This window comes from Plecotus auritus (assembly GCF_963455305.1).
Source record: "Plecotus auritus genome assembly, chromosome: 1".
Lineage (NCBI taxonomy): Eukaryota > Metazoa > Chordata > Mammalia > Chiroptera > Vespertilionidae > Plecotus > Plecotus auritus.
The window spans coordinates 245,755,611-245,865,624 of record NC_137770.1 but is presented as its reverse complement, the minus strand read 5'-3'; the positions used below and the strand labels follow the sequence as shown (position 1 = coordinate 245,865,624).

The window sequence follows — 110,014 nt, the reverse complement described above, 5'->3', positions numbered from 1 at the left end:
TCTGCTCCAGCTGGGAGGAGGGCTGGGCCAGCTGGGTGCCTGTGCCGCTGCCCGTGCTCCCGGCCTGCACCACCCCAGGCCGGGACTGAGCCCTCCAGGGACCTGAGCCCACAATCCAGCGCCATCCTGGCTCCTCTGCAGGAGTCTGAGGGTGGAGGGAAGGAGCTGTGGCAGGGCCTTGGCCCAGCTCACCGCCGGGGGGCGGGCATTCCCGCACGAGCCCTGAGACTGGCCAAGCGGCCTCTCCAATGGACACCCCGATGGCTGGCAGGACCCGAGGCGGTGGGCATGTGGTGTGTACGCTCTGGCCAGGCACCATTATCATAGCAGGAGCTCCTGGTGGGGTGGCGGGCATGTCCCAGCCTGGTGGACCTGCCCCAGGATGCAGGGATGCGTGGGGGCAGGGCAAGCGTGTGCAGAGGGAGAGGAACCGGGGTGGGGACGAGGGGGGCACGGTGAACTCGGGAGCTCGTCCTCACACCAGGTGAGATGAAATCTTTACCTGCCGGGCACGCACCCATGGCCTGGCCCTGCGCGGGAGGGAGCAGGCGGTGTGCCCATTCCTGTCGGGTCTCAGCTGGCTTTCACTTCTGAAAGGGGCAAGAAGGCTGCAGGCGTGCCCTGGCTCCGGGCAGGCCTGCCACCAGCTCCCAGCACGCACGGAGAGCAATGAGGGCCAGCGCTCCGTGGAGCCCTGTCTGGAAGGGGGCACGGGGGGCACCGTCCTCACCTGACTGTAGGCTGGGGTTCAGGGAAGCCAGGGCCTGCGTGGGGAGCAGGCCAGAGGGTGGGGCTTCTTCATCCTTCCAAACAGGCCTCCCCAGCCCCAGGGCCCCCGGGTGATCCCCGGGACCGTGACATGAAGTGCTCAGGCCGTGTCTGAGCTGCAGCAGCCCCCAGCCTGCCCCTTCCCCACAGGGCCAGGGACCTCACGCCACAGGGTTCTGCCGCTACCCCCGGCCTCTGCCCTCGGGCCTGGCCAGCACAGGAGGGATGGTGACCTCACTTCAAGGTGAAAGGGGAGGACCGAGCCAGCCACATGAGGACCACATGACTGTGGTCAGCACCCGTGGCGCAGGCCTCTGCCGGACCTGGCCCCCAGGCCAGGGCCTCTGCTACCACCAGGAGGAGGAGGGGAGAGGACGTGAGGGCGGCTGCAGACGTGATTTTCTGGCGAGTTAGTGACTGGGGTGTGGCAACTTCTCCTTCGCGTTTCCGCCTTCGCTTTCCCCCCGTCCAGGAACCACAGGGAGGCGGGTCTCGGAGGACAGGCCCACATCCTGGGTTTGCACGCTGGTGTCTGCATGGCTGCACCGTTTCGTCTGTACAGCCAAGCCTATGAGAGGGAGGGCCGGTCAGGATCTCCGTTATGCCCGAGGGCACAGGCATGGGCTGAGCGGCCTGGCCCAGGAGCGCAGGGCCAGGGTGGCGGAAGCAGACGGTGATGCCCAGGCACGTGGCTCGGCGGGACTCCTGCAGACGCCGCCCTTACAGCTCACGACGAGAGACGGCTTGGCAGCAGTGACCAACCCTGCACACACCTTTCTGGTTAGTGGGTTTGGGCACGATGGAGGTTCGGGCATTGTCCAATGGGCTCGGTAGCTACGATGCCAGTTCAAATCCTGGCTCACCCGTCACCAAGTGGGAGCACGTGCTTAACGTCTCAGGGCCTCAGCGGTCCCATCTGTGAAATGGGGTGCCCGCACCTACCTCATCGTTTGCTGGTTAACGGCTAACGCGTGGCAATGGCGAGCCTGTTAGCATGACTATTCCTAGCACAGACACCACCGACACCATCCACGTCAGATGCTGGCGGCACTACGTCAGTGCTAGTTCGATAAAGGGAGGCAACGCCCGGAAGTGTCCCCAGCCACCCACCCCCGTGACGCAAGGCCACGGCAGGCTGCGAGCAGAGGCGCATTTCCTGGTCTGCGCTCGCAACAGTGCCCAGCGTGATGCCATCTGCTCGGCTGCTTTCCAGAGAAACCGGGGCTGGCCCTCCTTCCCGTTCCTGGACTGCTGTGCAGACACGGGCCTCTGGGCGCCGGCGGGCCACCTGGCCCATGTGCCCAGAGCCGCCGGGGTGGCAGCAGCCGTGACCCTGGGCTGTTCAGAAAGCACTTGGCTGTGACATAGGAATGCCTGGGGACGGGTCGGCGGGGCTGTCGGGGAGGGCAGGTGTGCCGAGCACGCGCCCTGCTCCCGAGCTGTGGCACTTGTGAGCGGCGATGCTGACAGATCTTAAAGGGCCAGAGCACAGGGGAGCCCACGTCAGCGAGGCCACAGGCACACCCCCAAGGCGTGAGGCAGACCACAGCAGAGGAACCGCCTCGGGTGACCCATCGCACAGGGGCCGCCCTGCGGAGAATCGCCCGCCAGTCCTGCCACAGGTGCCTCTAGGAAGGCAGCGTCTGTGCCACCTCCCACCCAACCGGGCACAGTGGCCATCCGGAGTGGGGATGACTTAGTTCACACCAAGACACACCCGGAATGATGCCCACCGACTGTCAGCTCACGCAGAGGGCTGAAGGCACGAGGTGCCGCTTTAAACCCTACACTCGCTGTAACTTACTCAAGGTCACAAGGTCAGCGAGCGGCCGGGCCGGGGCTCCAGCGGCAGGAGCCGATACGGCTGGCACTACAAGTCGGGGGGTGAGGACTTTATAAAGACAGTGCTGGTAATACTCACCTGGCAGGGGAGTCGCCACGCTCATGAAGGTGGTTTTCTCAGCGAGGCTTATCCATTGCACTCCGTATGTGCTGACCCCTGCGATTTCCCCAAGTGTGGGAAACCCGGCTGCATGATTTGTGGTGGTGGGGGACTGCGTGCGTGCTCGCCCCACAAAAAAAAAAAAAAAAAAAAGATAGTGCTGGTGAATGGCCAGCGAGCTGGGGAAAAGTGAGGCTGAATCCTTAGGCCTCACTTCTTGCATACAACACATATGCTTCAAAGATTAACCCACCTGACATAAAGCACCTGGGTTCTAGAAAAACATGGGAGAATAGTCGTTTTTAAATATATTCCTATTGATTTCAAAGAGGAAGAGAGAGATAGAAACATCAATGATGAGAGAAGCATTGATTGGCTGCCTCCTGCATGCCCCCTCCTGGGGACTGAGCCAGTAACCCTGGCATGTGTCCTAAGTGGGAACTGAATTGTGAACTCCTGGTTCATAGGTTGACGCTCAATTACTGGGCGACACTAGCTGGGCCATGGGAAAATATTTTTATCCTCCTAAAGATGGAGAAAACATTGGAAAACATGCCTACACATTCCAGAAACCACACATTAAAAGATGGATAGACCAGCCAGTGGTTGAGCATCAACCCAGGAACCAAGTCGTCAGGGCATATGCCCCGTTTTTGGGCTCGATCCCTAGCAGGCAGCCGGTCAAGGATGTTCCTCTCTCATTGATTCTTCTCTCCCTCTCCTCTCTAAAAAATTCAATTAGAAAAACGATTAAAAAAGAAACAGAATACAATCTAAATCCTTCTGTATGGAGTCCACCTCTCTCTGCCCAGATGAAAAGCAAACACTAACTGGAAAGAAGTACTTGACTCAAGTCAGCAAAGGCATCCGCTTTTGGACGTCCAGCTTCAAACAAGGCCCGGGGCCTCCCGCTCTGCAGGACGTGGGCAGCACTGGCACGTGCAGCAGCGGGCACTCCCAAGGCTGGCATTTCCCCAGGAGCGGTCACACAGGGAGGCCACCGGCATGCCGCTCAGAGCGTTGAAGACAGCGCTCCGCAACGGAAAACTTGAGTCTAGATAACGGAGTAACAACTTGAAAAGTTAAGGAGGTCGAGAATTACCAACAAGAAGACACCGGATAAAGCCCTATTTCTGACCTTACAGAAGAGCCGTTGTGGCTCAGCCTTTAACGTTAATTTCTCCATGCACATACGGTCACGGATACATTCGGCTGTCAAGGCGTGTGTTGCACAAATGGCAGAAGCTAACATCTCAGAGTGATGAAGTACAGATGCGTCTTCCTTCGTGTCTTTAAAAATACACTGTGTGGCCTGGCCAGGTGGCTCACTTAGAGTGTTGTCCTGCTACGCCAAGGTGTTGGGTTCAATCCCCGGTCAGGGCACATACAAGACCAAGCAATGAACGCATGAATATGTAGAACAACAACAACAAATCAATGTCTCTCTCTCTCTCCTTCTGCCTCTAAAGCCAATCAATAAAAAAAAGTTTTTTCTTTTTTACAGTTTCTTTTTTTACAATGAATATTGTCATGTTAATATAGAAAATACACACTTTTTTCAGAACAGAAAAACTAAGCTGTCTGCCACCGAGGGACACAAATGCCTTGTCCTTTGCAAGATCAAGGCGGCTGGGGGGGGAGGGCGGGCTGTGGGCTCCTTTCTCAGCAGGCCCCACCCCTTTCTCCTCCAGCAAAGCAGCAGGCTGCGTTTTCAGTCAGGCCTGTCAGAAGGTATAACCCTCATTTGGAATGATGCGCATAATTATCATAATTACTATGACAAATAAAGATGACCAGCCTGTTTTTTTAATTTTTTATTTTGGTGTTAACTCCACAAGAAAACAAAAACTCAGTTACTCTGGTGTACGTGAAATCAGAACAATACAACCGCGGGAAACCTCGGCCCGGGACGGACACGGACACTCAGTGCTTCGGATGTGCAATGCGCTTCATACCACAGTGCGTCTCAGCGTTTTGCCAACTTTTTAAAAATGCTTTATCTTTGTGATCATCCATTCACAAAACTAAAAACCACACTTGCAACTCTGTAGCTGAAAGCCTCTGGCTTCAGCCACTTAGCTATGAAAACAAATAAATACATAACCTATTAACCCCTGGCCCACTGGTCATCCACCCCACCCCGTGGAAGGCGCAGCCAGCTTCCCGCGTGGGCGTGGGGCGAGGCTGCCCTCCACCACCTGGAGCTGTCTCTGATCAGAAGCAGCTGTACATCAACTGAGCTAAAGGTGGTGTCTGAAATAGTTATTTGTCTCTGCTACATAAGCAATGATTTCTAGGACAATTATCACTGTAATTTTAGGAATTTATAACATCCAATTCTTTTTTGCCTTTGCTGTTAAATTATATTTCAGTGCAGGTGCTAGTGAATTTTTAGGAAGCTCCGGAAGAAAGAAAAATACGTAAAACCTTATAAAATCTGTAAATAAATAACAGCAACGTAAAACCTTCCACATGCACGCGCGCGCGCACACACACACACACACACACACACACACGCACGCACACACACATGCACACACAAACCCACTTTAAAGTGTCAGAGCCGCTGCAACAGCCGGGCCCTCAGGGAGCTGCAGAGCCTGGGAGGATGCCACAGCCGCAGAGGGAGTTTTCTGTGTCATCAACTAAGGAAAAGGCAGCAGAACCCCATGCTCAGAGCAAGTCCCACATTTCTCAGCAGCCCCGCGCCCCCTGGGGAACCACTACGCTCACTGCTCACCCAAGTCCGTGGTGAAGCCGCCTCGTCCACGTCAGGCTTTCCTGCCTGAGGCTACACATGCTGAACTGATTTCACACGTTAGGTGTTTTTTTTAAATGAGTTGTTTAAAAAAGAAAAGCAATTTTGAATGTTTAGGTTTTGAGACATTCCTCCTAACTTCCGCCCGTGGCAGAGCCGCGTGAAGCGTGAGGAGGTGAAAGGGACGCACTGACCCTGGTCCCCGCGGAGAAGGGGAGGCGTCCGAAGGCAGTGACAGGTACGGGAGAAACCGATCCTCCACCTGCCCCCACCCACCCCACGGCATTGCCCGAGCATTCTCTCACACACAAAAGGAGATCTAAGCTACATAAAGCACAGCCACAGGAGTGGCAGCTGCAGCGGCCAAGGTTTCCTCGGGGTGATGGGGTGGCCTTTAATGCACTCAGATGTTTACGATTTTGAGTTCTAGGGCTTTCGGTTCAATGTAGATTCTGAGGAAATCATAATTTGCAACTAAAATCCTCACCCGGTATTATTAGACTTGCCCCACAGAACCCCGAAGGGTGTTCTGGTGTCAGTCCATTCAGCACAGCACAGGCCGGGGCCCACACGCCACGTGCCTCACGCACTACCCCACCCCGAATCCTTGGCTTCTTCAGTTAGCAAGAAAGTCCCAAACCATAGCATCTTCCACGGTACTCCAGCGGGACATCCTAAGGGAGAAAACAGCATCTTGTAAGTCTCTGAAAGCACGCCCTGTGGTTGCTACTTCCGACGTGCACGCGATCTCACTGGGAAGACCGCTCGGGTCACCCAGCGCCGCTCGGGTCAACCGGCGCCGATCCACTGCGGGAGGTGACTGCGGGGACGTCTCTATCCTGGTTCTCAGAGGATAAAGCCTAGCGTTCCGAGCTCGAGTCTCCGGAGGGCGGAAGTGGTCGCAGCCACTGTGGGGCTACGATGGGGACCGCGACGGACCACAGTCCGAGGGGAGTGACCGCGGGGAGATGCCAGGAGCAGTGGCATTTCTGAGACAAGCACATGCACACCCATTCTTGATTTGACAACACAATCTAGTCTATTTCAAAGAGCCAAGAATTTAACAGCTTGGAAAAAAATCTTCAACAGGATAGCTGTCCTCAACTCTAAAATAAGCAAGAAGAGAAAGAGAATTACTGATCGGACTCAGTTATTGAGAAGAAAGCTAAGTTGTTTAGATTAACAGGCCTCACAAAGGGCCATTCCCCATCACATTTCCTTTTTAACGGTAACGGGCGCTACTCTGCGGTCAGAGATGCGTTCGAGAGAAGAGCTCCTCCTCGCCGGGGTCGGCCCACTCGCCCGCGCCCTCCGAGCCCGTGTCCTCCGAGGCCGAGCTGGCGCTGGAGCAGCGCTTCCTGTGGGCGCCCCGAGGTGCTGCTCCGGGCGTCCTCTCCACCGTGCACCTCGCTTCACAGACAGAAGACACCTAGGGAAGGAACGTGTTCCACAGGTCAGACAGGCTGTTCCCAAGGCCACGTGGCCCAATACAAACACCGGTGAGTTCCTGTGGAGAGTGACACGCGTGAAGAGTCTGAGTGTCTCCCCTGATCCCGGTGGGTGTGGGCTGGGCATGGGGACGCCACGCACAGCCACGCCCTCCCGCGGCTCCCATTCCAAGAGGGAGACCACCGTGCCAACCAACAAAGCCCCCTCTGCAGGAGTGGGGGGCTGACCGGCGACGCATGGGGGCACTCAGACAGGAGTGCTGGGGGAGGCAGGTCTCTGAGAGGCATCCTCGCCTGAGGGCTGAGAAGCAGGCGGAGCCACAGTCACAGCCAAAGCTCCCCGGGGACTGGGGCTGGGCCTCGGACTAGGGCTCCAGCACCATCTGGTACTTTTTAGGAGGACTCTGCTGTGTGGGGCTGTCTCCCACACTAGAGGGTCAGTATCTCTGCCCCAGGACACCACATGTAAGTGGTGACCCCTCCCTAGTCATAGTAACCAGCATACTCCCCCCTCCCTTCATAGTAAACTAACAATACTACCCCCCGTAGTAACCAGTAACGCTTCCCTCATCCCCCAAAGTGATAGCAACCCCCCAGTCACAGTAACTAGCACCCCCACTCATAATAACTAAGTTCCCCCATCACAGTAACGAGCAACACCTGCCCACCTGTCACAGCAGCTAGGGCACCTGGGGACACAACACACAGGGCCTCGGGGGCACGGCAAGGGTTTGGGTTTCATCTAGGAAGGCAGAGGACCCTGGCTAGGAGTGTGGATCCTCACCGGCTCCAGTGCCCTCAGCGCGCAGCTGCATGAGCTGAGACACACGGTTCTGGAGTTTTGTGTGCCTCGGTGCCCTCTCCTGCACACAGTGTGACAGCACCTACCTCGCGGGCTTGTTGAGGACCACAGGGGGCAGGTCAGACCGGGGCGGTCATGTGCCTTGCTGTGGAGGAGGCTGAAGAGGGGCACAGCGGAAGAGGAAGACAGGGAAGGCCGAAGCTGACCAGGAGGGCGTGGTGTGGAGGGAGCCATGGCGGCGGGAAGTGCGGGAGGGTTTGGAATGGCTGAGGTGGGGGGGTCAGGACTGGTATACAGACTGCGTGGAAGGTGAGAAAGGGATGGACGCCCAAGGTTGGGCGAGAAGCTGTGGGAGGGAGGGACTGCGGGGCCATGGCAGCGAGCATGGACGCGGGAGAAGCCGCTAGACGACAGGGCGCTTGGGGAGAACATTCTCACAGCACTTGACACTGACAGGCACACTGGGAAGAAAAAGAAGCTTCCTGCAACTCACTCGCCTGCCGCCCTCTGGAGCCCCAGGCCTGCGGGGGAGCAGACACGCAGACAGGCCATGGCTGCTGCGCCGGACCCGGTACCGGAGGCACAGACGGGCCCCCGGGCTGTGCTGGGAAAGGTGGGAAGCGTACCCGCTGTGTGAGTGTGGGGAGGACAGGCTCAGGTGTGGATTCAGGGAGGCCACAGGCGCTGTGGACCAAGCGAAGGGCCGCCGAGGAGAAAGGTCGCAGCCCTGAGCTCAGTGCCAGGAGGGGAGGGCGAGGGTCAGCTCACAGACGCCCAGGTCTCAGCTTCGTGACGAGGGGCAGGGCTGCCGCTTGTGAGCCAGCAGGAGCAGGACAGTCCACTTACCCTATTAAAATCTAACGGGCGCTCTTCGTTACCCGGCCTTTCTTTAGCATCTGGATGCTCTTCTCTACCATTCTCTCCCTTGGCATTTGTATAACAGTCTGACTCATTTTGAGTGGAGAAGGGAAAAAAGGGAAAGGGGGAAATTCCATTAAGACACAGATATGACACATACATCCTTGTTTCATTTTCTGCTGAAAGTCAGAGCAGTTAGGCCAGTGGTCGGCAAACTGCGGCTCGCGAGCCACATGCGGCTTGCGAGCCGCGGTTTGCCGCTCTGTTGACTAATGAGTTTGCCAACCACTGAGTTAGGCTACCAACCCGGGGCGGGGGAGGGGGGGTCCCGTGTCACTAAGCAGCCAGCCAGGGCAAACACCAGGCAACTGAACCTTCTTTTCACAGACTGGGTCTTTACACCAGGCCAGCACCACCCTGCACTCCTGCTGCCTACCAGGACACATCCACTCAACCACGCCAACAGCCACGCCTCACCTCACTGCGCTTCACAGATTTACTTTAAAAAAACAACAAAACAACAAATGGAAGGCAAGACCCTCCGCCAGCAAAACGATTCCCACTCGCTTTCCTGTGAGCTCTTCGCACGGTGACGGGCACGGACCCGCAGAACCTCCGAGGTGTGCCTGTATCACGCCATAGCCGTGGGCCCAGGGACACAGGGTAAAGACACAAGGTCCAAGCTCCAAAGAGTGCGCATGGCATGGAGGGAGACCACGGGCCCCACGTATGCTTGTCTGACAGATGAACAAAGGGGTCAAACAGGAGGGACTGCGATGAGAAATCAAAGCAGGGACGTCCTTGCTTGCTCTTCAGCAACTCAACACAGACTAACCACATTCCCCTCATCTGTGCAGGGAGGAGAACGGGGCAGGTGGCTGGGTAGCGGCCCCCTGGGGGGGGGGGTGCGAGGAGCCGGAAGCTGAAGTCAGAGGAAGCAGGGCGTGTGTCCCAGGGCCCTGGAGCCCACACTCCGGACGGCAGGAGGCCCAGCCTACGGACATTCTGACTCAGCTGGTTGGGGAGGGTCTGGGGATTAGCATTTCCAGCACAGCTCCCAGGGGATCCTTTTCTCCAGTATTTTACGTCTGTAGATACTTTTATGGACTTTTATAATTCTGCAGTCAGAGTTGACTCTTCCCCCAGGGAGGGCTGACGCGCAGCCAGGCGGGGACCCTCCCCACGACTGGAACAGGCTGGAGGAGGTGCAGTGAGCGGGCCCTCGGCAGGCCTGGGTTCGGGCCGTTTTGAAGTCACTGTGTGTAGGTCCTTTGACACCCCAAGCATCCGCCCCTGGGTGTTCAACAAGATGGCTGCCTCTCCACAGAAGCAGAGGACAGGGCCGGCGGGGGCCTGGCTGAAAGGAAGGCTGCCGCGCTGGCCACACTGCCCGCCCATAGCCTGCTCCAGGCCCTCGCAGTTAGGAGTGTAGGTTGTGAAAGCAACCAGGCTCCAGGACAGACGACCCAGCTGGTTCCTGGTTGGCCACGTGTGAGGCAGAGGGGAGGCGGCTGGGCCTCTCTGAGCCGCCCCTCGTCACTAACACAGGAGCACACGGCCCTTCATGTTTCCGGGTGGCGGGCCCTGTGCAGCGTTGGCATGCCCAGTAACCTCTCTCCCGAGGGCGCGACCCAGCCCTGGGCTCGGGGATTGGCTGCCTCGGGACAGCTGGGAGGTCACCTTGCACTCTGATGAGGCAGGGACACCCGTCACCTGCCCTAGGAGGCCACCTTTTCCTGGGCGGCCTGACCAAGTCCCATCTCCCAGGCCCACCCCCGGGTCAGCACTGGTACCAGGTGAGGTGAGTGGCAGGGACTGGGACACACCTAGAGGAGACGAGGGTCCATGCCGCCTGACCCCTCGCTTTCTCCTCGGGCCTTAGGCATCCTCTATGGACGAAAGGGGGTTGTGACGCCACAGGAAAGGACGTGTCATCGCTGCCAGTGTTTCCACGACCCTCACGTTGGCGCTGCTGTGTCCAGGCCGTGACTGTGCCGGGCCTGTTCTAGACTCTTCTCTTCACAGCTACCCTGTCAGGGAGGCTTGGCTTCCACCTCTTTTTACAAACACGGGCCATGGAGGCACAGAGGGCGGGTCACTGCCAAGGTCCAGGAGCTGGTAGTAGGCACTCGCTTCCAACTCAGCTTTGTCTCCTGAGCCCTTAGCTGTTATCTCACTGGCTCCTCCAGGGCTCCCTCTAGGCTAAAATAACACATACGCTGCCAATGAGTTGAGTCAAGTGTGTGAGCTCTGGGGTCGCAGCCAGGACAGACCCGTCGGCAAGGCTCTGGGGTCTGAGTCCCGCATGGGCCCCCTTGCCAGGCACGCTGGGGCACGGCCATGCACTTCTGCTCCAGCCGGGCCTCTGCCTGGCACCTGTCCCTGCAGCAGATCCAGCTGTCACAGGGCTTGCCTCCTTATTCCCTCGGGTCCCTGCTCCAATGTCAGCTCCTCAGGAGGTCAGGGATTCGGTCTGTGGCCTCTGGACCCTCAGTGCCTAGACCAGTGCCCGGCACAGGTAGGCATGCAAGAAATTATTTGCTGAATGGATACGAATGCCCAGCAAGGCCGGCAGGTGGCAGAGCGCACGCCAGCCAGGCTCCCACGCTGCTCTGGGCGCCTGGACCAGCCGCCTCACTGTGACCCAGGAGGCTGAGTGCTCCCAGGTCAGCCCCTGAAGGAGCAGCATGAACTTGTCAGTCATCATTAGCAGCCTGAGAGGCAATGGGCAGGGCACGCTAACAAAGCAGGACTCCGTGTGTCGGAATCACTCTCAGCCTCACAGGTACTGGGCTTCCTCGACTCCCAGCCTGCCTGCGGCCCAACCCTCGTTCCGCCCTGGCCGCTCCAAGAGGTCCCTGCTGCACTGCTCAGGGGCACTCGGCCGTCCTACTGCATCTCTGTGACGTAACCCGCACCCAGGGAACCAGACTAGACACGAGTCAAGGCAGGTTTGTGCTCCTATCGCCCAAGCGTCTCCCTGACACCAAGCGCAGACCCCGGCTGCGGACAGCAAGGCCCTGGAACGGCGGGGAGACGGCTGGCCTCAAGCCGGAGCTTAGCGCTAGTGCAGGATTCCGGGCAAGTTATGAAAGCTGAGCATTAGCTTCCCCGGCTGAAAACTGGGGGTGACACTGCACAAGGCTTCTGTGGGAGCTATATAACAGCAAAGATATTGAGAGCACCTTGTAAATATTAAAGGGCAACCCAGACATTAGCTACTGGTAAAGCAGCAGGCCTTTACCAAATGCTGTCAAATAAAATAGACGCTAAAAATGAAGCCCCGCTCTGGGCTCCCCTTTTGACTCAGCAAACCTTTGGGAAGGAGGAAGGCGGGGTTCGGGAAGCCGTTTCTGTCCTCACAGACAGGACAAGCAAACACTCCGGCCGAGGCCAGGCTGAAGGGCCAGTGCAGGCCCTGAGCACCCAGGGGTGCGGCATCTGGGCAGTGAGGGACAGACGGCGCTGCGTCCACACTACAAACAGCTGGGAGACGAGACGTGAACATGCACACGCTAGCAAATGAGTTACGTGGCCTCAGGGCTGATGGGAGAGACTGTGAAACCAGCGCTGACGCCGTGAGACGCGGCAACGGGACCAGCTCAGCCTCTTGCGCTGATCCATTTAGGTTGCCTCCTTCCTGCCCGCCTCTCCCAGAATCTCAGACCGAGGTCTGTATAGCTTCTGGGTGGGTCTACCTAGGAGGCTCATAAATAAAAACCACCTTCCCCAAACCTCCTGGACCCATCTCTCCTCCCCCAGGTCTCCCCAAGAGCCCCCTTGCTGTTCACTCCTCACAACAAGTCACTCAACAAACTCTGGCACCCTCTGCAAACCTCCAGAAGCCGTTCTCTCCCTGCTGCCCGCTGGTGCCACACTGGGAGGGCCTAGGAACCCCGGGCCCTCGGCCTCTCTATTCCATCTGCACCTGCTGCTAGGACGGCTGTAAACCCAGACCCAGCACCCCGGTGAGCTCCTGAGGGTGGCCTTCCTCCCTGCACTGTCAGCTGCGCCTGACCCAGCGGGGCTCCCACACCTGGCACGCTCCTCCGTCTGCCTTTCTGGCCTCAGCTGCAGCCCTGCTGGGCCCGGAGCTCCGGGCCCTGGACTGGCCACAGAGCCTTCGGCTTCTGTGCAGCCGCTCTTTTCAGGCACTGGCCTCCCAGCTTTGCCACCTGGGCCTTCCTGCAGGCCTCGAGGGCGACTTCCTCCCGCAGCTCCCTGGGGGCTGGCACAGCCTCAGCAAAGGCCGGGGCTGCGGGTGCGTTTCCATGCCTTCCCCACGTCAGGCTGTGGCCGAGTGTAAGAGCAGGGACCGGCTCTCCTCCATTCGTGTCCCTAGCGCCTTTCATGCCAGCCACAGTGACACCTCATTTGTTTTGGACTGACGTTCAGAGCAAAAGAACGTACTGCTCTTAACGGAGGAGAAACGTGAAGGGAAGACCTAACAGCGTCTCCTTACCTTCGCACTCTGACGCAGGGAAAAGGGGCGAGTACAGGGCTTTCTCCCACCAGGTCTGCTTCTCTTGACTTCTGTTTATTCCTTGTACATCAGTGCTCAACACGGGAAACTAGAGTCAACCACATACAGAAAAAGTTTACAAGCTTTTGGGATAAAGGAAGCATTCAAGCATTAACTATGGACCACAAACCCAGTATTTTTAAATTGGTGAGTGTTTTGTTTTTTTCTGTTCTAGACCATGTGGATTTAAAAAAGCCAAAGTGATCACAGCATGTAAAGTGTGTTTTTCTTAAGAAGCACGTATACTGAAAGTGGAATGAAAATCTTTAACATGCACACACTAAAATTCTTACAAGGCAGAAACATATTACAGCAAATACCCCCAAGTAAGGCAAGTTTCTAGACTTTGGGAGTGCAGACAGATGGTCTGGTGTCTCTGCTGGTGTAGGTGCTCTAGAGAAAATGGGGGGACCCTCCTCTTCACACACCAGGCTTGAGGGAGTCAAGGAAGAAGAAATGGGACAGAAGGAAATTTTATAGCCAGTTTTTGGCCCAAATGTGTTTAAAACAGGATTACTTGCTTCAGTGAGAACCAGAAGGAAGTTGAGACTAAAAACCCAGTAATAATGCTGAAAGTAATTCCGATTCAAACCAGGACATGGCCTTGGAAATGGGGGGGGGGGGGGGGGGGGGGCGGGAGGAGGGGGGAACTCTGAGGCAGGAAACCCGTACACTCTGCATCTCCCTGGCCCTGCACAGTGGCCCCGGGCCCCGAGGGGACCAAGTCTGAATCCAGGCTCCGTCCCTGACTAGTGAGGCTCTCAGGCCCCAGCCAGATCCCGCCCACCTGCCTGGGCAGTGTGGCCAGTGGTCAGGGCAGCAGGCGTCCGTGGGTGGTAATCAGACGTCTGTGGCAGCTGCAGTGCCCACATGCATCCTGGCTGCTGGTGGCCAGGGCAACCCTCCGCCATGCTCCTCCTTCCCTGGGCCGGACAACAGGCTCTCCCTGGGGAAGGCCTGGTCTTGGTGTCTTCACCTCCCACAGCCCCCGACCCTCTCCACAGATGTCTGCTCAGGGCACAGGCCTGTGGACACTGCACACATCTTTACCGTTTTAGGAGACAGTTATTAGTGTTCAAGTTTAAAATCTGTTTTAGCAACTAATACTCACCCATTCTCTAACAGGACTGTTACTCTCTTAAAGTACTTTGTGGACCTACAACTTTCTGATTTAGCAACGGGGTGTTTTTTATTATTTAACTAAATGGGAAACGCACTTCAAACTTTCACTTTTGCTTAACGTAACTTCCCAGAAATGTGCCTAGATCTGAAATGGAGGGAGTTATGCTGTCACCCAGGGTCAGCTGGCCGTCACTGTCCCCTCCGGCAGCAGCTTCCTCTAACAATGACCCTTAGCGCTGCAATTAGAGCAACAGGAACGAGGCGAGAGGGACTCCCAGGCGAGGCTTAATGCAAACGAGGCCACAGAACGCCAGCTGTGCAGGCTGAGGGGGTCCAGGCACCACCCAGGAGCTGGGTCGGCAGGAGCGAGGCGGAGGCGTGGCACGAGTGAGCCGGACTGTGCACTTAAGGGCAGGACCAGGTCTTATTTACCCCTGCGCCAGGTAGGGGACCTGGCACACGCAGGTACTGGCGTCTGTGGACCCGCAGAAGACCCCTGCCTAAAGCTGCTGATTAGCAAGCACGTTCTCTCCCGCTCATGCTGAAACACTGTGAAGATTGTGCCAGTTTCTGCCTCAGTTTGAAGACCCTTTTCTGCATCCTCCATTAGAGTGGCAATCCCAATGGCAGGGACTTTCTGTCCTGTTTACGCTACACTGAACACATAATCAATGTGCATGCGTTATTTTTTATGCTGCCTTGTCTCCTGATCTGTTTTTTGATTAATATCGTTATTAAGCTCTGGCCAGGTCCTGTGCGCCAAATGAATGCCAGTTCAATACCCAGTCAGGCCACGAGCCTGGGTTTCGGGCTGGATTCCCGATAGGGAGTGTGCAGGAGAGGGTGTGACTGATGTCTCTCTCACACTGATGTTTCTCTCTCTCTCTCTCTCTCTCTCTCTCTCTCTCTCCCTTTCTCTAAAATCAGTAAAAACATATTTAAATATATAGTTAATACACAATATTATATTTGTCTCAGATGCACAACATAGTTATTCAACATGGATAGACCCAAGGACGTGATCGCCACGCCACGGTAAGTCTCGTGACCATCTGACACACATGACCTTTGCCAAACGAGTGTGCGTTATTCTATGACATCTTTCCACTTAGCTGTTTGAGCGTCTAGGCTGCACAGTAGAGATGACCATGCTGTTTAATGAAGTCTGTTTAATGTATTAACTCGACTTCCGTTTTGTTTGCGAGTGAGACGGAGAGAGGAGGAGGATGGGAGACCACCACCCGGACGAGCTGGTGCACTGCCCGACCTCCACGCCTCAGACAGCTCCTCAGCTCGCGTCCTCCCTGCAGGCCTCTCCTGAAACTGCCCTGCCCCGGGCGCCTGCCGGCCACCAGATTTATGACGGACACTCCTCCTCCTGCCACCAAACCTTACCCAGCCCTCCCCCTGCCCACAGCACCGGCCGCAGTCACTGAGCACAGCGCCACAAACGCGCGGTCGCTGTTCCTTGTGCCAGCACCGAGCAGCACCCGGCATGACAGGCTCTTCACAAGGACGAGAGAGAAGGTCAACGGAACCCAGAGAGCCAGACCGCACGGCCAGCTATGGGCAGCGCTCGGGAATGCTCAGCAGGTGGAAGGGGCAGAGGCTCCATTAAACTCGCTGCATGTTCCTGGTTCTGGTGAAGAGCAAGGACGGGGGTTCCTCTGTGAGTCACGCTCTGGACTGACTGCCACAGTCGGTTCTCAGTTATGGGGGTCACGGAAGGAAAAGAAAGCCTCCCATAAGCCTTGTTCCTTAGAAGAAGGAAATGTAAATGAAGGGATGCAGAGAGCGACAGGGACCAACGAGGGACTTGAGTCTGAGAGACTTGACAGACCCGACACTGGCTGTCGGAAGTTTCCCCTCACTGACAGGAAGTGCACACCAGAGCGAGAACTCGGCTCTGTCCCTCAGACGGGGTCTGGGACAGGTGCTTACCCCCTGGACCTAGTGTCCTTGGCAGCCACAGGGGACCTGCTGCAGGTCTCTGCGGGCATGCGGTCACAGCAGTGGGGATGGTCACATGGCTGCCGGCACCTGTGGGGCGGCCTGGGCGCCACCCCCATCAGCCTCTGGCCCCCGGCACACTGCCTGCCCCACGGCCTCCTCTCCAGAACTGCAAGCTCCTGCAGGCTGCACGACACAGTTATTCAACATGGAAAGGCCCAAGGACGTGGTCGCCACGATAAGTCTAGTGACCATCTGACATGTATGACCTTTGCCAAACGAGTATGTGTTATTCTATGACCGAGGCCTCCGACTCGGTTCTGTGCCTCGAAGTGCAGGGCACCAAGTCGGCAATCAAACAGGTGACAGGTGTCCTGCGACACACTCTGCTGGCCCTCAGGAGCCAGGAGCTACTGCAGGCAGGGCCTGCACACGCTGAGGAGTTCATTTCAAGCCTCCTGACCTTCGCCCATGCCGTTCCTCCTGCCCGTGTGCCGGCCTCCTTTCTGCCTGAGCCCGCAGGTTGTTAGGACGCCTCCCTGATTCTCGGGGTGAGGGCGCGCCTTGGGCTCCCAGGCGTCCTGTGCTCCCGGCGCCTTGCCCCCGACCGTGCAGCCTAAAATTCCCTGAAGATAAGGGACCCGCAAATCATGGACATCCACACAATGGAATAGTGTGCAGAAAATAAAGGAAGGGGGATTGGAATAAAGTGCCACTTCGGTAAAAAGAACCAATAGGAGGACATCGATGTGACCACATATTTGCGTATACATGTGGAGAACACACTCAAAGACCCCAGAACCCCTCGTGGCTGTGGCTGGGGAGGGACCCTCACTGTTGCGCTCCCTCTTTAAGGTTGGATCTTGAACCAATGAATGAATGACCTGCTTCAACCACAATAAGTGATCTGTTTACAATGTGGTCTTGGACTAGACTGGACTCCTCGGGGCAGGGACAGCGCCTTGTCAGGTATGTGATAAATGTTTGCTGATTGGAACTTCGGAAAAGAACAGTGATTCATGCTCCTGGGCACCCATTCTACTAGAAATCCTGCATGTGTAGTCCATGTGCTCGGACATGGTGGGGTGCCCAGACTGCCCTCTGGGGCCTGTCCTCACCCAGGGAAGGGCAGGCCCTGCAGCAGCTCTGAGGCTGACCAGGCGGAGAGAGAGGAAGGCACGGGCTCTGGTCCCAGCCCGACCCCATGCGGTCCCTCAGGCCCCTCTCCACCCCTCACGGATCTATGAAGTGACTCAGACAGCTCTGACCTGTGGTGCCGCTGCCGAGAGACAAGGGCTGATGGTACCAACAACACCTACACTAGCAGGCGACCGCAATGTCCTCTGAGGACTGTACTGGTGCTAGAACCTTCCAGACAACCCAGAATGCCGATAACACGTAAATACGTCAACATACTAGCAAGCGAGGAATATGGTAGTGTAGTGGCTGATGTGGAATCGCTTCTTCCCTCCTTTTCTTTCTTCCCAATCTGGAGCCAGGTGAGATACAAAGTACATACAGGAATGTTTAAGGATGAGAAGTGGGCAGTAAACAAAGGCGAGCAACATTGTTTCTGTCCTCAGCAAGTTAAGAATTCTGTGTTTCAGTTCAGTCTCTCTAAGGACATCCGGCAAGCTATTAGGGCAGCATTCCTGTCACCTGGGGCTTCCTGCCATCACATGCACCCAGGCCCGCACCCAGGCCTGATGGACAAATGAGGAAGGCACCCGGTCTGTATGCAAAGGGGCTTCCAGTCTAATGAGAGGAAGTACATCAGTGCCTCGTGAAGAATGGAAAACGCAATAAAAGAAGAGGCATGCGATGCAGGGGAAATGAAGAGGAAACTGCTGCTGATGGGGCGGGGGAGTGCAGTGGGAGAGGCGACAGGAGCTCGGGAATGTGCCAAGGAAGGAGGAGGGTCTGAGGGCGCCGGCACGGGGAGGATTCAGATGTGCCAAAGGTGGTGGAGTGCGCAGGACACATGGGAGGAAGGCGACTCGCGGCTGCTCCCGGGCGCCGGTGCCATGGCTGAGCAGCTGCTCCCGCGGGCCAGGTGCTGCTCTACCGAATAATGGCCGGAAGTGGGCAGACCACTGCGCTCTTGTGAAGCGGGGGGTGCTTTAAGCGGTATTTCTTGGACAATTTAAGCTCAAACACTCCTAGGAGCACAGAGGGGACAGTGACTCCCATTAACTGACTCCTGCTCTCACCCGTCAGGTTACGGACAACCCATCAGCCTCGGGAACGTGCGCTGGGATGAGCCGAGGCACCTGGCAGAGGTCCCGTGGAAGCTGTCGGGTTGCACGTGAGCGGCGGGCTCGTTTTACATGCACCGGATGTATGCAGGGAACGCTACACAGGCCCCACTGACTGCAATGCTGAGGCAGTTAGAGGGACTCGCTGCTGCTTCTGCAGAGCAGTGTGGAGGGCAGTTAGACGTGGGCAGAGCGAGGACAGGGCCAGCCACAGAAGGTCACCAGGGCGGAAAGCCCCGGGTGCTTGGCAACAATTGTAGGGTGGGACCTCCTCCCCAGGGTGAGCTTTCCTCCCCTAGCATACGCTGCTCATGCGGTTTGGACCCCTGACCTTTGATGCCTCTGGTCATCCGGTTTGGACCCCTGACCTTTCCTCCTTAGGCTAACATAGGCCTTAGTTGTATTTTAGCTTCAGGCCCAGAAAAGCAGCAAAACCAGACAACCGCATGGCTGACCTCAGGACCGGCTGCGTTAGATAATGACCCCCTGCCTTGGCGCCAATCCATCCGTGGAAACCCTGACCCTGAAGGACACACCTGGAAAACCGCTGAATATTCTACTGAGATCTTCCCCTGGGGCCTCCCCTACAATCTCCACCCTTAAACCCTCAGGAGGAGGACCCAGCACCTTCCCCCCCAGGGAGCACGGCTGTGCCTCCCCCCCACCCCGCCCCCAGCATGGCACCTTCACCTTCCTCACCTGTAAGCTCCAAGGGCCCTTTCTTTCCCTCCAGAACTTGTTTCCTAAGCACATGTCTTCTACACGTTACTCCTCCCTCTGTGGTTTTCTAAGCAAATGCTCTCTGATAGTCTGCGTCTTGGCTCTGAATTCTTCCTCAGCCAGAACTCGAGTACCGAGGTGGTCTGACCCCCGTTCTAGCACCTGGTGCCGCTCCCACAGTTGCCCACAAAACAACCTTCTGAAGAGTGAGGAGCCACCCTGTCTCTGCTTCATCCGCTTTGAAAGCTGTAACGCTTATATATTAGGTTTTGCTTTAAGCATACTACATGCAAGTTAAGACAACACATGAGACTCTTAGACCCACTGATTTGTTTTTAAATGTCTTTTCTCTGCATAAAATGTCTAAGTTTATAAACATCAAGTCCATTTTAAGTCCTTACGTAAAATCCTAAGGATGATCCATTTTAAGGTAGTTACGCTCATTCCCCAATAATTTACCGCTATCCCTCCTTGCCTGCTCTTGGAGTCAAGTCTGTCAAACCCCTTTATCGGACACCCACACGCGAACACATACCTCCGCCAGCTGTCCGGAAGGAGCCGGGTCATCTTCACAGGCAGGGAACTGACAGCCTGCTTTGCAACTGCAGAAATGATGAACTTCTTCCTCACACGGCGCCATTACTTTACTATTTGCTTCTGAGCTCTCCACACTGGTTTCGGAGGGCTCGTTCCTGCTGCACTCCAGGCACTGGGCCTGCTTCCCTGCCGACAGGCCCGCCGGCTCCTCCTGCGAGTCCAGGGACGTCTGCGCACTCTTCTCCATCCCCGACTTCTTCAGCCTGGGCAGGAACTTCCCCGACTCCAGTTCCGACTTTCCGTAGTAATGGCCTTCTTTCTGCGCATCTTCTTCCAGGGGTTTGAGATCTGCCTGTGGGTCTTCGAACGCATCAACCTGAGGAGGAACGGGAATACTGGCTTCGTCTTTCTCAGACTCGAACTCGGACTCGCTCCCCCCTCCAGGGGACAGTTCAGACGCGGAAATGGGGCGGAAGTGAGTCCTGGGCGAGATCCGGATGGCCCTGTACTGGGTTCTGTCGACGCCACATATCCTGGGGTGGAACGCGTCACTGTCGGAATCGGAGCAGAGGATGGATTTCGGTTTAAAACTAGGGCTGAAAGACGCAATCCCTTCGGGTTCAAAGGAACATTCTACGTGAAGAACTTGCGAAAACGGATTGTTTAAGTCGAAGGAAGAGAATGAATATTCGAGTCCCGGATCTTCAACTTGGAAGTTGCCACAGGCTCCCAGGAAGTCTTCATGGAAGACAAAGGAAAACCCCTTATTCAGCCCGCCCTCCCCAGTCCTCGGCGGGTCGCTCTGCTCCAGTGACACGAAGGGCTTCCACAGCTGCCTGTGGCCGGGCGCGAAGCTGTTCCCCGGCGTCATGAAGACGTCCGTGCCGGCGATGGTCACCACGTCGGAGGCCGCGCACTGCAGCAGGCTTCCCTTGGCGTGGCCCGGCGGCACCACCGCCCACTCCCCGTCGCTGCTGAAGGTCTTCAGCTCTCCGTACACGCCCCCGAGGATGAACGCGTTCTCCTTCTCCTGGGCCGCGTCCCAAGGCTTGGAGGGCGTGGTGTAGTCACCGCCGTCCACCTTGGACAGCTCGCCCGAAACGAAGGCTCGTTTCTCCAGGTTCTCCTTCTGCCCCTCCCACAGGTGGTACTCGGACCTCTGCACGGCCTTGCTGGGCTCCCGGAGCGGCTCCGCCTCGGCTTCGGCGTCCAGACAGCAGCAGTAGTTATTCACGTCTGCGGAGAACAGCTCGTCAGCAGCTCCTTCGACTTCCGCCAGCGCCGCGGAGCTCCTTCCCGCCAGCTGTGTCCAGATGTCTTTCATGACCCCTGGGCTGTAGCCGTCTCCCCCCGGGCTGCTTCCACGACGCCCGTGCGCCGTTTCAAAGGTTTTGTTCTCTGGTTTTTGTTCTAGCTGAATACCACAGACGGATTCTAGTTTCGATTTTTTTTTAAAAACTAAAGTAGGAATTTCTCCTAAAGTTCTACTGTTTTGTTGGCAAGTTTCATCTTGCAAGAAATCTAGAAGTTCTTCATCTACGTAATTTGACGAGACTCTAGGAACTACATAATTAATATCTTCTGCATTGAACTGTGTGGATTCTTCAAACTGGAGACTTAACGTCTCATTGTCCGAACGAGTTTCTTCTGAATGGGACCATGGACTACAGGTTCTCGTGGAAAGATTAGAACAGTGTTCATTTTCTTCAAAGGCACTATTTCTGGTCCATATTAGCAATCTGGACTGTGTTTTCTCAAGCGTGTTCGCACTAGAATCTGTATTTTCATCCCCCAAGTTGAGTGTTTCAAAAGAAAATGGTAAAACAGAATTACTGCATTGCACTTCAAACACTGAAAAACAAGAGTTTATACCAGATCCTTCATTACTATCCGAGAAGAGCTCTTGATTGCCGGCAAGCAAATGCGGCTTGAGGGCCGCGCCGTCGAAGATGGGAGAGAGCCTGATGGGAGACTCCCCCTCGAAGCTCTCGCCGTCAGCGTCCACGGAGCTGGACGAGCAGCACTCCCAAAACTGCGCCAGGTTGCCCAGGCCCTGCAGGAACTGGCCCTCGGCAGCCGCGGAGCTGGTGGAATCTGTCCATATTGCACTTTCCCCTTGCAACTCCATCCCATCTAACACTATGCAACATTCTGCCTCAAAATCGCTTCTCTCTTTGCTTTTTTGTCGAATCATATTCAAAATCCGACTTTCTCCTTGCATTGTTTCTGAGGCACCAGGATCCAACATGGATTGATCAATATCCACTTCATAGAAGTGCGTTAACTCTGATAGATGAATATCATCCAAGTAGCTGTTGTCCTCCGGGAGAGGACAGAATGAGGTCCCAGGGAGGTCAATCTCCTCATTTATAACCGCAGGCATTTCTACAAAGTGACCATCGATGAAAGTACCCGCTGCGAGGTATGCTTTATGAATATTACTGTTGCCGATACAAAGACCGTGCACTGAGTCAGACAATTCTCCCACCACCTCTGCTGTCGGATCCCGCGCATCCTGTCGGTTTCGGTACGTGGTCTCCAGTTTACTTTTCCTGCTCACCGGAACGAAGTATTCTGCAATGGGTTCGGTGTACCACAGTGGCTCTTCTTTGTATTCCTTGTCATTTCTGCTGTCCAGGTGCAGGTCTCTGTCCTCCGTGCCGTCCGCATCCCTCCTGCCCACCTCTTTCAATGGTCTCTTCGCCCGCCTGCACAGCTGTCTGCCAGAGCCGCCGCCGCTGCTGCTGCCGCCGCCGCCCACGTGGGTGTTCCTTTCGGCCCTCTCGCCATGCTTCAGCGAGAGCCTGCTTTGCCCACTCCGCCCTTTCCTGTTGCGGAGGTCCCGCGCCTTGTGTCTCACTTTCACGCACCTCACGGATGCTTTTAGCTCTCCCTGATTGCCGCTCGAGCTGGAGCCTGCCTCGCTGGAGCCGGAAGACCAGGAGCGAGGGCGAACCTTGCCTTCGGGTTTGTGTCGGATTTGTTTTTTGTACAACGCAGGCTTCTCTTCAATTGTGCCGTTCCCAAATTTGTTCTCCTTCTCGTTTTTACTTCTGCTCAGGGTTTTCGCGTGCACGGCGGCGGGCACCGCCTCGCCTCGGTCCCTGCTGGCCTCACCCTCACTGTTGCAGTCCTTGGGGGACGCCGTGTCTGTGCTGGCTGGGGGCGCGGTGGACGATGACGAGGAGCTGGAGGAAGAGCAGACTTTAGACTTGTTCCACACGGTCAGGATCTCTTGCAGGCACACCGGCTTCTCCGAAAGTGGGGGAAACGCTTCGTAGTACCTGCAAGACAGCGCAAAGAGTTGGGCAGGGCACTGAGACGTATCAGCCCTAGGAAGCAACATGGCCAAACGGAAGACTGGGATATTCGTTTTAACAGTCAATGGTTACACTAGCCATGGATCATTAACTTTTAAATAACTACTAACACAGTCAAATAGCCTTTACAGGTAGTCCAGTGTACCAAGTACCGAGATAAGCATTATAAGAAAATTAAAATATATAAAATGGGAGTTTTATCTTCAGTCTGAATTTTAACTAAGAAGCTGTAAGTGAAAGATATGATATTGTGGGAAAACGTAATCTTTTGATCAGAGATGCCTGATGTCATTCTCAGCTCAGGACCCGCTACGCCGCGGCTTTAAGCTACTTGTTTATGCCGCGGCCGCATTTCCTCCGCTGTGGAGTGGTGGTGACATGCTTCCCCCACAGGCTGTGTGAGGCTGGGAGTGGACGTAGCTGAAAAGCTGTATGGCCAAGCAGGTGAGAGCATGAACTCTGAAGCCACACTTCCCGAATTCAAATCCTGGCTGTCCGTTTCTAGCTGTGTGACCCCAAGCACGTCACTCTAACAACAGTATCTACTGCACCGAGTGGTGCGGAGTAGAGGAATCAGCATGAGAAATGAGTGCTGACAGCACCTTCTTGAGTGACTGTGGTCATCACTGCTTTCTCGGGAGACAGTCACCACGCCGGCACTGGGAGACACTCAGAATCGCAGGGTTAGGGTGCTGGCGAGGCCTGGGACAATCAGAGACGGTGGACCACAGGGCGCCTTCACGGTCCAGAGAGGTAACAGTGCCGTGAGGACACCTGTGAGGCGCAGGGCCCTGGGGACACATGTGCCCGGACTGGAGCTGCCTAGACAGCGACCCTGCGGTGCGGATGGGACCTCGGGAGGAGGGCTTTACAGGCCGGAAAAGCGGGAGAAGAGCTTTCCGTTTGCTAGGAAACTGGAAGCCCTGGAGAGTTCACAGCGGGACAGAATGCAAAGGAAGACTCGGGGCAGGCTGGCTACCGAGGGGACTGTCGCTCTGGGTGCAACAGTCAAGGTCACACGTGAAGCAACCAAAGGCCGCGCTCACGAAAGGCCCGTGCGGCGTCTTCCAGCTCAGTCCACAGCAGAGCTAGAGAAACATACTGTGTGCCTCGGACGTATTTTTAATGTTCTAGGAGTCGCATTAAAAGTATAAGAAACAGGTGAAATTCATTTCAATAATATATTTTACTTAACCAAATATAACCATGATATAGAACATCATTTCAACATGTAATTGGTATTAAAAGATATTAACAGAACAGTTTACTTTCTTTTTTACACAAGTCCCTGAAATCTGCTGGAATTTATAGTCACAGAACATCTCGTTTTGAAGTGGCCACATTTCAAGGGCTCAACAGCGCTTAGGCCACCGTGGTGGACAGCGCAGGTTTACACAAACCAACCCAATGCTACTCTTCCCTTAAGTCTTACCGGCTCAGGAGATTCAAATAAAATGTATCATAAAGAAGTCTGCTGATAATGCAGCTGACTTTAATACTGACCATTACAAAGAAAGAACTAAAAGTGCCCTCAGCAAACAAGTCTGGCAAGGCCCATGACTGGAGCCAGCCGTGGGCACCTAGCTTCCTGTGTGTGCAACAAGGGTAAGCACAGCTCCTTTCCGCGGCCGCAGAGGATGGTGGGAGCTTCCATGGTCACGGGACATGATAGGACCAGAAATAATGACCTTGTTTCCTTCAGTCACTGCACAAACATTGATTCAACATGTATGTTAGGATAGAATCTTATTCGCCTTTGAATTCTGTGTCAAATATGCAAGTAAGTGCTCAATGTTCCCTGAGTTATAAAATATGAAACTACATACAAGACGATGAACAAGACTGTAAGCCATGCAGCCATTCTTACTCTGGCTTTAACAAATGTGCACTCTACGACTAAACGAGTCGTACATACATTTCCACTTGATCCTTCGCTGTCGGGGACAGTTCTGCCTCTGGAGAGGGAGAGCCTTCTAACTTTTTGTGAATCTTCTCTTCTGTTGTGAAACAAAAATTGAGAAAGATCTGTCATGTTTTCAAACATTTCTCGAACTTCAATAGGAATTACTAGGCTTCTGTGGCAGTTTATCTTTGTAATAACAACCTATTTCTGCAGTGTGCTGGGGGAAGTCTCTGGCCACACCCCGTGAAGACGGCTGAGGTGAGACTTGTTCGTCCCATCACCGAGCCAGTGCTTCTGGAGGCACCTGATTGAGAAACTGAAATCTCCTGGATGCTTGTTAATTACACCAGAAAGAGAGAACCTCTGTTTAGATTCCAAAAACATTTTCTCACAAAATTCTGCACTCACGGACTTTCTATACCCACTCACCTAGACTAATGCTAATCTGAACAGAAAGTTCTTAATCACAATTCGCAATCCGTCACTTAGCATCTAGACGGCCAAGGGCTGTTTCCACTAAAACAGAATCGAAGGGCAGTCCCTTAGCTCAGCTCCAGATCCCGCCAGGAATTAACACAAACCAACCCACCACGCCCTGAGTAGGAAGGTCAAGGCTTGGTGGGCAGCAGAATGAGCACGAAGAGGACAAGGAAAAGGAAGGTGCTTAACCTCAGTGCGGCTTACAGAAAGGCTGGGAAAGACGTGGTGAGGGTTCATGAGTCCAAATGGCTTACTGAGGCTGTCAAGCCTGCCTTCCCCGCAAAGTTCAAGGGTCAAGGTCGTTCTTCCGAAGCTGCGGTACTTAGTGTTGGCCCTAACGAAGAAGGCCTCGATGTCAGCAGGCAGGTGTGAGCAGGGCACAAGGACGGGACGAGAAGTGCTGCTCCTCTCTCCGAGGGCACCTGCGGGCCAGTGCCCTCAGCAGCAGGGGTCTCCCTTCGGGTGACAGCGGAGGGCCGCCCCACGCGGCCTGGAGACACACTGAACACAGACTCTCCACCACAGTGGTTCCTGCTGGCTCCATCCCAAGGCCCCCACCCCCGTCCTGGTGACCACTGCGCCCGCGCAGCCAGGCCTGGAGGCAGCACTCACCTTGCTTGCTCTGCAGGTCCTTCAGGCGGGAGCAGAGCTCCTCCACTAACGTCTCGATCCCAGAGCTCTGTGTGGGAACAAAAGCTCACGTTCATTTGCTGCCGGGTACGTAGAAACTAGGTATTTGTATTCTTTTGCTTTAATATGAAGGTTTTATAAAGAAATTAATCTTCCAAGTTCCAAAAGAAATACATTATCGATGTTTAAATGAACACAAAAGTTTAAAAATTATACATCTGTAGATCCACTTTAATATTCATATTTACTGGTTAAGTATATGCAATGGCACTTACTGAAAAAAACCACTGTCTTCCCAGGGGCACAGCACCTTGCTGATGGGCAGCCTAAGGACCTACGTGCCCTCCGTACAGCTGGAAGCCACCATCCTGTTCGCTGCCTACGTCACAAGGTCTGGTGCCACATTCATATAAAGAAAAACCGCAGCCCTGGCCGCTGGCTCCCCCCACATACCCGAGGGTTTGGTGTCCGGTCAGGGCACATACCCGGGTTGTGGGTTTCATCCCCGATTGGGGTGTGTGAGGGAGCAACCAAGTGATGTTTCTCTCCCCCTTCCTCTCTCTAAAATCAACTTAAAAAGAAAAAGAGCCGAAACCGGTTTGGCTCAGTGGATAGAGCGTCGGCCTGCGGACTGAAGGGTCCCGGGTTCGATTCCGGTCAAGGGCATGTACCTTGGTTGCGGGCACATCCCCAGTGGGAGGTGTGCAGGAGGCAGCTGGTCGATGTTTCTCTCTCATCTATGTTTCTAGCTCTCTCTCCCTCTCCCTTCCTCTCTGTAAAATATCAATAAAATATATTTAAAAAAAGAAAAAAAGAAAAAGAAAACACGTCAGTGAGAAATCACAACAAGTTCATCTGAGTCCTTGAGGCGCTCATGGTCTGAAGAAAACAAGGTGATTTTTCTTTCCCAAACGGGCCCCATGACTGCCCGAGGAGCAGCAGAGAGCAGGCCGCACGGGCCCTGTTCTCCTTTAAGGGTCACGGGCAGGATGCTAGTCGCTGAGCAGACACAGGGTAAAATGGGAGGAGGGAGGAGGGAGGGCAAGAGTAAGAGCCAGCTTTAAAGAAAAACGAATGTTGCAAACAGGCACAAGCAAACAACCTTTTGCTTATGTAAACTTTTAAACTTTAAAAATTCTCTATTTCTCATAGAGGAAAGAAACTCTTTCACCATATACAAGAAAAGTGAGTGTATTTTGTAGCAACCTTGTACTTATTCCGTGGCCGAAGTATTGAGACGGGAACTGAGTCTGCCTAGGTGGGCAGCACCGAACAGGTGCACGGGACTGCTCCCCCTTCGCCCTCCTGGGCCTGCAGGGGCTAAAAATAGAACTTCGCCCCACTGACTTCACTCAAAATGACTCAGCACAAGTTTTACAGACATCCTAAGCAAGAAACACGGGCGTTACACAGTGTGAGCAATTTAAGCAGCAAGATTACATGAAAACAGCTAATTGTAACGATGATAAGTACATTCTATCCACATCAGTTCACAGCTTTCTCTAGGGAGACAGGACGGAGGGAGGCTGGGAGATGGGCCAAAAGAGAATTATTCTTTCCTTAAAAACACTCTCACAGCCCATGGCAGCTATTAGTCATAAACACGCTCCTCCTACACAATGCCATTGGAAAGACTGCTTACCATAATGTTCCAGGTGGGATGAGGATGGCCGTTTTATTCCACTTCCTCCAGATCATGAACCTAACCCCAGCGTCAGCTGACACGCGCGCTGCTGCACGCTGCTCTGTACACAGGCCTATGTCACTGTGTTTCTGAAGCCAGTGCCAGTCCCAGGGCAGAGCACCGAGCCTCAGGCGTCGCCTCCGCCTCTGCCTTCAGCACCACGGCTGCGGGCTGTTTAACAGTCTGCACGCTACAACCTTCACACAACTAGGGACTAGACATTCTTTCTCATGCTTGTCTCCTCCACACACCTGTATTTAGTTGTCCTGGATAGTAATACAACATAGAAGTATATATACTTGCTCTCATTGTTTATGGCAAAGAAACAATGAACTTACTGCTTAACTCTGTGCCTAAAAACAAGCTCTAGCCCTAGCTGGTGTGGCTCACTGGATAGAACATCAGCCTACAGACTGAAGGGTCCTGGGTTCAATTCCAGTCAAGGGTACAGGCCTGGGTTGCGGGCTCGATCCCCAGTGAGGCATATGCAGGAAGCAGCCGATCAATGATTCTCTCTCATCATTGATATTTCTCTCTCTCTCTCCCCTCTCCCTAACTCTCTGAAACCAATGAAAATACATTTAAAAAAAGAAAAAGCAAGCTTGACCCACCAGGCGTCTGTTTCCTGTCCTTGACCATCACAGCATCCTACGTGTGTGTGCATGTTAATCATTCGACCCCTGGGCTATCGTAACAGCCAGTGAGAAGCAAAAAGGGCATCGTCCCCTCCCATCCTGGCAGGTGCTCCAAACTGTTCACTTGGAGCTGCCAATGAGAAATTTTATTTGCTTTCCCAATTACAATATAAACTATTACATAGTCTTTAAAATTACATTTTAATAGTATACCACATCCACAGGGCATTCAAGAATGCGAGAGAGTGACATCAGAGGAATGGCGGCGTGAGAGAGCCCTTGGCCTCTCCTACTGAAATGTCAACAAGTTAACCAACTATAATTCCACAGAGAAATCCCTGCTCAACACAGAAGCACGCCGAGGAGACCCGTGCACTGGAACACCTAAAGGTGGGCAACGGGGCGTAAAGCAGGAGATGGAAGCGCAGGCGGCCCGAAGACAGACACAGCCCTGCAGCCTGGAGCTCGCGGCCGGGAGGAAGAGCGCGCTGCACAGGGCAGCCGGGCAGGGAGCTGCAAGGGCGCGAACCGTGTCTGGGTCCGCAGACGCCTGACAGAGCACAGGGCTCTGCCGTGTGGCTCTCCCTGTCAGGCAGGGCGGCGGGGTCTCAAACAAAAACGGCCACAGAGCCCCGCCACTGCTTCAACTCCCAAACCTCGCCTCCCGCTGTCCTTGGAGTTGCGTCCCGGAGCGTGTTATCTGAAGCCAGGAGCTGTTGCAGGAGGACTGCAGTTTGCCTCTGTGACTGATGCCCAGGAGGGGTGCCTGGGGCACCATGGAGGCCAGGGGTCGCCGTCACAGGGAAGGTAGAACAAACCCACCAAGCAGAGTGTCTTAGGGAGGCTGTGGAGGTTAAGACTAGGAGGTCACAGAGGAGCAAACCTTGCGAGTCAGCGCCATCTACTGGGAAGCAGCAGAAAGACCTCGTCAGTAACAGACAGAAAAGCAAAGACCCAAGCAAAGCAGAACCAAATACCAGGAATAACACAGCAACAGGATGATCAGAAAGAAAATGAAAACTGCCCAGAAAGCAAGCTGGAACACATGGAAATGTGTGATACACATGACAGAGATTTCAAGATGGCAGTTCCGAAAATACGCAACAATGCGAGAAAATACAGGCAGGCAATTCAATGCACTCAGAAAGCAGATCAATGAACAAAAGGAGTGCTTTGCTAAAGAGATTAAAACTTAACAAGAACCAATCAGAAATCTCAGAAATGAAGCATGCAATTAGAGGTTAAGAGTGAACTACTGAGACTAGAAAACAGAGCCAACCAGATGGAGGAAAGAATTAGTGATGTTGAAGACGGTAATTAGAAATGCCGCAGAGGGAAGAAGAGAGAGAGGCCTGGACATAAAGAAAATGAAAGAGCTCTACAAGAACTATCTGACTCCATCAGAAAAAGCAACATTAGAATTATAGGAATGCTGGAGGAGGAAGAGAGGGAGCATGGAATGGAGAGTCTATTCAAACAATAGTGGGTGAGAACTTCCCAAACCTATGGAAAGAATTAAAGCCTCGAATCCAAGAAGCAAACAGAACACCTAGTTACCTCAATCCAAAGAGGCTCTCTCCAAGGCACTTGGTATTAGAGCTGCCAAAAATTAATGACAAAGAAAGAATTCTCAAAGCAGCCAGGGAAAAGAAGGAAGTGATCTACAAAGTAAAACCTATCAGAATTTCATCCGACTTCTCAGCAGAAACCCTACAAGCCAGAAGAGAGTGGAACCAAATATTCAAACATCAGAAAGAGAGAAATTACCAGCCACGAATAATATATCCAGCAAGATTATCCTTTAAATGTGGACAAATAAAGACATTCTCAGACATAGACATACAGAAGCTGAGGGATTTTATCACCAGAAAACCTCCATTACAGGAAATATTCAAGGGAGTTATTCTACCTAAAATAAAGAATATAAGATCACAACACTATGAATAACATCACCAAAAAAACTTACAGAATAACAGGAATAATTTGTGGCAACAAAAACATAAAAGGGGAGGGGATAAAAATCTGAACTGGCAAAGGCGGATGAAGAGCAGATGCACTCAAAAGAGGGGTCCCAGGTTCGATTCCGGCCAAGGGCACATGCCCAGGTTGTGAGCTCAATCCCCAGTAGGGGGCGTGCAGGAGGCAGGGATCAATGATTCTCTCTCATCATTGATGTTTCTATCTCTCTCTCCCTCTCCCTTCCTCTCTGAAATCAGTAAAGAAATATATTTTAAAAAATAAAAATAAAAATAAATAAATTACTTTGTTATTTCAGAATGTTGAAGGACATGAGAAGTATTTTATATGAAACAAGTGGCCCGGTGCACGAAATTCGTGCACATTAAAAGGGAATTAATTAGAGGAAGTATTTTAATATTGCTATTTGCCCTTTCTCTATAATAGAAGTGTCAGAGATTAAAGAAAATTGGTAAAATGTATATGAAAATCTTCCTTCGGTCAGAGTCTGGGGCGCACCGTGGGACCCAGAGTCAAGTCCCTGCCCACCCGCATGCACCTCGAAATCGCGCGAGACCCAGACCCTGCCAGTCCCACCCCCATTGGGCGAGATCCAGAATCAGCCGGCCCCACCCCCATCAAGCCCCGCTGGACGGGGGCGTGCAGCCTCAGGTCCCCTGCCAAGCCCCGCTGGGCGGGGGGTGCAGCCTCAGGTCCCCCGGCACACGCTGGGCAGGGGGGCGGGCCTTGAGGTCCCCTGTCAAGCCCCACCAGTGGGGGGTGTGGCCTCAGGTCCCCTGCCCCAGCCCGACGCCATGCAGCCTCAGGTCCCTGCTGATCGCTCGTTATGGGAACCCTGCCTCTGCTGTGGGCACAGCCATCTTGTGATGGCATGAGCATTAATTTGCATATTACATCTTTATTATATAGAACGTTAAAAGATTAATAAAATAATCATAATATTTTCTAATATACAAACAAAAATTTATAAATCAGAAGCAAATACAGTGTTTTTAAAATGTTAGAGAACTGTTATTCCGCTTCTAGAAATACATACAAAAGAAATGATATAGCCCTGGCTGGGTGGCTCAGTTGGTTAGAGCATCATCTCGTGCACTAAAACGTTGTTGGATCAATCCCTAGTCAGGGCACATATGGGAGACAACTGATCAATGTTTCTCTCTCACCTATATGTTTCTTTCGCTTTCTCTTATAAGCAAAAAAACATATCCTCGCCCTAGCTGGTCTGGCTCAGTGGATAGAGCGTCAGCCTGTGGACTGAAGGGTCCTAGGTTTGATTCTGGTCAAGGGCACATGCCTGGGTTGTGGGCTCGATCCCCAGTGGGGGACAGCAGGAGGCAGCCAATCAATGATTCTCTCTCATCACTGATGTTTCTATCTCTCCTCTCCCTTCCTCTCTGAAATTAATAAAAATATATTAAAAAAAAAACAAACACCCCAAAAACATATCCTCACCTAGCCAGTGTGAATCAGTGGTTGAGCATTGACCTATGAACCAAGAGGTCACTGGTTCAAATCCAGGTCAGGGCACATGCCCAGGCTGTGGGTTTGATCTCCAGCAGGGGGCGTGCAGGAGGCAGCTGATTAAAGATGGTTCTTAAGGATGTTTCTATCTATCCCTCTCCCCTCCTCTCTCTCTAAAAATCAGTAATATATCCCAGCTAGGACTGAAGGGTCGCGGGTTCGATTCTGGTCAAGGGCATATGCCTGGGTTGTGGGCTCAATCCCCAATGGGGGCGTGCAGGAGGCAGCCAATCAATGATTCTTTCTCATCATTAATGTTTCTATCTCTTTCTCCCTCTCCCTTTCTCTCTGAAATCAACAAAAATATATTAGAAAAAAAAATATATATATATATACATACATACATATACATACTAGAGGCCCGGTGCACAAAATTTGTGCACTTGTGGGGGATCCCTCAGCCCAGCCTGTGCCTTCTCGCAGTCTGGGAGCGGGCCTAAGCCGGCAGTCAGACATCCTTATCGCTGCTGCAAAGGCGGGAAAGGCTCCCGCCACTGCTGCTGTGCTCGCCAGCCATAAGCCCAACTCAGGGCTTCTGGCTGAGTGGCACCCCCATGTGGGAGTGCACTGACCACCAGGGGTCAGTTCCTGCAGTGAGCATCTGCCCCCTGGTGGTCAGTGTGCACCATAGCGACTGGTTGTTCCACTGTTTGGTTGATTTGCATATTAGCCTTTTATTATATAGGATATCCTTGGATAAAAAATTTTTTTAAAAAGAAATAATATAAACTAAGGAAAAAGTCACACATGAAAATATCCTGGAGAGCATAACAACAACAAAATCAAGAGTAAGCTAAACATCCAGCAATAAGAAGTGTATTATATTGCTGTTAGAATACTATTTCATGAAATATAACTTAGACACTAAAAAGAATAAAGATATATATTAACAAGATGTCTATATGTCAAATGGAGAAAAGGATATAAAATTTTTGTGTATACTCTAATTACAATGATACATATAAAAGAATATATTATATAAATACCATAAAGAAAAAAGTAATAATGTTTATGTTTCATGGTAAGATAACAAGTAGATAATTTTTCTAAGGTTTGTTTGAGTCAAGATGTTATACTTGTAAACTTTTAAACACCCCTTTTCTCTTAAGTATCAGAAATAAAATATAAACTTACTTCATCAGATGCAGATCGAAGACACTGGACAGCAGCCTGTTTTTTCATCTCTTCCAGAGTTAGATCTGAGCACTTCTTCTTACTCTTTCCCCATTTCTTGTAAGCTCCTTTCTCCCAGCCCAGGAAGATGTCATTCTCCTAAAGTCAGATTGGACCAGTTTCAATGACCAAGCATAAATAACAAGTTCCATACACTATTTCGCACATACTTACACATACATCGCCTACTAAACATATTAATTCATAAACTGGTACACACTAACCAAGTGACCACAGAACACTATCAATCAGAACACTTCAGGATGACCCACTGGTTTGGTATCGACTCCTGAGATGACTGATTACTTATGACTTATTATTTATGATCTTACTAAATCTGACCCACATATTCATAACAAATGCTAACAAACAACTCAGACATCCTATATCATGAAAGGCTAATATGCAAATTGTCCCCTCAACCAGGAGTTCGACCACGGGCAGGGCCAGCCTGCCAACCACCCACGACCCCCCACCCCGGCCGACCCCGCCCTCAATCACCCCCGCCCCCATCGGGGCGGGCTGGCCAGATCCCACCCGTGCACAAATTCGTGCACCGGGCCTCTAGTTTGTATATAAATTCAAGTATTACTTAAATTTTAGTATGAGCCCAAAACTATATACACAATTAAGTGTCCTGTCTTCTATAGTTCCCACTCTTCAATAGTGAATGCTCAGGATTTAACAGTTAAACGGTTAAATCCCTCCCTCCATGCCTTGTAGTCTAAAACAAAAGGGGCAGGTGTACTCAGGGATCAGAGCATCGCTGAGGACTGAAAGGTCTCAGGTTTGATTCCTGGTCGAAGCATGTGCTTGAGTTGCGGGTCTGATGCCTGGTCAGGTTGTGTGCAGGAGGCAACCATGTGAAGTGTCTTTCTCATATTGATGTTCTTTTCTCTTCCCCTCCCTCCCTCCCTTTCACTCTCTCTACAAATCAATGGGAAAAAATATATCCTCCGGTGAGGATTAACAACAAAAAACAGATACAAAATATTTTGTTAGTATTTAAAGTTTATTTTTCCCTCTATTTTTATGCCCATTATAAGAAGCTGAAGAAGATCTGAAAAGTAGGAAGAAAGCAGGCAAATCACCCATGACCTACCGCCAGTGAACACTACAACAATCTGGTCTGCTTCACCTGGTCTTTTTCTTATGCTTTAAAACACATAGTTGAATTCACACTATTTGTATAATTTTACATTTGATTTAACTTATTATAGTGTGAACATTACTCCCATGTTACTACAAATTCTTTGGGGCTACATAATATTCCAAGATGTTGGGTTTTCTTAGCTATTTCCTTAGACTGGGACTGTCAAAATTTAATATTTTTAATTGATTTGCTTTGTTTTGTCTTTTGTTGTTGATGTTAATCCTCACCTGAGGATATTTTTCCACAGATTTTTAGAGAGAGTGTTAGGGGTAAGGGAGGGAATGGAGGAGGCGGAGGGAGGGAGGGGGGGGAGAGAGGTGGGAGAACAGACATCAATGTGAAAGAGACACATAGATTGGCTGCCTCCCCCATGCGCCCAACGAGGACGGGGGATCGAACCAGCACCCAGGTACGTGCCCTTGACCAGGATTCAAATTCTCAACCCTCTGGTTCTCAGGCCAATGCTCTAACCACTTACCAACAGCCAGGGCTGTTCTTTCTTTTTAAAAGCCTTTATTTGATAAATTTTGAGTAAAACCAGTCGGGAGACAAGGGAAAAAAAGATAAGAGAGACACACAATGTCAAAATTAAGAATATTATCTAGAAGAGTACTTGGCCTCCAGTGGGCCCTGAGGAAATAGATATAAATGAATGAGATGGAATAAAGAAAAGCATAACAATTCATTCAAAAGATCTTTTAACATCAAACAATATACCATCACCTGTCTAACCAGTTTTACTTTACACAATACAATCTACTTTTATGCCACCAAGAAAAGAGTGCAAGAAGGTCCATCCTTCCTCCACACTCATCAGAATTAGCATCCTTTTACTTAATTTCTTAGGCATGTTTGCAGATTTAATGACCTGAAAAACATCTTTTCTGGCTGAGTGGTGTCTATTCCATTTTCCAAGGGAAAATGTGTGTGATGGCCAAGGAAGAACTATCAGTATATTTCCACTATCTGACGTGTTTGGCGGGGCTACACCTGAAACCTGTGATTCTTATCAATGATATCTTCTGGAGATAGGGCTTGGCCTTCGACAGGAACTGAGGACCGAACTGTAACAATGGAGATTCCACGCTTCTGAAGGCAGGGGAACTGTTATCGTTTTCTCTCTTGTTCACAGTGCATAAAACATGGTAGAGAAGTTATTTGTGTAATTATTGAAAGCAGGAATCCTTTCTGTTTGAGCTCTGAGACTGGCTTTCTCTTTACTGAGCCTTATAACCATACTAGAGGCTCAATGCACGAAATTCGTCCAAGAGTAGGCCTTCCCTCCCCCGGTTGCCGGCACAGGCTTCCCTCTGGTACCCGAGACCTGGCCTTCCCTCCAGCACCTGGGACCTGGGCTTCCCTCGCAGTCCCGGCTTCGTCTGGAAGGTTGTCTGGTCTAATTAGCATATTATGCTTTTATTATTATAGATTTCTCTACTGAAGCTATATTATAGCCCAGCAGAGGTAGCACACATTCAAAGGTCCTAATAGTTTTTTAAAAAACATTTTCATTGATTTCAGGAGGAAGGGAGAGGGAGAGAGAAACATCAACGATGAGAATCATTGATCAGCTGCCTCCTGCACGCCTCCCCCGCCCCCAAAATTCACATGGACATGCAGTCAGTTCTTCTGGCGGGCAGCCTGACCATACAGACCAAACATCTTAAACATGTATTTTTTTAAATCTTTATTGCTGAGAGTATTACAGATGTTCCCCTCCCCGCTCCCCATTACTCCTCTACACCCGGTTCTCGCCCCATCCCAAGCCTTCCCCACCCTATTGTCTGTGTCCACAGGTAATGCATAAATGCACGTAAGATCTTTGGTTAATCTTTTCCAACCCCTCGACCCCCTTCCCTCTGAGATTTGTTAGTCTGTTCCATGTCCCCATGCCTCTGATTCTATTTTATTATTCATTTTATTTTGTTCATTAGATTTCTTGTTAGTTTATTTTGATTTTTAGATTCAACTGTTGATAGATATTGTTTATTGCAACTTTATTGTTCATATTTTTTATCTATTTTTTTTCTTCTCCTCCATCTCCTTCCTCTTCCTCTTTTTTTTTTTTTTTAAATATATTTTATTGATATTTTACAGAGAGGAAGGGAGAGGGATAGAGAGCTAGAAACATCGATGAGAGAGAAACATCGATCAGCTGCCTCCTGCACACCTCCCACTGGGGATGTGCCCGCAACCAAGGTACATGCCCTTGACCGGAATCGAACCTGGGACCCTTCAGTCCGCGGGCTGATGCTCTATCCACTGAGCCAAACCGGTTTCGGCTTCCTCTTCCTCTTCTTAAAGAATACCCATCAACATTTCATGTAATCCTGGTTTGGTGGTGATGAACTCCTTTAGTCTGTGAAGCTCTTTATCTGACCCTCAATTCTAAAGGAGAGCTTTGCTGGGTAGAGTAATCTTGGTTTCAGGTCCTTGCTATTCATCACTGTGAGTATTTCTTGCCACTCCCTCCTGTGGCACCAGGGATTACAAGAATGCACACAAGCTAGTCCCTGCCTGCCAGAGCCCCAGGGTCCCGTGTGGAATAAAGACCTGGGAGCAAACAACGACGCATGGCTGCTGCTGTTGGAAAGGTTGTGGAAAGCACTTCGAAAACAAAAGAGGCACACCGTTCCTTGGCTTGGTTTAAGCAAGGCTTCCTGCAGAAGGAAGGGTCACGGAAGCGGTGTCTCAAAGAGAGGAGTTGGGACTGGAAGGAGGGGAGTAACAGGCAGAAGCGATGAGCTGAAGCCAGGGCTAGCACACTTTTTCTCCAAAGGCAAAATAGTAAATACGTTAAACTTCATGGGTCAAGAGGATAAATCAAGGGGGATAATGAGGTACTTTTGCCAAAAAGAGAGAGAAATTAAATGTTCACATTTACTGATAGAATTCAAAATATAATTCAGTACCTTTTTTGTAACACTGGTCTGCTAATGAGAAAAACAGAATTCTTTTTGGGGTAAATAACAGTTGCTTAATCAGGGCTCCAAGTCAGTGTTCTCTATCATCAAAATCAATTACAAATGTTCACCTGTTAATGCTCATTTTTTAAATAACAGCTTTTCTGACATATACTTTATATACTATCAAATTTACTCTTTTAAGTATATTTATTCAGTGGTTGTTGGAATAATGCACAGGGTCATGCAACAATCACCACCATCTCAGTTTAGAACACTTTCACCGTCCCACAAGGAAACCCTGCACCCACTAGCAGTCACTTCCCATTACTCTCCGGAGTCGCCGGTAGCTATTAATCTGCTGTCTCTATGGACTGTCTATTCTGGACATGGCATGTAAATGGATCATACGATATATGTCCTTCTTTGTCTGGCTTCTTTCACTTAGTGTGATGTTTTGAAGACTCATCCATGTTGTGGCATATGTCAGTACTTCATTTCCTTTTATGACTGAACTAGAGGCCCGGTGCATGAAATTCTTGCACGCGTAGGGTCCCTAGGCCTGGCCGGCGATCAGGGCCGATCTGTGGGGTGACCAGTGGGGCGATGGGGGGGGGGGGGGCCCTGCTGGCACCCACCATGGCCAGCCTGGCTCTGGCCCCGCCCTCACCCCCCGCTGCCACCTCCGGTCACCTTTCTCTGCGGGGTGACCGGCGGGGCCCCCACTGGCACCTGCCTTGGCTGGCCTGGGGCCTGCAGGCTGGGGGCAGCTCCTGTGTTGAGTGTCTGCCCCCTGGTGGTCAGTGCGCATCATAGCGACCGATTGTCCCACCAGCTGTTCCACCGTTCGGTTGATTTGCATATTAGGCTTTTATTATCTTTCCTAATAGAGAAATATGTAAATTGACCGTACCTCCGCTACGCCCACAGCCAATCAGAGTGAGTATGCAAATTAACCAATAAAGATGGCGGAGGCTGAACGCTTGGGAAGAGGCCGAGCCTGCCATCAGAGGGGCAGGGGGCGGGTGCTTGCTTCCCAAGCCTACAGCCTGGGGTGGAGGCTGTAGGCTTGGGAAGTGGCCAATCTGGAATCGGAGGGAAGGGGAAAAAAAAAATCAATGGAAACATATCCTCAGGTGAGGATAAAACGAAAAATAAAGAAATGTCATATATGCCGAAACCGGTTTGGCTCAGTGGATAGAGCGTCGGCCTGCGGACTGAAAGGTCCCGGGTTCGATTCCGGTCAAGGGCATGTACCTTGGTTGCGGGCACATCCTCAGTGGGAGGTGTGCAGGAGGCAGCTGATCGATGTTTCTCTCTCATCGATGTTTCTAGCTCTCTATCCCTCTCCCTTCCTTTCTGTGAAATATCAATAAAATATATTTAAAAAAAAAAAAAAAAAAAAAAAAAAAAAAAAAAAAAAGAAATGTCATATCTTATGAAAGGCACATCTGAAAATGCCTAAAGAAAGTTGTCATTTTTTCATGGTGAAGGGACTGGAGTCCATGTTAATGAAAACACCTTGGTGGCTGCGGTGACTGGCAGTGGCTGCAGCAGCGGGGTGATGGGGCTGGTGCCTTCCCCTGATCAGCCCTGTCGCCTCCCGCAAAGGGAGGCCAGACTGCTCCAACAGGGAGCGGGCCTAAGCCATCAGTAGGATATCCCCTGAGGGCTCCCAGTGAGAAGGGGCAGGCTGGGCTGAGGGACCCCGCCCCAGTGCACAAATTTCGTGCACCGGGCCCCTAGTATAGGATAATATTCCATTGCATGGATGTACCACATTTTGTTTATCCACTCATCCACTAATAGACATTTGGGTTGTTTCCTCTTGGATATCATGAATAATACTGCTATAAACGTTCATATACAAGTTTTTGTATGGACATCTACTTTCAATTCTCTAACTGCTGGGTCACATGGTAACTATGCTCAACCTTTTGAAGAACTGCCAGGCTACTTTCCAAAGCAGCTACACTATTTTACAACTTACATACCTGTAAGGTCTGAGGGTTCCAATTTCTCTACATCCCACCAACATTTGTTAGTGGGTGTGAAATGGTATCTCATCATGGATTTGATTTCCCCAAGAACTAATGATGTTAAGCACCTTTTCATAACTTTGTTGGCCCTTTAGACACATAGCTATTCAAATCTTCTCCTTATTTCAGAATTGTCTGTTCTGAATAACATCTCTCATCAACTCTGTGACTTGCAAATAGTCTCCAACTCAACGGCTGTCTTTCACTTTCTTGCTGGTGTCCCAGGAAACTCACGAGTTTCTCGTTGTGATAAAACCTGAAGTATCGCCGTCTTCCTTGGCTGCTTGTGCTTTGGGCCATATCTAAGAGACCACTGCTTCATCTAAGTCATGAAGATTTACTCTTATGTTTTCTCCTTAGGTTTACAGTTTTAGCTCTTACACTTCCGTCTATCGTCCACTATGGGCTAATATTTGTATGCAGTATGGGGCAGGAATCCCACTTCATTCTTTTGCATGTGGCTACCCTGCTGTCCCAGCACCTTGTGTTGAAAAGACTGTTTTTTCCCCATTGAACGGTCTTGCTGGGAACCAGCTAACCATAAATACAAAGATTTCTAGATTCTCTGTATCAAACTGCCTTGATTACTGGAGCTTTGTAGTAAGTTTTGAAATTGGGAAGTGTGAGTCCTCCAACTTTGTTCTTTTTCAAGATTTTTTAGGCCATTCTGGATCCCTTGCATTTCCATATGAATTTTAGGATCAGTTTGCCAATTTCTACAACAAAGGCAGCTGAAATTATGATAGACTGTGTGGAATCTGCAGGTCAGTTGGTAGAGTATTGCTATCTGAATACTATTACACCTTCTGATCATGAACGTGGGGTATTTTTCAACTTGTTAGGTCTTCTTTGATTTCTTTCAATGACATTTTATATTTTTAATGTGCAAGTCTTACAAATTTTTTGTTAAATTTATTCCCAAGTATTTTAATTTTTTTTACACTATTGTGAATAAAATTTTCTTAGCGTCATTCCTTAGGGTTTTCTATATATAAGACCATGTCATCCTATATAATAAAAGCCTAATATGCAAACAGACCAAATGGCGGAACGGCTGGTTGCTATGATGCGCACTGACCACCAGGGGGCAGATGCTCAATGCAGGAGCTGCCCCCAACCCGCAGGCCCTAGGCCAGCCAAGGCCAGTGCCAGCTAGGGCCCCCAAATTGCCCTGCCAGTTGTCCCGCAGAGGGAGGCGACTGGCAGCAGCAGCGGGGGGCAGGGCCGGCAAGAGGGCAGTGCCAGGCTGGCCAAGGCAGGTGCCAGCAGGGGCCCCCGGTCGCCCCACCAGTCGTCCCTCAGATCAGCCCTGATCGCCAGCCAGGCCTAGGGACCCTACCCGTGCACGAATTTCGTGCACCAGGCATCTAGTATGTCAATAAGAGATATTTTTAGTTCTTCCTTACTTAACTGCCTGTTAATGCTGATTTATAATAAGATTTTATGTATTTCATCTTTGAAAATGTCTTCACACAAATATATTGCCAAATTACTAATATTAATCCCCAGACATGAGTTTAACTGAACACAGTAATTCTTAGAAGGCTTTTATAAAACTCTGTTGGGTTCTTCTCTTGATAGTTGCCTTTTAGCATGTCATTATATTGCAGATGCATCATTCCCAAGCTAAAGTGAGGGGGAAGCATCTCAACTGAAGTTCAATGGTTCTGAGACGCGGACGCTGCCTTTGCACTGTGCCAAGGTGTGAACATGAGACTGGAACTGCAGTTTGAGCTTGAACAACACACCGCTCCCGGTCTGTGTGGGAATGCGGGCTCTGCCTCTTGTTTTAACTTTTTTTTTTAACTTTTGACATAAAATGTATAATGCCACTTATTTGTGATTCAAACAATGCTATCTGTTAGAATTACTTTACTACATTATGAATTTTGTATATAAGTGCTATTTTGCCTTATAATTTTAGGTTGGTTCATTAAGATACATCAAGTTTATAGCAAAATCTACACAAAAAATAGATATACTTTCTGCATTATGCTCTTTCCACTTCCTATATTTGAGAGCTCCTTCACCGTTCTTTTTTCTGGCTTCATGTACTGTGTGAATGTATTATCATTTATTTAATCAAGAGCACTGAACAAACAGATCTTAAACAGAACACAGTATTTTTTAAAAAGGGTCCATGTGTTTCTATTTTACTGTTTTCAGTCTCTGTCTCTTGTCCTGTACTTATTAAAACATAAACATAAAATTAGACATGTGCCAAATGTTTAGCCAGTAAAATCAAGTATGACTTTTCAAAGTCATAATCTTAAAGACAGAGCACAATTGGTAAGTACCAAAACTTGGAAGTTACGGCTGAAGAACTTCTCAACAGGGGGATCTGCCGGTACTTGTTCAGACACTACTGCAAGGTAACATAAGGCTACAGTCTTGACTGACTTTCCCTGCTGTCTTCTATCAAAAAGGAAACGGAACTGGAGGAAGAAAAAGAACACGACATTCTGGAATACAGCTGGTACAGTGACGTCTGCTGTTTGCCACTTAGCATCCACCCCCGCCTCCCACACCTTCCTGTTACCAGCATCCTGAAAAACCAAAACCATGATGTGTCTGAATGGGACTAATGCCACTCCATCTTTGGGTCCCAACGGGCTTAATACAAATCAGTGTGTTTCATCCCTTTAATTCAAGATTGGTACAGAGAGAGGCATGTGACCAATCAGAAATAAGCACACAATAAATTTAAAAGTTTTATTGCTGGGAATGTAGGGGACACATCCTTCAGACAGTGTGTGGGGGGAAATATGTTGTACTCACTGTCATTTTGTCCTCTATCCCCAGGGAGCTGGTTGCAAAACCCACTGACAGAGGGAGGCAGACAGAGGTAGGGCACAAGCCCCAGATGGCACCATGAAGCTCAGACTAGAACCAGCTGGGGCCAGCCCTACTTCAGAACTTTTAGTTATGAGACTTCTTTCCCCAACATAAGCCAGTTTACTGTATCCAGCAAAGCTATCATTTAGAACCAGAGAACATATAAAGAGCTTCCCAAACAAGAAAAAGCTAAAGGAGTTCATTACCACTAAGCCAGTATTACATAAAATGTTGAAGAGTGTTCTTTAAGGAGAGGAAGAGAAAGAAGAAGGGGGAAGAAATAAAAAAAATACGAAAAACAAAATGGCAATAAATACATATCTATGAACAAATGAATCTAAAAACCAAAATAGAAGAAAAAGCAGAACAGAAACAGACTTATAGATACAGAGGGCAGACTAATGGTTGCCACAAGGGAGGAGAGTTGGGGAACGGGTGAAAAAGGTGGAGGGATTAAGAAGGACAAATTGGTAGTTACAGAATAGTCATGGGAATGTAAAGTACAGCATAGGGAATACAGGCAATAATACTGTAATAACGATGTGTGGTGTCGATGGGAACTAGGGTTATTGGAATGACCAGTTAGTAAGTTACTAGTATATGTGGCTAATCACTGGGGTATACACCTGAAAATAATACAATATTGTATGTCAAGTGTAATTGAAAAAGAATTTTAAAAAGAGGAAACTATAAATAGTGATAAGAAAATCCACAAAATGTGAGAAAGTATCTGCATATTATATCTGATAATGGGTTAATATCCAGAATATATAGAGAACTCCTAAAACTCAACAACAGAAAAACAACAACCAGATTTAAAAAATGGGCAAAGACTTAAAAAGACAGTTTTCCAAAGAAGATATACAAAGGCCAATAAACACACGAAAAGATGCTCAGTATCACTAATCATTAGGAAAAATGAAAATCAAAGCTATAAAGAGACACCACTTCACACCAATCAGAATAACAAGTACTGGCAAGGATATGGAGAAACTGGAACCCCATGCACCATCGGTAAAAATATACAATGGAGCAGTGCTGGCAGTTTCTCAAAAAGTTAAAAATGGAATCCTCCTATATAATAAAAGAGTAATATGCAAATTAACCATCACTCCACTACACCCACAAGCCACGCCCATCAGCCAATCAGGAGCGAATATGCAAATAAATCCAACTAAGATGGCTACAGCCAGAGAGAGCAGGAGGGAGGCTTGGGTTTCCCTGGCAATGGAGGAAGCCAAGCTTTCTGCCTGCCCTTGCCGGCCAAGGCCTCCACTCAAGGCTACAAAGTTTCAATGATAGAAGATACATAAACCCAAACAGAAATGGCGGCAGCCATGGAGCTGGAAAGAGCAGGAGGCTAGGGTTGCCCCCGGTGATGGAGGAAGCCAAGCTTTCCGCACACCCTGGCCAGCACAGGCCTCCACTTAAGGCTACAAAGTTTCAATTATAGAAGATACATAAATCCCAACAGAAATGGCTGCCGCCACAGAGCAAGCAGAAGGCTTGGCTCCGCTCCAGGCTACAAAGTTTCAATTGTAGAAGATAAATAAACCCCAGATACCAGGGCCTCCGCTTGGGTTGCCAGGGGGCGTGGCCGGCCTGCAAACCACCACAGGCCCCTCACCCAGGCCGCCTCACGCCCCAAGGGAACCCCCACCCTGATCCAGGACACCCTTCAGGGCAAACCAGCTGACCCCCACCCATGCATCAGGCCTCTATCCTATCTAATAAAAGAGTAATATGCAGATTGACCATCACTCCAACACACAAGATGGCTGCCCCCATGTGGCCAAAGATCCTGCCCCCATGTGGACACAAGATGGCCACCACAAGATGGCCAGCAAGGGAGGGCAGTTGGGAGGGACCAGGCCTGCAAGGGAGGGCAGTTGGGAGGAACCAGGCCTGCAAGGGAGGGCAGTTGGGGGCGATTAAGCCTGCAGGGGAGGGCAGTTAGGGGTGACCAAGCCAGCAGAGGAGGGAAGTTGGGGGCGACCAGGCCTGCAGGGAAAGGCAGTTGGGAGGGACCCAGGCCTGCAGGGGAGAGCAGTTGGGGGGGACCAGGCCTGCAGGAGAGGGCAGTTAGGGGTGACCAGGCCTGCAGGGGAGGGCAGTTAGGGGTGACCAGGCCTGCAGGGGAGGGCAGTTAGAAGAAAACAGTCTGGCAGGGGAGCAGTTAGGCATCAATCAGGCTGGCAGGGGAGTGGTTAGGGGGTGATCAGGCTGGCAGTCAGAAGCGGTTAGGGGCAATCAGGAAGGCAGGCAGGCGAGCAGTTGGGAGCCAGCAGTCCTGGATTGTGTGAGGGATGTCCGACTGCCCGTTTAGGCCCGATCCTACCGGGATCGGGCCTAAACGGGCAGTCGGACATCCCTCGAGGGGTCCCAGATTGGAGAGGGTGCAGGCTGGGCTGACGGACACCCCCATCCCCTGTGCACGAATTTCGTGCACCGGGCCTCTAGTTACCATATAATCTAGCAATTCTACTACCGGGTATATACCCCCCAAAATTGAAAACAGGGTCTCAGAATTTGTACACCAAGCATGTCAAACTCAAAGGCTAACAGGGGCCAAATAAACAAGGTTTAAGTGTATATGGGCTGCAAAAAAAACAAAAGCTTCAATTTTCATAGAAACGTAGGTTTATTTTGAATACAAAGAGTTCAAATAAATGAGTTGTCATTCACATAAAATAACAGAACATCTTAATAAAAATTAATATTTTTTTCTTGAACATTAACTTACCAGACACTGAATAACTGCACAAATTAGTAAGTATCACGCAAATAAACTTATTTTTCTTGTTCTCTGAAAGTGGAATATTTCTTGTTGCGCACACCAAATAAGTCAGTACAAGACTAATGACGTGGCCATCGGCTGCTAGACTATTCACTGCTGGTATTAGTGGAGGGAAATGGTGCGCCTGCGCATAAGGCACGTGAGGGAAATGAATGCAACTCGATGATAGTAATCAGTCATGTTATTAATAATTATGTATAACAGGATATTGTAAAAATTAAGTTATGAAATTTTTATTAAAATGTTTCTTACATACCATTATATTGGCTGGGCTGCAAAAATATTTGTTGTGGGCCACATGTGGCCCGCACGCTGCACGTTTGATGTGCTTGTACACTATGTTCACAGCAGCATCATTCACAAAAGAATAGCTAAAACGAAGAAGAAACCCCAGTGTCCATTGATGGATGAATGGATAAGCAAAATGTGGCAAATCCATACAATGGAATGAAATTCAGCCTTAAAAAGAAAAGAAATTGTGACACATGCTACAATATGGATGAACCTTACCACTCAGTGAAATAAGCCAGCCACAAAAAGACAAATACTAGATCATTCCACTGATACGAGGAATGAAGAGTGGTCAGATCATTAGGACAGAAAGTATAACAGTGGTGGTCAGAGCAGGGGAAGAAGAGAGTAGGAAATTGTTTAATGGGGACAGTTTTCTATATTTACAAGATGAAAAGAGTTATGGGATGGATGGTGGTGATGCTTTCACAACATTTATGAATGTATTTAATGCCACTATACTGCACATTTAAAAATGGTTAAGATGGCACGGCTGGTGTGGCTCAGTGGTTAAGCATTGACCTATAAACCAGGAGGTCACAGTTCGATGCCTGGCCAGGGCACATGTGTAAGGTCTGGGGCTGGGAAAGCAGGAACTTTACACCAATTTCTAAAAAATAACTTTGCTTTCTAGCCTGCTGTAGCCTGCTTGAATAATGAGGAAGACAAACTTAAGCTGTCTGACCTTGTAGGCCAGAGACTAGATATGCCCATAATTTCAATGCCATGCCAGGTGCATTTTTAATTGGATAGAACTGTGTTGTTTTCAAGGCCAGCAGCGAGATAACCACTAAGCGCACATAGGGCTGGCTCTTTAATAAAAAGGGAAGTTCTGCTTGTAGCCTTGCTTAGAATTTGAATTCATTTTCTCTAAGCCCACCGGTGAACCCACCGGTGAATAAAGTGTGACTCCCCCGGCCTGTGCTCTCGGACCGCGGGACCTCACCCGAGAGCTTTCAATAAACGCGATTTTTCGCTTTTAACCTGCTTGTCTTGGTCAACTTATTGGCTTCGGTCAGATTAAGTCTTAATCTCTGATTAAACCTTACAACATGCCCGGGTTGTGGGCTCGATCCCCAGTGTGGGGCGTGCAGGAGGCAGCCAATCAAGGATTCTCTCTCATCATTGATGTTTCTATCTCTCTCTCCCCCTCTCACTTCCTCTCTGAAATCAATAAAAATGTATTTACAAAAATAACTGGTGGACAATTCATCAAAGAAAAAATGAGTACGTTTTAACTTCATTAAAATACAAACTGCTGCCCTGACCGGTTTGGCTCAGTGAATAGAGCGTCGGCCTGCGGACTGAAGGGTCCCGGGTTCGATTCCAGTCAAAGGCATGTACCTTGGTTGCGGGCACATCCCCAGTGGGGGGTGTGCAGGAGGCAGCTGATCGATGTTTCTCTCTCATCGATGTTTCTAACTCCCTATTCCTCTCCCTTCCTCTCTGTAAAAAATCAATAAAATATATTTTTAAAAAAATACAAACTGCTCTTGTGGATTAGAAGAAAAGCCACAGGGTGGGAAAAAACATTTGCAAGAGACACATCTGATAAAAGACTTTTATCCAAAATATACCAAAAAAAAATCTTAAACACTCAGCAGTAAGAAAACAACCTGACTCTGACCTCACCAGACACTTCGGCGAAGCAGATCCAGAGATGCCCTGAGCCGGGGAGAGCTGCGCATGTCATCAGGGACCTGCACGTGAGAGTGCCCCCCCACTGCACACCGCTCAGAATGGCCAGAGGCTGGGACACTGACAGAACCAGGCGCCGGGAGGACGTGGAGCAGCAGGGAGGCTCTCCCGCGTGGGAGTCTGGGCTGCAGCAGGGCGTGGAGCGGGGCAGCTTCAGGAGAAGGCAGCTTCCAATGGGCACTGCTGTGAGGGAAGGCCCCAGATCAGAGGCCACTGAACCAGCTTTACCCCCTTGAAAAGTGCAGATATTTACACCAACAAATGCGCCAAAAGTTACTGTGTGACCCTGTGCAGGTGACTTAACCACTATCTGTAAGCACCTCCGCCTAGGAACTGGGGATGACGGTGAGGGCTGAGTCCCTGCACATGGGAAGTGAGCACAGATTCCTGGCTGGCACATAGCACGTGACACGCACACCACACGTGACACGCACACAGCACGTGACACAAACAAGGTCGTTTTACTATTCCCCCCGTTTCAGCCGGACGGGACCGAGCCACAGGGTCTATCATAATCACAGGCTCCTGATGCGTGAAGACTTCCCGATGCTGAGAACACTACCATATAAAGACTAAAAAAATCTTATATAATAAAGAGGTAATATGCAAATTGACCCTCAAGCCCTCGCATCACAAGATGGCCGCCCCACATCATCACAAGATGGCCGTCCCCACATTGTCGCAAGATGGCCGGCAGGGGAGGGCAGTTGGGGGAGACCAGGCCTGCAGGGGAGGGCAGTTGGGGGGAACCAGGCCTGCAGAAGAGGGCAGTTGGGGGCGACCAGGCGTGCAGGGGAGGGCAGTTGAGGGGGACCAGGCCCGCAGGGGAGGGCAGTTGGGGGCGACCAGGCCCGCACGGGAGGGCAGTTGGGGGTGATCGAGCTGGTAGGGGAGCAGTTAGGTGTCAATCATGCTGGCAGGGGAGTGGTTAGGTGTCAATCAGGCCAGCAGGGGAGTGGTTAGGGGGCTATCAGGCTGGCAGGCAGAGTGGTTAGGGGCAATCAGGCAGCCAGGCAGGCGAGTGGTTAGGAGCCAGCAGTCCCAGATTGTGAGAGGATGTCCGACTGCCCCCGAGGGGTCCCAGATTGGAGAGGGTGCAGGCTGGGCTGAGGGACACCCCACCCGCAGTGCACAAATTTCGTGCACCAGGCCTCTAGTATTTTAATAAACTCTCAGATGATGGTCTCAGTCAGGGAAAAAGGAAAACTAAGACTCTGGGTTACAAGAAGGAGAGTGAGAGGAGCCCTCTTGCTCTCGGGACAGAGGATGGGATGGGCGGGACCCTCAGCCCAACACAGCCTCCCACAGGGAAGCTGACATCCAGCCTCAGGGTTTCACTAGCTTCCCTTTTAGCCATCCTATATAATCCTATATAATAAAGAACTAATATGCTAATTAGACCGGACGGCGGAATGACCTTCTGGAACAACCTTCCTGAACGTCCAGGGTTGGTAGACGGGGCCATGAGGCAGCCAGGGCTGCAAGGGCTGAGTCCCTTCCATGAACTGCATGCATCAGGCCTCCAGTATTTAAGCAAGTCTACACAATGTTTGCAAACAAGGGAACACAAGTCTGTTTTAAGAGTACAGAGCCAGACTCACGGGCCAGCCCCCGGTAAGGTAGCTGCTGCATCATTCACGTGTGCTCTGTGGGGCTCCACTCGTAATTCACCTGTGAGCTGAGAGGACACAGGAGCTTCCCACCTCTAACCACCACACCCTTCCCAAACGTGCCTTCTCAAGTGTTTGTAGGTCCTCCATCAACAATTATCTACACTAATAAAAGAGAAAGATGCAAATTCACTGTACCTTCACAACGCCCACCAGCCAATCAGGAGTATACAAACTAACCCAACAAAGATGGTGGGTTAATTTGCATACGCAGGCCCAAGCGGCCAGGGGCGGGGCAGGATGCAGGCGTTCCGCACTGCCCCAGCTGTTCTGGGCCTCTGGGCAGTGTGGGAAGGCGGAAAGGCGGCTCCGGGCCGGAGCAAAAAGGCAGCTCTGGCCAGAGCAAAGGTGGTGCCGGCAGCCAGGGGAAGAAAGACCCATTCTTGCACGAATCTTGGTGCATCGGGCCTCTAGTTTGTTATATATGAGAACAAACAAGAACAAAAGTCTTTCGTATAAACGTGGGCACGTGATGTGGGTGTGCCTCCGACAGATGAGCCTCTCATGGGCATTCCCACGGGAGTGAGCGAGGAAAGCAGCGCCTGCCTTCACGGTGGAGGACACAGCACATGAGCGCCAGCGTGGGGGGGGGGGGGCGCGCTGGCGGTCCCTATGTGATGGCACCTGGTTTAAAAAGATGAAGGCCTGGCAGGGGAGTGCCAACCACTGCATGTGGTGGGAGAGCTGTTAGAAAACCCACCGTTTTGCAACCACAAAGCAACCACCGAGGGAGGTGGGATCCCCAATGGAGGGTGAAACTCAGTCAGCCTCTCCGCACGGCCGCCTGTAGTCCCAGGGCCACTGGGGGGAGGCGGGCCTGCAAGGAGGGAAGCGGCTGCAGAGCACGCTCCAGACTCAGCAATGCTCCTGCGTGAGCTGTAAGCTGACTGCAAACGGGGAACCAAAGTAAGGGATGCTCCACAAAACGTCAGTCACCAGAGACAAAGGGACGAGGAGGAACCACTCCGGTTAAAGGAGGTTGAGGAGAGGTGCCACCGAGGCCGTGTCGTCTCAAGCTGGACCCTAGATGAGGGGAAAATGACAACGAAGGACACTGCTGGTGTGCGAATAAACAAGTAATCTTTTCTGTGAAAGAAGGGAGTGTAGGCCGCCATGTTGGCTCACGTGACTTCGCAGCCACCCTGGGGGCTGCCATTTTGAAAAGGCAAAGGTCAACCTTTTAAATTAGCCCATCACGCAAGCCTGGGAGCTAAGCTCCACTCAAGAGTGAGGGGCAGATCACATGGCCAGGAACTGAAGCCCGTGCCTGCGCTCAGTGATGTTGGCGCACACCTGCTGCTCGAGTAAGGGTACTGCCTGCTGCCTGGCTCCCAGAATGCTCTGTTCTACCGGGACCCCTGATTTGGGGAACTCGCCTTATTTCTAACACTGGGACAGCTGATAAACACTGAACATTGACAGTATATTAGACAACAATGCGGTATGTTAATTTTCTTGTATTTTATCACTGTACTATGGCTAAGAGAAAGTCCAATTGTAAGAAAAGCATGCTTATTTAGGATAAGTGGGCATCGAGGAAAGGAGAGAAAGACAGCAAAAGCAGAGAACGTTAGCTGACTGAGTGAAGCTACAGAGTCCTTTGAACTGGTCTTGCTATTCTCCCAATGTTTGAAATTACTTCTCAAGAAGTTTAATTTTTTAAAAAAAGAACATGTGATTTATGCCCGTAAGACTTTTATCTCCTGGGAAAGACAATCCATGTACTAACTATAATGAAGAGCCCTGCAGTAGAAATATGACCAAGTTTGAAAGATGACACTGTTTTCATTAGGAATTATCAGAAAAGGGTTCCTAGAGAAAGGTGTGGGCCTCACAGAATGCATTAGGAAGTAGTTACTATATCATCTTAAAATGACAGCCAGTGAATTCCTGATTCTCTGAGAGTACATTTACGGAGGATGGCAATCATGACCAGAAGGAAAAAGGAAAAGAAGGAAAAAGTGTGTGGAAGAAAAACTGCTGTGACACATCAGAAGGCGGCTGTTTTCGAGAATTACAGTCACCAGCCAACGCCACTCGACCTGCAGCCCTGCTCAGAGGTCTGCCTTAGTTACTCAGGCCCCACCAGCACCATGTCCGATCAGCCTCACTTCCTCCCTCACCATCCTGGGCAGCGGAGGCCAAAGTCATGTTCAAAGTCTGCTTCTCAGAACTCAAGAGCTCTCTGAGGGTCCAAGAATGGGAAAAACAATAGATTAACAGGGCAGGTGAGGCCAGTAGCTGAAGAAATGGCCTTAAAATTGGCCATTTTCAAGTTCAGGTTCAACTAACCCAGCCTTGGGCAAACTACGGCCCGCGGGCCGGATCCGGCTGTTCTATCCGGTTCTCTTGCTCTCCCCTCCGCTCCTTTACTTTGAATTCATATTAGTTCACACAAACACTCCATCCATGCTTTTGTTCCAGCCCTCCGGTCCAGTTTAAGAACCCATTGTGGCCCTCGAGTCAAAAAGTTTGCCCACCCTGAACTAATTCAAGAACTGGGTGTGTGGGTGGGGGAAGATGTGATGAAAGGAGCACCCAAAAGTGGAGTCATCTGCTGGTGTGTCTCAGTGGCTGAGCGTCAACCATGAACCCCACTGAGGCACATGTCCGGTTGCAGCTCAATCCCCAGTGGGAGCACGCAAGAGGCAGCCAACTGATGTTTCTATCTCTCCATCCCTCTCCCTTTAAAATCAGTAAGAATATATTTTAAAACAAAAACAAAACAAACAAAAGTGGAGTCATCTGACCTCCAGCTGAGGGTCTAGACCAGGGGTGGGCAAACTTTTTGACTTGAGGGCCACAATGGGTTCTTAAACTGGACCGGAGGGCCGGAACAAAAGCATGGATGGAGTGTTTGTGTGAACTAATATAAATTCAAAGTAAAGGAGCGGAGGGGAGAGCAAGAGAACCCTCCGCTCTTTCGGCTCCGCGGGCCGGATAGAACAGCCGAACGGGCCGGATCCGGCCCGTGGGCCGTAGTTTGCCCACGGCTGGTCTAGACCCCCAGAAGCCTGACCGAGAGACCAGGAAAGGTGGCACCCTTCCTTGTCCACAATAGTTGGCGAACGTGACTGCTAGCTGGGGTCTGAATCACAGGTGAGCTAAGGCCCTTCCCTTCTCATCCTCGTTAGAGATTTCCCTCAGCTCCTCGCCCTAACTCTTTTTGAAGAAACATTGAGCACATCGTCCCCTTCAGTCATGGACAAGTAATGGAGGCGTTGACTGACTCTTAGGTCACCTCTAATTAAAACAAGGATCATTTGCATTTGCATGGGACCTGGCACTCCCGCTCTGGGCTAAGTTGAAGAGGTGTTTAGGGGTCTTCTACTTCCCTGTGGATTCCCCTTGTAACTCCAGGATGTCCTGTTTGCTAAAGACAAACCAGAAACGAACCAGAACCCTGGAGGGAGGAGCAAACACAGCCGGGCACCAGAACTGAACCAGAACCCTGGAGGGAGGAAGCAAACACAGCCGGGCACCGAGAGCAGCCTGACCTGATTCCAAGCCCCACTAATAAGAAAACTGGAGGACTCACAGACACATCTCATCAGAGATGTGTTCAACTATAATCTTAACAGTAGGCCTATGTTTTATGCCCTTTTTGATGTCCTATAACACCTAGTACATAAATACTTTGTGCTAACAAATTTATTGGCTATTTATTAAATATTTTAGACTGCTATTAATATACTAGAGGCCCGGTACATGAAATTCGTGCATTGGGGGTGGGGGGGGGGGGGGAGAGGGGTGTCCCTTAGCCTGGCCTGTGCCCTCTCGCAATCCGGGACCCCTTGGGGGATGTCCGCCTGCAGGCTTAGGCCCGATAGCCCTAGGGATCGGACCTAAGCTGGCAGTCAGACATCCCTCTCGCAGTCCAGGACCCTCGCAGTCCGGGACCCCTTGCTCCTTACCATCCGCCTGCACGGAGGCAGGAGAGGCTCCCGCCACCACTGCTGTGCTCGCCAGCGACGAGCCCAGGTTCTGGCTGAGCGGCACTGCCCCTGTGGGAGCACACTGACCATCAGGGGGCAGCTCCTGCATTGAGCGTCTGCCCCCTGGTTGTCAGTGCACATCATAGCGACCGGTTGTTCTGCCGTTTGGCCTATTTGCATATTAGGGTTTTATTATATAGGACAATTCCTAGAGTACATCATTTTTGAGTTAAGAGAAATAGCCTCACTTTTGGAAATAAAATTTTTTCCATGTTTATAGGTTTAACATTTTACTTTGAAGTATATTTTACATTTACTGGAAAAATAATGGAAAATTATAGAACCTTGGTATCCTTATACAAAATTTTGACCAAAATAACACATTTCTAATTATCCTATATAATAAAAGGGTAATATGCAAATTGTCCCCTTGTCCAGAAGTTTGACCGGAGTTCAACCCACCAACCACGCATGGCCCCTTCCCCTGGCCGGCCCCATCCCCACCAGCCATCCGCCATCCCCCAGTTGGGGGTGGGGCCAGCCGGACACCACCCGTGCACAATTTGTGCTCCGGGCCTCTAGTTAGGTTATAAGTCAATCCCCTGGAAACTTTGACCTAATTCTTTCCAGCCAGGCAGCAGGCGCCGGCAAGGGCGGTGTGTCCAGCTGGGAAGGGTGAGGAGCCCAGAGGGACAAGGTCAAGCACGCTGAAACCCTGCGTCTGAGGGACTGAAGCTCTTCTGTGTTAATAACATGGTTTAAAACAACAGAAACTGCCACCAAACACTGCGTTTTGAGTGACACGTGTATGTAGAAGTCACCCAGAGCCCGTGCCTGCTGGCGGTGACTCCACCTCCCGCTGGGCCGACCTCCCTCTCAGGAGCTTCTCCGGGAAACTGAGACTGATGAGATTTTCCTCAAGAACCTGGATTTGGTTGCTTCCTCACTTTAAGCTCAGCACGTAAGTCAAACAAAAAGTGGTAGCGGCCAACTCGCCAGGTGAGGCACAATGACTATGGCAAAGCCATGCGCTTCAGCACACTGTAAGTCTGCTGGCTGGGACACACACCTGGATGGATAAGCAGCCGCACAGCATTCCGGCAGGAAAAGCGCGGCACCACCCTGTGGACAGCGAGGCGGATAACTGATGCCGTGACTGACACGTGCGGACCAGCAGCAGCAACCCTGGAGCAGGCCCTCAGAGGCCGCGGGTCATCGGACTGCCACCAGTCTGCGACAAGGCAGCGTCTGCCCAGACGTGACCCAGTGGTTCTGGGACTCGGCTCCAGGCTGAAGCCCGGGGCCACGCCAGTCACACCCCGCTCCAGAGTATGCGAGCGCCCTTTGAAGAGAAACGCCGGCGTGCAAACAGTCATGGATTTCCACACGACACTCAGAGGGGCACGTACCTGTTCCTGCAGGTCGTAGTCATAGCTGTCATGCAGCAGGAGACTGAGGACATACCGCGTGTAGATCATGGCATCGATGCCACATTTCTCCAGCTCCTGTCCCAGCCAGGTCTGCACTGGACCCAAAGCATGCAGCAGAGACATTTCAGACACAGATACGGGGCCTGGGAAAGAGCCGGAGGAGCCTTCAGGTGGTAAACCATCCACAACTGCACAGACAGGGCGCATGAATTCAGGTGGCAGACTTCCTTAGAGTGCAAAGCATTTTCCGGAGCTGACGTGCTGTTGGTGTCGGAGGGGGTTTTCACTCCGGGAGAGGGGAGAGAGGCGGGACATGGAGGGTGAGCATTGGTCTGGCTGGCAGTCTGCGTCTAGCCCAGAACTCCCTTCCGCAGGCAGAACCAGGGCGTCAGCATCCCGACAGCATACAAGCAGGTGGGATGCTCTCCTTTAATTTCCCATGGAGGCCGAATGTGAGTCTGCAGCAGAACCTACAAGAACGAGAGAGAGAAAGGTATGCGTTACGTAGACATATAAATTAAGTTACTGATCTTTTGAAAATATCCACAGTTTAAGTGCTCAGCAGCCGGGCTCCATCGTGGCACAAGGTCATGCGGCGCTGCCCCGTCACCCTCTGCTTCGATGCCACCTATTCACACACTCTCCAATGCTAGCTACTGACTCTCCAGCAAATGACTGGATGGGCTGCGCCAAGAGTCCTTAGCTCTTTCCAGCAGAGTTCCCATGCCCCTCCTCAAGTGCCGGCGGGCTGTTCCACACACTCCCCTTTCCTCCCAGCGCTGGGATGCTCATCACAGCTATGCTGAGGTAACAATGTGCCCAAAGGGGCTGTGTGGGGAACTGGGAACCATCTACCTTCATGTTGGATAGGTCTCAAATCTCAACAGGTCAAGTTTCATTAGAGCGTAATCATGGAAGGGTCTATGACGAAGTCAGACTGTGCAGAACAGCAAGCACAGATGAAGCTTGCTACGAAGTAAGAAAATTCAGAATAACCAGGATGACGGCCAGAGGACAAAATGTGGGAAAGTTGTTTAGTCCAAACAGGGTAGTTACGCTGCAGAAACAAACCACCCCAAATCGCAGTAGCCTGCTTAACACCAAGGCCTTCATCCTGCTCTTGCTACATCGTCCGGGCTAGCAGGATCTCAGTGTGCCCACTCAGTGCAATCGCCCTGGGAGACAAGATGGCAGTACGCCCCCACCTTGAACCCTGCCAGCCCAGGAGCCAGAGGACAAGATCTGTCCAAAGCGTGCACTGGAGCTTGGAAAGCTTCCCCCAGAAGTGAACCACTCACAGCTCACCAGTCAAGCCAGTCTCCTGGCCGCCCTTCACTGCAGGGCTGGGACATGCATCCTCACCTATGCCCACCCCTGCGGAAAGAAGGGGGAAGAACAGAACAGGTGTCAGAGCTCTCACGACTACGTCCGTGACCGGAAACAACTCTCCAGGTCAACACTGCTGAAACCAGCACTCTGGCCAACTTAGACGGACTATGCAAGGCCCGGGTGAATCCAAACACCGCAAAAGAAAAACTAATCCCTACAAAACAGGCTGGAGTAATACGTTCAGAAGGTTTCGGGAGGCATGGAAACCGCTAACACATTCAGACCCAAACAGCAGCGGAGTCCCCGCCTGCCCCACCTCCTCTAGGAAGCTTCTCTAATGACCTAGGCCAGTGGTCGGCAAACTGCGGCTCTCGAGCCACATGCGGCTCTTTGGCCCCTTGAGTGTGGCTCTTCCACAAAATACCACGTACGGGCGCGCACGTACAGTGCGATTGAAATTTCATGGCCCATGCGCAGAAGTCGGTTTTCGGCTCTCCAAAGAAATTTCGATCGTTGTCCTGTTGATATTTGGCTCTGTTGACTAATGAGTTTGCCGACCACTGGCCTAGGCCATGCTGCTCTCCCATCACCCTCTGCTTCCAACGCGCTCCATGCACACAGTCTCCAACTGCCTCCTGTGTGTGGGCTCCTTCACAAGTGAGGCTCCAAGTTCTTCAGGGCCACACTGTGACATATTCCGTGCGCTAGTCAGCAGAAGGCTTAGGCCCTGGCAGGTGATCAAAACTAAGTCAAACTAAATCCTTCCCAATCTGAATGGGGGGAGTAAATTCCGGAAAAGGAAGATTTGGGAAATAACACAATATTTATAATACTAGCATGGGGAGGGGGGACTCAACTCCTTCCCACCCACACAGGCACTGGAGGCTCTTGTGCCCCAGGCACTGGGCATGGGACCTGCAGATGACCACCCTGGGGGTTGTCCTGTGTCTGCCAGCCTAGGGGGTGGGCTTCCGTCTTCATCCTTAGGGAACCAACCTGTACTTCTTTCCACGGAAGCCATGGCCTGCCTCTGATCTAGTAAGGTACTTCTGCAATTCATGCCTTTCATGCTGTATTTTAAATGGTGCTGTCTCACGACACATTTCCCAATGAACTTGCTGAAGTGTTCAGTATTCAAGGGTGTGCATTACCTTTTCATAACTCCTCAATTTGGCTGTCCTCAGAATTTTTGCACAAAGAAAAGCCTTTTAAGGGTAAAGGTAAAAGACATAAAGTATAAATAGAAGAACATAGAAAAGAGAACATGGAAAGTGGATGCTTGAAATACTAAGATTCTACTACTTCTCACCAAGATCCTAAATAATATTTGCCTGGCGAACTAGACTGCACACACCTAACAAGGTAGTTATACATAATCCTGGCCTGTATTTTCTGATCTCAGCACCTTAATTTGGAACCAAGGTACTGCTTATTCTCTTTGTAAGGCGGCCTGACTCAGAGCCAATCTAGCAGGTGGACCGGTTAATAATGCGGATTTTGTAATCAAAGAAAACACGATAATTTCAAGAGAAACATCACAAGTGCTTTATGCAAAGTAATGTCCATCGCTAGCTACACATTCCCCCCATCTTTAGGTAATTTGTGGGTACCGTCCCAATAGAACTTTTCTTGTTTTGAGGCAAACCATTCAGAGACCCAATGTTCCACTTCTTCGTACGTTTTGAGGCGCTGCTCAGAAAGTGCGTGTGCCATCGATCGGAACAAGTGGTCATCTGAAGGAGCAAGGTCTGGTGAATATGGCGGGTGAGTTAATACTTCCCAGGCAAGATCTTTTAACGTGTCTTTACACTGGTTTTGAATGTGTGATGGTGCGTCACCATAAAGCAAAATTATTTTGCCGTGTCTTCTGGTACATTCTGGTCGTTTTACATCAAAGTGTGGTTCAAATTGATTATTTGTTGTCAGTAGCGATCAGTATTAACCGTTTCACCTGGTTTTAGAAGCTCATAATACACCTCCTGATCCCACCAAATGCAGAGCATTGTCTTCTTTCTGAAGCGATTTGGCCTTGCAGTCAATGTTGATGGTTGACCTGGATCAACCCATGATTTTGTGCGTTAGGGATTCTCAAAATAAATCCACTTTTCATCGCCAGTCACAATTCAATGCAAAAAAGACTTTCTTTCATGCCGTTGAAGCAACATTTTATTGATGACTTTCCATGTGTCTTTCATTCAGTTGATGTGGCACCCATTTTCCTTCCTTTAAAATCTTTCCCATTGCTTGTAAACGATCGGAAATTGTTTGCTGAGCAACATTTAATCTTTCTGCAAGTTGTTTTTGAGTTTGACAAGCATCTTCATCCAATAATGCTTGTAATTGATTAAAACTTCCCACAAATGCTTTTTTTGGCACGAAATTCGACATTTTTAAGCATAAAAATATCTATGATGTTAGCACCTTCAGAAAATTTGACATATGAAGTTTTGAAGCTTGTCGTCAATACAACAAAATAGCATACATATCAAATCGCATATATATCACCATATGAGTAACTCCATCTATGGAAAAAAGTCCGAATTATTAACCGGGACACCTGGTATAGCCAGAAGAGAAAATCGTCGAGACTCTGCAACCTAAACTGAAACCCTTTCACAGAAACAGGACCAAGCGCTGAGAGCTGACCATGGACACCTGTTTAGCCTAGGTACCTGGAATGGACAATCAGACCTACAGCCTCATCCCCAACTAGAAGTGTATCAAGTCCTATGAAATGAACAAGACTTCAAGATAATGTCATAAATAAAACTAGTGTAGGACATAAGTACTTTCTATGCAAATAGGAAGAACTGCATAAATATTAAGAAATTCCATTTTTACTAGCTAGGGTATCAGAAATCAACTGATTATTGAATATTCTCCAGTGGCAATTAAAATGTATAATTGCGCCCTGGCCGGCTTGGCTCAGTGAATGGAGCAGTGGCTTGTGGACTGAGGGGTCCCAGGTTCAATTCAGGCCAAGGGCACATGCCTGGGTTGCGGGCTCGATCTCTGGTGGGGGTCGTGCAGGAAGCAGCCAATCAGTGGTTCTCTGTCATCATTGATGTTTCTCTCTCTCTCTCTCATTCTCCCTTACTCTCTGAAATCAATAAAGAAATATATTTAAAATAAAATAAAATAAAATGTATAACTGGCCCTGGCTGGTTTGGCTCAGTGGATAGAGCGTCAGCCTGCACACTCAAGGGTCCCAGGTTCGATTCCAGTCAAGGGCATGTACCTTGGTTGCGGGCACATCCCCAGTGGGGGGTGTGCAAGAGGCAGCTGATTGATGTTTCTCTCTCATCAATGTTTCAGCTCTCTCTCCCTCTCCCTTCCTCTGTAAAAAAAAAATCAATAAAATATATATATATATATTAAAATGCATAATTGTTTTTATAGATAACACTACTACTTGATAATAACAGGAATTAGCAAATTACAGGCACAGAATATTAGTAGACCTAGTTAATCTCTATGTATAAAAGATAAGGAAAAAAAGATAAGGAAGAACCAAGATAGAATGATAAAAATCTAGGTGAAAGCACTCGGTTCTACTTAGAAGCATAAGTACTAAGCATGTTACTGTTCCAAAGTCTGTGTGCCCTGGGCTCTGACGCTCAGAAAAGTTTATTGATGGAGAAGGCGCCAACTGAGAAGAGGGAAGACCTATTTCTCAAATCCATTTTAAGAAAGTACAGAGTTCAGGCTTCTTTTACAGCAAGGGAAGGGGAAATGGGAGGGACAAGAGGTGATGGACAACGAAGACACCAGCAGGGTCTGAGGAAGATGGTTCTTAGTCTGCTGACTCTAACTGAAGTGAGCCAGTCACGAGGTTCCTGCAATCTTTGATAAATACATGCTTTCCCTAACCTCCACCGAGAGGCACTTTCTGTCAGGGGCTGTTTCTATAAAAGCCACGCCAAAAGCAGAACCCTGTGCTGGTGAGCATGTCTATATGTGAGACTAGGCAGAAGCATGGAGCATGAAGGCCACGGGACCCACACAGGCTTCAACAAGACCACGGCAGAGAGGCCCAGCATTTCACTCTGATGACACTGAATAAAAGGCAAGAGCTCTCTATGGAACCTGGACAGTTTCTCCGGACACTTTGGATCAGCCTCTAGTTTTAACTGGGCTGCCTCTTAAGGAGACAGCCTGCTTATGTAAAGTAACATTGTTTTAGTTCTTTTACTTGACTGGCAGTTATGTGATGATTCATACTCCTCTGTTAATATTTGTGGTTTAAAAACCTGGACTGCTTTTCACAGATTAAACTTTCTTTGCAGGTTATCACTTCACGATAACCACTGAGGTGCTCAGTTCCTCTGGATCTACTAGATGTCAACAATCTTTAGCAGGGCTACAAAAATGGCAGTTTTTTATGTCTGCATAAAAGTCCTTACAGATCAGTGGTTCTCAACCTTCCTAATGCCGCGACCCTTTAATACAGTTCCTCATGTGGTGGTGACCCCCAACCATAAAATTATTTTGGTTGCTACTTCATAACTGTAATTTTGCTACTGTTATGAATCATAATGTAAATACCTGTGTTTTCCGATGGTCTTAGGCTCTACAGCAGCGGTTCTCAACTGCGACTCACAGGTTGAGAACCGCTAGCAGGGTCGCCTAAGACCATCGGAAAACACAGATATTTACATTACGATTCATTAACAGTAGCAAAATTACAGTTATGAAGTAGCAACCAAAATAATTTTATGGTTGGGGGTCACCACCACATGAGGAACTGTATTAAAGGGTCGCGGCATTAGGAAGGTTGAGAACCACTGTTATAGATTTATAAAAATGCCTTTTTCCCTAAAAGGTGAAAACTTGGACTCAGACAGCTGTGGATGAGAAGGGGCCACACTAAACCAGACAAGCTCAGGGGAGGCCCGCAGGGCAGGTCTTACAAGCCCAGAGACTAAAGCCATCGGTGAGGAGTCCCTTCCTAGGCCTGTGGCAAAGGTCAGTCTTTACCTTTGACCTTGTCTGTAGTCCTGTGCCCTGAGATAACACACCTCTGACATGGCCTGTTGTCTTGTGCACCTAACAGAAGGTTCCTGTGAAACAGCAGCGTAATCTTCCCAAACCCCTGGAAGGCACAGCCCCTGCACCAGAGCGGGGACCACGCTGTCCTCTTGCCGCTCACACCACCTCCGGTTCTGTACATGCTAACCGTGCCGTACCCTCCTCTGGTTCTGTACATGCTAACCATGCTGTACCCTCCTCCGGTTCTGTACATGCTAACCGTGCTGTACCCTCCTCCGGTTCTGTACATGCTAACCGTGCCGTACCCTCCTCCGGTTCTGTACATGCTAACCATGCTGTACCCTCCTACGGTTCTGTACATGCTAACCGTGCTGTACCCTCCTCCGGTTCTGTACATGCTAACCGTGCTGTACCCTCCTCCGGTTCTGTACATGCTAACCGTGCTGTACCCTCGACGGAGAAGAAGTGCCTGTCTCTCTGCTTTGCTTTCTATCCAACCCCAGAGGTTTCTTTGCTTGGCTTTCTCTCACCCCTGTGGACAAAAGGGGCCACATGCTGACCTGACAAGCTCAGGGGAGGCCTGCATGGCAGTCTTGCAAACTCAGAGACCTAAAGTCACCACAAAGGATGGTCTGAAATTAAACTGTAACTAAACGCAGTGATGGAGGGTAGTCACCTCCTAGGCCGGTATCTTCCCTGACAAGGTCAATCTTTACCTTAACTGAGCTTATTGTCTTTCTGCATCTGCGATAACATAGGAAATGTCAGGGTAACTTCTAACTTCCCTTTTTTCCAGACTCCTCAGGGCACAGCCAATGCCCTAGGCGCCAGGACGGAGACCACAAATCCCTTCGTTGTTATTGTTATCATGTTAATTACTATCCCGTACCGCCTAAGTAAACAAAGTATGTGTCTATCATTTTACTCTTTATCCAATCCCAGAGGTTCCCCCTCCTTTGCTTTCTCCCGCCTCTCTACTCTCTATTACCAATGGATTTCATGTAACCCACCTTCGTCTCCTCCTTCGATTGCAATGTATAAAAATAGATGAAAACCCGCCATTCTCCGGGGCATTATCCCAATCCGTTGAAATTCTGCTTCCCAGCAATTGTCGACAGTTTGGCTCAAATAAACTCACAAAAATTCTTTACAGGTTAACAGAACCCTGGGCCCTTCAGTCCGCAGACCAATGCTCTATCCACTGAGCCAAACCAGCTGGGGCCCTAGAAAGCTATTTAAATGAACAGTGTCCTCATTTAAAAGATAACCTACTACATTTTCCCCAAAGTGTACTGTGGGTGATACGAATTTTTATTATAAACTTCTTCCCTTGCAAAAAGTAGGGAAATGCCAGAACTGAAATAAAAGCAGGTTTACCTTGGACCATCTTGCAACTGTTACTAAGGCCTTGTGCAAAGGAAGCGACAGACAGCACTCCCCATCCTCACGTACTGTGGACCCTTTCCTGCTCTTCAGCACACACTCTGGGAAGTGTGACCTCACCACAAAAATGAGCCTTTCCCCTGAGGCCCAAGTGACAAAGAAGGCAGATCGCCTGGGTCCTATGGCCTGAACTTCCCAGGACTGAAAAGTTAAACTGAAGATATATCTTAGGAATAAGATCATTAAGTATATTCTTCTTTTCTTTCCTTTAAATAATCTGCATAAACTGTTCTATTCTGGAGAGTAAATCTATCAGTAGTCCCTTTTACATGGGCTCAGAAACTTCCAGATTCTCCTTTTCCCCCTAGGCAGGCCTCAGTCCTGGTTTGTCATCTCTGCCAGCATGCCCTCAGGGTATCTTGGCCACACTGCACAGCACTGGGCGCGGCAGGAACCTGAGCATCCAGGAGGCGCCTACAGCCACAGAGATGATCCTGGGTTTGTTTCCACTTCACAGAACCACACGCTGCTTTTAGTGGATCAGAAGACAGATGCGTGACAACAGGATGCTAGGGGCCGAGCCCTCAAGAGGCCTGTACCCACTGCCAGTGGCTCCAGCACAGGAAGGCAGTGTGGTGCTAGGGGGGAGCGGGGTGCTGGGGGGGGGGGGGGGGAAAGACTCCCTCCGGGGGCTGGGGGAGAGCAAACTGATGAGAAGCACCTGCATTTGCTGGGTGTCAGGCATAGTTGCCAAAAACTTAGGAATGCTATCAATTTAAGTGTACCTTCAGGCACCCCTGAATTTGGGAAAAGTGCGAGAAGCCCCCAAAATTCAAGCCAAAGTGGGGTAGCATTAATATGACTATCTATGGAGTTCTCCCTAGACCACTGAAACAGACATAGTCCTCAAACCCCAATTATAAATATTTTAAAGACAGGTTAGCAATGCAAAATTCTCAAAACTACTCAGCAAAGTATGACACTCAGCAGAGGTGACACATTTGGGGTTGGAATTTTTACACTAATTAAAGACCCTTCTCCTCAAAAACTAGATTGAAATGACTACCTGCAGAGCCCCATACATGTCAAAACTCTAAAAGTTCACTGATATGCAACTCATAAATATTACTACACTATAAAGGTAAATGTAAAGGAAGAAAAAAGGTAGAAATATACTCTGCATGGCTCAGAGAAACATATAAGCAAAGATGGAAAAAAGTAGTTAACTAACTAAACATAAAAACCAACTTTCAAATGACTTATGTTAAACCAAATTGATCCGTCCTTTCTTACAGATTCTGGTCAAGTTTTCTATCCTGAGAAATATTTGATTTGGGGGTTAGTAAAAAGTATTCTGCTCAAGTGAATATGGAAGTAGACAACTCTGGAAATAGAGTATCATCCCTGAAATATTGAATAAATTAATCTTATCCAAATGCATCTTCCAGGTGTTACCCACCCACCGGTAACTATAAATGCTGCGTGACTTTTGCCTCGAGATGTTATAGATAGACCCCAGAACATTCATGTTTCAATGTAAAAAATCTGTACAATTTATACTAATGTCACTGCCTACAAATCAAATCCCCGCCTGTGCTCTCAGTCTAAGCCCATTGGGCCTCGATCGGTACAAGAATCTCGCGCGTGCGCAGACGCACACTTTTAACTGCTATCCTTCCTTCAACAGTGGCATTCTTCCCATCCCAGAGAAAATCTTACATCCGTTCATCTCACCACTCCTTGCTCCCTGCGTCACCAGCACCTTGGTCTGTACCTGCATGCCCACTGTGTCATCTATTATGTTCTAGTAAAATCCCGTGTGTCCTTCCGTCCTCGGGGCAGGGAAAGATGAGGCACTCGGGTTGGATTCCATGCCCACAGTGGAGCCAACGCCAGCAGGCCTCACAGACTAACTTCCCAGCAGGAGGTGCTGGCCAAGAGGCAGGAGTGAAACGCAGGGAAAGGGCTAAGATACAAGGGTGTCTCTCAGGCTCTGAGTGCGTTACGAGAGCAACTGGGGAAAGGGCTTCGGAGAGGAACAGCCACTGTGATGGCTCCTGCCGAGTGTCGGCTGGCCCGGGCCACGGGTGCCCAGATACTCCGTTAAGCACCATGCCGGGGTCGGTGAGGTGCTTCTAGGTGAGACTGACGTCCAAATCAGTGGGCTGAGCACAGCAGGCTGCCCTCCCCAGTGTGGGTGGGCCGCAGCCAGTCCACCGGAGGCCTGAATAAGGTAAAGGCTGGGTGAGAAAGAACCTGCATTTTACCAGGTCTGAGAACACGGTCTTCAAATACCCTCTCCACACTCACGGTCAGAAAGGTATTTGTCTTCCAAAAGCATTCAAGTTTTCTTGGCACATTTGTACTTTAAAACAAGGAAAGTTCTCCAACATTAAAGTCCGTGGTCATCTCTCCTGTCCTGGTGCCCACCCCACCTTCTCCAGTTGACTTCCTCCATCAGCGGTCTCCTACAGCAAAATCTGAGGCAGAAGTGTGGAATTTAAATTTTTCTAGTAGCCATATTAAAAGGGAAAAGCAAATGAAATTAATTTTTTTGTTTACTTTTTGTTACTCCTCATCCAGGGATATTTTTTCCATTGATTTTTAGAGTGGAAGGGAGGGAGGAGAGGGGAGAGAGAGAAACATCAACATGAGAAAGACATCAATTGGTTGCCTCCTAGCATGCCCCGACTGGTACTGGGGATCGAACCTGCAATCCAAGTATGTGCCCTTGACTGGAAATCGAACCCTCGACCCTTAGGTGCATGCGCCGACGCTCTAACCACTGGGCAATACTGGTCAGGGCCCAAGTGAAATTACTTTTAATATATTTCACTTAACTCGATATATCCAAAATATTATCACTCTAAATACAATCCAGGTTAAAGATTATGAATGGTATTTTACATTCTTTTTTCCGATACTGAGTCTCTGAAATCTGGGGAATATTTGACACAGACAGCTCAAGTAAAAAGAGCCACATCTCACAAGTGCTCAAAAGCCACATGTGGCTCGTGGCTACGGTACTGAACAGCACAGTCCTAAGTGATCTCCAGTCCCAAGACTTCAAGTACTATCAATGTAGCAATTACTCCAAGTGTCCTCTCTACTCTGCTTCTCTCATGAACCCCAGAATTCTAGAGTCATCAAGGTACATGAGGTATCCAACTGGCCGCTCAACTTATGTCTTTTTTTGTTGTGCATCCTCACCTGAGGATATCTTCCCATTGACTTTTAGAGAGAGTGGAAGAGAGAGGGAAAGACAGAGAAATATCGATGTGAGAGAAACACATCGACTGGTTGCTTCCGGCACGGGCCTTGCTTGACCAGGGCCCGGGCCGAGGAGGAGCCTGCAGTCGATGCATGTGCCTTGACCCGAATAGAACCTGGGACCCTTAGGTCTGCAGGCCAATGCTCTATCCACTGTGCCAAACTGGCTAGGGCACAACTTTCCCTCTATAATAAAGGGCTAATATGCAAATCGACTGAACTTCGGAACGACCAGTTGCTATGACGCGCATGGGTTCATGGCTAGCAAGCACAGCGGCGGTGGTGGGAGCCTTTCCTGCCTCTGCAGCAGCACTAAGGATGTCCAACTGACAGCTTGGGAGCGGGCCTAAGCCGGCAGTCGGACATCCCCCGAGGGCTCCTGGACTGCGAGAGGGCACAGGCTGGGCTGAGGGACTGACCCCCCCCCCAGTGCATTAATTTCGTGCACCTGGCCTCTAGTGTCTTAAACAAAAAACAAACTCTGCATTCTCACTATCACCATCCTTGCCATGACCTTCCCAATGTCAGTCAAGGGCAACGCCGTGATTCCATTGCTCAAGCCAAAAGCTTTGGCACCATACTGACTCCCCTCCTCTCACATCCCACATCTATCCACAGCACCTCCTCCTAGTTCTACCTTCACAATGCACCCAGAACGGGGTGCTCCCATGTTCTGCCCTCCCCCTGAAAGCCTGCTGTGCTCTTGAGATGTCCACACATCTCTCCCTATTTCCTTCGGCTCACGTCACCTTACCGGAGCCTTCCCTGTCCGCCCGGCACAACAACACTGCCACTCCTGCTCTGTTTTCCTCTCAGCACAAACCTTCAGTTGACATGCGGATCCACTGCTTCCGCATATCATCAGACTCTCCCCACCCCTCCCAGGACAGAACAGTGCCGTGCGTGCTGGCTGTGTGTGTGGGTGTCCCCTCAGATGGCCGACAGCAACACTGATCAGAGAGGGGGACTAGACCCAGCCGCCCTGCCCAAGGCAGACCTCCTATCAGCTTGGCCATGACTTCCTCAGAACTGCCTGGCCCGAGGCTGCTCCACCCAGTCCCTGCCTCCTCTCCCTTCAGTCACATCCGATGTGCCCCTGCCCATCCTCCTTCCCTTCCCAGGCAAGTCCCCGGTAAGTCTCCTGCACGTCTGACCGTCTTGGCATCTGTGCCTAGGACGAAGCAGGCACTCAAGTAATGTGAATGAATGACCCTCTAGGAAGAATGGGGCAGTGGGGAGAACGTGCACTTTAAGTTGCAAGGGTAGACGCCCGGGCTCCTGCTCTGTCGTACTATTTGTAACCTTGGGGAAGTTTGAGACCTGAGCCACAGCATCATCATTTGTAAAACGGAGACAATCCCACCCTCTCAAGACTGTCAGGAGGATGAAATGACAGTTCCCTAAGGTCCCACCACATGGCCACCCACGCAGGCCCCGTCTTCGAGTGTGAGCTCATTCTCCTCCTAACCCAGTGGTCGGCCAACTGCGGCTCGCGAGCCGCGGTCTGCCGCTCTGTTGACTAATGAGTTTGCCGACCACTGACCTAGACTCTCGATTCCAATAATTACAGGCTGTTGTTGTTCCTTGTGATTAAGCCCCTATCCCAGTGGTCGGCAAACTCATTAGTCAACAGAGCCGCAGTTTGCCGACCACTGGCCTAACCAATGGACACAGACAGCTGGGGGGTGAGGGCATGAGTGGGGGGGCAAAGGGGAGATAAGGACACATGTAATACCTTAATCAATAAAGAAAAATTTTTTTTAATTTAAAAAAAGTTGTCATCCTTAATAATACAAAATTATATTACAGGACTACTTCAGAGAAAAAATATCAAGCCTAATGTCTAAAATTATTAAAATATAGCCACCAAGAAAAATTTCCACATGATCAACAATTCAGAGAAGTTAGACACATGCGGGTCAGCTTTCTGTCGGCTGCACAGGGTACGGAGGTTTCCATGCAAGTTCCCCAGGACACACGTGTAGAATGTCCCCTGCAATGGGGAGGCCTCCCGTCAGCCAGGGGCATTCACACACCGGCATACTTGGACCTAAGAAGCGTGAAGGAGACCTGTACAGGAAGCAGATCTGTGTGCCCGACAAGAAAAGCCCAAGACACAACGTCTAGTGTTTGTTTAAACACGGAACACAATGCCAAAACCGGTTTGGCTCAATGGATAGAGCGTCAGCCTGTGGACTGAAGGGTCCCGGGTTCGATTCCGGTCAAGGGCATGTACCTTGGTTGCGGGCACATCCCCAGTGGGAGGTGTGCAGGAGGCGGCTGATCGATGTTTCTCTCTCATGGATGTTTCTAAGTTCTCTATCCCTCTCCCTTCCTCTCTGTAAAATACCAATAAAATATATTTAAAAAATAAATAAACACGGAACACGCTCTCCCATGATGCCACTTTTCACAAGTATAGGCATAATTTCTTTATGACATCCAAGCAACTTAGTGGTTTTTCAAGGTGAGTACAGGATGGGAAGAGGAGTGAAGATTGACTTTTCATCTTAAAATTTACTTCTTTCTTAGATTTAAAAAAGGCTCACCCGGCCAGTGTGGCTTGCTGTTGTCCTGTGCCCTGAAAGCTCGCCGGTTCAATTCCCAGTCAGAGCACATGCCTGGGTTGCAGGTTCTATGCTCAGCCCCAGTCAGGGTGCATGTGGGAGGCAATGAATGCATGTGTCTCTCTCACATCAACCTTTCTCTCTCTCTCTGTCTCTCTCTCTGCTTCCCTCCCTTGCCCTCTCCCTCCCTCCCACTCTTTAAAAAAAAATCAATGGAAAAAATATCCTCAGGTGAGGATTCACAAAAATAAATTAAAGATACATGATGCTACCATCTTCAGGCTTTTAAATAAATAAATAAATGGGCTTTATAAGAATTACTTATATTCAAAACAATGTTTGGTAAATAATACAAAATATACTTTAACAGTTGTAAGTTAAGCTTTACATTTTATAAAAACAAAAAACCCCTTAGTTGGTAATAGCAAAAAATTATTAAAATTACTATCAGTAGCCAATTATTTATGGTGATAACCAAGGAAAGCAGCAGCGAGTAACAACCACCATCAAAAAATGGATAATCCGCACCCCGCTTCGCGCTCTGGACAGATGGACACGGGCCCTGTCCAGCCCGCAGCGCTCTCGTCCCGGTCCCCACGGGCTGCCCAGGCCCATGAGAACTGCTGGAAACCAAGTCAGGCCAGACGGGCGGCGAAAGGGCTGGGTGCGGCCTGGGGAGAGTGCGGGTCAGGGTACCTGGACCTTTGGTTTGCACGCCGTGGCCCGGCGGTGGGAAGGCGGGTGTAAGTGGGGTTGGTTTACAGGGTCTATTTTTTTTTTTAATATATTTTATTGATTTTTTACAGAGAGGAAGGGAGAGGGATAGAGAGTTAGAAACATCAATGAGAGAGAAACATCGATCAGCTGCCTCCTGCACACCCCCCACTGGGGACATGCCTGCAACCAAGGTACATGCCCTTGACTGGAATCGAACCTGGGACCCTTCAGTCCACAGGCCGATGCTCTACCACTGAGCCAAACCGGTTTCGGCTACAGGGTCTATTTTTGATACCTTCATTGAATTAACTCAGAGATTTTACGCAAGGAAGGACTCACTCAGTATTACTGCTGCTGCGCTTTCGATCGCTTACCATTCAAGAAGGGCATCGTGGCCACGGACCGAGGGGCGGGCCACTGGCTCACCCCCGCGCCCGCCCGCCCTCCCTCCCTCCCTTCCTTGGGCAGAATGCCTTCCATGGGTATTCGCTGCCGCCATCTGCGCGCGGCGGTGGCGTTCTGTCATTTACACACATTGTTCTCATTAAAAAGCGAATTATACTCGGAAAAAAAATGGATAAAAGAATGTGTCAATTCAATTTTAACTTCCTCTCGATGAAAATCTTCAGGGAAGATGCTAACAAGGAGCAAAACGGTAGACACCTAAGAAAAGGCAAGTAACTGAAGAAAAAGAGTAAAGAACTTGAATAAATCCCCAAATTAGGGAGACAATTTTGAATAGTGATGTACTGGCTATTAAGATTCCAAAGGTACTCTGGGAAATGTAACTGAGCTCCAAGCAAACTCCTGGCTGAAAGGGAAAATAAATCCCTCCCGTGTATTTAGGCATATTTCTTTACACTTACTTATCTCCGTGTATTTTTTCTTCCTAGGGATGGATTCATTTCATTTCCATATGTACTGAGTGCCACTGCCTTGCGCCAGGCACCGTAAATTAAAGACTCCACTCGCAGTGACCAGGCTCACTCTGGTCACTAGAGAATCACTCACACACGCACACACGTGAGCATGCGCACACACACACACAGCCTGCACCCATGGCACTCACCTTCCTTCATCACTCTAGCTAGAAACACACACGCACGGAGCAACACATTCTCAAGCATTTTTGTAATTATTAAGTTTCTAACTGTTTTATTGTCTTTATTTCTAGTACAGTTACTAGTTCGTTCATTCAATGGGCTAGCCCTATCATCCCCAATTCTTTGGGGCGAGTTTTAAGAGCAGTTTATTAGGAATATGTAGATTTTCAATGGTTTTTTTTGAAGTTCATAATCACAAATATAGTCAATGTACGTTAAATAGCAATCAATACATATCCTTGTGTTGCTGCAAGTAGGAAATTCCATATTATTTTAGAACTAACAGTACCTTTTCAAGTTTCTGGATACAGCTTGTTAATAACTAGTGCATATAAACTGGAAAATAACTAACTACCGAATTACAAGTTTCCACATTATAGCTGGTTTTCCTCACCTCCTTTCTCCCTAGCGGGTCAGGGGTAAGGCTGCTGACCAGACAGAGAGGGCGACAGAGAAAGCCTCATTCAGGGCAAAAGCTTGATGATGATGTCTAAACCAGAATTTCCATTTCAATCGTCATTCCCAATACTACAGAGGGAGACACTATTGTTTAATGAATTATTTCAAGATATAAGATTAAGATGGAAACATGGGTTTTACTGAAAAAGAATACACAGTGTAAAATCTGACCATTCCCATCTCCCACATAAGCCACGTGCAAAAGAAACTGCCTGGCCTACAGTCAGGTTTGCTGTCTTCGGAACACTCTGGGCCACCGTCATGAATCTACTTGTGCAAAACCCCTCTTCACCCAACGCTCGTTTTTCTGCTTAGCCCCAAACTAACAGAAGAACAGAGGTGCAGCTGGAGAGACCCCACAAGCCCAAAATAACGCTGTGAACACTGTCACAGTAAACCAGCGTAAGCTGTAAAACCCATCAGCTTACCCAACCACTGCGGTTCCTACACCTGCTCCAACTAATAGCTAAAAGCGGCCACTTACTGAGCACTTACTACGCGCTGGGCCTTGTTCGAGTGTCATGTGGATGGATTCAAGAAGCTCTCCTATGAAGCCACTCCAACCCTCCTCCCCCTCTGCTGAAATCAGAGACTAGAGACTAAATGAGTTAATTCAAACACTCAATGAATAAGTACTATGTAAAAAGCCACACTGCACATTAGCGGGAGTCAGCAATGGATAAGATTTCCCTCTCTTCCCTCCAGGAGTTTACAATGCAGGAAAGACCTCCATATAAAGACTTAACTAAAAAGTCAAAGGGAAAAATTAGCTAAGTGGAGGCACCAGTCAAGCACCGTGTGGGAGAAGAATGAGGAGTTAATTCTGAAAGCAGGGGAAGCTTCTCTCATAGAAGCAGAAGTATTGAAGCCAAACCTTCAGTATTAAGAATTCCGACAGGAAGAAAGAGGCAGGAAGGACATTCCAGAATAAAGGAACTGGACAACCAACCACGAAAGCAGCCAGAGGTCTGGTGTTGAAACACACGGTGACGGGAGACACAGTAAAAGATCAAGCTCAGGTTGGAATGAGGCCAGGTGGCATAAGGTCTTAGAATGATTTCCTAACCCTTGAACGTGAATTCTCAACCAGGGCCAGGTGGTGGTGCCTCCAAGGGGGTGCTCTGTAGGAGTCAGCCCACCTACCAGCAGAACCAGGCCAGACCCCTCCAGGTGTGATGGGGCGGGGGTGCTGAGGACCTCTGGTGCACACTTGGGGGCAGGCGTGCTATGGTTGATTTACATATTCAGTCATTCTGTAACAATGCGGGAGGACCAGAGAGACTAGAGACAGCGAGGCCGGTCAGCAGCAGGCCTACTTAACAACCCACGTGAGGACTGACAAGTGCCCACAGCGGGCAGGAGCCCTAAGGAAAAGGTAGATGGGAAAGACACGTGGAGGCAGACGGGGTAAAAATCTGGTCAAGAAACGGAAGACGCCGAGTTTCCAGCCTGGGTAACGAGAAGGACGAATGTGCTGGAAGTAAGGCATCTCACTAACTTACGGCGGAACGAGGACACGCAGGGCACCAAGTATGGCCACTTTAAGTGACATGACAAACAAAAATAGCACAGAGAAGACTGCTCTCATTTCACAGAACAAAGAGACTAAAGTCCGGGAGGGATGTAACCGACTTGCCCACAGTGACCCAGGGGTGAGCGCTGCGCCAAAACACAGCCGAGTCTTCCAATACAGGCCTCGTGTGCTTCAAATAAGCCCTCCCAGTGCAAACTACTGTCTAATGAGCTTAATACACCTAGTTTTAAAAACCGTTTTAATAAAAAGTAATCTGCTGGGAGCACAGTTAGGTTTCAAAGGTAAGGGACATTTTAAAACTGGTGCCCTGCTCCCTCCACCAACCCAGGAGACAGGTGCGGTGGCTTCCCGGGCGGGCGGGCGGGCGGGCGGCAGGCAGGCTCCTGGGTCCTGGCAGTGAGACAGATGGGAGGCGGTTGTTTGTACTTCGTATAAAGATCCACTTGGTATCACATGAGAGGCCAAAAATAACTGAGAAGAAATATTCTAAGTATTAACTATCTTCAACACAGTATAACTGCATTCTGAATGTTGTGGTTGGTACTCTGATGTTTGCTATTAACATGTTTCATAACAATAACACACTACTTAAGGCGATTACAGACTCTAGCAAACATTTGAACACTTTCATGTTTAAACTCCTGAGCAAGGTGTTGGGGCTAATGTAACACAGCCGGGGTTTAACATACACAATACAACATGATACAGGCAATAATGCAAGTAAAAATAGAGGATTATGACTGCAGAGATGAATAACTCATTTTTACAGGATTTCCAAAGGGCTCCAGAGAGGACGTAAAATCAGATGTGGGCTTTTATTTTATTTTTTTAAAATATATTTTATTGATGTTTTACAGGGAGGAAGATAGAGAGTTAGAAACATCGATGAGAGAGGAACATCGATCAGCTGCCTCCTGCACACCTCCTACTGGGGATGTGCCCGCAACCAAGGTACATGCCCTTGACCGGAATCGGACCTTTTAGTCCGCAGGCTGACGCTCTATCCACTGAGCCAAACCATTAGGGCCAGATGTGGGCTTTTAAAAACTGGAGGGGAGCACTGGCCAGTTTGACTCAGTGTTTAAAGCCTCAGCCCGCGGACCGAGGGTCTCGGGTTCGATTCCCGGTCAAGTGCCATACCTGGGTTGCAGGTTTCATCCTGCAGGTTTCATGCAGGTCAGGATGCGTGTGGGAGGCAACCAATCAATGCGTCTCTCTCACATCATGTTTCTCTCTTCTCTCCCCCCACCCCTTACTCCCTCCCTTCTAAAAATCAATGGGAAAAATATCCTCGGGTGAGGATTAACAAAAAATTTTAAAAACTCGAGGGGATGGGAGTGAGACAAGCATTCCAATCAGAGCTGAGGCTATAAGCAAAGAAGGAAGCAGCAGCTTGGCATGTTCCGGGACCAAGAGTGGTCCTGACGAGCCGCACCGTGTGGAAAGGCGAGGAAAAGGACAGGTGAAGTTCAGAGCCGTCTGGGGCCAGGCCATGAGGGGCCGTGAATGTGAAGCTGGTGGGCCCGGATTCCATTCCCCAACCAGCAGGTAGTCTTAGAAGCTTTCTGAGCCAGAGGCTGGCAAGATCTGATCTGTGTTTCAGAAAGATGACTCTGGTGGCCAGAGGAGGAGATGGAGAGGAGCCTGAAGACAAAGCTTCAAGCCAAGAAAGGGATCAGAGGCTTTGAAACACTGGCACTAACCTAGTATTTTTAAAGGGGCTGACGCTGCTGAAATTATTTCACATCTCCCCTCACTCGATCATCCCACCATCCCGAGACAGGTATCATCATTATTCCCATTTTACTGAGGAGAAAACTGGCTCAGAGGCCACTAATTGTTCCAAGTGAAATGCTGCTAAGACAGAGAAAATCCAGGCTCGGTACTTTTCCATACTGGGAAAAAAAATTTTAATCCTATTGCTTTTGAAAAGCAATATTGCTACTGTAAAAGCAGAGGGATCTATAAGATCACTAGAGAAGTATTAAAAATCCGTGTAATTTTCCCAAATGTTTGCAACTTGTGTAACAAATAAGCTAATTAGCCTTAAAATAGTTACAGATATGCTTTCTGTTAACCCCATGTTAAAGACCTGTCCTTTAAAAAATGAACCAAAAAACCCTGGTACCTCTAATTCCACGTGCTATGGAGTTAAATATTTAAGAGTAGTATTCTGCCCTCCATTCCATGTTCAAGTAGCTAAATTGGCATTTCATTGACGAAACCGGCTTAAATAGAAACCATTACACCTGTGCCCCAACTGAAGCACTAAACTACTTTTTGAATTATTAAAAATTCATTATTTAGCAGGGTACAGCAATTGAATGTAGAATACAGCGTGGGACAAAAGGATTTACAGTTGTTCATATGGAAAATAGTACAATAACTAATAAGTAATAGTAAAGAATAAACTCCTTTACAGCTCCTTTTGGCCCACCCTGTGTAAGATGTAACTGCAAGGAGCTTACCTAATTCAGAAACAGTGTTTATCACAAAAGAATGGCATAAAGATCCTGAGACCCATTTAAGAATGGATGGTTCCAGCCCTAGCTGGTTTGGCTCAGTGGACAGATAGAGCATCGGCCTGCGGACTGAGGGGTCCCAGGTTCGATTCCTGGTCAGGGCACATGCCTGGGTTGTGGGCTCTGTCCCCAGTAGGGGCATGGCAGGAGGCAGCAGATCAATGATTCTCTCTCATCACTGATGTTTCTATCTCTCTCTCCCTCTCCCTTCCTCTCTATAATCAATAAAAATAAAAATATATTTTTAAAAAATGGACGGACCCAAAACAACTGATGAGAGAACATCTGACCTTCAGAATGCAGAGTGGTAGATTTTTTTCCCCTCCCCTTTAAATTCCAAAGTCTATGAAATGGTCCAGGTGTTCTGGCGCGGGTCTTATATTACACAAGAGAAATCTGGATTACTCACAACACCTATTATCAAAGCTGCTTGCCCCCAACCCACCACCTCACCAAACTTCTCCCAACCGTTTTGTGGTGTGTGTGTGTTTGTTTTTAACATGCAAAGACCCAAAGGTGTCAAAGCCCCTTCTCAGGAACTTGGAAGAAGTATCCGACCTGCATATCCAAGTGTCCAACCCAGGTAATTATTGGCAGGAACCGCATTTGGTTCAATCATTCCAGCGACCCGCATGCCCCCCTCCCCGCTTCTCTGCTGTACTTTCTGCCAGCCGACGCCTCTACAGCCTCCCCATGGAGGACAGGACTGAGAGGTGGCGAAAGAGAAATCAAAACTGGGCTCGTCCATTTGGGCGTCTGCGACCAGGAACGCGCAGGCCCCCGTCAGTGCGCCTCCGGCCGCGCGCTAAACCCCGGGGCAGCGCGCGGCATGTCACCCGCCGCAGCCGCATCTCCCGGGCGGAGGGGAGCGGGGGCTCCGAGAGGCCGCGGAGGCCGCGAGCGCTCGGGAGCCAGGGCTCAGGACCTCTCGCTCCGCCGCGGCGAGTGACTTTGCGGGCCTGTCATTCCTGAAGGCGGCCGTAACCTTCGCCAAACCTTGTGCCGCGCCCGCCCCGCCCCGGCCCCCGCCAGTCCCCGCCCCCCGCACGCCGCGCCACAGGCCCGCGCGCCCGTCCGTCAGGCCGGCCCCGCCCCGCGCGGCCCCTCCCCCGCCGGCGGTTTCCCTCCCCGGGCCCCCAAAGGACAATGCTGGCGGGGAGGGGGCCGCACCGCGAGCGCCCACCCGCAGGCCGGCCGGCCACGCCAGGACCCCGCCGCCGCCGCCCGGGGCTCCGCGCCCTGGCCCACGTCCGGCCCGCGCTCACCTCCCCCCAAAGAGCCGCTCCCAGCGCCGCGACACCGGCCCATTGTGCGGACTCATCGTCCGCCCCTCGCTCTCCCGGAGCGCGGTTCCAAGCCGGGCCGAGGCGGGGGGGTCCCCGACCCCGCAGCCCACCGCACGCCGGGGCCGGGCCGGGGTGCTCGCGGAGCCCGCGGCTCATGGGGCGGCCCGGCCTCCCTCAAGCCGGCCCCAGAGTCCCTCAGCGGCGGCTGCCCGTCGGGTCCCCGCCCCGCCGGCCGGCCGAGGGGCCGCGCCCGCCCGCCCCGGCCTCCCAGTACCTGCCGAGCGGCGCTGCGGCTGGCGGCGGCGCCTCCTCTCCTCTGAGGGCTCCGAGCGGCTGCCGAGCGCCGGCGGCCCTGGCCTGCGCCTTACGTAAAGCGGCGGCGGCTCCGGCGCCACTCGCGGAGGGCGGGAGGCTGCGCGCGGAGCCGCTCCACTCCGTTACCCGGCAACTAGCCTCAGTGCCCCGCCACCCGGGCGCGCTCCATATCCTTCCGCCCAGGCGCCGGGATTACATCAGCGCCGCCCCGCCCCGGCCCCGCCCCTCCGGCCGCAGCGCTGCAGGAGCGGAGGCGGGCGGAGCGCACGGGTGCCGGCAGGAGCCCTGCTACCTGGTGCGGGTGTCCGACGCCGCCGGAAGGTGGCAAGGCTGGAAGCCCACCCAGCGTGCGAGGCATCGGAGAGGAGACGCCCCCTCCGGAGGGGCGCGTGGGGTTGCTCTTTGCAAAAACCCCTCAACTCCGCCGCCGCCCCGGCCCCCGCGGGGGGAGTGGGGCTCGGCTTGCGCCGCCACACCCGCGGCTCGGCACAGCCCCCGCCTTCCCGGGCGCTCGCTCCACCTGTCTGCGCCCCCTCCTCGCTGCGTCCTGGGATGGCTGGAGTGGGCGGTTTAAAATAAAGACTTTTAATTTAAAAAAAAAAAGAAAAGACAAGCTAAAGGAATGTAACGGGGCTCTTTTTATTAAGTAGGCAAAAATAAATCTGGAAGATACGGAAGTGGGAACCAAAAATGTGCACTAACCTTTTAATGAGCCTCTTCTCATCCACCCACCTTCCCTAAATGTGACTCCGAGGCCTGTCCCGAAAAAGGAAATCATTCGGTATCATAGGAGCCCGGGAGGAAGGAGCCGGGAGGGACCTACTTACAAAGAGGAGGGGGATTCAGAGGGGGAGCGGCCTGTCTGGGGTCCTTATTCACTGATTTATTTATTGAGCTCCCACTGGGTGCCAGGCACTGAGCTTTGCAGCCCAGGTCTTCGCAAAGTGCCCGCACCAGTTCACAGGCTCTTGCGGGAAGCAGTCCTCTGGGCTGGGAGGGGCACTGCGTGCTGGGTGCTGGAGGGTCAGACCCGGGACAGCTAGCATTGACACACCACCTCCAAAGTGGTTTTCTGCAAGCATTACTTCCATTCTTCAGAAGAACCCTGCGTCCAGGCATTAGCATCCCCATTTCACAGGTGAGGAAGCTGAGACTCAAAGAAAGTGACTTCACCTAAGCCGTGCGTGTGGTAAGTGGGCAAGGTCTTTTGACGTCCCTAAGCCACCCTACCTCTTGCAGGAGGCAGGACTTGAACCCAGGCTCCTGGCTCTGAGGTCTGGGGCCTTTTCCTTTACACAGCTCGCCCCAGGCATGCTCGCAGTTGTACCCTCTGAGTGTTCATTGCATCGTGAATCACAGTGCATTCATTCCCTCCGTGTCTTGTCTACACCTGTTGTGGGCCTGGCTGGATGCCAGGCAGGGGTGGCCCTAGCCTTTTGGAGATCAAACTCTGAAAAGGGAGGAAGGGGATGAAGGAGTGTGGGAAATCTAGAGTGATCTGGGATCAAAGGCGGGGCAACCAACGGAGCTTCTGAGGCTAGTTCCCAAGTGCCCCCAGACCTGAAAATCACAGACTGGTAAAATGTCCCCCTCAAATATTATAGGGGGTTTGCAGAGTGGTCAACTTTTCATTTTGCCACATTGGTAACATTGTTGTCATCAACGTTCATTATTTTGTGAAAGGACTTACTAAGAGAAAAAAACACAAACAAACAGTCACACTATGTGTCAGAGGAAAGGAAACAGTAGCAACTTTGTAGCCACACAGATTAGAGAAGGAAACTCTCTTGGTTACTTGGTTTCCCCCTTCAGACGGTTTGTTTTGATAAAAGTCCTGGAAGGGCGGCTGACCCCCGCCTCAGGGCCTTTGCACTTACCAATTCCTGTTCCTGGAACCCTTTCTCCCCAGATCTTTGCAGAGCTGGCTCCTTCTTGTTCGAGGCTCACTGTCACCTGCTCAGAGACACGCTTTCAAGTCCATCCTGAGTCCGCTTTTGAATGAATGATGTCTGGGTAAGAGCCCCCGCCAGAGATGCTCCCATGGCCCTCCCAGGGCACCAGCGCCCTCAGTCAGGATTCTAACTGGTCATCTCAGCTTGGACACCGGCCGTCAAGGTGGTCAGCTAACCTCCCCAGGCCTGCACCCCGCCAGCCCTCCTCTCGCCCTCTCCGCGCCCTGCACTCCTCTTAGGAGTGGGAAGGACCGCTCCAGCATGTGAGGAGCTAAGGTCCAGCCTCTGACACGGCCTCACAGGCTCCGTGACCTTCACAGGGCTCCCGAGTATCTGAAATGATGGGGAGAGAATGGTGCTGGCCGGGCCTGTCTGTTGTCTTTAGCGGTGTGGTGCCCTCCACAGTCTCCTGGATGCATAAATGTCACATCTCATCATTACAATTTCGAGTTTGTTCCCAGGGCTGATGGCTTTTCCTCACTCCTACCCCTCCACCCCAATCCACAGAACCCGTCAGGCTGGAGGGAGGGTAGTGTGATGGTGAAGCCCCGGCTGGACCCCTGGTTTGAAGCCGGAAGCACCTCTTATTAGATTGCTGACGCGGGAAGGCCATTTAGCCGCTCGGTGTCCTCACCTGTAACTGACATCAGCATCACAGTATCTGCCTGAGAGGGTTGTTGTGAGGCGGATAAGGGAAACCACAGAGAAGGTCATAGCAGTGCCCGGCCCACAGTCAACCAATGCCGGGCCTCCTTCCGAGGCTCCCACCCCACCCCGTCTCTGCCCTCCCCCCCCCCCGCACCCCCCGCCCCCCGTCCTCTGTCCTTCCTGAGGGATGGACCACTTAGCCCGGCGCTCGCCTTGCTCCGGGCAGTTCCACATACTCTGCAACGCGCACTGACATGAAGGTGGAAGGACACGCACCTCTTCCCGCCCCTGACCTTCCTCCCAGGCCCCAGACCTGCCTCTCAGACCGCCCCCCTTGCCAGTGAGCCCCCGCCCAGCATGCCCACAGCTGACTCACGCAGTCGGTGCTACACCTGGAATTGCACCCCGAGAAGGTGATACAGGGTGACCCTGTTAGCAGCGGATGCTTTCCCTGAGCACCTACTATGTGCAGGCACTGTGCTAAGAACCTATACTATGTGTTTTCAACCTCACCTACGACCCCATGAGCCCTCCTTTCACAGGTAAGGCTCAGAGAGGTGAAGTGACTTGTTCAAGGTCACCGGGCTCGGCGTCCGACCAGGTCATCCTCTCCCCTTCTAGTCATCTTTCCAGCCACGGCTGCTCCAGGATGGGACGGACCCTCTCAGGAGTGGTAAGAACTTGTGTGTGAAGGGTTTGCGAATGGACCGACCACTTGGCTGAGACCCTGTAGGCGATATGGGAGCGATGGCCCCGTCTGGACAGGATGATCGCCAAGGATGCTTCCCGCCCTGCAAGTTTGGAACTTAGGGTTAAAGGGCAGCTAAAGAGTGCCCGGCCGGCGTGGCTCAGTGGTTGAACCTCGACCTCTGAACCAGGAGGTCATGGTTCGAGTCCCGATCAGGGCACATATTGGGATTGCAGGCTCAATCCCCAGTAGGGGGCATGCAGGAGGCAGCCAATTGATGATTCTCTCTTATCATCGATGTTTCTATCTCTCTCTCCCTCTCCCTTCCTCTCTGAGATCAATTAAAAAAAAAAAATATATATATATATATATATATATATATATATATATATATATATATATATTTTGCCCTGGCTGGTTTGGCTCAGTGGATAGAGAGCGTCAGCCTGCGAACTGAAGGGTCCCGGGTTTGATTCCGGTCAAGGGCACATGCCTGGGTTGTGGGCTCGATCCCCAGTGAGGGACTTGCAGAAGGCAGCCGATCCATGATTCTCTCTCATCATGGATGTTTCTATCTCTCTCTCCCTCTCCCTTCCTCTCTGAAATCAATAATATATATATATATATATTTTTAAATATATTTTACTGATTTTTTTACAGAGAGGAAGGGAGAAGGATAGAGAGCCAGAAACATCAATGAGAGAGAAACATCAACCAGCTGCCTCCTGCACACCCCCTACTGGGGATGTGCCCGAAACCAGGGTACCTGCCCTTGACCGGAATCGAACCCGGGACCCTTCAGTCCGCAGGCCGACGCTCTATCCACTGAGCCAAACCGGTTAGGGCAAAAATATATTTAAATATATATTTATATTTTAAAAATAGTGCATTTATTATGCCACGTGCTGAGGAGGAGGCGGGGTGGTGGTGACAGGGAGTCTGGAGCCTGCCTGCTGATCCCTTTGGGATGTATCTCAGGGGCCTGGATGTGCCTGAAGCCACAGAGGCCGTTGTTGAGGTTCCCGGCTGTGCCCGGAAAAAGGGTGGCCGGGGTGCCTCTGCCCGTCCCTGCAGGTGCAGGTCCATGCAGACCTTCCTCACCTCAGTCCAACCGGGGTGAAGTCTGCATGGATGCGGAGCCCGCGGACTGGCTCCTCGGCTTGTCGGTGGCATAGCCTGGGCTGAAGCCCCTGCCCCCCTCTGAGCCTTAGTTTTCCTACCTGTGAAATGGGTGTGGGGTGACGGAGGGAGTTTGGAGGGAGCCATGCTCTGTGTGAGTGAAATGCTTGCTCCCTGTCTGGCACGGAAGCGGAACCAGCAGGCGGTCCTGCTCCCTGGGCCTGCAGGAGGCTGTGTTCGCTGTGCGAGACTCTCTCTGCCCGCAGACAGTGCCCCGGCGTCTGTGAGAGACGCATTGACAGGAGCTGAGATGCTGGAACAGGAAGGAGGGTGACATGTGCCGGGTGCGGGGCCTCTTCACTTCCCCTTTTCTTTTCCCACCAGAACTTCAAGAAGACGTGTGAGCCTGACCACACTTTGGGAGTCAGATTTCACTTCTTTGGGGGGCTGCTCCCCGCCCGGTCTCATCTTAGCTGCAGAATGGTGTGATGACCGGCCACATCAGATCCTGTCACCCCGTACCCCAAGCCCTCCAGCCGTTTCCCAGGTCATGCAGAGTGAAGGTCAAAGTCCTTTGCGGGGAAGGCCCTCCCACCGGCTCCGGACCTGCTTGCTCTCACACCCCCCACACCACGTGCAGTGGACACGCTGGCTTTTTCCCAGATCTGTTCGGTCAGCTCAGGGCCTGGGCACTCGCTGGCCCCTCGGGTGCTCCCCTCCACACGCCTGCGTGGTGACTGCCTGCCTCGCTGTGTTCCAGCGTGGGTCACTGCCGTAACATAGTGCCACACGCTGGTGGCTACAGCGACAGAGATGTACTCTTTCACAGCCCAGAGCCCAGGAGTCACGGTGTCACGAGGGCCGTGCTCCCTCCGAAGGCGCTAAGGGAGAACCCTTTGTCCCTTCCAGCTCTGGTGACTCCACATGCCTCGGCTCCTGGCCCCATCACTCCACCGCTGCCTCTCTGGCCACTGGCCGCCTCTGGGCGTCTGCGTCTCTCTCGTCTTCTGCCCCTTCTGAGGACCCTTGTCACTGGATGGAGGGCCCACCCGGATGAGCCAGGATGACCGCATCTTGAGCTCCTTCACTTAATCACATCTGCAAAGACCCCTCTTTTCAAATACGGCCCGTCACAGTCACAGCTTCCGGGTGGACCTATCTTGGGGGGCCATCATTCAACCCGCTGCATCATGGTCCTAAAAACCTTCTGTGGCCACAAACAGCACAGCCCCCGCCCCCCGCCCCGCCTCGTGCTACCTGATCCCCTCTCCACCGCCCGCCTCCCCGGGCCACCTGTGCGCTTACTTGTCTGGGGCCCTTCCTGCCACCCCAACTGTAAGTTCCAGGGCAGGCAGGCCTCTGTGACCCCATGCCCTGCCGCACCCTCCCCCCAGGGCGGCCTCACACCCCAGGAGCTCACAATAAACACGCATTCAATGAATGGAGACCGGGCAGCAGAGGCACAGCCCCAGCGGGGTCACGCCTGAAGGCCAGAGCAGCCACAGCCCCTGATGGGGGGTTAGTGGAAGCTGATGAAAGCGATGCTGTATTCATGTTTATGTGCCATAACCTGAGGCAGCCGACGGGCCTGGAGGGAAGCTGGCCTTCCAGGGGAGGTGATGTGAGCGAGAAGATGCCTTGGGGAGCTGGGACGGAGCCTGGTCGGTCTGCTTCTTTTTTAAAAAAAATACATTTTATTGATTTTTTACAGAGAGGAAGGGAGAGGGATAGAGAGTCAGAAACATCGATGAGAGAGAAACATCGATCAGCTGCCTCTTGCACACCCCCTACTGGGGATGTGCCTGCAACCAAGGTACATGCCCTTGACCGGAACTGAACCTGGGACCCTTCAGTCCACAGGCCGACGCTCTATCCACTGAGCCACACCGGTTAGGGCTCCATCTGCTTCTTACAGCCTCTGCTTCTACACGGAATAGGGGGGCTGGGGGCTGCTCCCCAGGACCCTTTGGCTCAGAGGGGAGGCCTTGGTGGTGGGAGCGCCCACCTGCCCCCCTCCAGGCCCCCCGAGGTGTCCTCACCCAGCGGTGTCCCTTGTCCCTCCGGGGGTGAAGGGAGAGGACCCGGAGCCGCTCCGATGGAGCAGAACTCCCGCAGCCTCGCCGGCCACTGACAGAAGCAGGAAGAAGGGCCCGCTGCATGCGGCCTGGACGGGGTGCTTCCGATGGCTGGGTGGACATGGTTGGGCTGGGGGCTGGGGGCTGGGGTTCCCCATGAGGATCCTGGGGTCTCCAAGGGGAGGGCAGCCATGGTAGCGAAGGGGCTGGGCCAGGGTCCGAGTGGAGCGTGACCAGCCATACAGGGCTGGGAGGGACAGGAAGGGACCTCCTGCATCACCCTGCCCGCTGCGCCGCAGTTCTCACACAACAGCGCCCTCACGAGGCGCCCCGAGTGCGCCCCCTCATTACGTGAATGGGGCCCGGGGCTCAGAGGCAGAATCACCTGACAGGGCCCCAGCATCCCGATGGGCACCCAGCCTCTGCAGCGGGCCTGGGCCTTCACACGCGCCACTCCCAAAGCTGAGCTCACGTGGGAATGTCTCCCTGAGGGGCCCTGCTGTGCCCTCCCCCCCCCCCCCAGCCGTATTGGGATCTGTCCGTCTCCCCACAAGACTGAGCTCTTGCCAAAACCGGTTTGACTCAGTGGATAGAGCGTCGGCCTGCGGACTGAAGGGTCCCAGGTTCGATTCCGGTCAAGGGCATGTACCTTGGTTGCGGGCACATCCCCAGTAGGGGGTGTGCAGGAGGCAGCTGATCGATGTTTCTCTCTCATCGATGTTTCTAACTCTCTATCTCTCTCCCTTCCTCTCTGTAAAAAATCAATAAAAATAAAAAAAAAAAAGACTGAGCTCTTCATCCCTAGCTCCCCCAACCCAGCTACACGGTCTGCTCAGCATGGGCTCGGACCTGGCCCAAATGCCACCTCCTCCAGGATGCCCTCCGGGGGCCCCTACCAGAGTGCAGCCTTCCCTTTTGCCAGTTACTCTGCTGGCCCCGACCCTGAAAAAAAAACCGTCCCCTTCCCCATCTTTCTTCCCAGGATCTAGCCCCGTTGACTTACTTGATATTGCCTATCCCCCCCTAAGAGGATGCCAGCCCCCCAGCAGGGACCTGGCCCAGCGCTGAGGGGAGAAGACAGTGCCCAGCACCAGCCAGGACCCCAGGGAGCGGGGGTGGGGTGCCCTCGCTCACAACGGAAGCTGCCTGGCACCTCCGTTTCCCACTGACCCCCCCTCTCTCGCAGGTCGCTCCCGTGACTTTCCTCAGCGAGGTGTTCAGCTCTCTTTCTGGAGCACCTGGTCCCCGGATTGTATCCGTCACACAGACGCACAGCGGGAGGGTTGTGACGGGAGCCGCTGGCTGGGCAGCCCTTCAGATCCCGGTCACATCCTGCCTCTCGCGCTTCCCAGCAGAGAGGCCTGGAAAGCTGGGTCGTTCATTGCTTTTTTTTTTTTTTTTTTTTAGACATTTTATTGATTTTTTTACAGAGAGGAAGGGAGAGGGATAGAGAGTTAGAAACATCGATGAGAGAGAAACATCGATCAGCTGCCTCCTGCACACCTCCTACTGGGGACGTGCCTGCAACCAAGGTACATGCCCTCGACCGGAATCGAACCCGGGACCCTTCAGTCCGCAGGCCGATGCTCTATCCACTGAGCCAAACCGGTTCCGGCTGTTCATTGCTTTTACAAAGTTTTCATTGTAGTACAACACACGCAACATGCAATTTGCCGTCTTAACCACGCCCACGTGCGCGGGTCCGTGGTACTCAACACATTCATGATGTTGTGCGGCGTCACCATCACCATCCCCATAATGTCCCTTTTCCAACCCGACACTGTTCCCATTAATCACTAACGTCCCCGCCCCGCCCAGCCCGTGGCCATCGCCATCCCACTTCCTGTTTCTATGATTCTGATCCCCCTGCTACCTCCTCCTGTAAGTGGAACAGGCAGTATGGGTCCTCGAGTCTGGCTTCTTTCCCTCAGGGTAATGGCCTCAGGGCTGTGGACGAAAGGGGCCAATGTGCTGACCTGACAGTTCAGGGGAGGCCTGCATGGCAGTCTTGCAAACCAGAGACCTAAGTCACCACAAAGGATGGTCTGAAATTTATAACTAAACGCAGTGATGGAGGGTAGTCACCTCCTAGGCCGGTATCTTCCCCGACAAGGTCAATCTTTATCTTAGCTAAGCCTATCTGTCTTTTTGCAGCTATGATAACACACCCTTGAAATGTCTGGGTAACTTGTAACTTCCCTTTTTCTGGAGCCCCTGGGGCACAACCAAATATGGTGGGCGCCAGGACAGATACCACAAATTCCTTCATTATCATGTTAATTGTTCCTGCACTCACCTAAGTATGTGTCCATCATTTCACTTTTTATCCAATCCCAGGGGTTCCCCGCCCGAGCCCCGCCTGCACCCTCCCCCCCCCCCCCCCCCCCGCTTTGCTTTATCCCACCTCTTTAATCTATCACCAATGAATTTCATGAAACCCACCTATGTCCCTCCTTTGATGGCAATGTATAAATACAGATGTAACCCGCTGTTCTCTGGAGCCTTGTCTCAATTCCTTGAGGTTCTGCTTCCCCGCATATGTCCACAGTTTGGCTCAAATAAACTCACAAAAATTCTTTACAGGTTTCAGTGGTTTTTTTACGTTAACAGGGCTCATCCGCTTGGCAGCAGCTGTCAGGCCTTCATTCCTTGTCATGGCCGAGTAGCATTCCATCGTATGGATGGACCACATTTTGTTCATCCACTCAGCCACCTCCAACGTGTGTATTGTGTCCACCTTTAGGCTATGGGAGTCATGTTACCAGGTTCCTTCCTTCCTTCCTTTCTTCCTTCCTTCCTTCCTTTCTTTCTTTCTTCCTTCCTTCCTTCCTTCCTTCCTTCCTTCCTTCCTTCCTTCCTTCTTTTCTTTCTTTCTTTCTTTCTTTCTTTCTTTCTCTCTCTCTCTCTCTCTCTCTCTCTCTCTCTCTCTCTCCCCCTTCCTTCCTTCCTTCCTTCCTTCCTTCCTTTCTTTCCTTCTTTCTTCCTTCCTTTCTTTCTAATATGAGGTAGCTTCAACTTTTTTTAAATATATTTTTTATTGATTTCAGAGAGGAAGGGAAAGGGAGAGAGAGATAGAAACATCAATGATGAAAGAGAATCATGGATCGGCTGCCTCCTGCATGCCCCACGCTGGGGACTGAGCCTGCAACCCGGGCATGTGCCCTGACCAGTGTTAGAAATAAGGCGAGCCCCCCCGCCCCCCCTGCAAGTCAGGGGTTCTGGTAGAACACAAAACACTCGGGAGCCAGGCAGCAAGGCAAACACATATACTTGTACGTAGAAGGGTGCGCACACATGGTCTGGAAGGGCGCGCACACCAAGCAGGAGAGCTGCTTGGGTTTATGATCCCTTACACACGTGACCTGTCCCTTGCTCTTGATTGGAGCTCAGGCGCACAGTCTTTCATGATTGGCTAATTCAGAGGGAGGGGTTGGCCTTTGCTGTTTCAAGATGGCGGCCCCCAGGGGAGCTGCAAGCCATGCGGCCAACATGGCGGCTGCCAAGTCACACAGTTCAAAACGGCAGCTGTCTAAACCAGGGGTGGGCAAACTTTTTGACTCGAGGGCCACAATGGGTTCTTAAACTGGACCGGAGGGCCGGAACAAAGGCATGGATAGAGTGTTTGTGTGAACTAATATAAATTCAAAGTAAAGGAGCAGAGGGGAGAGCAAGAGAACCCTCCGCTCTTTCGGCTCCGCGGGCCGGATAGAACAGCCGAACGGGCCGGATCCGGCCCGCGGGCCGTAGTTTGCCCACGGCTGGTCTAAACTGTTCTTTGACAGAAGAGATGACTTGTTTATTCTCACGCCAGGAACGGAACCGTGACCTCCTGGTTCACAGGTCGACACTCCCCACGGAGCCACGCAGCCGGGCTGGTTCATTTCTTTGGGGGCCTCCTCATTGGTAAACGGTGCCCCGTCCTCCTCATGTTTGAAGTGAGCTGCCTGCCGTGTGCTTGCCGGGCCAGGAGGCCCTGTGAGCAGGGGAAAGGCTAGCGTTTGCTCAGGTCTCCCTGTGTACCTGTATTTGTGCCTCAGACCCTCACAGCCCTGGGGGGAGGGTGCCAGGGCTGTGCCACGTTATGGAAGCAGAGAGAAACAGTGACCTTGCCCAAGGTCAAACAGTCAGGAAGTGGCCGAGCTGGGACGGGAGCTCGAGACTGGCTCCAAGCCCGGCTCCCTCAGCCACACACGCTCTCTCGGGCCTGACCTTCTCCCACCCGTGGTCCCGGGTGCAGCGTGTCTGGGAGCTCACAGGGGCACGTTCTTCTGGCCCCACTGCTGAGCCTGGCTGGTCTCCAGCATCCTCACTGTTGGGAGCGGGCCACCGTGGGGTCAACGGGGGAGAAAGATGGAGAAAGGCACAGAGGGCCCTGCAGTCCATCCCGTTGGCCCAAAGGTGCCCAGCTGTTTGTTACCAAAAAGTAATGTTCCTTCCACCCACCCTTTGAACACAGACCGGAACGATGACAATAAAAGCCATTCAGAATCATGTGAAAACTCCTATTCATACATCTTTTTTGGGGGAAAAAAATGCTAAGGATATACATTAATGCCCCAAACATCAAAATCCATCATGCAGCCCAGCCGGTGTGGCCCAGTGGTTGAGCGTCGGTCCATGAACCGGGAGATCGTGGTTCGATTCCCGTTCAGACCACACGCCTTGGTTGCGGGCTTGATCCCCAGTCGGGGCGTGCAGGACGCAGCAGATGGACGATCCTCTCTCATTATTGCTGTTTCTGTCTCTCCCTCCCCCTTCTTCTCTGAAATTAATTTAAAATATATATACATTTTTAAAAGTCCATCATGTAATGTATTTCCATGATGGTGTGGAGGGAAGGCTGGCCGAAGGCACAGAAGCCACGCCTGGAGGGAGACATCGCGGTACAATCGCCACCCGGTCAGGGGACATCACAAGCCCGCACTCCGATTGCGGCTGGATTTATAGACTCGGGACAGTTGGAATTTCTGCCTCGAGACCAATTTCTTTATTTTTTTTAAATATATTTTATTGGTTTTTTATAGAGAAGAAGGGAGAGGGATAGAGAGTTAGAAACATCGATGAGAAAGAAACATTAATCAGCTGCCTCCTGCACACCTCCCACTGGGGATGTGCCCACAACCAAGGTACATGCCCTTGACCGGAATCGAACCTGGGACCCTTCACTCTGCAGGCCGACGCTCTATCCACTGAGCCACACCGGTCAGGGCTGGAGACCAATTTCTTACCCCGGGGCTGGCACAAGGCCTGCAACTCGTCTTGGTTTTGAGGCACAGGTGCTGGCAGGTCCTCAAGGAGCCCTCTCCTGAGCCACCCCATGTCAGCCGCCTCCAGGCAGCGGCAGCGTGGCGGGGACAAGTGTCCCTGCACGGGCTCTCAGAGGTCAACTGGTTCTTTGTCTCCAGGAAACGAACAAACAAACAAAGGTGTTTCGCCCCAGAAGGGGTGGCAGTCCCGGGTGGTAGCAAAGCTCGTGTTTATTGTGGGTCACTCTGGCAGCCCGTCTCCCAGGAAAGCAGCAGCGCGTCTCCCAGCTAGTGACCCCTGCAGCCCTCGCTCCCCGTGTCAGGCCAGGAACCCGAGCTTCGGAAAGGCTCAGGGCTTTCCCAAGGCTGCAGAGCAAGGAAGCTGCAGAGGCAGGATTCGAACCCAGATCCCACGGAGGCCAAAACTGTGCCCTTTTCCCAGCCCTCGTGTGGTTCACTTCTCCGCTCGACTTTTTGCCTTGGCTGTCCCCCTAAGAGAGCCTTGGCCGGGGGCGGGCCTTGGAGGGTGAAAGGCACCAGATGAGAAGGGACTTGAGACCGCCAGTGTGGCTCAGTGGTTGGGCATCAACCTATGAACCAGGAGATCACCATTCAATTCCCGGTCAGGGCACATGCCTGGGTTGTGGGCTCAATCCCCATGAGGGGGCGTGAGGGAGGCAGCCGATCAAAGATTCATTGATGCTTCTATCTCTCTCCCTCTCCCTTTCTCTCTGAAATCAATAAAAATACATTTAAAAAAAAAAAGAAAAAACAAGGAGAAGGGACTTGACCTGCTGGCTGTGATGGGGGAGGAGGGGAACAGGAGCCAAGGCACTCGGGTGACCTGGAGGAGGGAAGGACCCGCACTCTCCCCAGAGCAGCCCTGCCCACACCCCGATTTAGCCTGGACACGCCCTGTGTCAGACGTCTGACCTCCAGACCCACAGAATACGTGTGCTGTTTAAGCTGTTAAATTGGGGGCCATTTGTTACAGCAGAGATGGGAAACTTACTCAGCGGGGGAGTGACAGGCAGTACGGTTAAACCAGCAGGAGGGGGCATGTGGGGGGAGGGGAGGGGGGGCGCCGGCACCAGAAGCTAGTCCACTTGCCCCAGAGCCACCTCCAAGGGCTCAGGGCCCTGCGGACAGGGGGCGGAGGTGGGAGGGGCTTTGATTCTGTGGCCCTCGGCCCCTCGGGAGGACTAGCAGGGGCTGGGACTGGAGGCCAGGTAGCAGCCTCTGCAGCAGGGCCACAGGGACCTGATGGTGGGGTCCAGGCCTCTGTGCCACTGTCTCATTGAGTCAGGAAGACCCAGTCTCTCTAAGATGCTGATCTGGTATGTCACCTCCTGCTCCGCAACGGCCCTTGGCTCTCCATGGCCCCATAGTCCTGTCCTGCCTCCCCTGCGGGGTCCTGCCTGCCTGCCTGCCCAGCCAGCAGCATCCTGACCCAACAGGTGCCCGCCCTCCAGATCCTCCAGCTCCCTGCACTTCCCCATGGCCCACATTTGTTACCTGGAGCCTTTGCAAATGCTGTTCCCACTGCCTGGATCCCCCCACCCGCTTCTTAACTCCGGTGTTCTCCCACGTGACCTCTCTCTCCTCCTGACCCAGCTCTGCCTCCTGGGCTCTGGGCTCTGCCTCCTGCGCACCCGCCGGGGCCTGACACCCAGGATGCTCAGGGTGGGACACTGCTCTGCAGACCCCAGTCATGGGAAAGGCACACCCGGCTGCCCACAGCCCCAGCATGCTCTCCGCTGGGCTATTTTTAGCTCTTCCCCCTGCAGAGCTGAGGCCTGGGGCAGGTTCTCAGACGGAACCAGTGAGGCCTGCCAGAGTGAGGACACTGGTCCGCGTGCCCGGCCAGAGGCCACCAGGAGTGGCCGCGGGGGCTCCTCCTCTGGAGCACAGCCCGTGACTCAGCTGCTGTGGGTGGGGGTGGGGGGTTCAGCCCGGCTCAGCCACCCTCTCGCTGTGTGACCTTGAGCAAGTCAGGTTACCTGTGCGCCAGACAGGTGGGGGCCCGCTCGCTCTTGCAGGGCATTCTGAGGACCAATGATAAATCAAGAAGTCTAAGACAAATGCCATTTTCTTTACTTTTATTTGTTAAATATTTTTATTGATTTCAGAGAGGAAAGGAGAGGGAGAGAGAGAGAGAAATATCAATGATGAGAGAGAACCATGGATGGGCTGCCTCCTGCACGCCCCCCACTGGGATCAGGTCCCCAGCCCAGGCATGTGCCCTGACTGGAATTGAACCGTGACCTCCTCCTGATCCATAGGTCAACGCTCAGCCAGTGAGCCTTACCGGACAGACAAAATGACATTTTAAATAAGCCAAACAGTCACGTGATTCAAAATTCAAATACAGAACGGGGTATTTGCTCCCTGCCCACCGGCCCTCATCCTCCGTGAGGGCTGTTCTCTGTCCCTCCTTCCCTCCTTCCCTCCTCCCCTCCTTCCCCCGCCTCTCTCTCCCTCTCTCTGTACGTGTGTTTCCTGATTGGTGCCCAGGTAAGCATACACAGGGAGAGCGAGAGGTTGTTAGGAGAGTGTAAGCTTGTATTTCTATTCACACACACGCGATGCAGAACCCACTCCGTGCCCCATGCTGGACACCGAGCAGGTGCGCACAGACGTAGCTTGTATGCTGCGCCCTCATCATCATCAGCTTCATCATGTGTGGCTTCAAATACTACCCACTGAACGAGCAGCTCCGGCAACGATCACCTGCATTTTGTGGATGAGGACAGGGGGGCTCAGGGAGGCCGGGTGACTCGGCCAGGATCGCACCCCAGTCTCCGGACCCCAAAGTGCAGGGAGCCTCTGGGCTTTGTTCTGCAGCCCCTGGGATGCCCCGGACCCGAGGAGGTGCCGCTTTTCTCCTCGCGTGACCCCGGCACCTTCCCCAGGGCCCAGGCACGACAGGTTCCGCCAGGCTGTCCCCGTGGGGCCCCACCTCCTCTGGACAAGCCACAGGGAGGAATGTGTCTGCCCAGCAGCCACACGTGCCATGGGGCCCCACCTTCCTCCTGGGATCACACCGCCAGTGTCACCCCTGGGCGGTGCCCCAATGTCTGATAGGGCAGGGCCACAGCAAGAGAGAACATGGGACCCGCCCCGCCCTGCCCCGCCCTGCCCCGCCCTGCCACAGGGGAAGTGTTTAATCAATGCCAGTCAGGAAAGGGTGACCCGCCCATCCCTTGTGGAGGCGCCCCAAACCATCGCCAGGATTCTGGGTCCCAGGCCCGGGCCCCCTCCTTAAACCCTGGACCCCTGGGAGGAGGACCGCCCTCGGCTCACGCATCTCAGTGGTCCCTTCCCTGCTCCCCCCCCACCCGGGCTCCAGGACGGGCCTGGAACGGTCGGAGGAACACGTGAGAGACTTCCTCACTCCTCTGACCTCAGGCTCTTCCTGATTTCAATCTGGACTCAGAAAGCGAGAACTCCGTCTGCTGACGTCTCCTCACACGCGGTTCCTGGGCCTAGACCAGGCGTGGGCAAACTTTCTGACTCGAGGGCCACCATGGGTTCTTAAACTGGACTGGAGGGCCGGAACAAAAGCATGGATGGAGTGTTTGTGTGAACTAATATACATTCAAAGTAAAGGAGCGGAGGGGAGAGCAAGAGAACCGGATAGAACAGCCGAACGGGCCGGATCCGGCCCGCGGGCCGTAGTTTGCCCACGGCTGGCCTAGAGTCAGGAGGCTTCCTCGAATCCAAGCTGTGCCACGTCCCGGCCAGGGGCCTGACCCTGCAAGCCTCGGTGTTCTCATCTGTGAGAGGGAGGGATCAAACCTCCGTGGCAGGTCGTGGGGAGGACACACCAAATGGCACAGCTATAAGCCCCTGGCAGCGAAGGATGCACTCACATTACCCACACCCTGCCCCACGCGGGGCCCCACCTGTGCACTGTGCTGGGCTCCTGACGCCCCGCAGGGGGTGGGGGGTAGAGGCGGGGAGGGGCCATGCACACCGCTGCAGTGGGGCTGAGTGTTCACATGTCCCTGTCACCGATTGCCTGACCTAGAATATGCTTGCGAATCAGTTCCTCGTCTGTGGTCCCCCGAAGGCCACCGGCAGGACAGCAGAGGCCGCTCTGTTTCGCACCCCATCCCCAGCGCCTGGACCCGCCAGCCTAGCCCCAGGTGGCTGCGTGTCAAAGATTTGTTGAGCCCGGCCCGTGTGGCTCAGTGGTTGAGCATCGCCTATGAACCAGGAAGTCACGATTGGATTCCCGGTCAGGGCACATGCCCGGATTGTGGGCTCCATCCCCAGTGTGGGGTGTGCAGGAGGCAGCCGATCCATGATTCTCTCTCATCACTGATGCTTCTATCTCTCTCTCTCCTTTCCTCTCTGAAATCAATTTAAAAAACAAAAAAAGATGTGCTGAATGAATGCTCCGCTCAGTGACGTCCCCACGGTGCCGGGGAGGGGGCCGAGGCGCAGGCCGGCGGCAGGGCTTGCTCTCCAAGGCAGTCCACACTCCCTCCTCCACATGCGCCTTGGAGCCACAGAGTGGGGAGGGTTCCCCGTGCCGGCCTGGGGGCCAGACTGCCTGACTCAGGCCTGGCTCTGCCACAGCCCAGCTGTGTGACCCGAGGCAAGTCACTGGAGCTCTCCGGTCCTCAGTTTCCTGCCTGCGAAACAGAGGCCGTGATCGTCACCGCCTCGTGGGTTGGTCTGAGAATGAAATGAGATTGCTCTGTCATTAGCAGGCGCAGGCGCAGGCGCAGGGGCCGACATCACCCTCTCCAACACTCAGAAGACAGCCGGAGAGAGGTGACTCAGCCTCCCCCTGCTCCCCCCTCCCCCCACCAGCTGCACAGGAAGACTGACCACACCGAGGCGTGAGCCAGCGTGAGCAATGTGCTCCAGGACACGTGGGGTGCTGGGTGCTCCCGCCTGGGGGGCCAGGCCTGGGCACTGTTATGGGCACCACCTTCGGCTCCTGGAAGCGGGCACACCGCAGGGGCCCGGGCTGGGTAGGAAGTAGAGGAGGCTGTGGGCCTGGCAGGGAGCTAGGGGTGGGCCAGCAGGACTGGGGAGCGTGCCGAGAGGAAGGGGCACCCTACTGCTAGAAACCTGCATCTCCCTCAGCCACCCAGGCACGGATCCCTGTTAGAGGCCGGTGCTTCAGGCTCCCCGCACCCCCATCCACACCACCACCCCTGTCTCGCTCGGGAGGGCTGACTCCCTTCCCAGACTCCCAGGGGCCCAAGTGCAGTCCTAGCTGCCAGGGTGTCGCTTACAATGAATGAGCCACGGTCTGTCCAGACAAGAATCATCGCGTCAGGGTCACCCTTGCCTGGGACAGAGGCCGGTTCCGGTTCAGAGCCGGGTGCTGGTTTCCAAGCCCCCGATGGAATTGCGGCGGCATCTGGGGGCTTGGGACAAGGTGTTGCAGAGCGTCAGTGGGACATGTTTCGAAGAATGAGGGTTTGGTGCCAGATGGGCCGTCTCTCCTCCTCCCCTCTGCCTGAGCGCCCTCAGCCTCAGCCTCCCCACCTGGCAAATGGGCGCGACGTCAAGCCCTCCTTGCAGCCGCAGCCGTGAGAAGTGAGAGAGAGCGCGCAGGCCCCGTCCCAGCAGGACAGCAGGCGTCCGGGGGCACACCTCTCCTGCAGCTGGGCCTGTGCCCCGCTTCCTACCGTCCCTCAGGCGCTGAGCGGCTTTACCAGGAAGCCAGCGCATGGCACACTGCACGGCCACAGGCTCTCGCATTCATCTGGCTTTGGTTCCACGCGAGTGGGTAGTGGGTCCCGCGTGACCCGCCCGCTGCCGCAGGGTCTGGGTTATGGGGGGCTCACGGCTAAAGTGGTCAGGCTGAGGCTCCTCCTCCGCCGTGACCCCCAGCACGGAGCTCGGTCCCACACAGGTGGCCGGAGGGGCAGAGCTGTGGGGGTCCTGAGTTACTTGGGACCCTGGGCAGGCCACGCACTTCGCCCCCTGGGCCTGCCGCCTCGTTTGGAAACGGCCTAAGGAAGCCTTTGGAGCAGCAGTCGCTAACCGGTGGTCCGTGGACCCCTGGCGGTCTGTGACGTCCCAAAGGCTGGGACCGCTGGCCTAACTCGTGGCCCTGGGAAAGGTTAGTGAGTGTGGCCATGGGCTCAATCCCAGAGCCACACCCCCAACTCCGAGGAGGTGGGCCTCCCCCGCCCCCGGGGTCCTCCCCCTTCACCTCCCCGAGGACACAGATGATGGGAGGGAACCCTGGATGGGGGCTGAGCACCCAGGGGGCAGGTGTTGCTTGGTGAGGGGGCCTCAGCCCTGCCAGCTGAGAGAAGTGGCCTGGGGTGCCACTGCGCCCTCTGCCCCCGGGGCCGCTCTGAGGGCAGGGGTTGTGAGGACAGGGAGACCCACATGCTCAGGGCCTCCAGGCAGAAGCCGGAGCCTCTGATGGGCTCAGGATCCTCTCTGAGAGGGGCCTGGGGGGGAGTGCGGTGCCGTTAGGGCCCTGACCTTGAGCTCTGCCCACATTTGCTCCTTGTTGGCTCTGCCTGTTCCCTTTCAAACAGGAAGGGCGGGCGTCCTCGGTCCCAGGGGAGGAGCGGGCAGGGGCTGGCGGAGGAGGGGAGGCAGGGCCCAGCCCAGGGAGGGGAGACCGGATGCAGCGGGGCCCTGAGAAGTGCTTCCGGGCTGTGCGGGACCCGGGGTCGCCAGTGATATTTAAGAAAGTCCTGTCCAGCCCGGCCGGCGGGGCTCTGTGGTTGAGCACCGACCTATGAACCAGGAGGTCCCGGGTTCGATTCCCGGTCAGGGCACATGCCTGAGTTGTGGGCTCCATCCCAGTGGGAGATGTGCAGGAGGCAGCTGATCCATGATTCTCTCTCATCATTGATGTTTCTCTCTCTCTCCCTCTCCCCTCCTCTTTGACATCAATAAACATATATTTTTATTAAAATGAAGGTCAGTACTGTTCACTGTCCTCCATGCCCCTGTGAGGTCCTCCCCTGCAGGCAGAAGCGGCACAGGCCTCGGCGATCAGGTGGAAGACAGGGAGGCAGGCGAGACAGACGTGAGCTCACTGCAGACAGCGCGAAACCTTAACGTGCGCCAAAAAGCTAACAAAAAATCGCTTCAAAGATGGAGATGGGGAGAAACCAAGATGGCGGCATAGGTAAACACCTAAACTGCTGCCTCGCACAACAATTTCAAAACTACAACTAAAAGACAGAACGGACATCATCCAGAACCACAGGAAGGCTGGCTGAGTGGAAATTCTACAACTAGAAGGAAAGAGAAAAGCTCACGGAGAAATCAGAGGAGCGGCAAAGGGCTGAGGTACGGAGATGCACGCAGAGAGGAAGGGCGGCTGAGTGCCTGGCTGACTTTCTCTGGCAGGAGGGGTGGGGAAGGAAGCCCCCGACTGCACTGAACCCCAGTTCCGACTGCACTGAAACCCAGTTCCGGGCGAGCCCCTGGGGACCCACACTCTTACAGAGGGAATCTGGACTGTCAGGCGGAAACTCAGGGGAGCCGCAGAAGGCAGAGGTCTGGAGGCGCGCACGCAAGGGCAGGGCTGACGGGAAGCCAAGACTGTTTGCTCTGCCCTGAGACTCTGCCCCATCCAAGCTGAGCACAGAGGCTTTTGCGATTTTGCAAGTCTGATCCTATAAGGCTGTCTCCAGCACCGAACTTCTCCCAGCGTAGACACAGCTGATCCTCACAGCCAACTGGCCTGGAGGTCAATTCCTCCCAGTGATACCAACAACAATCAAGACTTAACTACAACAAGGCTGTACACACAGTCCACAAAGGGGTGCACCAAGAGTGTCCACCTCAGGTTAACTGGGGAGGCCGAGCCACTGGGCCATATAGGAAACCTAGCGCACAAAGCTACCCTACCAACTCAGGGAAGCAGTGAAAATGTAGAGGCAAAGAAACAGATCACAAACGAAAGAAATGGAGGAAAACAAACGACTGGATATAGAATTCAAAACCACGGTTATAAGGCTTTTCAAGAATATCCTAGAAAAGGCTGATAAATTTAGTGAGACCCTCGAGGATATGAAAAAGGACCAACTAGAAATTAAACATACACTGACTGAAATAAAAAATATTATACAGAGACCCAACAGCAGACTAGAGGAATGCAAGAATCAAGTCAAAGATTTGAAAAACAAAGAAGCAAAAAACACTCAACCGGAAAAGCAAAAAGAAAAAAGAATCCAAAAAGTTGAAGATAGTGTAAGAAGCCTCTGGGACAACTTCAAGCGTACCAACATCCAAATTATGGGGGTGCCAGAAGAAGAGAGAGAGCAAGATACTGAAAAGCTATTTGAAGAAATAATGACCAAAAACTTCCCCCACCTGGTGAAAGAAATAGACTTACAAGTCCAGGAAGCGCACAGAACCCCAAACAAGAGGAATCCAAAGAGGACCACACCAAGACACATCATAATTAAAATGCCAAGAGCAAAAGACAAAGAGAGAATATTAAAAGCAGCAAGAGAAAAACAGTTAGTTACCTACAAGGGAGCACCCATACGACTGTCAGCTGATTTCTCAACAGAAACTATGCAGGCCAGACAGGAGTGGCAAGAAATAGTCAAAGTGATGAAAAGCAAGAACCTACAACCAAGATTACTCTACCCAGCAAAGCTATCATTCAGAATTGAAGGGCAGATAAAGAGATTCACAGATAAGAAAAAGCTGAAGGAGTTCATCACCACCAAACCAGTATTATATGAAATGCTGAAAGGTATTCTTCAAGAAGAGGAAGAAGAAAAAAGTAAAGATAAAAATTATGAACAACAAATACATATCTATCAACAAGTGAATCTAAAAATCAAGTGAATAAAAAAAATCTGATGAACAGAATAAACTGGTGAATATAATAGAATCAGGGGCATAGAAAGGGAGTGGACTGATAATTCTCAGGGGGAAAGGGTATGGGGGTTGCTGGAAGAGACTGGACAAAGGTCGTACACCTATGGATGAGGACAGTGGGGGGGAGGTAAGGGCAGAAGGTGGGGTGGGAACCGGGTGGAGGGGAGCTATGGGGGGGAAAGGAGAAACAATTGTAATAACCTTAACAATAAAGATTTATTAAATTAAAAAAAAAAAAGATGGAGATGCTGCGGCAGGGCCTGCGTGCCCACATCACGTGCTGCCCCCTGTCTCTGCAGAACACACGGACCCCTCCCCTCCTGAGGCCCCTGCTGACCCGCCTGCTGCTGGGCACTTCCTGGCCCGGAGCCTCCCTTCACGGCCTCGGCACAGCTGTGAGGAATCCCTGGTCACGTGATTATCTTCAACACCTGTGTCCAACAGGTGTGCTGTGGCCACCTCCTGCTCCCAGCGCTCCTGGTGCATAGGAAAGATGTGTTTAACCCAGGGGTGGGCAAACTTTTTGACTCGAGGGCCACAATGGGTTCTTAAGCTGGACCGGAGGGCCGGAACAAAAGCATGGATGGAGTGTTTGTGTGAACTAATATAAATTCAAAGTAAAGGAGCGGAGGGGAGAGCAAGAGAACCGGATAGAACAGCCGGATCCGGCCCGCGGGCCGTAGTTTGTCCAAGGCTGGTTTAACCACTGGTTGTTGGATAATGTGTGTGTGTGCGCACATGTGTGCATGTGCGTGCGTGTGCGTGTGTGTGTGTATGTGTGTGTGTCTGTGGAAGGATCATGTGGTGGGAGAGTGAAAGCGGAGTGTGGGCGGTGTGGGCAAGGAGCACAGACTAGCACAGGGGTGGCCGCGCCTGGGAGGTGGGGGGCTGGCACCCCCAGGTGGGGTTTGTTGAGCCTGGCACTGACCGTGTGTGTGAAGACCCACGTCCCGCGTGGTTCATGGTTCGGGCTCTGGAAGAGGGGCTGCACACAAATGAAAGAGACGGGACAAGAAATAACTTGGAAATATTGGGGGGCCAGGCGGGAGCCCAGCTCAGGAGGAAGGACTCGGCCTTGCCATCCTTTTGTTCAGTGTGGGACACACCTTTAGCCTCCAGGCAGGCAATTTGCAGTGACAGGCAGACTATCTTATCAGTAAGGATTTACAGGACTGTCCGGTGGGGAAGTTGCTTCAGGGACCATTGTCTGGACTAAACAGTGGGTGTTCAGCCCTGACCTTTGCCAGAGCTCAAGGGTCACCGGCCTTCCAGATTCCTCGTCCACACCTCTCTGCTAGTGAAGACAATGGGCGGCTTCCCGCACGCGAGCTTTACCTGTGCGCACCCTCTAATCCTCCCGGCATCCCATGAGGAAGGAACCCCCATCACCCCGTTTTGAGAGGCCTGCACCCTACCCAGGCCACAGCAGGCGGGCGTCCTCGGCACTTTATGGTTGGAGCGGTCCCAGGCCCACCAGGGTCAGGAGGTGCGGACGTGGGCCCCTCCTCCCAATGCAAGGAGTGCTGGGGAGTCGGGGCCTGTTTTAAAGTCACCCACACATAATGAGACCAGTGAAAGTTATCTAACATGTGTGCCGTGCTTATCTGAGCCAGGCATTGTGTGAATCTCCTGGTGCAGCGAATGCGATGGAGAGTACGCATTTACCTGTAAAGTGAATCCGTGGAACAGGAGAGGCATGCAGGTAGAAGTCACAGGGCCCTCCTTCCTCCTCTGGACACGCTGGCCGCGGGGGCATGGCCGGTGGTCAGAGAGCCCCTGGCACCCGCACCTGCCCGTGCCCGGGGCAGGCTGCCCAGCCCAGCCCCGTGGGTGGCTGGCTGCTCGCCACGTCCTGCCTCACGCAGGGCTGTGGGCCTCTGTTCCCGGCGGGCTGCCCAGCTCTGCGAATCGGAGCCCCCCCCCGCCGTCCTCCCTCCCGCCAGACCAGGTCCTCCTGCAGCGGGGACACGGGTGGGTGCCCAAACCTGAGCCCCGGCCCACCCTTAACACCGGGAGGGGGGCGGGTGGTCTGCGTGGTGGGCAGTCAGGGCCACGCAGCCACACAAGTGACCACTGGGCTCGGGGACAGAGCTGCCTGTGTCCTGGGCCTGCCAGGGGCACCTCCCCTCTGGTGACACGGTTCCTTGGAGGCAGGAGGACAGGGCTGCAGGCTGGAGTGAGCAGTTTTCCGGGTTTCATGGGGGCCTGTGTGTGTGAGAGAGTGTGTGTGTGTGAGTGTGAGAGTGTGTGCGTGAGTGTGTGTGTGTGAATGTGTGTGTGAGTGAATGTGTTTGAGTGTGAGTGAATTGTGTGTGAGTGTGTGTGAATATGTATGAGAGTGTGTGTGTGAGTGAATATGTGTGTGAGTGAGTGTGTGTGTGAGTAAATATGTGCATGTGCATGTGAATGTGTGTGTGTGAGTGAATATGTGTGAGTGAATATGTGTGAGAGTAAATGTGTGTGAGTGTGTGAGTGAATATGTGTGTGTGTGTGAGTGAATATGTGTGTGAGTGTGTGTGTATGAGTGAATATGTGTGTGTGAGTGTGTGTGAGTGTGTGTGTGAGTGAATGTGTGTGTGTGAATGAATGTGTTTGAGTGTGAGTGAATTGTGTGTGAGTGTGTGTGAATATGTATGAGAGTGTGTGTGTGAGTGAATATGTGTGTGAGTGAGTGTGTGTGTGAGTAAATATGTGCATGTGCGTGTGAATGTGTGTGTGTGTGAGTGAATATGTGTGAGAGTAAATGTGTGTGAGTGTGTGAGTGAATATGTGTGTGTGAGTGAATATGTGTGTGAGTGTGTGTGTATGAGTGAATATGTGTGTGTGAGTGTGTGTGAGTGTGTGTGTGAGTGAATGTGTGTGTGTGAGTGAATGTGTTTGAGTGTGAGTGAATTGTGTGTGAGTGTGTGTGAATATGTATGAGAGTGTGTGTGTGAGTGAATATGTGTGTGAGTGAGTGTGTGTGAGTAAATATGTGCATGTGCGTGTGAATGTGTGTGTGTGAGTGAATATGTGTGTGTGAGTGAAAATGTGTGTGTGAATATGTATGAGTGTGTGTGAGTGAATATGTGTGTGAGTGTGTGTGTGAGTAAATATGTGCATGTGCGTGTGAATGTGTGTGTGTGAGTGTGTGTGAGTGAATATGTGTGTGTGAATGTGTGTGAGTGTATGTGTGTGTGTGAATATGTGTGAGTGTGTGAGTGAATATGTGTGAGTGTGTGTGAGTGTGTGTGTGAGTGAATATGTGTGAGTGTGTGTGATATGTGTGAGTGTGTATGAATGTGTGTGTGAGTGAATATGTGTGAGTGTGTGTGAGTGTGTGTGTGAGTGAATATGTGTGAGTGTGTGTGATATGTGTGATTGTGTATGAATGTGTGTGTGAGTGAATATGTGTGTCTGAGTGTGTGTGAGTGATATGTGTATGTGTATGAATGTGTGAGTAAGTGAATATGTGTGTGATTGTGTGTGAGTGAATGTGTGTGAATGTGTGTGAGTGGATATGTGTGTGTGAATGTGAGAGTAAATGTGTGTGAGTGTGTGAGTGAATATGTGTGTGTGTGTGAGTGAATATGTGTGTGAGTGTGTGTGTATGAGTGAATATGTGTGTGTGAGTGTGTGTGAGTGTGTGTGTGAGTGTGTGTGTGAGTGAATGTGTGTGTGTGAGTGAATGTGTGTGTGAGTGTGTGTGAGTGAATATGTGTGAGTGAGCGTGTGTGAGTGTGTGTGTGAGTGTGAGTGAATGTGTGTGAGTGTGTGTGAGTGTGAGTGAATGTGTGTGAGTGTGTGTGTGAGTGAATATGTGTGTGTGAGTGTGTGTGAGTGTGTGTGTGTGAGAGTGAATGTGTGTGTGTGAGTGTGTGTGAGTGAATATGTGTGAGTGAGCGTGTGTGAGTGTGTGTGTGAGTGTGAGTGAATGTGTGTGAGTGTGTGTGTGAGAGAGTCGGGGAGGAAAGTGGGATAGTAAGAACCACGTGCAAGTTACTTAACCTGCTAATCTAATGGACCCAGGCGGTGCAGTCACAGATGGGGCCGTTGCCGTGGGGACGTGTCCAGATCCGGGTGTGGATGGCACTGTGCAGCCATGCCTGGGGCACTGAGCATTATGAGTCTAGCCTTCTTGTTTGACAGATGGGGAAACTGAGTCCAGAGAGAGAAAGGCCTTTTTGAGGTCTCTCTCTCTCTTTCACACACACACACACACACACACACACACACACACGCATGGTTTTCGCTCTGATCCTCAGTTTTTTCACCTGCAAAATGGTTCCGATGAGCTTGGCCTCAGACTCCGAACCTTCCCAGCCCGTGGCAGCTGCTCTTTGGCTGGGAAGGACTCTTCCGTGATCAGACAAGGTTGCACCTAAGTTTTGAAGGCGGAAAGCTCACTCTGAGGTGTCGCCTAGAAGCAGGAAGGCAGGCCGCTCTTATGTGTGTGGCTTTTCTACGTAGTTGGCTCTGCTTGGGGCACTTCCTGGTATTTTCCACACCTGGGGCGTCACCAGCTGCCACGTGGGGCCTGAGCGACCTTTCCTCCCGAACCCCAAATACCCTCACAGCTGCAGGAGGCTGCGGCCACCTAGACGGGTCCCGGATGGCCCCTCTGGACATCGATGGCGAGTAGCCAGGGGCTGCATCCCTGCAGCCTGGAGGGTGGGCCCGTCCTTGAGAAGCCGGGGTGCGGTGGGGGTGGCGGAGTCGGAGCCCAGGGACCGGGGCCTCGCCCTGCACAGCCACTCACTCTGTCATCTCGGGCAGCTGGCTTCACCTCTCTGAGCCTCGTTCCTTGACTCAGCCATGCCCTGCCTTGTGCCAGGGGCGCACAGGCTGAGCTGCCGAGCAGGGGCGCTCCGGGATGAGGCAGGCCGGCCCTCCCTCCAGGCACGCCCAGTTCCACGGGAGAGGCAGCAGGGAACAGACACGCGGTGGGGTCCTCCGTGGCTGCGCGGGGCAGCGTGCCGGGCCCTGGGAGGGCCTCCCGGAGGAGGCGTAGTCTGGGCACCATTTTCCTCTCTCTTACTTGAGAGGGTCGTAATAACTGTTTTCTATTTCAGAGTATAATTTTATTTTAAACTACTCTATTACATAGGTATTTATTTATTTATTATGTTAATCCTCACCCAGGGATATTTTTTCCATTGATTCTTTTTTTTTTTAGAGAGAGAGTAGAGAGGAGCGAGTTGGGGGGGGGGGGCGGGCGGGGAGAGAGAGAGAGAGAGAGAGAGAGAGAGAGAGAGAGAAACATATCGATTGGTTGCCTCCCATACGTGATCCAACCTGGGCCAGGGATCAAACCTGAAACCCAGGTACGTGCCCTTGGCTGAGAATAGAACCCACAATCCCTCGGTGCGAGGGCCGATTCTCTAACCATGGAGCACACTGGCCAGGGCAGCAGAAAGGCACTGAGCCCCACGTCCTCTTCCCTGCTCCTTCCCGAGTGACCTGCTGTCCACGGTTTCCTGTGCAGCCTCTGGACATGTTCTCCGTGCGCGGGAGCTCGTGTTTGCAAAACGTGAAAAACCCAAATAATCATAATAGCTCCCACGTGTCGAGTGCTTACGAGGGGCCGGGCTCGCCGACTGTGCTCCCTCCTGTCACTTGCCCGCGTCTCTCGGACACGATCCATGTCCAGAATGGACTTTGCACGCTGCTGCAGAAGCAGCCTGGTGTGTCCTGGGGCCAAGTAGATAAACGCTTGCCACCGCTTCCGTGGGGCTGCCTGGGTCTCACAGGTGCCTCCCTGGGATCCAGTTACTGCCACTGTGGTTTTCAGACGGGGAAACTGAGGCCCAGCAAAGGGACGTGAGATTCTGAGGCTGCCAGGCGACCAGGGGCAGTTCCGTGCCGGGATTCGCCGCGTGGGGCCCTGGACCCTGCGGATGCCACCCTGGCCTCCAGGCCTGGAGTCGGGAGGAGAGAAGGATTGGCTACAACCCGGCAGCCAGGAGGCGGGTGTCGAAAGCCCAGGCTTCGCCCACAGTGTGGGCCAGAGGCCAGCAGCGTCCTCCGCCCCGCCGAGCCGACGGGAGCAACCACACGGACTAGTCTCTCCGGATTCAGGCTGGGGCCGGGCTCCCACCCACCCAGGTGCCCATGCGGGCGAGGCTCTGTCCCCACATGTGTCATTCAGCAGCTCTGACCTCATGACTCCACTTCTGGAAATCAGGGTCAAGGTGAAGGGCCCAAAGCCTGATGGGTAAGGAGCTCTGTGGTGTGTGGCCTGCGTGCGGTTGGCCCAACCCGAGAATCAGCCACTTGGACGGTCCCTGGCCGGGTGAACCTGAGCCTGGGCAAGTGGCTTGCCTGTATTTCTTCTTTTCCAATAACTGAGGTGGAATTTGCATAACACAAAATCAATGATTTTTTAAAAAATATATTTTATTGATTTTTATTTTTTTTTTTTTACAGAGAGGAAGGGAGAGGGAGAGAGAGTTAGAAACATTGATGAGAGAGAAACATCGATCAGCTGCCTCCTGCACACTCCCCACTGGGGATGTGCCCGCAACCAAGGTACATGCCTTTGACCGGAATCGAACCTGGGACCCTTCAGTCCGCAGGCCGAGGCTCTATCCACTGAGCCAAACTGGCCAGGGCCAAAATCAATGGTTTTAAAGTGCCCCGTCTCGCAGTCACAATGTCCCGTCCAGTTCCCATCCCCCGTCCCGTTGCAAAACAGTTTCATCCCCAGAGGACAGCCCGGGCCCGAGAGGCCGTTCGGTGAGCAGAGCAGAGCTCTGCAGTCAGGAAGGGCAGTAAACAGGGCTTTCGCCGACGGCATGTTGTGTGTTAAGTAAAAAGAGCCGCACACGGTGCCATGGGAGCCGGATGCCAACCGTGCGGAAAAGGGCACGGAAGGCACCCGGGCTGTCGCTGCGGCGTGTGAACGTGTGAAGCGGGCTGGGTGGGAGCGTGATTTTTTTTTTTTTTTTTTATTGATTTTTTTACAGAGAGGAAGGGAGAGGGACAGAGAGCCAGAAACATCGATGAGAGAGAAACATCGATCAGCTGCCTCCTGCACAACCCCCACTGAGGATGTGCCCGCAACCAGGGCACATGCCCCTGACCGGAATCGAACCCGGAACCCTTGAGTCCGCAGGCCGACGCTCTATGAGCGTGATTTTTCATACGAAGTTGGTATCTTTCACCCGGCCGGTGTGGCCCCGTGGGTGAGCATCGAACTCTGAACCAGGAGGTCACGGATAGATTCCCGGTCAGGGCACATGCCATGGATGCGGGCTTGATCCCCAGGGGGGGGCGTGCAGGAGGCAGCCAATCCATGATTCTCTCTCATCATGGATGTTTCTCGCTCTCGCTCCCTCTCCCTTCCTCTCTGAAATCAATAAAAATATCTTTTTTAAACATTTGGTATATTTTTAGCTTTTCCAACTTGATTATGACAACACACAAGTTTCACTTTTACATCCAGAAAAAAGGTGATTCTGTAAGACAAAGGGACAGACCTTCCGGCTGGGACCCGAGGGTGTTGTGCGGCTGGGGTGAGTGACCCGCTGCCCGCCAGGAGCTCACGGGAAGCTGTCAGACAGGAGTTTCCTGCGCCGAGGGCCAGACCCAGGGATGGCCAGCCTGACTGCCATTTGTCACCCCGTCCCCACCCCAGGGACACAGAGAGGACACCCCAACTTCCAGGCATCCAGGCATGGCCACCTCGGCCCTGCTGTTCCTGGACTCGCACGGTTCCAGCCCCTCACCTGTGTGTCTACCTGCTTCCACCTGGTCTCCCTCCCCCTCACTGTCCTCCAGGCGCCATCAGGCCCGGGGAGCATTGACAAGGGCCTCCCCAATCACAGCAGGTGCCAGTCCTGGGGGCGGTGCCCGAGGCCCTTCCACTCGGAGAGGCGGAGAGGCGGCGTAGCCTTCCTGATCACGCTGTTCCCGGGTTCTAGGACAGGCCTGGCACCCAGAGGGGCTCTGTGCGTGCTGAATGCATGGCATTGGTACTGGCCCAACTAGAAAGGAGACATCTGAGGCCCAGAGAGGCTGAGCAATTGGGCCCAGGCCACACAGCCAGGAGGAGGTGGGCCCTGAGCCCTGTGGGAGTCTACACCAGCCTCTGGCCGGCCAAGGCCTCTCCCCAGGCGGAGCGGCATGTGCTAAGGCGGCCCGGCAGGGAGCCGCGCTGACCCCTCGGCCACCTCTGCTTTGGCAGGATGCCAGGGAGCCCGCCCCAACCCTGCCAGCGGTGCCAGGAAAGCAGGTCAGAGCAGGACGGGCTGGGAGGGGTGGTGCCTGGGCGGCCCCTCGACCTCCATGCGGCCTTCCCTCCCGCCCTGCCCTGCGTCCAGGCACACCCGTGCAGGGCGGGGGAGGGGGAGCCCGGGGCCTGTCCCTGCCCAGCTGTCCCAACCCTCTCCGCCTCGCGTGGGCCGCGTCTGCCTGCACAGCCTGCCCGGGTCTCGGCAGGGCCCACTCGGCCTGCTTGCGGGGCGTGCGTGGGGTAAGCGCCCGCCCTCACAGCTCCAGGAGCACCCAGGCCCGAGGCCGGGCTGTGCATTGAGCGGGGGCTGTTGCTGTGAAGCTATTACTTTACTATTAGCGCTGACACCTGGGGGCCGCTCCACCGGTGGGAGAAGCAGGCAGCCCTGGATTTGAACCCAGTTCTGCTCTGGGGAGCCCTGGAGCTGGGCAGGTGCTTCTTTGACCCTCAGTTTCCCCAGCTGTAACCATCTGGGAGGGGCGGGCCCCGGGCTCCACAGTGGGGGCCAAGGTCAGCCAGGGGGGCGGGGCCGGCCAGGGCCGCTCCAGAGCCTGAGGCACTTGGACCAAGACCAGGCCTCTGACCTGGCCCCTGACCTGGCCATCCCCACCCCGCTGGCCCCTTCTGTCCATCCCGCCCCAGCCCGCCTGCCGCTGGCTCTCCTACCCCTCACCCCCATGGACCTCAGAGGTGCTGCCATCCCTGTGCAGCCACTGCTGGGGGCGGGCCCGTCGCAGGGGCCCACAAAAGCCACAGGCAGTGGAGACAGACAGACAGACAACCGCAGCCAGCACCCTCCTCTGAGGCTCAGGCACGAGGGTCAGGGGCCTCAGGACAGGTCGGGCACAGTTCCCCTGAGGGGGCGGCCCTAGCTGGGCCTGGGAGGGGGCCCACGGCCTGGGTCCCTGCTTAAGACCGGGTTCGCTGCTGGCCCTCAGGGCCCCACCATGCCCTGCGTTTGGTGGGCCCCGAGAGTGTCTGTGAAATGAGCGAGTAAGAGAAGTGAGACCCAGAATCCTTCTCGGGGAGAACGTGACTCTGGGAACTTAGCTGAGCCTCTCAGGTGGTGATGGAAGCGTCAGGGAACCTTTGGTGGCTGAATGGGGACAGTCCCCCCAGCCCCCCCCCCCCCCCCCAGTTCTCTCACTCGGGGCTCCTCCCAGCCTAGACCGCCCACAGACCGGGAAGTCCTGGCAGCTGGCGCCTTCGCCCTGCTATGCAGCCTCAGGCCATCCCCTGGCCTCCTTGGCCTCAGTCTTCCCATCTCTGAAATGGGATCGTGACCACAGTATGCCCAGGGCTGTGTGGGGGTGGGAGGGCTTAGCTCCCCGATCTCTGGAGCCCCCAGGGTTCCCGGGAGATGTCCTGGAGATTTGGAGCAGGCAGGTCCCTTATCGTGCATGCTCCCGGGCACACCGGTGCCAGCCCGGCTGGCTACTGGCACCCTCTTTAATGACCACATCTGTCCCCACACCTGGTGCAGCTCCAGCCGCCTGAATACACTCATTTACACCCATGAAACAGGGGCAACGAGCCGTGTCACAGATGAGGAGACAAGGCTTTGCGAAGGCGCTGGGTGGGACGGGGAGGGCAGCTGGGTTGTCTGCCAAAAAGGCCTGGCAGGGCCTGGGCCGGCCTCTCCTTAGAGGGAGGGGAGAGAGAGAGAGAGAGGGGGGGGGGGAGGGTGGGAAGGGAGAGGAGAGAGGCAGGGAGGGAGAAGGAGGCAGCCTGGGTACAGCTGCTCTGGCCTGGACATGGAGGGTCTGGGCCTGGGGGGCCGGGCCAGGGCACAAGCCTGGGGGCAGCCCTGGAGAGGGGGTGCGGCCCTCAGCCTGCCCCCCTCCTCCCTGCTCTGAGCAGTGGCCAGCCCACACGCGACCTCCCTCCCAGGCAAACACACGTGCCCACTTGACGCACACGCAGCACACACACACTGCCCGTCACTCACGTCATGCTCACTGATGCACATATGCCCACGCCCGGCCGCGTGCTCACACGGTCAGCCCGACCCGGGGGCAGCAGCCTGCCGGAAGGCAAGCGCAGGCCCAGGCTTGCAGATGCCGATTCCTGGCATCCGTGGCGAGGAGAGCCCTGCCCTGCCTGGGCCCTGGGCTCACAAACTGCCCTGCAGGGCCTGCCAGCGCCCGGGCACCTCCTGGACCTGCTGCCGGAGGGCTTTCCCCTGCCAGCCGGCGCTGCCCACCTCCATGCAGCCCACAGTGCGGACAGCGGGGCCGGCCCCGGGGGCCCCCGCAAGGGCCTTGCTGCCGGTGTTGTCCCTTGGGTCCTGGTGTGACGGCGAGCGCACAGCAGGGCTTAGGGGTCGGTGGGGGGCAGACACCAGGGGCTTTTCGGGACAGGAGTGCCCACCCGACCCCCCTGCCCTCCATCCAGGTCCCGGGCGCCCCCCGCAGCCCTGCCAGTGGCAGTTCAGAGGCATTTTCTGCCTTGAGCGGGTGAGTGCGCTCCCTGGCTTCGCATTGGGAAGGGGGATTTGTAAGTTACAAATCCAAAACCAGGTCACCCACGCACAGGCGCACGGGCACTGGGTGAGTGCCTGCGGGCCCGACCTGAGCAGGGGAGGGGGGCGGGGGAGGGCAGAGGATCACTGACCAGCATAAGGGACGTTGCCATTTTTATCCATTCGCCAACATTTCCCCTGCAGTTACGCGTTCTTAGCTGCATTTCTTATTTACATTCATTTACGTCACATACAATCTGTCATTTTAAAGTGTGCAGCTCAGTGGATATCAGTAGGTCCATAGTGTTGTGCAACCATCGCCACCGTCTCATTTCAGAACGTTCGCATCACCCTCCAAAGGAGCCCAATGCGCAGCCACACCCACTCCCCTCCCCCAGCCCGGGACCCCACCTTCTCCTTCCTGTCTCTGCGGATTTGCCCATTTGGGGCGTTTCCTGCACACGGAACCCTGCCACGCGAGGCCTGTCTGTCTGGCTTCCCGGCATCACGTTTTTGAGGCTGGTCCCCAGGTGGCCTGTATCCCTTCCACGGGGCTCATTCCTTTCTGCGCTGAGTAAGGGTGCGTCTGTGGATAGGCCCATTCATCCACCGAGGACCATCTGGGTTGTTTCAAACAATTGTTTAAGATACACTGTTTACAGAATAATTCTGGAGCCCAGCCAGCTTGGCTCAGTGGTTGGGTGTTGACCTGTGAACTGGGAGGTCATGGTTCAATTCCAGGTCGGGGCACATGCCTGGGTTGTGGGCTTGATCCCCGGTGTAGGGTGTGCGGGAGGCAGCTGATCACTGATTCTCTCTCATCATTGATGTTTCTCTATCTCTTTCCCTCTCCCTTCCTCTCTGAAATCAATAAAATAATTTTTTTTTTTAAGAATAATTTTGGCCCTAACCGGTGTGGCTCAGTGGATAGAGCGTCGGCCCGCGGACTGAAGGGTCCCGGGTTCGAGTCCGGTGAAGGGCATGTACCTTGGTTGCGGGCACATCCCCGGTAGGGAGTGTGCAGGAGGCAGCCGATCGATATTTCTCTCTCATCGATGTTTCTAACTCTCTATTCCTCTCCCTTCCTCTCTGTAAAAAATTAATAAAATATATTTTAAAAAAAAAGAAAAAAGAAAAAAAAAAAGAATAATTTTGGAGACGCCATGTGCAGGGGACAGCTGTCCTTTCTTGTTGTCCCTAGAGTGAGAACAAGTCCCTCTTTTGCTTAGTGGTTTTGCTCTTAAGAAAGAATGGTGACGCCAGATGAAAGTTTTTGACAAACTAATGGATGGACTCCCAGCCCTTTTCCACTCCCCTGGCCCGGAATCCATGGGCTGATGACCCGATAGAGCTTGTCCGGCCGTGACCTTCTCAGTAGCAGGAGGCAGGTGCGTCACCTTTCCTGAGGGCCACCCCCATGGCTTCCAGGAATCCATCTACGCAGAGGAGACCGCAACTCACAGCCTGTGGGGAACCAGACATTCCTCGTGCTCCGCCTCCCCACCCGCGGGTGGCTCTGTGCGGGGAGGGCCCGGGAGGAGGGCCCTGTGGTCATGTCCACCGAGTCACCAGCCTGCTGGTGTCATCACCGCTCCTCGCTCCCTGCCGTCAACTCGGGATGACGAGAAAGGACGCTTGCCCCCTGCGCACTGGTGTTCCCGGATACGCAGGTCTGGGATGGCCGTGGGGGTGGGGTGGCGGGACGGTGATAAGAAAAATGGCCAGGTGTTACAAATTACATGCACTGAGCCCGGCCGGCGTGGCTCCGTGGTTGAGTATCAGCCTGTGAACTAGGAGGTCACGGTTCCATTCCCGGTCAGGGCACAGGCCCGGGTTGTAGGCTCGATCCCCAGTGTGGGGCATGCAGGAGGCAGCTGATCCATGATGCTCTCTCATCATGGATGTTTCTATCTCTCTCTCCTTCTCCCTTCCTCTCCGAAATCAATTAAGAATATATTTTAAAAATTATGTGCACTAAGAGTTTATGTTAACAGTAATACAATAAAGCGAACTGAAATTTTAAAACTCGGGAAAGAAAGAAATCGCCTCTCACCTCACCCCCCAATAAGCACGCATTTGCAGCAGAAGGAAGCGTGCACCCCAGTGGACAGGAAGCCGCAGGGGCTGCCTCGCAGGGATAAAGGCAAACACACAGGCCAATAGGACGCAGAGCCGGGAACAAAACCGAGCATTCGGGCGAGTAGGCTGCGGCAAGGCGCCAAGACCATTCTGTGGGGACAGGACAAGCTTTTTAGCAAATGGTGGGGGGAAAGCTGCATGTCCATGGGCAAAAGGAAGAAGCTGGACCCTAATTTAACAACACATCCCAAAATCAACTCTCCCTGGATCTAAACGTAAGAGCTAAAACTATAGAACTCTTCGAAGAAAACCTTGGGGGAAAGCTTCACGACTCGAACGTTGCGATTATTTCTTGAATATGACACCGAAGTACAGGCAACAAAATTAAAAAAAAGGCCGAAACCGGTTTGGCTCAGTGGATAGAGCGTCGGCCTGCGGACTGAAGGGTCCCAGGTTCGATTCCGGTCAAGGGCATGTACCTTGGTTGCGGGCACATCCCCAGTGGGGGGCGTGCAGGAGGCAGCTGATAGATGTTTCTCTCTCATCGATGTTTCTAGCTCTCTATCCTTCTCCCTTCCTCTCTGTGAAAAATCAATAAAATATATTTTAAAAAAATTAAAAAAAAAGATAGATACATTGGATTCATCAAAATGAAAACTTCTGTGCATGAGAGGGTGCTACCAACGGAGGGAAAAGGCAACCCAAGGAATGCGAGGGAATGTTTGCAACTCACGCATCTCCTAGGAAATTAATATCAGATTAAAGAACTCCTACAACTCAACAGCAAAAAGCCACCCGAGGGCTCAGTCAGCACGGGTTGGCCGATCTTTGGTCCCGCCTGGTTCTGAGCGCCCTGGCGTTTCCGGTGACGGGGGAGGCGGTGGCTGGCAGAGAAGATGGCTCGGCTTTTCCCCAGGCCGAGGGCTCCTGGCTCCCGGGGAGCGCCCAGGGGGTTCCTCCCACCGCCTTCCCATGCCCGGCCCTGCGTGGGCCCTCCTGGAGTCTCCCAGCCAGCTGCCCACCCCCCGCAGGGCAATGGCCGAGCCACACTGGTGGGGATCAGAGAAGAGGCAGGTGGCCCCTCGGCCTTCCCCACAGGGTGACCGGCTCCTTGGGGAGTCACCGCCTCCAGAGCAGGGAGACCAGGCCTCGGGGACCCCCAGGGCAAGGAGACCAGGCCTCGGGGACCCCCAGGGCAGGGAGACCAGGCCTCGGGGACCCCCAGGGCAGGGAGACCAGGCCTCGGGGACCCCCAGGGCAGGGAGACCAGGCCTCGGGGACCCCAGGGCAGGGAGACCAGGCCTCGGGGGACCCCCAGGGCAGGGAGACCAGGCCTCGGGGACCCCCAGGGCAGGGAGACCAGGCCTCGGGGACCTCCAGGGCAGGGACACCAGGCCTCGGGGACCTCCAGGGCAGGGAGCACCGTGCCTCCCCAGGGGGCCATGGGTGAGTGGTGATGTCGTCGCGCC

At 52.5% G+C, this 110,014-nt stretch overlaps 1 protein-coding gene across 3 annotated transcripts; it reads right to left on the bottom strand.

Annotated features, from left to right (window-relative positions):
• Positions 1–4,531: 4,531 nt before the first annotated feature.
• KIAA0232 lies at positions 4,532–75,432 on the bottom strand. 3 transcript variants are annotated; one of them, XM_080665846.1, is made up of 9 exons: positions 75,193–75,432; positions 53,739–54,229; positions 32,970–33,107; positions 25,998–26,064; positions 24,918–24,999; positions 19,681–22,966; positions 13,039–13,147; positions 8,565–8,662; positions 4,532–6,897 (listed from the first exon to the last, which is right to left on the bottom strand). In XM_080665846.1, exons 2-9 carry the CDS (start codon positions 53,964–53,966, stop codon positions 6,718–6,720), a joined length of 4,188 nt encoding a protein of 1,395 aa, XP_080521972.1. In that variant the 5' UTR covers positions 53,967–54,229; positions 75,193–75,432; the 3' UTR covers positions 4,532–6,717. The 3 variants fall into 3 exon arrangements, with proteins under 3 accessions (XP_080521972.1, XP_080521974.1, XP_080521973.1); XM_080665848.1 differs by lacking the exon at positions 8,565–8,662; XM_080665847.1 differs by lacking the exons at positions 8,565–8,662; positions 13,039–13,147.
• Between the last annotated feature and the right edge of the window lie 34,582 nt (positions 75,433–110,014).

Bases quoted from the DNA above. Each gene is read 5' to 3' on its own strand.
- KIAA0232 (XM_080665846.1), bottom strand. From the start codon at position 53,966: ATGCGCCCTGTCTGTGCAGTTGTGGATGGTTTACCACCTGAAGGCTCC. The intron at 33,108-53,738 runs GTACGTGCCCCT...ATCTGACTTTAG, and splicing joins ACTACGACCTGCAGGAACAG to GAGAATGACATCTTCCTGGG. The intron at 22,967-24,917 runs GTATGTACGACT...GCTGTCTTGCAG, and splicing joins GCGAAGGATCAAGTGGAAAT to GTACTACGAAGCGTTTCCCC.